Source organism: Argopecten irradians, chromosome 3 (assembly GCF_041381155.1).
Source record: "Argopecten irradians isolate NY chromosome 3, Ai_NY, whole genome shotgun sequence".
Lineage (NCBI taxonomy): Eukaryota > Metazoa > Mollusca > Bivalvia > Pectinida > Pectinidae > Argopecten > Argopecten irradians.
Window position 1 is genome coordinate 64,406,140 of NC_091136.1, and position 121,896 is coordinate 64,528,035.

A 121,896-nucleotide genomic window follows, 5' to 3' on the forward strand; every position below is an offset into this window, starting at 1 on the left:
TTTTTGTTTTAAACTGGAAATTTACCAGGACCTCGAAAAACTTGAGCCAACCTGTCTCTTAATTTCGTTGAACTGAGGTAGCATTAAATCAATCGTATTGGGGCTTCTCCCATAGATACAGGCAATTCTTCATTTACATGTCCAAATCATTCTGAATATCAATACAATTTTATGATTGCTCAATCCTTTTTTTCTTCATAAATTTCATAACTAATTTCATAAAGTTTTCATAATAAATTGGTCATTAGGTTAACGTTTCCTCTACAGCAATGCATTTATTTATTGGTTTGTGATAATATGAAAGTTAAAAGTTATTGTATACGAACACTTTTCACAGTGGCTTGTACACATTGTAATAAACCAAAACCTCCTCACTAGTAATGGCATGGTCTAGTATTAAGGAATTTTTTTCCATGGTGACATCTTGTAATTTCTTTGATATCCTGAGCAACATGCAGCAGTTAATGTGTTAAGCATTGCTTCAACTTATTAGCTACCATTTTTTTCTTCTTCTTTTCATTTGCAATAATAAAACCTGATTTGCTAATGAGAGTTTGTGTAGATAACTATATAGGAGTCTGAGATAGTTGTGGTGTCTGATAAGTCGACCTACACACACTAAATGTACTGTATCTGCCAAGCCGAAGTTTTAAATTTCAGAGATGCCAAGATTTCCTTTGTTAAGTAAGTCTAGCTTCACTGCTCATGGGTTATTTCTAATAGATGTGACAGTGTAGAAGATTTCTAGCCATGCATGGCAATAATTTTGAACTAAATCTCACAAAACAGAAGACAGCAAGCCAAGCATGTAAATTTGGTGTTCTGTGGGTTTCCGAACCTTTAAAGTTTGTAAGAAACACAAAAACACTGACTCGCATGTAAAAACTTTGTTATTTTTATAATATTTAATCTTTAGATCTATCGCACAATATTCAGCAAGAACATTGTAATAATTCACTATTAAAATGAAGAAAACCTGGAGCTGAAAGTCGTGTTGAGAATTATTTAACATTTGTTACATTGATTAGAAGACTAGCACACTATTCACATCCACACTGGTCTACACTCGATCAGCCAGACACGGGTGTCAGTAAACAACAATATAAAACAACAACAATACACTTTATACTTATATTCTCTAGTCAACATGACACAGACAACAATGTATTGAAACAAAGACAACAAATGTTGGTCATCTTTGAGGATTTGAAGTCAAATCAAGGAAAGGAGGGGGACAGCTTAACATTATACAATAATAAACTATTTCATTACTTTAAATTGAAAATTTGAATTTGACTTCAAAACCTCAAACCGTCCTTATTCAAATTAAATCAACATTCTATAAATAAGCTTATCATACCTTCATATGAGGTTGATCAGCTGCCCATAAAATACTTAACATGGACAGTGGAAACGAAAGGATGAAATGAAGACAGATTCACTTATGTTAAACATGAATCATTTTAAATAATGTTCTATCATTCAAGACAAAAATGAAATAATTTGTCATAATGTTATTCTGCAATTGTAAGATCCATAGTCAAAACCACATACTAAAGGGAATCATGTTACAAAAGCAATATAACATGCTGAAAAGTACAGAAACATGAATATGGTGGACAGGGACCATATTGATACCAGATATACTATCATATTTATCATTATTATCTCCCCTTTCTATCTAAACAGCATAGGAAGTAATTCTCTCAATAGGAAGTAGCTCTCTCAACAGAAAGTAACTCTTTCAAGTAAGCTTTCTCCATTCATTCATTGCTAGAGGGAGCTGTCAACATGCCCACATCTTCTCCAATTCATAAATAATGTACAAATAACTCTCAAACTGTAATACCTAAAAGGATTGTAGTAATAAGACCTCTTTACCATTTCATCAATGAAAAAGAATTTTCCAACTTAAAACATCTTACTTCTACCACTTCAAATCTTACTCTATTACCCAGGATTACGTTTAAATACCTAGTTTGCTCTAGTTCCATCCTTTACCGACTTAATTTTCACCAAATCTTTATATAGATTCTAAAACATATTCCATTTACATTGTCAGTGACACTGTACACGTAAAACAAGACAAAAGCTATGAATTTAAAAATTCCTGATGAAGTTTTAATTGAAAATCATAGATCTAAAAACAACAAATCACAAACAACATCTTTATGTAAAGACATGGGCATGTGTGGATGCCATATAAAAGCGAGCCAGCAAACTCCTGACTTGTCCTGACAACAATAGGTACATTAGCAGGCAACAGATAATACAGAATCCATCGACACAGATTCATTTGGCTTTGTCTGGAGACATCAATGGTGGGAACAAAATCATTGATACAATATCTAACAACAATCACAAGGATACCTCATCAACCAGTCCATGACTCTCACACTCGCACTTCATGAGAATATCACAATATTGCAGGACTATATCACAAATCGTACTGGTTCAAGCCCGGGGCAGCACTAACTTTGTCTGTCCAACTCTTTACTATGAGTCCTTGGGACGCCATCCTAGTATTGTAAGCAAAGAGAACATAGAGGACACACAAGGAGAACTAACAAATTGACAGCAAATTGAATTTGTCAATTATAGTAAATGACATGGTCACTTTCATTACATGACTGAATACAATACACAATATGTCACACCAATATCTGTTTGTGTAACTTATGTACATGGTATAAAATGTCAGCACTCATCAACCATATACAACTTCAACACAAAACAAAATTAAACAAAAGTTAGTCATTTTTCATTCAGTATGTACAGCTTTTTTCCTGTCAAAGTAAAATAAATATGTTTGAACACTCTGACAGACCTTTAAGCTGCACGACAATAAATATATCCCACGTTCCTGTTGTACAGTACCTGTAATGGGTCCACATAAATAACATCATTATTGATTCCTTAACAGTATTCAGGCTATGACTTTGAGTTAAAAACACCATTCTTATAGTCTTAGCCTGGTAATCTTATCATTTTTTCGTTATTTCCATATATTTCTCCTACATGGAACACAGCAATCATTTCAGCAAACAATTCCTCCTAGTTCCATATATTTTGAATACCAAATATACAAGTAGTAAAAATCTGGTCACTGTTGTCTATAATTGTCAACAGGGAACTCGACCATATTTCCTTTCCCTAACTTTTGACAAGGAACTAGGTGATCCCCTAACTTGTGTCAGGGAACTAAGCGATATTCCCTTTCCCTAACTTTTGACAGGGAGCCAGGCAGTATTCCCTTTCCGCACAGGGAACAAGGAAATGTCACAGCATGTAGCTTGGTCAATAGTTGTGCCTAGACAATCACCTCCTGTCACATGTTGTTACACGGGTCAGGTTGGGAGGTGGAGGGTCCGGCCACCGCAGCCTCTAGGTCTCCTGTGGACACAGATGTACTCAGAGTAGAGTCTGTCTGGTATTGCTTCCCCTTCGGGTCTATATCCGTTTCCTCTTCCTCTAGTCCTTCTGGTGGTTTCATCTTGGCAAACTCTTCACGTAGCTGGTTGTAGTGTCGCTAAATAAAACCAGACACACATTATTGTAAGGGCCTACAGAATCACTTACACATTTATACAGGGGAATCAACCACACATTATTGTAAAGGCCTACAGAATCACTACACATATATACAGGGGCATCAACCACACATTATTGTAAAGGCCTACAGTATCACTAACACATTTATACAGGGGCATCAACCACGCATTATTGTAAAGGCCTACAGAATCACTAACACATTTATACAGGGGCATCAACCACACATTATTGTAAAGGTCTACAGAATCACTAACACATTTATACAGGGGCATCAACCACACATTATTGTAAAGGCCTACAGAATCACTACACATTTATACAGGGGCATCAACCACACATTATTGTAAAGGCCTACAGAATCACGAACACATTTATACAGGGGCATCAACCACACATTATTGTAAAGGCCTACAGAATCACTAACACATTTATACAGGGGCATCAACCACACATTATTGTAAAGGCCTACAGAATCACTAACACATTTATACAGGGGCATCAACCACACATTATTGTAAAGGCCTACAGAATCACTAACACATTTATACAGGGGCATCAACCACACATTATTGTAAAGGCCTACAGAATCACTAACACATTTATACACATTATTGTAAAGGCCTACAGTATCACTAACACATTTATACAGGGGCATCAACCACGCATTATTGTAAAGGTCTACAGAATCACTAACACATTTATACAGGGGCATCAACCACACATTATTGTAAAGGCCTACACAATCACTACACATTTATACAGGAATTATGTAACCTCGGCGAAGAAGCCAGGATTACATAATTTACATGTGCTCCACTATCATTATACCCTCACAACTTCAACAAAATAACAAGAGATCCCAGAGGGATCTTGGCGCCCACCAAAGAATGATATACGTCTGACAATGATAAAAGGGATCTTTTCTCTGCTTTTCAAACTTTTCCTACATATTACTACATATGAAATTTGAGAAAGATCCTTTCAGTACTTTCTGAGATATATAACAACTTCAATTATTACAAGAGATCCCAGAGGGATCTTGGCGCCTACCAAAGAATGATCTATATCTGACAAAGGAAAGATTGATCTTTTCTAAAAAAAATTTCAAATTTTTTTTTTAATCTTTTTTAAAATTTGAGACAGATCGCTTCAGTACCTTTTGAGAAATAGCGGTAACAAACTTCAACTATCAAAATCCAAGATGACTCCTTGGGGGCCATCTTGTTGATCAATCGGTCCCAAATCACAATATGCACAACTAGGGCCCTAGGGGAACCTACATGTGAAATTTGAGAAAGATCCATTCAATACTTTCTGAGAAGTAGCGATAACAAACTTTGCATATAACAAGAGATCCCAGAGGGATCTTGGCGCCCACCAAAGAATGATCTATGTCTGACAATAGAAAGACGGATCTTTTCACTGCTTTTAAACTTTTTACTACATATTACTACATATGAAATTTGAGAAAGATCCTTTCAGTACTTTCTGAGATATATAACACTGACAAACTTCAATAATCAAAATCAAAGATGTTGTTGACCGATCAGTCCCAATATGCAATATGCAGGTCCTAGGAGTACCTACATATAAAATTTGAGACAGATCACTTCAGTACTTTCTGAGAAATAGCGGTAACAAACTTCAATTATCAAAATTCAAAATGGTGGCCTGTCGGCCATCTTGTTGACCGTTCGGACCCAAAATGTAATTAGGGACCTAAGGGAACCTGCACATGAAATTTGAGACATATCCCTTCAGTACTTTCTGAGAAATAGGGTAACATACTTCAACTATCAAAATCCAAGATGGCGGCCTGGCGGCCATCTTGTTGACCGATCGGTCCCAAAATGAAATATGCACAACAAGGGCCCTAGGGGAACCTACATGTGAAATTTGGGAGAGATCCCTTCAATACTTTCTGAGAAATAGCTGTAACAAACTTTAACTATCAAAATCCAAGATGGCAGCTTAAAGGCCATCTTGTCAACCGATCAGTTCAAAAATGAAATATGCACAACTAGGGCCCTAGGGGAACCTACATGTGAAATTTGAGAGAGATCCCTTCAGTACTTTCTGAGAAATAGCGGTAACAAACTTTAACTATCAAAATCCAAGATGGCGGCCATCCTCGGGCAGGGCCATCTTGTTCATAATCGATCCGGTCCTAAAATGCAATATGCACAACAAGGGCCCTAGGGGAACCTACATGTGAAATTTGAGAGAGATCCCTTCAGTACTTTCTGAGAAATAGCAGTAACAAACTTTAAAAATCAAAAGCCAAGATGGTGGCCTGGCGGCCATTTTGTTAACCGATTGGTCCTAAAATGCAATATGCACAACTAGGGCCCTAGGGGAACCTACATGTGAAATTTGAGAGAGATCCCTTCTGTACTTTCTGAGAAATAGCGGTAACAAACTTTAACAATCAAAATCCAAGATGGCGGCCTGGCGGCCATTTTGTTAACCGATCGGTCCTAAAATGCAATATGCACAACTAGGGCCCTAGGGGAACCTACATGTGAAATTTGAGAGAGATCCCTTCAGTACTTTCTGAGAAATAGCGGTAACAAACTTTAACTATCAAAATCCAAGATGGTGGCCTGGCAGCCATCTTGTTAACCGATTGGTCCTAAAATGCAATATGCACAACTAGGGCCCTAGGGGAACCTACATATGAAATTTGAGAAAGATCCCTTCAGTACTTTCTGAGAAATAGCGGTAACAAACTTTAACTATCAAAATCCAAGATGGCTGCCTGGCGGCCATCTTGTTGACCGATCAGTCTCAAAATGCAATATGCACAACTAGGACCCTAGGGGAACCTACATATGAAATTTGAGAAAGATCCCTTCAGCCCTTTCCGAGAAATAGCGGTAACAAGTAATGTTAACGGACGGAAGGACGGACGGAAGGACGAAAAGCGATTTGAATAGCCCACCATCTGATGATGGTGGGCTAAAAATCCAAGATGGCTGCCTGGCAGCAATTTTGTTGACCGATCCGTCCCAAATCACAATATGCACAACTAGGGCCCTAGGGGAACCTACATGTGAAATTTGAGAAAGATCCATTCAATACTTTCTGAGAAATAGCGATAACAAACTTTGAATATAAAAATCCAAGATGGCTGCCTGGCAGCAATTTTGTTGACCGATCTGTCCCAAATCACAATATGCACAACTAGGGCCCTAGGGGAACCTACATATGAATTTTGAGACAGATCCATTCAATACTTTCTGAGAAATAGCGATAACAAACTTTGAATATAAAAGTCCAAGATGGCTGCCTGGCAGCAATTTTGTTGACCGATCCGTCCCAAATCACAATATGCACAACTAGGGCCCTAGGGGAACCTACATATGAATTTTGAGACAGATCCCTTCAGTACTTTCTGAGAAATAGCGATAACAAACTTTGAATAACAAAATACAAGATGGCTGCCTGGCGGCTATCTTGTTGACCGATCGGTCTCAAAATGCAATATGCACAACTAGGTCCCCAGGGGAACCTACATATGAAATTTGAGAAAGATCCCTTCAGTACTTTGTGAGATATAGCTATAACAATCTTTAACTATCAAAATCCAGGATGGCTGCCTGGCGGCCATCTTGTTGACTGATCGGTCCCAAAACGCAATATGCACAAATAGAGCCCTAGTGGAACCTACATATGAATTTTGAGACAGATCCCTTCAGTACTTTCTGAGAAATAGCGATAACAAACTTTGAATAACAAAATACAAGATGGCTGCCTGGCGGCCATCTTGTTGACCGATCGGTCTCAAAATGCAATATGCACAACTAGGTCCCCAGGGGAACCTACATATGAAATTTGAGACAGATCCCTTCAGCACTATCTGAGAAATAGCGATAACAAACTTTGAATATAAAAATCCAAGATGGCTGCCTGGCAGCAATTTTGTTGACCGCTCCGTCCCAAATCACAATATGCACAAATAGGGCCCTAGGGGAACCTACATATGAATTTTGAGACAGATCCCTTCAGTACTTTCTGAGAAATAGCAATAACAAACTTTTAATAACAAAATACAAGATGGCTGCCTGGCGGCCATCTTGTTGACCGATCAGTCTCAAAATTCAATAAGCACAACTAGGTCCCCAGGGGAACCTACATATGAAATTTGAGACAGATCCCTTCAGTACTATCTGAGAAATAGCCATAACAAACTTTAACTATCAAAATCCAAGATGGCTGCCTGGCGGCCATCTTGTTCACCGATTGGTCCAAAAATGCAATATACACGACAAGGGCCCTAGGGGAACCTACATATTAAATTTGAGAAAGATCCCTTCAGCACTTTTTGAGAAATAGGGATATCAAACCTTAACTGTCACAAGAGATCCCAGAGGGATCTTGGCACCCACCAATGAATGATCTATGTCTGACAATGGAAAGAGGGATCTTTTCTCTGCTTTTAAAACTTTTGCAAACATACTACATAAAAAATTTGAGACAGATCGCTTCAGTACTTTCTGAGAAACAGCAGTAACAAACTTCAACTATCAAAATCTAAGATGGCTCCTTGGCGGCCATCTTGTTGATCGATCGGTCCGAAATCGAAATATGCACAACTAGGGCCCTAGGGGAACCTATATATGAAATTTGAGAAAGAGCCTTTCAGTACTTTGTGAAATATAGCTATAACAATCTTTAACTATCAAAAACCAAGATGGCTCCCTGGCGGCCATCTTGTTGACTGATCGGTCCCAAAACGCAATATGCACAACTAGAGCCCTAGGGGAACCTACATATGAAATTTGAGAAAGATCCCTTCCGTACTTTCTGAGAAATAGCGGTAACAAACTTTAACTATCAAAATTCAAGATGGCCACCTGTCGGCCATCTTGTTGACCGTTCGGTCCCAAAATGCAATATCGGTCCCAAAATGCAATATCGGTCCCAAAATGCAATATCGGTCCCAAAATGCAATATGCACAACTAGGGTCCTAGGGGAACCTACATATGAAAAGTGAGACAGATCCCTTCAGTACTTTCTGAGAAAAAGCGATAACAAGAATTATTAAAGGACGGACGGATGAGGACCACGGACCACGGACAAAAAGCGATTTGAAAAGCCCACCATCTGATGATGGTGGGCAAATCAGATGGTGGGGCTAAAAATCCAAGATATGTGAAGTTTGAACAAAATCCCTTCAGTAGTTCTCAAGAAATATCGATAACAAACTTCAACTGCCAAAATCAAAGATGGCTGCCTTGCGGCCATCTTGTTTTTACGATCAGCCTCAAAATCTGTATGGCACAACAAGGGACCAAGGGTAACATCCATGTGAAGTTTGAACAAAATCCCTTCAGCAGTTCTCAAGAAATATTGATAACAAACTTCAACTGCCAAAATCAAAGATGGCTGCCTGGCGGCCATCTTCTTTTTCCGATCAGCCTCAAAATCTGTATGGCACAAATATGGACCAAGGTTACCCTCCATGTGAAGTTTGAACAAAATCCCTGCAGCAGTTTTTAAGAAACAGTGATAACAAGCATTGTTTACAGACGGACGACGGACCACGGACGCAGGGCAATTTGAATAGCCCACCATCTGATGATGGTGGGTTAAAAATCCAAGATGGCTACCTGTTGGCCATCTTGCTGACCGATCGATCCGAAAATGCAATATGCACAACCAAAGTCCTAAGGGAACCTGAACATGAAATATGAGAACGAACCCTTTAGTACTTTCTGAGAAATAGCGGTAACAAACTTCAATTGTCACAATCCAAGATGGCTGCCTGGCGGCCATCTTGTTGACTGATTGGTCCCAAAATGCAATATGCACAACTAGGGCCCTAGAGGAACATACTTGTGAAATTTTAGAGAGATCCTTTCAGTGCTTTCTGAGAAATAGCAGTAACAAACTTTAACTATCAAAATCCAAGATGGCGGCCTAGCGGCCATCTTGTCAACCGATCAGTTCAAAAATGCAATATGCACAACAAGGGCCTCAGGGGAATTTACATGTGAAATTTGAGAGAGATCCCTTCAGTACTTTCTGAGAAATAGCGGTGACAAACGTTGACCGATCGGTCCCAAAATGCAATATGCACAAGTAGGGCTCTAGGAGAACATTCATATGAAATTTGAGAAAGATCCCTTCAGCCCTTTCTGTGAAATAGCGGTAACAAGAAATGTTAACGGACGGAAGGACAACGAACCACGGACAAAACAGAATCGCCGCACCTTTTGAGCTATCATTATACACTGATAATGATAATAATAAAAAACATGATTACTGAGTCCATGTCAGTACAAACTGTAAATATATGTTGTTTTATGTATTGTACATTGCATGTAAACTAGATTCTTTTGATTATTTCTTCAGTTGGGGTTTAAATCACTTTTGTTTGCTGATTATTGAGATCTAAATGTACCTTTAAAGCCAGAGTGCTGTGAGCAATCGTTCTGCCTGTCCTCTTGTCGGTACAATAAGATTCCATCTCGGCTATCCACGTTTCACACTGTCGCAGGATGTGATGGCGTTTAAGCCAGTTGTGTCGATGGATCACCTCCTTGAAGCAAGGTGTTGGGTTTCGTACTTGCTCAAGCATTGCCCATTTAACTGTAGCTTGTCGTATATTGGCATCATACTCCCGTGAACTAGCAGTCCCTGAGGTTGTCCCACGGGACCTCTCATATCCCGGCTCATTGAAGTAGGGTTCTGATACCAATATCAAGGACTGGATGGATACAAGCACCTGATAACACAAAACAGTATATAAATCAAGTATACCTGCATGAAAAGCATACCAATTATTTTCAATAATCTCCTTTTAAGTTTGTAGATTGATTTTATTTCAGTTGTACATTATAACAAACTTTAGATTATCCAGTTTTCTATCTAAGACGGTCAAGAAAGACACAAGGAAAAGATGCTACATACCTGTAAAAAGCTAGATGTATTGGAATTCCATTTCTCTTCTGGTCTGCCATGCCACGTGTTCAATACACTCAAACAGACCTAGGTTTAAACAAGATCAACTTGTCAGCAGAATCATTATCATTTCAAAACGTCTAGATATCTTTATACATAACCATATAGCGAAATTATTGTTCCACTTCCCCTATAGAAAAAAACTATTGATAATTTAACGTTTTCAATCAACATCCATCAAATTCCTTCATTATATAGCCACACAATTAAGCAGGTATTTGTGTACACTATACCTGTAATTGAGCCGGAGTCAGGTAAGTAGTTGATAATTATCTTTATTTTATGACAAGATAATACATCTAACAATCTTCATTAGAACCAATTACTTCCAATATATACCCAAATTTCAATGCACTCTTAGACTAAGGTATTTGTATCCAAATGTCCATGTTAACAATATGTCACTGACGACAAACAGATTCGGATTTAGTTCTCTCATTTTATCAAAATTCAATACAATTAAATCGGTTAAGTATATGGTTAAAGTGTTACCTTGCCATCATTGTATAAATTGGGATTAAATCTAATTGTATGATTTCCTGTTGTTTCTAAGTTGATAAAAGGTGGAGAGTTTGGATAGTCCTGTGGAAAGTACACATCGAACTCGAAGCAGCCATTTTCATAGGGAGTATCAGCAGGTCCAGTAATCATCACCTGTAAGATAATACAAATATAACCTTATACATGTCTAACAATCTGAGTAACCATGATTATTATCCAAAAGTAGACTAAGTGTAGATTGTAGTTTGTGTGGTGTAGGAGAGTGAAAGTAGACTAAGTGTAGATTGTAGTTAGTGTGGTGTAGGAGAGTGAAAGTAGACTAAGTGTAGATTATAGTTAGTGTGGTGTAGGAGAGTGAAAGTAGACTAGTGTAAATTGTAGTTAGTGTGGTGTAGGAGAGTGAAAGTAGACTAAGTGTAGATTGTAGTTAGTGTGGTGTAGGAGAGTGAAAGTAGACTAAGTGTAGATTGTAGTTAGTGTGGTGTAGGAGAGTGAAAGTAGACTAAGTGTAGATTGTAGTTAGTGTGGTGTAGGAGAGTGAAAGTAGACTAAGTGTAGATTGTAGTTAGTGTGGTGTAGGAGAGTGAAAGTAGACTAAGTGTAGATTGTAGTTAGTGTGGTGTAGGAGAGTGGTCTAATCTCTGACACTTGTCATGAATAGATATTAAATTCATCTCATCTAAATTAAGTTTTGTGTATAAATGAACAAGAGCCCCAAGGGCCTTAACGGTCATCTGACTTCTTTGGCAATAATCGTATATTAAATTAATAAAATATGATGTCATGGTAGCCATCTTCGATTTGGGATCAATCAGAGATGTAACAACACTTTGTCAATATCATATCAGGATTATTTTAGGCAAGTTTCAGCTAAATGGTACTGGTAGAACTTGAGAAGAAGTTCAAAATGGGTTTTCAAGATGGCGGCTGTGGCGGCATTCTTGGATTTCGTATCAACCCGAAAAATAACACTTTGTCGGGACCATGTCGGGATCATTTCAGGCAAGTTTCAAATACATCGCACTGGTAGAACTAGAGAAAAAGTTCAAAATGTGAAAAGTTTACACACGGCGGACGGTGTCATATGAAATATGATGACTACAGGTTATCCTGACCTTTTGGGTCAGATGACCTAAAATATAGTGCTATAGACCTAGGTAAATTGATAGCAACTAAACAGTTTCAAATAATGAACATCAAACCTTAATTAACATCAAACCTTAATTAACATAAACCTTAATTAACATCAAACCTTAATTAACATCAAACCTTAATTAACATCAAACCATCAAACCTTAATTTCCCTTGATTACTACAGTAAACCAACTTTCTTCAAGTTAAGTTTCAAACTTTCACAAATTTACTCAAGTCATGAATTTCACACGCGAAAAAAATTGTTTAGTCATTGTCGTCTTTTCAATGTCACGACAAAAAATTTGCTAGACAGACCATCCATCATTATTTAATCAAACACAGTCATACCTTCATTATATCAAGGCGTTCCTCATCACAGCGGACAAACACACAGCTGCCTGCTGAGAGGGGTAGTGAGGTAGACAGAGTGACCGCCTCCTGAGCAAGGCGACGTGTACGAGCTGGATTGTTTATCTCCCCAGCAGCTTTAACGTTGTTCTCATAGTGATGTGGTGATGTAAATTTGATTCCATTACCATCATCAATCACCAATTCTGAGGTATCTGTAAACAACATACAGAAAATTGTTAGATCAGAGGTATCTGTAAACAACAAACAGAAAATTGTTTAGTTCTGAGGTATCTATTGACTACATACAGAAAATTGTTAGTTCTAATGTATCTGTAAACAACATACAGAAAATTGTTAGTTCTGAAGTATCTATTGACTACATACAGAAAATAATCATTATCAGGTCTCTGACAGGTATGAGCAATCTTAGCCTTGTCAAGGTTGTCAGAATTTACTTGCTTTGTAAGATTCAAAATGTGCTAAAATAATTATTTCTTCATCAAAAGTGAGTCATATCTGTTCCTGTTGCTAAAATTCCTTGAAATGTTTAAGGAAGATTGAGGTAGTTTATATATGATTATATTTTCATCACCTAAACACCTTCTGTTGAAATATAGACTTACCAAATTGGAGTGACTTCATGGCCTCAATGTATTTGCGGTCCTGGGTTTCTTTGTCAGAGAGAGTATCAAGGGCAGCCTCTTCACTGTCATTACTGCTCTTCTCACACTCTGTAAATCAACGAAATAGCAAGTTTAGCAGGTAACAAACTAGTCTATGGCCCAACAAGTTTAGCAGGTAACAAACTAGTCTATGGCCCAACAAGGTTAGCAGGTAACAAACTAGATTGTATCCCAGCAAGTTTAGCGGGTAACAAACTAGTTAATGACCCAGCAAGCTTAGTGGGTAAGAAACTAGTCTATGGCACAGCAAGGTTTGCAGGTAACAAACTAGCCTATGGCCCAGGTAAGCAGGTAACAAATTAGTCTATGGCCCAGCAAGGGTAGCAGGTAACAAACTAGCCTATGGCCCAGCATGATCAGCGGGTAACAAACTAGGCTATAGCCCAGCAAGGTAAGCGGATGGCCCAGCAAGGTTAGCAGATAACAAACTGGCCTATGGCCCAGCAAGGTTAGCGGGTAACAAACTAGCCTATGGCCCAGCAAGTTTAGCGGGTAACAAACTAGCCTATGGCCCAGGTAAGCAGGTAACAAAGTAGTCTATGGCCCAGCAAGGTTAGCGGGTAACAAACTAGTCTATGGCCCAGCAAGGTTAGCGGGTAACAAACTAGTCTATGGCCCAGCAAGGTTAGCGGGTAACAAACTAGTCTATGGCCCAGTAAGGTTAGCGGGTAACAAAGTGGTCTATGGCCTTGCAAGGTTAGCGGGTAACAAACTAGTCAATGGCCCTGCAAGGTTAGCAGGTAACAAGGTAGAATATGGCCAAGCAAGGTTAGCAGGTAAAAATTTATTGCTTTAAATGAAGCTTTAAATGCTTGTCACATTAATATATAATCTTAACAAGGTAATGTTTTACTATTAAAATCAATTGAAAGTGTCTGATCTTTATAATTGCGCTCCATTGTTCTGTATAGTTTAATATTTGTCTACTTTGTCCCGAATTACTGTTTGTATCCTAAAATGTAATCGTGTTTGTTTTGTATGTCTTGAGGGGGCAGATCGCCTCTAAAATTTGACAATTTTATTTAAATCTATTTTGTATTGTGATTACCTGTGGACTTTTGTAGTCTCTCTGTGGCCACCTTGACAATGTGAGCCGTCTCCTGAATGTTGGGTATAAGTAAAGCCAGACCTTCATTCTCCTCCTCATCACCAGACTGGCCATTCTTACCTTTGTTGGACCTGCACAGAAATAAATTTAATGTTTCAGCACTAGGAAATCTATCTCTAATCTACAGCTTGACTACATAAGATGTTTATCAAGTTAAAGACAATAGTTTGACTACATATGATGTTTACAAAGTTAAAGACCTAAAAGTTTTACTCACTTGAGTCGACTTGCATATGTGTCAACACACACTCTCATTTTATCAAGTAGTATGCCAACAGCTGCTGTAGAGTCGGTGTTATTCTCTTTGTCTAGGGGCAGTAGAAGAGGGACGAGTGACGGACACACAGCGATGCCCCGTAGTAGCTCTAGCAGTGAACGATACAGTGGGATGTGGCGTGCCATGTCCAGTACCGAGTCATTCCTGAGATATGAGGAGATCGCTGGCACCAAACAGGACTGGCTCAGTAACTCCGCAATACTTGAAGGCAAAAGCATCTTTTCTGATGGAGCAGTATAATCCAAATCCTCAAAATTTTCGGGAACTTCACCACCTGGATTCACGTAACTTGCTAACACCTGCAACATACCAAATGGGATTCATATATTAATTGAGAATAACTGAAAGATATTATGGCAAATTTTATATGCAATAGTTAAACATCAGTAAATTATGAAAACTTTAATAACTGTAGGAATATTACAGAAGAAACTTCAATCGTTCAAAATCAATATTCAAATAAACTATGATAATCATTACTTGATAACATGAACTTCTGTGATTGTGTTCTAGGTTACCTATAACTAAGATGGTACATTCTGGTATGTGATCTATTTACCTGTAAGAGGCATGCCACATGCTCCTCCTCACTCTTTTGTCGAACTAGAGCCTGTTCTGCATCCCAGCTTGAGGTAGTTGAGCCTGTGCCGAAGCCTGTACCTTTGGCCCAGTACTGCTGAGACTTCTCCTCAGACGAGTGGCTCACAGAATTCACAGTTGGGGTGTTAGCTGTCTGCATGGCCGACAATATCATCTGGGCCTAACAATTTACGACATAACTTTGACTTCTCAATTCTCTAATAGGCCAGAATATTGAAGAATTTTCACAAGTTACAAAAACAGGCAATAAATATTCGAACAAGACATAGATTTACTGTATGATGAAATTTTCTATTTGAACTAATGTTGGTTGTTATCCCCAAGAAGATTTTATTGAGATACCATGTGTGAATGGCAAGTATATTTATAGCATGACAGTATATGTATTTATAAACTTTCACATGAAATATTTTGTGTACTGCTACCTATTATTTCTGTACTGTTACCAAATTATAAAGGACTGATTACTTGTGATGTTTATCCGAATTAACATATCAACAAATGTAACAAGGTAAACGTTTTGCTTTTTGTATCTAAATTAACCACAAAAAGCTTTACCTCCTGCTGGAATCCTGGTACCGTCATCCTCGGGACGTGGTGACTGAGAACTGACAAACAGGCCAGAATGAGGTGGATCACCCAGATCTCCAGTGACATACGCCTCAACAGAACTCCATCATCTGTCGTTAGAGGTGTGCTGTCGTACAGTGTCTTTAGCACCAGAAATGGTAAGGTTGGTAGGGAACCGGCAATGGCTGATGTCAGGATGTGACCTAACAATGTACAACACATTTACTCGTCACAGCAGTACAAAGAGGACATAAAATTACAGAATAGTTATCATAATTGACCTTTCAGGATGAAACACTAAATATAACTTATATACCACTCTTACTCATCACTATTATTTGCAAAAAAATATATTTATAACGGAACATAAAACACAAGTACATAATATATTGAGTGTTATACAGATGATCTGCCTTTAAATCTCTTACCTCCATCTCCGTCATCTGTTACACCAAGAACCAGGCGTAGCAGACACTGGGCCTTCTTCCTCTCCTTCAGTAATACCTCCGCATAGCCTGGTAGTCTCAGGAACAGGCCGAAGGCCACCAGGGAATGTGGTGGGATAGATGGCATGGCCACTGAAGGGTTGGTGGCCCTGGACACTGCTGGGGCTGGAGATACTGGCTCATATAGCTGTAAATAACAAGTCATTGTTATTCATGTGATGTCATCATTTTCAAATGTAACACTCTTCTAAATAATAATGAGTCACTGAATCGAATATTATTACACTAATCATTTCTACTTTTTTTTTTTTTTTTTTTTACAGCACAAATATTTTACTCCCCAGCTGTGTATGATGTGTATATACATTTGTGGCATTGCAACAAATGTATATACACATCGGTAATTTGGTGAGAGCTGCCAGGGTTGGGGTGCCCTGGGGTCAACTCCCCGAACAATAATGTCCTCGCACAGGAGGGCTCTCGCACTGCATGCATCAATTTAAACAATAAATATAATTTTTAGAGCCATTATAGTTAAAGGGAAAAAAGGAAAAAAAAATTAAGAAAACTACTTGTGTATTGAGTATTGTGTTCACATTATGATTTGGAATTTAATTGTTTCTACTTTTTACTAGGTCTGACAATGGAAAAGTAATCTTTTTTCTGCTTTTCAAAATTTACTACATATTACTACATATGAAATTTGAGAAAGATCCATTTCAGTACTTTCTGAAAAATAGTGGTAACAAACTTCAATTATGGCTTCCTGACAGCTGACAGCCATCTTGTTGACAGATCAGTCCAAAAATGCAATATGCACAACTAAGGTCCTAGGGGAACTTACATATAAAATTTCAGACAGATTTCTTCAGTACTTTCTGAGAAATAGCCGTAACAAACTCTAAACTATCAAAATCCAAGATGGTTGCCTGGTGGCCATCTTCGATTGGTCCCAAAATGCAATATGCACAACTAGGGTCCTAGGGAAACCTACATATGAAATTTGAGAAAGATCCCTTCAGCCATTTCTGAGAAATAGTGGTAATAAGAAATGTTCAAGGACGGAAGGACGGGCGGACTGACGAAAAGTGATTTGAATAGCCAACCATCTGATGCTAATAATGAATCTAAAATGTTTACAGTAATCACTTACCTCATAGAAGTCCTCTGGGAATGGTTCCACTGTAACCCAGTCCAGCATCTCATTGGCGTTGCAGATGATTTTGCTGCCGTAGTTGTTGGCCAGTAAGTCCTGTGTGGGGTGTCGGGATATCTCTGGGTATAGAAGTGGTAGGTGTTCAGCCAGCAGAGCTAGACCCCCTACACTGGCAAACACTTGTAGGGCTGTGGGGAAGGAGGACACAGACAACAGCGTTTCATCAGGGATAACGTCATCATCACTCTCTGTCCAGTCATCCGTGGGACTAACACCTACAAAACATGGAGAAAACTTAAAAGCAACTGTCAATAAATTTATCTGAAATATCACTGTATCTGAACAGATATTCCAAATTGCACAGGTGAATCAATATTTGTACTTACGAGCCTCTTGAACAGTGCTGTCTTTCTTCTTGGACTCAATTTTGACATTGAACTGAAGTACTGAGTGACCTTCCTGTTCTCCTCTCTGGTGTAAGATTTGTAGTAGCTGGGAAAGGGTCAGATCACCAGGTAGTGCTTTATCTGAAAAGGTTAAATATGGATAATCAAAAAGAATCTAAAGGCTTCATCTATTTCTACATATTTGGCAATTATAGAAGGATATTTTCAAATAGTTTTATTTTACATCATAACAACAACTTTGATGATAAAGAAAAATCAAATATCTAAGAATATTTTCCCCATCTATGACCTCGAACTTCTCAACAACCAAATCCAAGAAGTTCTTAACCCTAGTGACACATTGTTATGATCTTAAAAATTCAGCCATCAAAACTGGTCTCTATTGAAAGTGAATAAGAACAAGGAAGATAAATCCTTACTTGATACACAAATCATCATCCTTTATACAGATGACAATGGGACAAATGACTTACTTGGAAGTTTTTGGTGATATAGAGACATAGTTGGGTAAAAGAGCTGTGATGTGACTGCATCAGCTGTGTGTCGACCTCGTCTCGTCGGTGGCCTCGGAGGTAGAATAGATTTACTGGATTCAGGGCGATCATCCTTAGCTCTCTTATCCTTGGCAGCCTGACCTTTAGCTACAGAGCCAACATGACATGTCAGTTGATGCAAACAAAAGAATAATTTCTTATTATAATGATAGATTGATGAACCAGTAATTTCAAATTTTAATGTAATGAACATGTTTGGATAACATACCGACAGTTGTTATGTACTCAGCTATTTCTGTTGAACAAGTGCTGCTGAGCTCTCGCTTGGACTCATCAGATTTCTCAGCTGCTTTTTCCAAAAACTGCCCGGCCAAACCTGGGGCATCTGTAAAATTCATAAAGGATAACATGACAATCAATGCAAAAACTGAGAACGTTCTTGTCAAAGACTTCTAAGCAATTCTTGTTCTTTACATTGAAAAAAGAAATTGTTATATAAACAAAAAGTTCTTTTCATTGAAATTCTTATAAATGAGCAACAATGTCTGTCTTAATTGTTTGATGAAAAGTTACAAACTGAGAAAAGATAGAAAACTCACCAGACACCTTCTGAAGGAGGTCAGCACACGTGGTATGTAGACTGACCACCAAGGTATGGTAGTTACGGCCTCCCGAGTATTTGGGATGTTCCACAGGATTAATGTTCTTGGTGTTGAGCTGTACGCGCTGATCTTGTTGCTGTGGCTGACTAAACTGAAGTGCCACCAATACCTTCTCATCCTCGAGTAGGGCTTGCAGAAATAGGCAGCGAGTAAACCCAGATAATGGGAAGTTGCTGCATACTTGACCTGTAGTAAGTTATTCAAGGATAGTATACAAGACAAGTTTAAAGGGATACTATCTGGTTTATGTATTTGAAACTAATTAAATATCTACAGTCTCCCAGAAGTATCTGTCACATAATTCAGAGGATATTCAGTGTTCTATGTAAGGCACACAGGAACTAGTGAGAACATATGTAGATCTAGAATTGTCTTTGAAATATTGATTTAAACAAACATTTTACACAGACAAACTATTCCATTACATAATATTCTGAAAACCTTCTCCGTTAAAGATGAAGCTTGCTTTACCTGTTTTGGAGGTGGAATTCTGCTCCTTAATCACTTCACAGAGCACCTTAGCAAATAGAAGCTGGTTAACAATGTGACAGGACGTCACCTGGGTGAAGAATCGCACGGCTGCAGTCTCTATAGATGTCCTGTCATCTAGAGACATTAACTGTGGTAAAAAAATATCATAAATGTGGTGCATTACATGACATGGAAATGTCACTTCTTTTCATAGAACAATTTTCAGCATATTCATCAATCCATATGATCCACTGATTTATTAAGTGTGGCCTAAGTAGTTTTATTTGTGCATGATCTTCAACTTGTAATAACTTTTTTAATTGAAGTCACAGTGAAAAATGTTATGCAAGAAAATTGTTTGTCAGATTCTGCTCTTAACATCTATGTAAGCTTTGATGACATAGGTTACTTCCATTTACCTGTACTGACAAGTAAATGTAATCAACAGGTAAGGACTAATGGTGAACTTGAAATAACTTCTAAAAATTAAATTATTCAACATTTTATAATATTCAAAACAACGATATTGAAGGTAAACACACAAAAAAGGAACATTTTTTTCCAGGTATAAAGTAATATTAGTTTATGCCAATTAAAGGTATTTTTCAAACACACATTACTGTTCACGATCTTGTTTTTGAATCTGTGTGTATATTTATTTGTCACAAGAAATAACCACTTAATATCTTCCTCAAATAACAGATTAAATGTAAATAAGTCATGGGGCTATGGGATTTTAGGGAGATCTTTATTCAGATCAGATGTCCCAGTAAATGGGGCTATCTAAATTGTCACTATCCCTCTCCCACCCCATCTCAACATCTGTAAGGAGGTCATGATCTTTTGGAGATTGCACCATCTCAAATTATTGATCTTTAACTAAATTGCCTTAAACAATACAAAACATGTTTTTGTAGCCCGCTAGTGATGCTGACTGACCTGGCTTTGTTATCAGTCTATATCTTGAAAGTACTACTTCAATCCCCCATAAATAACAAACGCAGAGAAGACCATGATTCTTCCTGTATTAGATAGTGATAAAACCAGATGTGTTCCGAGTATCATATTACAGATAACAGGAGGTACATTCATAGTGACTACAAAAACGGCATATGCTGCAGTTAGCAGACAAGGCCACTAAGGTGAAAATGGCATTTGTCGCGATAAGCATGATAAGGGTTAAAGGACTATTGTCGGATAATTCTAAGCCTTAAAACTTTTGGATCAATCACACAATCAGAAAATACTTAAGAACCAGCATGGCCTTACACTAGCTTTATATGAAGTCACACATAGTCCAAAGCAAAATTTGACTGATGTATCATAAGTATGCCAGTATTAGATAACAAAGGACACCAGCAAACAATGTGACAGGACATACCTCGATTCGGTGAGTGGAGTTTTTCCTGACAGCAGTTGCTTGAACAGGGGTGTTACACAACATAGTAAGAATGGCTGGCCAGAATATATTGCCCTCTACACCTCCTAACCAGTCCTTCATCAAAGGTTCTGATGATACCTCCGAGAAAAACTGCAGAACAGCAGCCACAATGTCTGCAGTCATCCACAGGTTATTGTCTGTAATAGACACATATCTAACATTGGTAATCACAACACAATATTATCAAGATTGAGTATCACTTTTATCCTTCGGCTGACTGGATGGAAAACTTCTATCATTAATACATCATTTGAAAACAAATTATCTTAATATCACTGTTAAGCATCCCACTCCAAGACATACCCACAACCCATTACACAACATATATTTCTTATTCTTTGTTAAAATTGACTCGGGTTTGATATTGTCACAATTACAAGGGATATTATTGAGGTCATGCCAATTCAATCCACGAAAAAAAAGGATTCTCAGACTTTTGTTAATAAATTGTCAATTACCTGTATCATTGCCATTGTCCCCATTGACCTTTGAACTTGAAGCATCATCATTTAATGTTTTGCTGGTGTCAGTAAGTCCTTCTAAATTTACAAATCCATCCGTGAGGTGTGACATCACTTTACTACAGAATTCAAACAATCCCTGAGCCAGAACAGCAGGAAATCCCGAGTCGAGTAACTGTTTGATGGCTACAGGTGATTTACAGGCCAGAGACAGGGTAGACAGGTGAGCTTCCTCTAACACGATGTGTCTGAACCCTGGGACGGGCATGTCCATCACAGGACTGTCTGCACCCTGACTCTGCTGTCTCTGTATACTGTTAGCCTCCTTAGAGTCGTCCGTTAGACACTCCTGGTGTAGATGTGATCCCCCGTCCTTACGATCGTCACACACCGACGCTGTCATGCTGATCTCACCATTCACTATCACACCCATCCAGGTGAGTAGCTGCGAGAAGTACTCCGGATTGATGTGACACACTGAACACAGTACATAGTTCACAGATTTCTTCAACGCTGAGTCGGACTTTAGTACTGTCGACCACTCGTACAACGCACTGTAATTACAGAGAGTAAATGTTGATATTATTGACCATTTGATAATATTATAATTGTAGATAAAGATTTCCAATTAAAATCTAAAGCAAATTATTTGTTTAATCATGGATACCGGGTATATCTTTTAAGATCCCAGAAACCTTTTAATTGCCCTTTAAAGGGATAAGCTCTGAAGGGGTTAGCTTAACGAAAAAGACATTGATTAACTTCACTATATAGATGAACCGCTACTTGTATTTGCATTCCACCTGACTCTGAGACCTTGACTTACCTGACTAGATTAACTGTTATGAGCTCTAACAGATTGTATTCCACCTGACTCTGTGACCTTGACCTACCTGACTAGATTAACTGTTATGAGCTCTAACAGATTGTATTCCACCTGACTCTGTGACCTTGACCTACCTGACTAGATTAACTGTTATGAGTTCCGACAGATTGTATTCCACCGGACTCTATGACCTTGACCTACCTGACTAGATTAACTGTTATGAGTTCCGACAGATTGTATTCCACCGGACTCTATGACCTTGACCTACCTGACTAGATTAACTGTTATGAGCTCTAACAGATTGTATTCCACCTGACTCTGTGACCTTGACCTACCTGACTAGATTAACTGTTATGAGCTCTAACAGATTGTATTCCACCTGACTCTGTGACCTGGACTTACCTGACTAGATTAACTGTTATGAGCTCTGACAGATTGTATTCCACCTGACTCTGTGACCTTGACCTACCTGACTAGATTAACTGTTATGAGCTCTAACAGATTGTATTCCACCTGACTCTGTGACCTTGACTTACCTGACTAGATTAACTGTTATAAGCTCTGACAGGTTGTATTCGACCTGGGCCTCGTGACTGTACCACAGGACTGAAGCCACACATTGGATGTGTGATGGGGCTGGACTAGGCATGCTTGGCGATGAGCCTCGGCTGTAGGCTTCTGTAGGGAACATCGAGTTCCTCTGTACTCGGGCGCTGTCCCTCAGCCAGTCCAGTAAGGCCTTCACTCTGTCAGTAAAAAACATGTATACTTCAATATGTACACTGACATACTCAGTTTTATCAAAAGTTTACATAGTTCCAAGTTTTTCAAAATTGAAAGTGTTCAAATATTCATCAATTGACTGGAATTATCATATAATTGCAAAAAATTGAGAACAGACAGCAGTCGTTTAAATTCCTTTCCAACATTATTCCGCTATGAATAATTGTTAATCAGAAGTTAACGAAATCGTAATAGTAATTGACAATGTGATACCTGTGCTTTGTACCAGAATCCTGGACTGTACTAAGCTGGTAGAGTAACTCTACTGTGGAGTCATTGGCTAACCCGCTCACTTTACCTAGGTATGGGGTGCTTATACCTATGATAAAATAGTACACCATTAATGATTTATACCTATAAACAAATAGTACAACATTAATGATTTATACCTATAAACAAATAGTACACCATTAATGATTTATATCTATAAACAAATAGTACACCATTAATGATTTATATCTATAAACAAATAGTACACCATTAATGATTTATACCTATAAACAAATACTACAACATTAATGATTTATACCTATGATAAAATAGTACACCATTAATGATTTATACCTATAAAAACAAATAGTACACCATTAATGATTTATACCTATAAACAAATAGTACACCATTAATGATTTATACCTATAAACAAATAGTACACCATTAATGATTTATATCTATAAACAAATAGTACACCATTAATGATTTATATCTATAAACAAATAGTACACCATTAATGATTTATACCTATAAACAAATAGTACACCATTAATGATTTATATCTATAAACAAATAGTACACCATTAATGATTTATACCTATAAACAAATAGTACACCATTAATGATTTATACCTATAAACAAATAGTACACCATTAATGATTTATACTATAAACAAATAGTACACCATTAATGATTTATATCTATAAACAAATAGTACACCATTAATGATTTATATCTATAAACAAATAGTACACCATTAATGATTTATATCTATAAACAAATAGTACACCATTAATGATTTTATCTATAAACAAATAGTACAACATTAATGATTTATACCTATAAACAAATAGTACACCATTAATGATTTATACCTATAAACAAATAGTACACCATTATTATGATTTATATCTATAAACAAATAGTACACCATTAATGATTTATATCTATAAACAAATAGTACACCATTAATGATTTATATCTATAAACAAATAGTACACCATTAATGATTTATATCTATAAACAAATAGTACACCATTAATGATTTATACCTATAAACAAATAGTACACCATTAATGATTTTATACTATATAAACAAATAGTACAACATTAATGATTTATATCTATAAACAAATAGTACACCATTAATGATTTATACCTATAAACAAATAGTACACTATTAATGATTTATATCTATAAACAAATAGTACACCATTAATGATTTATATCTATAAACAAATATACACAACATTAATGATTTATACCTATAAACAAATAGTACACCATTAATGATTTATATCTATAAACAAATAGTACACCATTAATGATTTATATCTATAAACAAATAGTACACCATTAATGATTTATATCTATAAACAAATAGTACACCATTAATGATTTTATACCTATAAACAAATGATTTATACCTATAAACAAATAGTACACTATTAATGATTTATACCTATAAACAAATAGTACACCATTAATGATTTATACTATAAACAAATATAAACATTAATGATTTATACCTATAAACAAATAGTACACCATTAATGATTTATATCTATAAACAAATAGTACACCATTAATGAAACTATAAAAAATAGTACACCATTAATGATTTATACCTATAAACAAATAGTACACCATTAATGATTTATACCTATAAACAAATAGTACACCATTAATGATTTATACCTATAAACAAATAGTACACCATTAATGATTTATATCTATAAACATATTATAAACAAATAGTACCATTAATGATTTATACTATATAAACAAATAGTACACCATTAATGATTTATATCTATAAACAAATAGTACACCATTACATGATTTATACCTATAAACAAATAGTACACCATTAATGATTTATACCTATAAACAAATAGTACACCATTAATGATTTATACCTATAAACAAATATACACATTAATGATTTATATCTATAACATAGTACACCATTAATGATTTATATCTATAAACAAATAGTACACATTAATGATTTATACTATAAACAAATAGTACACCATTAATGATTTATACCTATAAACAAATAGATACACCATTAATGATTTATATCTATAAACAAATAGTACACATTAATGATTATATTAAAATATACACTTATGATTATACCTAAAAAATAGTACACCATTAATGATTTATATACTATAAACAAATAGTACACATTAATGATTTATACCTATAAACAAATAGTATTTACCTATAAACAGTACCATTAATGATTTATATCTATAAACAAATAGTACACCATTAATGATTTATACTATAAACAAATAGTACACCATTAATGATTATATATAAAAAATAGTACACCATTAATGATTTATACCTATAAACAAATAGTACACCATTAATGATTTATACTATAAACAAATAGTACACCATTAATGATTTATACTATAAACAAATAGTACACCATTAATGATTTATACCTATAAACAAATAGTACACCATTAATGATTTATACCTATAAACAAATAGTACACCATTAATGATTTATATCTATAAACAAATAGTACACCATTAATGATTTATACCTATAAACAAATAGTACACCATTAATGATTTATACCTATAAACAAATAGTACACCATTAATGATTTATACCTATAAACAAATAGTACACCATTAATGATTTATACCTATAAACAAAATAGTACACCATTAATGATTTATACCTATAAACAAATAGTACACCATTAATGATTTATACCTATAAACAAATAGTACACCATTAATGATTTATATCTATAAACAAATAGTACACCATTAATGATTTATACCTATAAACAAATAGTACACCATTAATGATTTATACCTATAAACAAATAGTACACCATTAATGATTTATACCTATAAACAAATAGTACACATAAACAAATAGTACACCATTAATGATTTATATCTATAAACAAATAGTACACCATTAATGATTTATACCTATAAACAAATAGTACACCATTAATGATTTATACCTATAAACAAATAGTACACCATTAATGATTTATATCTATAAACAAATAGTACACCATTAATGATTTATACCTATAAACAAATAGTACACCATTAATGATTTATACCTATAAACAAATAGTACACCATTAATGATTTATATCTATAAACAAATAGTACACCATTAATGATTTATACCTATAAACAAATACTACAACATTAATGATTTATACCTATAAACAAATAGTACACCATTAATGATTTATATCTATAAACAAATAGTACACCATTAATGATTTATACCTATAAACAAATAGTACACCATTAATGATTTATACCTATAAACAAATAGTACACCATTAATGATTTATATCTATAAACAAATAGTACACCATTAATGATTTATACCTATAAACAAATAGTACACCATTAATGATTTATATCTATAAACAAATAGTACACCATTAATGATTTATACCTATAAACAAATACTACAACATTAATGATTTATACCTATAAACAAATAGTACACCATTAATGATTTATACCTATAAACAAATAGTACACCATTAATGATTTATATCTATAAACAAATAGTACACCATTAATGATTTATACCTATAAACAAAAGTAAACATTATTTATACACAAATATACACATTAATGATTTATACCTATAAACAAATAGTACACCATTAATGATTTATACCTATAAACAAATAGTACACCATTAATGATTTTATACCTATAAACAAATAGTACACATTAATGATTTATACCTATAAACATAGTACACATTAATGATTTATACCTATAAACAAATAGTACACCATTAATGATTTATTATAAACAAATATACACCATTAATGATTTATATCTATAAACAAATAGTACACCATTAATGATTTATACCTATAAACAAATAGTACACCATTAATGATTTATACCTATAAACAAATAGTACACCATTAATGATTTATACCTATAAACAAATAGTACACCATTAATGATTTATACCTATAAACAAATAGTACACCATTAATGATTTATACCTATAAACAAATAGTACACCATTAATGATTTATACCTATAAACAAATAGTACACCATTAATGATTTATACCTATAAACAAATAGTACACCATTAATGATTTATACCTATAAACAAATAGTACACCATTAATGATTTATACTATAAACAAATAGTACACCATTAATGATTTATACCTATAAACAAATAGTACAACATTAATGATTTATACCTATAAACAAATAGTACACCATTAATGATTTTATACCTATAAACAAATAGTACACCATTAATGATTTATACCTATAAACAAATAGTACACCATTAATGATTTTATACCTATAAACAAATAGTACACCATTAATGATTTATATCTATAAACAAATAGTACACCATTAATGATTTATACTATAAACAAATAGTACACATTAATGATTTATACCTATAAACAAATAGTACACCATTAATGATTTATATCTATAAACAAATAGTACACCATTAATGATTTATTTTATATCATATATAAAAAAAATGTTTTACTATAACAATAGTACACATTAATGATTTATACCTATAAACAAATAGTACACCATTAATGATTTATTTATATAAACAAATATACACATTAATGATTTATACCTATAAACAAATAGTACACCATTAATGATCTATACCTATACACAAATACTATAAACAACCATTAATGATTTATACCTATAAACAAATAGTACACCATTAATGATTTATACCTATAAACAAATAGTACACCATTAATGATTTATACCTATAAACAAATAGTACACCATTAATGATTTATACCTATAAACAAATAGTACACCATTAATGATTTATACCATATAAACAAATAGTAAACACCATTAATGATTTATACCTATAAACAAATAGTACACCATTAATGATTTATATCTATAAACAAATAGTACACCATTAATGATTTATACCTATAAACAAATAGTACACCATTAATGATTTATACCTATAAACAAATAGTACACCATTAATGATTTATACCTATAAACAAATAGTACACCATTAATGATTTATACTATAAACAAATTACACATTAATGATTTATACCTATAAACAAATAGTACACCATTAATGATTTATACCTATAAACAAATATACACCATTAATGATTTATACCTATAAACAAATATACACCATTAATGATTTATACCTATAAACAAATAGTACACCATTAATGATTTATACTATAAACAAATAGTACACATTAATGATTTATACCTATAAACAAATAGTACACCATTAATGATTTATACCTATAAACAAATAGTACACCATATACAACAATATACACATTAATGATTTATACCTATAAACAAATATAGTACACCATTAATGATTTATACCTATAAACAAATACTACACATTAATGATTTATACCTATAAACAAATAGTACACCATTAATGATTTATACCTATAAAAAATAGTACACATTAATGATTTATACCTATAAACAAATAGTACACATTAATGATTTATACCTATAAACAAATATACAATTAATGATTTATACCTATAAACAAATAGTACACCATTAATGATTTATACCTATAAACAAATAGTACACCATTAATGATTTATACCTATAAACAAATAGTACACCATTAATGATTTATACCTATAAACAAATAGTACACCATTAATGATTTATACCTATAAACAAATAGTACACCATTAATGATTTATATCTATAAACAAATAGTACACAATTAATGATTTATATCTATAAACAAATAGTATACCATTAATGATTGATACCTATAATCAAATAGTACACCATTAATGATAAGGTTTTTTTTTTTTAACCAGTAAATTCTCTTTAATATTACATTAGAATTTTCACCTAAACTAGAAGTCAGTCAGTGTCAGTGATTTTATAAATTTTACTTTTTTAATCTATGGAGATTATTTCATCAAACCTATGAATTCAGAAGATTTTTGAAATTTTAGCCATTTTGACCCATTTTGGCCCCGCCTCTCTGGTCCCTTGGGATCAGCCAGGACCAATATGGATATGGTGTTAAAATGTTATTTCAGGCTAATAATTCTAACCAAGTTTGACTCATTTCCTATTAAAACTAAGCAAATAATGTTCATAAATGTGTTTTTCCTATATAGACTTTAGTAAATTTGACCTCCTCCCCAGAGGAAAATCTGAGATCCCAAGGAGATGAAATTCACAATTTTTGTAAAGGGCTTTAAGACCTTCCAATCTATGAAGAGTATTTGGTTCCATCAAATCTGTGAATTCAGAAGAAGATTTTTGAAGTTTTAGCCTATTTGACCCTTTTTGACCCCGCCCCAACATTTGACTCATTGCCTTTTACAAATGACCAAATAATGCTCAAAAATGTGTTTTCCCTATATAAACTATAGTAAACTTAACCCCCTCCCCAAGGGGAAACCTGAGACCCCAGGGTCATATAATTCACAATTTTTGTAAAGGACCTTTAGACCTTTCTATTTGTGAAGAGTATTTGATTCCATCACATCTATGAGTGGAGAAGAAGATTTTTGAAATTATAGTCAATTTTACCCCTTTTGGCCATAATTCACAATTTTGATTGGCCTTATGCCTTCGAAGGTTTGCACAAAATTTCATTGAATTTGCTTCCACGGTTTTTGAGAAGAAGTCGAAAATGTAAATTGTTTACGGACATATGACGGACGACAACGGACAAAAGGCGATTAGAATAGGTCACTTGAGACTTCATCTCAGGTGACCTAAAAACACAGGTAAATGCTTGCTAGACTCTCACATTGAAATACAATAAACAAGTTGAAGTTGGTGAATTACCCGAGTTAGCATCAGCTTGACCCATGGGACTCCTGAGGATGTTGTCGATGAGAGCCAAGCCCATTGAGATGGAGTGTAGCCCTAGGTTGAGGAGTACATTCTCTATGTTAGGAGCGTACACGTTAGACATAGGAGAGACTAGGAGAGCTGAACATGTGTGAAGGAGGTTGGGAGTACTGGCAGCAGCGGCAGCCACTTGGTTCTCTACTTCCTTGTGGGCCGTCATACAGTGGTGTAGCAGGCGGATCCATCGTACACTGAAACAAATACAATGTAGGTTGCTGAAGATTTTATATTAATTTGTTGATCAAGTATCTACTGTGAAATCATTAATTTTCGTGGATTTCGTTTTTTGACCAAAGTCAACGAATTTACATCCCCACGAAAATATATATACCTATACCAATGTCATGTAAGTTTATGCGTTCATACATTGTAGGATGATTAGTACCTCACTACATGTACATAAAATCTATTTCGGGGACAAGCATGACAAGTTCAAAGTTTGAAAATATTGTTCAAACAAAGATAGTTTGTACCACATGTATCAACAAATAATTGATTAAGTATATCATGAATCTATCAATGTGACACGATAATTGTTTGTTGGACACATCTGTATAAACACTGGCTGAGTACCGACTCTAGCTTGTGATTGTAACTGTGTTGTGTGGTAGAGCTTAGTTCCGGTTGAGCGATCACACAGTACAGGTGACAGTGTCGACTATGTATTTTTAACAGTGATGTGTAAATAAGGTCTCCTCCACGAATTTAAGTGCCAACGAAATTGTAAAATTTTAAAATCCACGAAAATTGAGCCCAATGAAAATAAATGATTTCACAGTTTTACACAGACTTCAGAAGAAAGTAAAATGTTTAGTTAGAGAAATCAGTACCTGGATCTGGATACAAAGTCCTCTGTAGGCATGAAAATATTCTGTGGAGCATTGCCAGTGTCCCCGAAGGCACTGTAGCCGACCAGCTGGATCTGTGATAAACCAATAGTCATAGAATCCCGCGCTTTGTGTAGACGAATGGTAACACTGGTAGCCACCTCTGGTCGCTGTAACTGGAGCTTGATAAAGGCCAGACTACTGGTCATCAGCGGCTGACAAAGTGGTGTAGTGGTCACTCCATCGTGGCTGATCTCCAGGGACACAAATGCCGGACATGCTGGAAAATATGTACATCAAATTTTATCAACTGAGAAATAACTCTTCTTTCCCAAGACCTTCTGGAAAGTTGTACAGCATCGCTTTAGTAAGTGTAAAGAACAAGCAATGTATAACACTCCTGAGACATTATAACTAGCCAATTTTCAAAATACACACTGGTTTTTTTTATAAATCCATATATCGAATTGAGTTACCAATCAAATAAGTGATTCTCATCTGAGCATTTTAACAAGTGACAGACTGGAAATGAACACATCCCCAATGTTATTACTGTAACTGTGTCTGAAACAGACAGTGGGTACTTACTGGTCAGAGAGGCACTGTGAGGCTGTATCTGGACTTCCTTCAGTAAGATAGCAAAAGGTAACTGTACAGTGAGGTCGACCCAGGCCTCGTCAGGGTAGAAGTGGTAGGACCAGGCCGCGGATCGTGCTCGCCGATGTGTCTGTGCGGCCTGTATAAGGACGTCTGCTGGGCTGGCAGTGGGACTACTGGAACTGATAGATCCTATAACACAACATTAGAGAGGTTAATCAGTGTTGTCAGGGGTTGGTAAAACAGCTTAACTATGTGCTGACATCAGCTATCCACAGTCTCTTTTTACTAGCTAAAACAGCCTCTTTTTAATGCAAATAATACGGTAGACCAACATATATACCAATGTCTGATCTCTAAATTTTCCCTAAATATTCGTTTTCCAAGAGGTAATGTGAATTACCTAAATTTGTTAATAACCTGTCAAGTACATGTCTAATACATTTGTCGAACTGCCAATACTGTGAGATAAAAGTGAAAACTTATATTCCTTTGGACTAAAACTTAATTCAATAATAACATCGCTTCATAAAGTACCTAAAGGAGCAAAGTTCTGTAATCCGTCTGGCGATTCTGTTTCGCCCGTAGTCTTCTTTTCCATCATCTTGGTTCTGCCATTGAGATTCTGCATGATTGTCGAGATGAGACTAGGCGATGTGTTGATGATTCTACAGTTACAGCTTACTAAGTTACGACACACAACTTCCACTCCACCTGCAGACAACAACAAATTAATGAACCAATACCTAATAATGAAAATGATAACCTACTAAGTAACATAAAAATTAATATTCATTAGTGTTGGAAATCGGTTGAAATTTTATTGTCAATCATCAGTTTTGTGTAACCAATTGATGATCAATTAAAATTGGTTATATTTTTCTTTGGTCCAACTAAAGACCGCATATGTTTTCTAGGAAAATTGTACAAACTTTCTTTTACAGGTGTTGTCATGTTCTCAGGTCGCTTATGTTTTCACAATTAAAATCATACTCCTCTGAGCGTTTACATTACTACGTAGTGCTTATGCGCTCTTAAATTTGTTGAGACGCTTGATATTTGAAATGATATGAGAGGCAACACAAACAAGCGATTGTGTTTTACTGATCGGCTATTTATACACATTTGTTTATCATGACGTCGGACAATTCTGACGAAACTCGATTACAGATATCGTACTTAATGTACTGACAGAAAAGAAAATTTTGGTGTCATATAACAATTATCATAACCCAAACTTCTAATCAAAAGTTTGATTACTAATATTCATCTGGCAAAATATGTGGTTTTTGTAAAGGTAGATGATATGAAAAATATACATGTAAAAAATCTTTTCCAGGCACATCCAAAAACTGAAGAAATAATTCCGCTTACCCATATCTAAGAATATATGAATTGCACGTGAGTTGTCGAGGACTTTCAGCATGAACCAGAGCAGGGGTTCCGACAGTCTACAGAGAGAAGGTGTTGAAGCCATCCCCATGTAGGAGCCAGACATGTAATAGAAGAGAGATTCCAGAACAAGCTTCTGGTCAGAACAATGTGATGACAGGGTGCGGAGTATTTGGTAGATACCGTCTCCCACAGAGATAGGGTTACTGGCAGTGAATGTATCCTGCATATGACTAGACACACCACGACTGGCCAGGATCATAGCCATAGTGTTACTGTTACAGTAGCTCAGGGCCTCCAGTAAATTACACATTATCTTTCTGTGGCTCAGTATAATGTCTGCCACATACGTGTTGTTGGGTTCCGGAGGAGCATGTAGATTTTCGGTTTTTTGTTCGTCCGTTTGCTGACATTTCTCCTCGTCTGACAACATGAAAGCAGACGTAGGAGTGGAGGTGGCTAGGGCAGACATGTTGATGGTGGGAGTGTGTGGCTCCGAGCCATTCTCCAGCACCACGGACGACAAGCGACTTGTCCGTGGTCCATAGCGGATCTGTATCAGACTGTTGATGAGCCGTAGTAAACTACACATTAACGAGTCTCTAGAAGCATCGCCAGGTGATGAACGGGAGTCAGCTCCCCTTAACAGACTCGCAAACAGTCCACCAAAACAGGACCTGGCGTTGATGTTGTTCTCTGAGGAGCTGCGACAGCTAATACGTTCCTGACACAGTATGTGTTGGTGCACAAGACTACTGATTGATTCAATCACACTCAAGGCATTGCCAACCTCAATGTTCTCATACGACATGTCAAGGATGAAAGACAAGAATTTACACTGTGCATCTAGTGGTCCTAGTCCAGAGTGGAAGGCACCTCTGTAATGATAAAAGATAGCGATGTGATTTATCACGTAAATAAACATGTGTCCTTACAAATGAAATTAAGGTCAAAATTCATCAATGAGCAAATTGTCAGAATAGTGTGGTTTAAATATTTCATATTTACATTACCACAGCACAGTACCTATATGTTACTACTGAGCCCAATGTATGATATTTTCCAGTATTTACATTGGCAGTTAGGCTCTGGTGTACTAATACCACAATTAGAGTCCCAAAGGTCAAGAAAAGGCTGGGTATTACGGCAGTATGATAATTCACTGAAGATTATAACATATTCTGAAAATTGATCAATACAGAAACATATTCTTATGAAAATATTTGAAATGGATTGAAATGCTGTATGTATCATTGTGTATCCTGTTTTATCAATGGAACTATTTCATCTACTGTTATTGTTTAGTCGGTTGCCCCTGCCAACACACAGGAAGTTGCAAGGACTCAACTCTTTCCCTCCAAATAGTTGGCTGTTCCATCAAATAATATTTTTCACTATACAAACGTATAACTTTTATTTTCATACTTTTTTTGCACCCATTTTCTTTTTATAGCAAGAACGACTATGTAAATGTAAATATAAGCATTAGTTGTCATATTTTTGACATGCATTAGTGTGTAACATTCATTGGGTGCTCTAGCATATCTATCATTGTGCTTTAATGCAACCTTACCTTTCAGCACAGAGAGTATACACCAATGTCAGCATCAACTCCTTCAGGTTTTTGAGATTATCCGCTGAACATTTCACTAAAAGCCTCAGTAAAAACTCATAAAAACTTTTGGTAGCTGAAGGTCCAACCTGGAAGAAAAGAACAATTAGATTCATACACTAGCTGATATAATGTCATAATGATACCTAAAATTTACATTAATTCATAATGACAAAGACGCTTTTATCTAAAACTAGAATCTTCACAGCATGTGACCTAGGTTTACTAACCTGTGAAAACTGGGCAGCTGATGCGATGGGTCCATACTCTGAGGTCCCAGACAGGAATCTAGTGATGACTGCCATCAGATTACGTTCAGCCAACATGGGAATGACCATGGATTGTTCAGGCCCCAGGGGATGGAGGCGGGTCTTCTGATTTGCCAACAGCGTGAGCGATTGGAAAACAAGTACCCATGTACACACTGGCAAGCTTGGTGTGGCATTCACCAGGGCAAGCATGTTAGCCATCGAGGTAGCACTTAATAGGATCAGTGGGGTCCTACTGGGGTCAAAGGCCAATTGAGAAGTGTTTCCTTCTGAACCACCCTCACCATTCAAGGTGAGCCACAGCTGGAGTAGAGCATCCAGGTTTGTATGTTGGGGAATTAGATTATTAAACAGATGAGCATAACACTGACTCAACATCGCTGATGATGAATTCTACAAAAAAAAGATTAAAATTAAATTCAGAATTACATTTTTCATATTTCATACATTTCAAATGGCCTTAAAAACTGATATTAACATCATAATACATATCACATTTAACCAGATATTATCATGTTCCATTGAGTAAAACTAAGACTTACCTCTGGTACATTAGCTCTACTTTCAGACAGGTCGTCATCAGTAGTAGAGGGGGTACTTTGTTGTTCTACGCTGACACCACGAGAGGGAGGCACAGGTAAAGAGGAAGAGAAGGCCTGCTGTACATTTTCCGTGTGTAAGGACAGCATGGTCTGTAATAGACAGTGTCTCTAGTGTATACTAACTACTGAGTTAAATATAGTGGTGGTAATAGACAGTGTCTCTAGTGTATACTAACTACTGAGTTAAATGTAGTGGTGGTAATAGACAGTGTCTCTAGTGTATACTAACTACTGAGTTAAATGTAGTGGTGGTAATAGACAGTGTCTCTAGTGTATACTAACTACTGAGTTAAATGTAGTGGTGGTAATAGACAGTGTCTCTAGTGTATACTAACTACTGAGTTAAATGTAGTGGTGGTAATAGACAGTGTCTCTAGTGTATACTAACTACTGAGTTAAATGTAGTGGTGGTAATAGACAGTGTCTCTAGTGTATACTAACTACTGAGTTAAATGTAGTGGTGGTAATAGACAGTGTCTCTAGTGTATACTAACTACTGAGTTAAATGTAGTGGTGGTAATAGACAGTGTCTCTAGTGTATACTAACTACTGAGTTAAATGTAGTGGTGGTAATAGACAGTGTCTCTAGTGTATACTAACTACTGAGTTAAATGTAGTGGTGGTAATAGACAGTGTCTCTAGGTTATAGTGTCTCTAGTGTATACTAACTACTGAGTTAAATGTAGTGGTGGTAATAGACAGTGTCTCTAGTGTATACTAACTACTGAGTTAAATGTAGTGGTGGTAATAGACAGTGTCTCTAGTGTATACTAACTACTGAGTTAAATGTAGTGGTGGTAATAGACAGTGTCTCTAGTGTATACTAACTACTGAGTTAAATGTAGTGGTGGTAATAGACAGTGTCTCTAGTGTATACTAACTACTGAGTTAAATGTAGTGGTGGTAATAGACAGTGTCTCTAGTGTATACTAACTACTGAGTTAAATGTAGTGGTGGTAATAGACAGTGTCTCTAGTGTATACTAACTACTGAGTTTAAATGTAGTGGTGGTAATAGACAGTGTCTCTAGTGTATACTAACTACTGAGTTAAATGTAGTGGTGGTAATAGACAGTGTCTCTAGTGTATACTAACTACTGAGTTAAATGTAGTGGTGGTAATAGACAGTGTCTCTAGTGTATACTAACTACTGAGTTAAATGTAGTGGTGGTAATAGACAGTGTCTTAGTGTTCTCTTAGTGGTATACTAACTACTGAGTTAAATATGTTATGTGGTGGTAATAGACAGTGTCTCTAGTGTATACTCTACTGAGTTAAATGTAGTGGTGGTAATAGACAGTGTCTCTAGTGTATACTAACTACTGAGTTAAATGTAGTGGTGGTAATAGACAGTGTCTCTAGTGTATACTAACTACTGAGTTAAATGTAGTGGTGGTAATAGACAGTGTCTCTAGTGTATACTAACTACTGAGTTAAATGTAGTGGTGGTAATAGACAGTGTCTCTAGTGTATACTAACTACTGAGTTAAATGTAGTGGTGGTAATAGACAGTGTCTCTAGTGTATATAACTACTGAGTTAAATGTAGTGGTGGTAATAGACAGTGTCTCTAGTGTATACTAACTACTGAGTTAAATGTAGTGGTGGTAATAGACAGTGTCTCTAGTGTATACTAACTACTGAGTTAAATGTAGTGGTGGTAATAGACAGTGTCTCTAGTGTATACTAACTACTGAGTTAAATGTAGTGGTGGTAATAGACAGTGTCTATGTATATAACTGATTAAAGTAGTGGGTAATAGACAGTGTCCTACTAACTACTGAGTTAAATGTAGTGGTGGTAATAGACAGTGTCTCTAGTGTATACTAACTACTGAGTTAAATGTAGTGGTGGTAATAGACAGTGTCTCTAGTGTATACTAACTACTGAGTTAAATGTAGTGGTGGTAATAGACAGTGTCTCTAGTGTATACTAACTACTGAGTTAAATTAGTGGTGGTAATAGACAGTGTCTCTAGTGTATACTAACTACTGAGTTAAATATAGTGGTGGTAATAGACAGTGTCTCTAGTGTATACTAACTACTGAGTTAAATGTAGTGGTGGTAATAGACAGTGTCTCTAGTGTATACTAACTACTGAGTTAAATGTAGTGGTGGTAATAGACAGTGTCTCTAGTGTATACTAACTACTGAGTTAAATGTAGTGGTGGTAATAGACAGTGTCTCTAGTGTATACTAACTACTGAGTTAAATGTAGTGGTGGTAATAGACAGTGTCTCTAGTGTATACTAACTACTGAGTTAAATGTAGTGGTGGTAATAGACAGTGTCTCTAGTGTATACTAACTACTGAGATGAGTTAAATGTAGTGGTGGTAATAGACAGTGTCTCTAGTGTATACTAACTACTGAGTTAAATATAGTGGTGGTAATAGACAGTGTCTCTAGTGTATACTAACTACTGAGTTAAATGTAGTGGTGGTAATAGACAGTGTCTCTAGTGTATACTAACTACTGAGTTAAATGTAGTGGTGGTAATAGACAGTGTCTCTAGTGTATACTAACTACTGAGTTAAATGTAGTGGTGGTAATAGACAGTGTCTCTAGTGTATACTAACTACTGAGTTAAATGTAGTGGTGGTAATAGACAGTGTCTCTAGTGTATACTAACTACTGAGTTAAATGTAGTGGTGGTAATAGACAGTGTCTCTAGTGTATACTAACTACTGAGTTAAATATAGTGGTGGTAATAGACAGTGTCTCTAGTGTATACTAACTACTGAGTTAAATGTAGTGGTGGTAATAGACAGTGTCTCTAGTGTATACTAACTACTGATTTAAATGTAGTGGTGGTAATAGACAGTGTCTCTAGTGTATACTAACTACTGAGTTAAATGTAGTGGTGGTAATAGACAGTGTCTCTAGTGTATACTAACTACTGAGTTAAATGTAGTGGTGGTAATAGACAGTGTCTCTAGTGTATACTCACTACTTTTTTTTTTAAATGCAGTGGTGGTAATAGACAGTGTCTCTAGTGTACACTCACTACTTAGTTAAATGTAGTGGTGGTAATAGACAGTGTCTCTTGTGTAAAATAACTACTGAGTTAAAGGATTTGTGCAGCCAAATTTTTTTTTTTGATAATACGTCAGGATATTGCTTTGGATGAATGAAAAATTAGGTCCCACCCATTGAATCGCCTAGCTTTTAGCGCTATCGGTTGGTTTTGGTCGTGATTTACGGGTAGTGTCGACTATGGTTCAGGGATAATGAGCTAGCCGGTCACATGGTCTTGTGATGTCACTGTAGTCCGCGGCTACACAAGAAGCATAGTACTATACATCTATACAGCACATAAACGTATATGTTAGATCTACAATTTGAGATTTTTGAGTAAATGGTTATTCTAGCTTTATGATATAGATATTTTCAGTTTCAAAACATTCCATTTACACCATTTCAAACATTCAAACAAGCATATATCTAACTTTAGATTAGATAATCAGTCCAATTTGACAGCGATATCAAAATGATGTTCGGATCAGTCTGGACTGAGATTTAGATAGCATATAATGTAAATTTCTGTGTAATAAAAAAACATTATAATCTAACACTATCTTTTTACGAGTAAAATCCAAAATTTAGCATGAATATATCTAGAATCCGTGTTTTTATTTCAAACTTCTGCTTTAACGATGCAAACACGGCACAGTTTTTGAGTAAAAATAAAATGTGGACGGTTATCAGTTATGTGATATTGGAGTAACAGTACCAATCTTATACTGAAAATTACATGTATATCTATATTGTTGCCTTTGAAACTTTATCCATAACGTTTACTAAAAAGCAGAAATACATCAATGATATTTCTGATATATGTTTCTAAATTACAGTATAAGTGTAGATTTAAATTCATTATTTCAAAATTATACTACATCCTTAAAATAGTATATTCATTGTCGATCCTTTTGTATATCATACCAAGATTTAATAGAATGATATGAACATTTATCGTATAATCCAAAAAGTAACAACATAGTGTTCAAATGAAAAATGAAATATATATATCATATATGTATACAGGCATTATAAATAGACATAATATCTTGTATCTTTTTAAAAATACACTTAGTGATATTTGAATAAGTATATTTGAATAAGTATATTTATATATAAGTATACTGGTAATGTTGTAACCCTTCTTGTACATACATGCTTGGAATTTTTACCAATACGTTAGAAATTACGGATGATTGCTATATACCACGATCCCATAATTACAGTACTAGACTGGAATAATTTTCAATGTTAAACCTTTAGTTGAAATAGTTCTTAGAACCATTTTTATTTCTGAATAAGTCAATTTCCATTATTGTTTTACCTGTGTACGACATATATATATATCTGTAATATATATTCCTAGGTATGATCAGGGATATTTTATTTCCATTTGCTTTTACATATTCATTTTAAGAAAAGGAGCTAGATCGAGGTGACAATAAAAACCCCAGAGCATAGATGTATGAGGTTTCCATAATTCAAATCACAATCCAATTAGCGGATGTCCTAACCTGGTTGTCAGTAAGACAATAGCAATTACCCGATATAGTCCTCCGAATAGCAAATTGCCCGCGGCCAGGTAATTACAGGTGAGTTCGATGAATGGCGTTGTGTACAGGTAAACAACATCCTGGTCTTGGTATTACATAACCATCAAACCAAAGGCATGGCTAATTATATATCTATATCGGTGTATCTATTCGTCTGAAAAATGTAGTTTGTTTTGCTTTATATCTCAATATTTTGATTTTTTATAATATCAAAAATAAATTCTTTCTACCACATGTTGAAACGTTTTACGGTATTGTAATAAATGTATCTCAATATATTCGGTTAACAACACACAACACAATGTTTGTAATGATCAATCATCGGTGTGTACGTACGTCAGGCATCATATCCTTGATGCTTTAATCAAGGATTTCTTAAATTGTTACGTAAAATTTCATTTTAGAGTCACAAACTTTGCAATTCATAATGTATCAAAGATAGACTTACAGACTACAGGAAAATATTATCTAATTAAAGCTTATTCATTGCTGAACTCCTCGACACAAAATCCGAAACTTTTATTTTTGTGTGGATTATGAAGATACCTGCTATTTGAGCATAAATTAGAGTATTTGAAACATCACGGAGAGGTTTCTACACATGCTAATAAAGCCATTTCCAGCATAAACTGAAATTATCATTTTTGACTGCACAAATCCTTTAAATGTAGTGGTGGTGGTAAAATTTTGTGATTTACTGTTTGGAAATTATTCACAGGGAATTTTTTTCCCCGAATCTTTTTGTAGCCTTTGAAAGCGTCATTTACTGACAGTTTCGGGAGGTATCAAATTTAGCATATTTGGGTGAATCTGCGAATTTAGTGCAACTAAAGCCCCGCAAATATTAGTAATTATACAGTAATGTCATGATTACATGTTCTCTACTATTTTGTCTTATTAACTAAAGATGAATTGGAGCAAATGTTCATACCTGTAAACGATCCTGTTTCAATATAAAATCAAGATAGAATCATTGGTATAAGATGGGATAGGACTAATGTAGGTAACACTATATATGTAGGAGCATATAAACAGATCTGTTTGAGAGCTGACCTTGAGTCTGATTTCAGCATGTGTTTCCAGTCCAAACTCTAGCCTGGCGTCCATGGCTGTAGACATTCCCTGGACAATAGCCATCACACTAGAGCGTAGACTTCCGGGGTAAGCAGATATCGTGGAGCCGAGGAGTGACGGCATCTGTTGAAGAGTGGTGCCAGTATTCGACAGCGTTTTGTCTCCTTTTGTCATCTCAGCCATTTGTTTATTTTGACCTATTAGCTTCTGAACCATTAATTTTTCCACCTTTTCCATCTCTGCAGAAAACACTCTAAAACACAGAAAATCATAATTAATAAAGAAATTTCTGAAATAATTTCTATTATACTATTATTCTATTATTCTTAGACTCTGTAAATACGAACTCGAAGGGACTGAGATAAAACTTCGAGTTATCCGAGTGTTCGAATTAAGCGAGTTCTCAAGTCTACTGACAATCTCTTTACTTAGTCTGTATATAGATCTACTAGTTCCATGTCGTAAAACGATGTAAGCAAGGGAGATGTTAAAATCGTCGATGGTGGTTGCAAAATTAAAACAACAAGAGGCCCAGAGGGCCTGTATCGCTCACCTGGTTTGTAATGCCAAGTTATGTTCTGAATACAGGTTCATTGTTTCTTTTCTTAAGGAATTGAAATATTTACCTTTGTTTCCCCTATCAGGCCTCGCCCCTCCTGCTCCTGGGGGTGTCAGAGCCAAAATTTATAAAAACTCTGTAACTCTTCCCCCAAAGATGTTTCAGGCCAAATTTGGTTATAATCCATGTAGAACTCTATGACTAGTAGCTATTTAAAGGATTTCCCCTATTTGGCCTCGCCCCTCCTACCCCCAGAGGGTCAGAGCAAAAATTTATGCAAATCCATTCCCCTTCTCCCAAGGATGCTTCTGGCCAAATTTGGTTACAATCGATGTAAAACTCTATGACAAGTAGCGATTTAAAGTAAATGTTGACAGACAGATAGACGGACGACGGACGCCCCTCCATAACATAAGCTCAATGGCGCTTCAGACCAGGTGAGCTTATAAAACCGAAATATATCAAAAATATTGATTCAGCAGTTACAACCAATTTTACACGCACATATAAATAGCAGGCATAACTTACGTAACCGAACCACATGTGTTCATAGGAAGTTATACAGAAAGTAACACTGAGCATGTCAACTCTATCACCGGTGTCTGGTGAATTATGTTAATTCTAACAAGAGGCCCAGAGGGCCTGTATCGCTCACCTGGTTTGTAATGCCAAGTAATGTTCTAAATACAGGTTCATTGTTTCTTTTCTGAAGGAATTCGAATATTTACCTCTAATTCACCTACTGGGCCCTACCCATCCTACCCCCGGGGGGTCAGAGCCAACATTTATAGAAGTTCTGTTCCCCTTCCCCCATGGATGTTTGTGGCCAAATTTGGTCACAATCCATGCAGAACTCTAGGACAAGTAGCGATTTATAGGATTTACCTCTATTTCCCCTATTGGGCTCCACCCCTCCTGCCCCCGGGGGGTCAGAGCCAACATTTATAGAAGTTCTGTTCCCCTTCCCCCAAGGATGTTTGTGGCCAAATTTGGTCACAATCCATGCAGAACTCTAGGACAAGTAGCGATTTATAGGATTTACCTCTATTTCCCCTATTGGGCCCCGCCCCTCCTGCCCCCAGGGGGTCAGAGCCAAACTTTATACAAGTTCTGTTCCCCTTCCCCCAAGGATGTTTGTGGCCAAATTTGGTTACAATCCATGCAGAACTCTAGGACAAGTAGCGATTTATAGGATTTACCTCTATTTCCCCTATTGGGCCCCGCCCCTCCTGCCCTCGGGGGGTCAGAGCCAAACTTTATACAAGTTCTGTTCCCCTTCCCCCAAGGATGTTTGTGGCCAAATTTGGTTACAATCCATGCAGAACTCTAGGACAAGTAGCGATTTATAGGATTTACCTCTATTTCCCCTATTGGGCCCGCCCCTCATGCCCCCGGGGGTCAGAGCCTAACTTTATACAAGTTCTTTTCCCCTACCCCCAAGGATGTTTGTGGCCAAATTTGGTTACAATCCATGCAGAACTCTAGGACAAGTAGCGATTTATAGGATTTACCTCTATTTCCCCTATTGGGCCCCGCCCCTCCTGCCCCCGGGGGGTCAGAGCCAACATTTATAGAAGTTCTGTTCCCCTTCCCCCATGGATGTTTGTGGCCAAATTTGGTCACAATCCATGCAGAACTCTAGGACAAGTAGCGATTTATAGGATTTACCTCTATTTCCCCTATTGGCTCCACCCCTCCTGCCCCCGGGGGGTCAGAGCCAACATTTATAGAAGTTTCTTTCCCCTTCCCCCAAGGATGTTTGTGGCCAAATTTGGTTACAATCCATGCAGAACTCTAGGACAAGTAGCGATTTATAGGATTTACCTCTATTTCCCCTATTGGGCCCCGCCCCTCCTGCCCTCGGGGGGTCAGAGCCAAGCTTTATACAAGTTCTGTTCCCCTTCCCCCAAGGATGTTTGTGGCCAAATTTGGTTACAATCCATGCAGAACTCTAGGACAAGTAGCGATTTATAGGATTTACCTCTATTTCCCCTATTGGGCCCCGCCCCTCCTGCCCCCGGGGGGTCAGAACCAAACTTTATACAAGTTCTGTTCCCCTTCCCCCAAGGATGTTTGTGGCCAAATTTGGTTACAATCCATGCAGAACTCTAGGACAAGTAGCGATTTATAGGATTTACCTCTATTTCCCCTATTGGGCCCCGCCCCTCCTGCCCTCGGGGGGTCAGAGCCAAACTTTATACAAGTTCTGTTCCCCTTCCCCCAAGGATGTTTGTGGCCAAATTTGGTTACAATCCATGCAGAACTCTAGGACAAGTAGCGATTTATAGGATTTACCTCTATTTCCCCTATTGGGCCCCGCCCCTCATGCCCCCGGGGGGTCAGAGCCTAACTTTATACAAGTTCTTTTCCCCTACCCCCAAGGATGTTTGTGGCCAAATTTGGTTACAATCCATGCAGAACTCTAGGACAAGTAGCGATTTATAGGATTTACCTCTATTTCCCCTATTGGGCCCCGCCCCTCCTGCCCCCGGGGGGTCAGAACCAAACTTTATACAAGTTCTGTTCCCCTTCCCCCAAGGATGTTTGTGGCCAAATTTGGTTACAATCCATGCAGAACTCTAGGACAAGTAGCGATTTATAGGATTTACCTCTATTTCCCCTATTGGGCCCCGCCCCTCCTGCCCCCGGGGGGTCAGAGCCAAACTTTATACAAGTTCTGTTCCCCTTCCCCCAAGGATGTTTGTGGCCAAATTTGGTTACAATCCATGCAGAACTCTATGACTAGTAGCGATTTAAAGGAAATGTTGACGGACGGACGACGGACGGACGGACGACGGACGACGCGCCATGACATAAGCTCACCGGCCCTTCGGGCCAGGTGAGCTAAAAAGCTCAAAGCATTATTTTTGTCATTTGGACCAGAAATTTACTTTGTATTATCCAAATTTTCGAGTTTTCCTAATTCGAATTTTCCTAGTTTGTAAACAAAGATAAAGAGGAACTTTGGCCGGGACCGGTAAAGTACTTCGTATTAAGCCCGGTTGTCGAATTTTCTGAGTTCGTATCAACCAAGTTCCTCTGTATTAGCTATTGCATAGTGATGAAATAGTGACATAAAGGGCTGCCAAATATTGTCTGCTGAAAATGCTGATCAAACTTTGGCCTAACCTGCCTTACAAAATTCATTTGCTGCAGTTAATACCTAAGAGTGAATTGGTGACAACCTAAAAAGTATGATCAAAATAGATCACAATTTTAAGTTTAGTTTATACTATACCAAGAGGATAAATATATACCCTGATGAATTCATTTCCAGAGCCCCGTTGAGACTGGTGGTTGGTATTGGTGTTTCATAGGGAGACATGGGGGGTGGTGGAGGTTTGTTGACATGGCCCGTCACATAGGCATGTAACTTGGCAGCCGATTCTTCATACTCCTCCTCTCCATTCAACAGCAGGTCAACCATCATGGATGATTCCTTGTCGAAATTCATCTTTGTTGAATCATCTTTGCTCTCAGACGAGTCAGCATCTACAAAGAATTGACGGTTTAATCCTACTGAAACCTAACTATGACCATAATTAAATCTGACTTAGATGAAAGATTCATATTTGATTTAATTTTTTGTATAAAGTGACAACATTATAGTTTCCCTAACAGATACCTTGTGTTTCAGCCCCAGATTCACTGTCCTCCATGGTTGGCAGCCCGACACTACTTGGTAAGCTGTCGTCTGTCTCTGTCATAGTACTGATACATTCCTCAGTTAACTCTGTAGTGTCATTGTTAGAGGGATAGAACTTTTCTCCTACAGTACAACAAAATATTATTCAGGCTATCAAACAAACATTGTTATAATGCACAAACTTTTACAGGTCACATTCATTACTCAGGGCACAGAATCATTTATTTCCTTGTTTCAATGGACAGTTTTTTGGAGGTTTTGAAATACATAGCTATAATCTTTGAAAATTATAGCTTATACAAAGTTATCTCTAGGTGAACCATTTATATAAAACAAATCAAACATAGGATAAAAGATATTCCCGATATCTTCAGCTCCAAATATTAGTTTGCAGATATGTATTGGCCCCCACAAAGGTAAGAGGATAAGTGTGATTCCCTATATCTTCAGCTCCCAATATATGTATTGGCCCCCACAAAGGTAAGAGGATAAGTGTGATTCCCTATATCTTCAGCTCCCAATATATGTATTGGCCCCCACAAAGGTAAGAGGATAAGTGTGATTCCCTATATCTTCAGCTCCCAATATATGTATTGGCCCCCACAAAGGTAAGAGGATAAGTGTGATTCCCTATATCTTCAGCTCCCAATATATGTATTGGCCCCCACAAAGGTAAGAGGATAAGTGTGATTCCCTATATCTTCAGCTCCCAATATATGTATTGGCCCCCACAAAGGTAAGAGGATAAGTGTGATTCCCTATATCTTCAGCTCCCCAATATATGTATTGGCCCCCACAAAGGTAAGAGGATAAGTGTGATTCCCTATATCTTCAGCTCCCAATATATGTATTGGCCCCCACAAAGGTAAGAGGATAAGTGTGATTCCCTATATCTTCAGCTCCCAATATATGTATTGGCCCCCACAAAGGTGAGAGGATAAGTGTGATTCCCTATATCTTCAGCTCCCAATATATGTATTGGCCCCCACAAAGGTAAGAGGATAAGTGTGATTCCCTATATCTTCAGCTCCCAATATATGTATTGGCCCCCACAAAGGTGAGAGGATAAGTGTGATTCCCTATATCTTCAGCTCCCAATATATGTATTGGCCCCCACAAAGGTAAGAGGATAAGTGTGATTCCCTATATCTTCAGCTCCCAATATATGTAATAAGTGTGATTCCCTATATCTTCAGCTCCCAATATATGTATTGGCCCCCACAAAGGTAAGAGGATAAGTGTGATTCCCTATATCTTCAGCTCCCAATATATGTATTGGCCCCCACAAAGGTAAGAGGATAAGTGTGATTCCCTATATCTTCAGCTCCCAATATATGTATTGGCCCCCACAAAGGTAAGAGGATAAGTGTGATTCCCTATATCTTCAGCTCCCAATATATGTATTGGCCCCCACAAAGGTGAGAGGATAAGTGTGATTCCCTATATCTTCAGCTCCCAATATATGTATTGGCCCCCACAAAGGTGAGAGGATAAGTGTGATTCCCTATATCTTCAGCTCCCAATATATGTATTGGCCCCCACAAAGGTAAGAGGATAAGTGTGATTCCCTATATCTTCAGCTCCCAATATATGTATTGGCCCCCACAAAGGTGAGAGGATAAGTGTGATTCCCTATATCTTCAGCTCCCAATATATGTATTGGCCCCCACAAAGGTAAGAGGATAAGTGTGATTCCCTATATCTTCAGCTCCCAATATATGTATTGGCCCCCACAAAGGTAAGAGGATAAGTGTGATTCCCTATATCTTCAGCTCCCAATATATGTATTGGCCCCCACAAAGGTGAGAGGATAAGTGTGATTCCCTATATCTTCAGCTCCCAATATATGTATTGGCCCCCACAAAGGTAAGAGGATAAGTGTGATTCCCTATATCTTCAGCTCCCAATATATGTATTGGCCCCCACAAAGGTGAGAGGATAAGTGTGATTCCCTATATCTTCAGCTCCCAATATATGTATTGGCCCCCACAAAGGTAAGAGGATAAGTGTGATTCCCTATATCTTCAGCTCCCAATATATGTATTGGCCCCCACAAAGGTAAGAGGATAAGTGTGATTCCCTATATCTTCAGCTCCCAATATATGTATTGGCCCCCACAAAGGTGAGAGGATAAGTGTGATTCCCTATATCTTCAGCTCCCAATATATGTATTGGCCCCCACAAAGGTGAGAGGATAAGTGTGATTCCCTATATCTTCAGCTCCCAATATATGTATTGGCCCCCACAAAGGTGAGAGGATAAGTGTACCATCAAGGATATCCTGTAATAGACATGTGATAGCATGGCCAGCCCACGGTCCTCCCCAGCTGATGTTGCTGTGACTGAACTCCATGTTAGATGCCAGAAGGATAAGTTTCTCCAACTGCTCCTGCCCCATGGCCTCAGACAGTGTGATTGCTGGCCGTGTTGTTACACATATAGTAGCAAGCACCTGGGTCACAAATTAACCAAGATCTTAGATTCAGTGTCAATAGTTCAAATTACATTTAGTGTAAGTCATTCAAATTATAACATTTTATAAAACTTTTTTTTTTTTTTTCATGAGTAAATCACTCTGTTATTAAACAAAATGTCTGTGTTTCAAAGAAAAACCATAAGAAGATTTAAAACAAAGAAATGGGAATCATTCATGTACCACGTGATATCTGATAACATGAAGATTACAAAGAGTAACATTTCACATCCCATCACCACTTAAGATACTAGTCCCACACAAACATTATCGGGTGTCACGTAGTACATGAATTAGTCCCAATACTGGCTGAGTAATCTTTGAAAAAGATAAACATTGTAATAGACTTACCTTGCATGTGACTAGAAACAGGTCAACATTACATGTGAAGTCCATGCTGAGGAGAAGAGCCATGAGTCCTCGTACCACCCGGAGAGTTTTGTCCTTCGGTAACACGAGGACGCCCTCAGGATCAAAGTCTCCATTACCCTTACTAGCACCCGCAGACTCCTCCATCTTTGGTAGTTTACGCAGTGCGTCCACATTGGACCTCATCTGGAAAATTTTGTTGACATACTGTTCAACAAAGAGTATATACATTTAAATCAGCATTACATTTATTTAGAAAGTGCTTAGTTGATAGGATTTGTCACAAAATTTATTGGTCCCATGCATGCACAGCAAATGTTTCCTAGAGAATCTGTCATTACCATATGTTGATGGTACAGTGGCCTTTTTATCCTTACCTTGGAGGCGTACTGAGATAGCTCCTTACGGAACTGTTTCTCCTGCTGTTTGAGGAGAGAGGTACTGCTGCCTGACAGTGATTTGTCAGAGTTAAAGAATGTTTTCTGGGCCTGTTGAAGATCCATGAGCTTCTGTTTGTGGTGCAGCAGGCGCTTGTGCATGGACCAGCGATAAACCTTGGAACTCTTCACCTTACTTTTATTTTGGGCAGAATTGTGGTCTCCTTGTATGAAGTTCCATCTATTTGGTAAACTATTGCCTGTGGGGTAAAGATAATAAAACATTACCTACCACAAACACTTTGATGACAATATCAAAAGTGTACTTTTACAAAGTAACTCTACACAGTGCAATGTATAAGATCATGCCACTGGAGTAAACTTCATAGATAGCTTAGGGAGTACCAATGGCATTCAATTCTTCACTAAAACAGGCTTATATTTTGAAGACAAACCTGAGGTTTGAATTTTCATAATTTTGCACCTTATTGAATTGTCCATAGAAACAAATTACAAATTATTTATTTATTGATTTATTAGATATTAGTGTCTGTGTACTCATAACAATATTTGTATCAAATTACTGTTTATATTTTCAAATAATTGTAAATCAACATTTTTGTGTCTTACCATTATCCCGTTTGATCTGACGATCTTCACCATTTGATCCTCCAACAAACGTGTGGTCCAGATTCCGACACAGAAACAACAGTATCCAGCCGACTAACGTGAGATCTATCAATCCTACACAAATACAGAAACAAGATATTTATATAAAACACAAGATCTATCAATTCTACACAAATACAGAAACAAGATATTTATATAAAACACAAGATCTATCAATTCTACACAAATACAGAAACAAGATATTCATATAAAACATGAGATCTATCAATTCCACACAAATACAGGAACAAGATATTTATATAAAACATGAGATCTAACAATTCTACACAAACACAGAAACAAGATATTTATATAAAACATGAGATCTATCAATTCTACACAAACACAGAAACAAGATATTTATATAAAACACAAGATCTATCAATCCTACACAAATACAGAAACAAGATATTTATATAAAACACAAGATCTATCAATTCTACACAAATACAGAAACAAGATATTTATATAAAACACAAGATCTATCAATTCTACACAAATACAGAAACAAGATATTTATATAAAACACAAGATCTATCAATTCTACACAAATACAGAAACAAGATATTCATATAAAACATGAGATCTATCAATTCCACACAAATACAGGAACAAGATATTTATATAAAACATGAGATCTAACAATTCTACACAAACACAGAAACAAGATATTCATATAAAACATGAGATCTATCAATTCCACACAAATACAGGAACAAGATATTTATATAAAACATGAGATCTATCAATTATACACAAATACAGAAACAAGATATTCATATAAAACATGAGATCTATCAATTCCACACAAATACAGGAACAAGATATTTATATAAAACATGAGATCTATCAATTCCACACAAATACAGGAACAAGATATTTATATAAAACATGAGATCTAACAATTCTACACAAACACAGAAACAAGATATTCATATAAAACATGAGATCTATCAATTCCACACAAATACAGGAACAAGATATTTATATAAAACATGAGATCTATCAATTATACACAAATACAGAAACAAGATATTTATATAAAACACCAGATCTTTCAATTCCACACAAATACAGAAAAAAGATATATATCAAACTTGAGATCTATCAGTCTTACACAAACCTGTACAAATATAGAAACAAGAGGCCCAACGGCCTTAACAGTCATCTGACTACCCTGGCAATAGTCGTATAGGAAATGTCATGGTATCCATCTTCGATTTGGGATTAACCAGAGATGTAACAACACCTTTTAAAGATCATGTGATGATCATTTCAGGCAAATTTCAGCCAAATTGCACTGATAGAACTTATGAAGAAGTTCAAAATGTGTTTTCAAGATGGTGGCTGTGGCGGCATCTTGTGATTTGAAATTGACCAGAAAATAACAAGTAAAGAGTATGATATATGTCGTTCAATAACATATGGAGTATGATATATGTCTTTCAATAACATATGGAGTATGATATATGTCGTTCAATAACATATTGAGTATGATATATGTCGTTCAATAACATATTGAGTATGATATATGTCGTTCAATAACATATGGAGTATGATATATGTCGTTCAATAACATATGGAGTATGATATATGTTGTTCAATAACATATTGAGTATGATATATGTCGTTCAATAACATATGGAGTATGATTTATGTCGTTCAATAACATATTGAGTGTGATATATATGTTGTTCAATAACATATGGAGTATGATATATGTCATTCAATAACATATGGAGTATGATATATGTCGTTCAATAACATATGGAGTATGATATATGTTGTTCAATAACATATTGAGTATGATATATGTCGTTCAATAACATATGGAGTATGATATATGTCATTCAAAAACATATGGAGTGTGATATATGTCGTTCAATAACATATGGAGTGTGATATATGTCGTTCAATAACATATGGAGTATGATATATGTCGTTCAATAACATATGGAGTATGATATATGTCGTTCAATAACATATGGAGTATGATAAATGTCGTTCAATAACATATTGAGTATGATATATGTCGTTCAATAACATATGGAGTATGATATATGTCGTTCAATAACATATGGAGTGTGATATATGTCGTTCAATAACATATTGAGTATGATATATGTCGTTCAATAATATATGGAGTATGATATATGTCGTTCAATAACATATGGAGTATGATATATGTCGTTCAATAACATATGGAGTATGATATATGTCGTTCAATAACATATTGAGTATGATATATGTCGACATATGGAGTGTGATATATGTCGTTCAATAACATATGGAGTATGATATATGTCGTTCAATAACATATGGAGTATGACATATGTCGTTCAATAACATATGGAGTGTGATATATGTCGTTCAATAACATATGGAGTATGATATATGTCGTTCAATAACATATGGAGTATGATAAACTATGTTGTTCAATAACATATTGAGTGTGATATATATGTTGTTCAGTAACATATCGAGTATGATATATGTCGTTCAGTAACATATCGAGTATGATATATGTCGTTCAGTAACATACCATTTATGATGTTTGTCATACCTGTGTGACCGAACTGCATGGTTTGCTGGTTGCTGATGAGTGGGTTGAGGACACGAGCCAACATGTCTAACAGACTCTCCATGATGTGTACAGCGCTTGGCCCGGACAGTACCTTCTGTCCCATCGCCAGCAGCAACACAAACACCCTGTCAATTACAATAAAATGGTCAAGGTTCAACATACAATGGAGGTCAGTCAGTCAGACTATATTATAAAGGTTTTAAAACTATCTAAATGACACAAATATTTTTTTTGTTTTGAAACATGCTGGATGATTTTTTATCAATCCTATATTACTGCTATATCTTAATTTTTAATTCTGTCTATATTTCCTTATCAGGAATGTTTTTTCTAGAATTAACATTTATTTTATTACATTTCATTACAATAATGCCTTTTGATGGAAAGTGTACAATTGGTTCATTCCTACCTGTCTTGAGAGAAGATCTGGGTATTTTCAGAGTGGAAGAATTCCTGTAGAGCATTGCCTAAGAAGTTTCCCCACCACTGCTGACTGCCACACACTCGCATCAATAACATGCCCATACTGATCTGGATCTTCTTTGTCCCATGGACACACAAATGTTTGAACAACATTTCTGAGTTTACAGGGTCCAACATTTTGAACAGTGAGGCTGGTGGTTGTGGTATACTTGGCGACACAACTGTTAGACTGAGTAGCGTGTCTAACGTTTGTTCCAGGAGAAAACGTAGCTTGTCTGTACATGCCTGACGTAGTCGTGTGTTGAGTGTACCAGAACTATCTACACGATGACTTTTGAACCCTAAAGCACAATGTAGTCTGTCAGTGGCCCGTTGAGCCAAATTCTGTTGCAGCTGAAGTTGAAGGCAGTCATTGTAGGCCTGTAAAATTCTATTATCACAATCATTTTTCTTCTGCTTCTTCAGATAGTATTGTATATGTCCACTAGCATACTGCTGTGTATTAACAGCGGCCAACAATGTTTCCAGCCTGGTCCTAGCCAGACTGTACCGGCACTGAATGTCCTCCAACAGCGACATGTACACACTCAGCTGGGCTAACAACTGAGGCTGGTTTGGCAGTTCTGTTTGACTCCCTGACATACTACTGCCCTGAGAGTTCTGCTGTTCCAAGTAACTGTTCCACTCCCAGGGTAAGATACAACTGTGTCCATAGAATGCGCCTATTGGAATTTTTGTTCTTGTTGCACCACTGCCGTATCTACCAATAGTAGTGATCTGGAAAAAACAAACTCAATTCTTTTAACTATCTTTTCTCCAGGTACTCATTCATTCAATGTTCAACTACAGAGGATTCAGCTTATTTGAATAAGTCATTTTCCAGAAGAAAATATGCAAATAACCGGAGTATTCGAATAGGCGGAGATGACATTTTGCACCTTTGTTTTACCTCACACATATGTATGTGAACAGGCAAATAGACATCGTTTCGTTTACTTGATAAATACGTAAATTATTTACACTTAAAGATGCTCCATCCCTGACAAATAATATTTTTTTCACTATCAAAAACAGCAGCAGACGATTTAATATTTTTCTTCAGTTCCAAAAGTTACTTTCTTTAAATCATAACCGCCATTGAAATGTTTGAGCTTCTAATTATACTTCAAGTTAAAAATATAAAATATAATTAATTGCAACCCGAAAAAATTCCGTGGCACTATATCCTATATGGAATAAAGTACTGATTGCGCATAACCCAAAGGCAAAAGAAATTATCTCAAATTATTTTTTGTGTTAATTAGACTTATGTATACATGATTAAACACTAATAATTGTTCAAATGATGAATATCATTTATGCTCTGTCGGCGGTGGAGCATCTTTAAAACGAACAACAAGTAATTATTTTCGAAGTTGTAAATCGATTTTAATTGTTTAATAACAAAAAAATATTTCAATATTAGATTCTTGTTTACGTTAGATCGACACGTGAATATTTGAGAAACAGCTTAACGATCGATATCAAATGCAATAACTAAACAGGATTGAATTTGTGTCTACAATTCTAAACCTAAATAATAAAGAAATTTACGTACATTTGCCTGGCAAAATGAACTTCCGATCGTGATTAAACTTCATAGTGCCGATCAACTAGTAGTGTTGTTTTTACACATGTGTATGAATTCGAAAATGGTGGCAGAAGATGAAGCCATGCATTCACTGGACCTAAATGTGTTTTGAGAATTCTCTCTGTATCGTTGATCTAAACGGCAAATAGCTTGATAACATTTCAGATATTAATGCATATTCAAGTAGCAATGAAACAACGTAGCAAGTATCTTTTGTATCCTACATACTGTACGAAACTTGCGGTAGTCATTGCACGCCGACTTTGCATGCATTTATGTCTCGTTCAACGAGACGCTTGATTCGAACATGTCTGTCGTAGTCAACAAGACTCTGTTTGAACGAGACTACTCATGAATGGCGATTCTTGTAAGGAAGCATGGTTTCTCCAAACGATCGCGAACTAAGGTACGTTATGTTAATAAATAAACATATTTGAAAGTGCAAATGCTTTAATTAGACGTTTAAGTCAGTGATTATACTAAAGTTATGATCAACCACTGCTGATGTAAATCGTAACACCGTCGAATACCTTTGCAGATTCATGCATAAAGTAACAAGCCATACGATAATGTTAATCTGTCACCATGATGATATCTAGTAAAAGCGAAGTATCTTGAAACATATATCGGCGAATTTCGCTAAAAATATATTGCAAAATTGAAAAATATTCGATTTTATTTTTTGAATTTCCCAAATATTTTATTCAAATAACCGGAGGTCATGTAAAAGTCTATGCAAATACACAGAGTTGAAAAACAAAGATAAAGAAGGAAAAAAACGGGACCGCAGAATTTTATGCAAATAACCGAAATATTCAAATAACCGTTATTCGATTATGTGGAGTCCTCCGTATTACAATGTCATCACTTTGGTTTCACATCATTCCTGACAATAATTTGCTTCATTTTTTGTAAGGTAAACTTGATGTTAATGATAAGTTTATCTAAACATAACTTACCTTGAGGTATCTGCATACCGGGGCAGGCATAATATCATTCATGATAAGAGATCTGCTGCCGATATCTCCAGCCACGACAAACCTCTGTCCATCTATCTCCTCCCCTTGTACCCACACATCTATAGACAGGGAGGCGAGGTCTGCACATGCTGGGATCACCACATCAGTAAGTACTACCGGCTTACCGAAGTCCAGAATCACAAACCGACGGGCACCTAAACACACAAATTAGATATAACTTCAAAGCCTTCATAGGCAGGCTAAGGTCATATCATGACTTTTAACAGTTTTCACAACTTTTATATTTGAAATTGCTTTTTGTGTGTTTGCTTTATTTCCGCAAACAAAACTTTTCATTCATATTTTTTCATGCATTCAGAAATGATCATATGAAACGATATATTTATATCAGCTAAGAAATTCTATATAATATTCCCATAAAGGAAACTTTTTGAGATTGATATATAGGTAACAAGAGGCCCATGGGCCACAACGGTCATTAGCACAACACAATGTAGTCGTTTAATATCTTAGCATATTTGACTTCTGTGACCTTGAATGAAGATCAAGGTCATTCATTTGAACAAACTTGGAAGCCCTTCATCCCAGCATGTCACAGGCCCAATATTAGGTCTCTAGGCCTCCTAGCTATTCTCAAGAAGTCGTTCAAAGATTTTAACCTTTTTGACCTCTGTGACCTTGAATGAAGGTCAAGGTCATTTATTTTAACAAACTTGGTAGCTCTTCATCCTAGCATGAATATCCTGGGCCTTTCTGTTCTTGAGAAGAAGTCGTTTAAAGATTATAGCCTATTTGACCAATGTGACCTTGAATGAAGATCAAGGTCATTCATTTGAACAAACTTGGTAGCCCTTCATCTCAGCATACTACATGCCCAATATCAGTACCCTTGGTCTACTGGTTCTTGAGAAGTTGTTTAAAGATTTTAGCCTTTTTGACCCCTGTGACCTTAAATGAGGATCAAGGTCATTCATTTGAACAAACTTGATAGCCCTTCATCCAAGCATGTTACGGGCCCAATATCAGGTCTCTAGGCCTCTTAGTTAATCACAAGAAGTTGTTTAAAGGATTTTTAGCCTATTTGACCAATGTGACCTTGAATGAAGATCAAGGTCATTCATTTGAACAAACTTGGTAGCCCTTCATCTCAGCATACTACATGCCCAATATCAGTACCCTTGGTCTACTGGTTCTTGAGAAGTTGTTTAAAGATTTTAGCCTTTTTGACCCCTGTGACCTTAAATGAGGATCAAGGTCATTCATTTGAACAAACTTGATAGCCCTTCATCCAAGCATGTTACGGGCCCAATATCAGGTCTCTAGGCCTCTTAGTTAATCACAAGAAGTTGTTTAAAGGATTTTTAGCCTATTTGACCAATGTGACCTTGAGTGAAGATCAAGGTCATTCATTTGAACAAACTTGGTAGCCCTTCATCCCAGCATGCTACAGGCCAAATATCAGTACCCTGGGCCTTCTGGGTCTTGAGAAGAAGTGACCCCTGTGACCTTGAATGAAGGTCAAGGTCATTCATTTGAACAACCTTGGTAGCCCTTTGTCCCAGCATGCTACAGGCCAAATATCAGTACCCTTCGGCCTTTCGGTTATTGAGAAGAAGTCATTTGAATGAAAAGTTTACGTAAGGCGCACGACGACGGACAGTGCATGATGACAATAGGTCATCCTGACCCTTCGGGTCAGATGACCTAACAAGAGATCCCAGAGGGATCTTGGCACCCACCCAAAAATGATCTATGTCTGACAATGGAAAGAGGGATCTTTTCCCTGCTTTTCAAACTTTTTCAAACACACTACATATAAAATTTGAGATAGATCGCTATAGTACTTTCTAAGAAATAGTGGTAACAAACTTCAACAATGAAATCTAAGATGGCAGCCAGTTGGCCATCTTGTTTACCGATCAGTCCCGAAAGGCATTATGCATCAGTCCTAAAAGGTACTATGCACAACTAGGGTACAAGGGGAACCTATGCATGAAATTTGAGAAAGATACCTTCAGTACTTTTTGAGAAATAGCGGTACCAAACTTTAACTATCAAAATCCAAGATGGCCGCCTGTCAGCCATCTTGTTGACCGATCGGTCCCAAAATGCAATATGCACAACTAGGGTCCTAGGGGAACCTGTATATGAAATTTGCGAAAAAATCCCTTCAGCACTTTTTGAGAAATAGCGGTAACAAACTTTAACTATCAAAATCCAAGATGGCCGCCTGTCAGCCATCTTGTTGACCGATCGGTCCCAAAATGCAATATGCACAACTAGGGTCCTATGGGAACCTACATATGAAATTTGAGAAAGATCCCTTCAGTACTTCCTGAGAAATAGCGGTAACAAGAATTGTTAACGGACGGACGGACGGAAGGACGGACGGACGGACGACGGACCACGGACGAAAGGCGATTTGAATAGCCCACCATCTAATGATGGTGGGCTAAAAATCTACTTGTGTATAAGGAAGTCATTGAATACTAAATATCTAGGACAGCTGTACGTACCCGAGTGCATGCGTTCGATGACTAGGACCTGTAGAGGGGGAGGCTGTAACAGGGTTTGTGTGTTTGGAATCCCTAAGGACGACTTCTGGGCCTGAGTATACTGCTGTTTCAGGTTGTCAGACTTGTCGTTGTTACCTTGATTCTACAAATAAAAACAGTTCATAAAGTAAATATCCAGCAGTTAATGAAGAATATTAATAGTTTTATTATGAAATAACTCCTTAAGAATATCTATATGAAGATATTTACTTTTGATGTTATCCATCATATATTTACAAAATTAGCAACTTTCATTAAAGATGCTCCACCGCCGACAGAGCATAAATGATATTCATCATTTGAACAATAATTGATGCTTAATCGTGTATATGTATATGTCTAATTAACACAAAAAATAATATAAAATGATTTATTTTGCCTTTGGTACGCGCTTAATCAGTAATTCTTTCCATGTAGGATATAGTGCCACGGAATTTTTTCCGGATGCAAATTAATTATTTTTCTATATTCTTAATTGAAGTAAAATTAGAAGCTCAAACTTTTCAATGGTGGTAATGGTGTAATGTAAGTAACTTTTGTAACTGAAGAAAAAATACTAATTCATCTGTTCCTGTTTTTGATAGTGAAAAAATAGTATTTGTCAGCAGTGGAGCATCTTTAAGTAAATGATTATATACTGCCACCTCACATTATACAACCACATAGCTTCTCACCACCACTATTCCCATAAAAACCAGTACAGAAGATTCCGCTTATTTGAATAAGTCATTTTCCAGAAGAAAATATGCAAATAACCAGAGTATTCGAATAGGAGGGGATGACATTTTGCACCTTCGTTTGACCTCACACATATGTATGTGAACAGGCAAATAGATATCGTTTCGTTTACTTGATAAATACGTAAATTATTTACACTTAAAACGAACAACAAGGAATTATTTTCGAAGTTGTAAATCGATTTTAATTGTTCAATAACAAAAAATATTTCAATATTAGATTCTTGTTTACGTTAGATCGACACGTGAATATTTGAGAAACAGCTAAACGATCGATATCAAATGCAATAACTAAACAGGATTGAATTTGTGTCTACAATTCTGAACCTAAATAATAAACAAATTTACGTACATTTGCCTGGCAAAATGAACTTCTGATCGTGATTAAACTTCCAAGTGCCGATCAACTAGTAGTGTTGTTTTACACATGTTTATGAATTCGAAAATGGCGGCAGGTGATGAAGCCATGCGTTCACTGGACCTAAATGTGTTTTGAAAATTCTCTCTGTATTGTTGATCTATGCGGCGAATAGCTTGATACATTTCAGAAATAAATGCATATTCAAGTAGCAATGAAACAACGTAGCAGGTATCTTTTGTATCCTACATACTGTACGAAACTTGAGGTAGTCATTGCACGCCGACTTTGCATGCTTTTATGTCTCTTTCAACGAGACGCTTGATTCAAACATGTCTGTCGTAGTCAACAAGACTCTGTTTGAACGAGACTACTCATGAATGGCGATTGTTGTAAGGAAGCATGGTTTCTCCAAACAATCGCGAACTAAGGTACCTAACGTTAATAAATAAACATATTTGAAAGTGCAAATGCTTTAATCAGATGTTTGAGTCAGTGATTATACTAAAGTTTTGATCCACCGCTGCTGATGTTAATCGTAACACCGTCGAATACCTTTGCAGATTTATGCATAAAATAACAAGCCAACGATAGTGTTAATCTGTCACCATGATGATTTCTAGTAAAAGCGAAGTATCTTGAAACATATATCGGCGAATTTCGTTAAAAAATATATTGCAAAATTGAAAAATATTCTATTTTATTTTTAGAATTTCCCAAATATTTTATTCAAATAACCGGAGGTCATGTAAAAGTCTATGCAAATACACGGAGTTGAAAAACAAAGATAAAGAAGGAAAAAATCGGGACCGCAGAATTTTATGCAAATAACCGAAATATTCAAATAACCGTTAGTCTTCAGGCACCTACTCCCACAACAACCTACATCAGACACCTTCCCTCTCAACCCTCAACCCCTACCACAAACTACAACAGACACCTACCCCTACCACAATCTACAACAGACATCTACCCCTACCACAAGCTACAACAGACACCTACCCCTACCACAATCTACAACAGGCACCTACCCCTACCACAATCTACAACAGACACCTACCCCTACCACAATCTACAACAGGCACCTACCCCTACCACAATCTACAGCAGGCACCTACCCCTACCACAATCTACAGCAGGCACCTACCCCTACCACAATCTACAACAGGCACCTACCCCTACCACAATCTACAGCAGGCACCTACCCCTATCTACAGCAGGCACCTACCCCTACCACAATCTACAACAGGCACCTACCCCTACCACAATCTACAACAGGCACCTACCCCTACCACAATCTACAGCAGGCACCTACCCCTACCACAATCTACAACAGGCACCTACCCCTACCACAATCTCAACCACCTACACCACAATCTCACACAGCACTACAACCCTACCTACCACAATCTACAACAGACCACAATCTACAACAGGCACCTACCCCTACCACAATCTACAACAGGCACCTACCCCTACCACAATCTACAACAGGCACCTACCCCTACCACAATCTACAACAGGCACCTACCCCTACCACAATCTACAACAGGCACCTACCCCTACCACAATCTACAACAGACACCTACCCCTACCACAATCTACAACAGGCACCTACCCCTACCACAATCTACAACAGGCACCTACCCCTACCACAATCTACAACAGGCACCTACCCCTACCACAATCTACAACAGGCACCTACCCCTACCACAATCTACAACAGGCACCTACCCCTACCACAATCTACAACAGGCACCTACCCCTACCACAATCTACAACAGGCACCTACCCCTACCACAATCTACAACAGGCACCTACCCCTACCACAATCTACAACAGGCACCTACCCCTACCACAATCTACAACAGGCACCTACCCCTACCACAATCTACAACAGGCACCTACCCCTACCACAATCTACAGCAGGCACCTACTCCTACCACAATCTACAGTAGGCACCTACCCCTACCACAATCTACAACAGGCACCTAACCCCACCACAAACTACAACAGACACCTACCCATACCACAATCTACAACACACACCTACCCCTACCACAATCTACAACACACACCTACTACCACAATCTACATCAGGCACCTACCCCTACCATAATCTACAACAGACACCTACCCCTACCACAAACTACATCAGGCACCTACCCCTACCACAATCTACAACAGACACCTACCACTACCACAATCTACAATAGGCACCTACTCCTACCACAATCTACAACAGACACCTACCCCTACCACAATCTTCAACAGACACCTACCCCTACCACAAACTACAACAGGCACCTACCCCTACCACAATCTATAACAGGCACCTACCCCTACCACAATCTACAACAGGCACCTACCCCTACCACAATCTACAACAGGCACCTACCCCTACCACAATCTACAACAGGCACCTACCCCTACCACAATCTACAACAGGCACCTACCCCTACCATAATCTACAACAGGCACCTACCCACCACCACATTCTGGCACCTACCTGCTGCCAAGTCTCATTAGGTGGTGTCATGGGAGGGGTCATCACCTGTGGTGTGGTTTTGGGGGTGGGAGGCTGGTCGGAGGTGACAGTTTTCGTAGTGAGGTCATCAGAAATGGTTTTGTTCACCTCTGACAGAATCTTGATGGCATCTTTGATGTGGTCAATCTTGTGTTTGAAGGTGGTCTTGTGTTTAAATGTGTGGCTTTTCTGACTGTTTTCCTGTATCAGTTGTTTAGTCATGTTGGATGACATGGATGCTAGAGTTGATGCGCTGGCTGTGGGAGGCTGTGACGGCAGAGCCTCGCCAAAGTTGATGGTACCAGACAGTCCCGAAGTGTTGAGGGAGGCAGAGTGGCCAGTCGCACTTGTATCCAGTCTCTCCATTTTTGTCCCATCACTCGTTGAATGACAGAAGAAATGAAGAGGTTCAACTTCCAACAGTCCAAATATGCTGCTCCTAGCATACTCTAGCTGAGCCTTTGATGACTTTTCTGAGGGAGGATTGAACAAATCGTAAAAGTCCATTTCATCAGCGATGAGTGTAGGAATCACCGAGTTGTTATTGTTGTTACCTACAGTGGAGCCACCACCAGTTGCAGTAGCGTAGTTAGGTGTCACCGGGATGGTCTGTTTGAGAGCCATAGGAAGATCAGTGTCAAAAAGGTCAGGGTCAAATGGCTGACCGTATAAACCAAACCTGTAACACAAGGACATTGGTTACACATAGATGGTGAATGAATGATAACTATACTGGTGGATGTTACACATACATGGTAAATGAATGATAACTACACTGGTGGATGTTACACATACATGGTAAATGAATGATAACTATACTACTGGATGGTTACACATACATGGTAAATGAATGATAACAATACTGGTGTATGTTACACATACATGGTAAATGAATGATAACTATACTGGTGGAAGGTTACACATACATGGTAAATGAATGATAACTATACTGGTGGATGTTACACATACATGATGAATGAATGATAACTATACTACTGGATGGTTACTTATACATGGTAAATGAATGATAACTACATTGGTGGATGTTACACATACATGGTAAATGAATGATAACTACATTGGTGGATGTTACACATACATGGTAAATGAATGATAACTACACTGGTGGATGTTACACATACATGGTAAATGAATGATAACTATACTACTGGATGGTTACACATACATGGTAAATGAATGATAACAATACTGGTGTATGTTACACATACATGGTAAATGAATGATAACTATACTGGTGGAAGGTTACACATACATGGTAAATGAATGATAACTATACTGGTGGATGTTACACATACATGATGAATGAATGATAACTATACTCGTGGATGGTTACACATACATGGTAAATGAATGATAACTACATTGGTGGATGTTACACATACATGGTAATGATAAATAATTACATTGGTGGATGTTAACATACATGGTAAATGAATGATAACTACATTGGTGGATGTTACACATACATGGTAAATGAATGATAACTACATTGGTGGATGGTTACACATACATTGTAAATGAATGATGATAACTACATTAATGGATGTTCACACATACATGTAAATGAATGATAACTATACTGGTGGAAGGTTACACATACATGGTAAATGAATGATAACTATACTGGTGGATGTTACACATACATGGTAAATGAATGATAACTATACTGGTGGAAGGTTACACATACATGGTAAATGAATGATAACTATACTGGTGGATGTTACACATACATGATGAATGAATGATAACTATACTGGTGGATGTTACACATACATGGTAAATGAATGATAACTACATTGGTGGATGTTACACATACATGGTAAATGAATGATAACTACACTGGTGGATGTTACACATACATGGTAAATGAATGATAACTACATTGGTGGATGGTTACACATACATGGTAAATGAATGATAACTACACTGGTGGATGTTACACATACATGGTAAATGAATGATAACTATACTACTGGATGGTTACACATACATGGTAAATGAATGATAACTACACTGGTGGATGTTACACATACATGGTAAATGAATGATAACTATACTACTGTGATGGTTACACATACATGGTAAATGAATGATAACTACATTGGTGGATGTTACACATACATGGTAAATGAATGATAACTACATTGGTGGATGTTACACATACATGATGAATGAATGATAACTATACTGGTGGATGGTTACACATACATGGTAAATGAATGATAACTACATTGGTGGATGTTACACATACATGGTAAATGAATGATAACTACATTGGTGGATGTTACACATACATGGTAAATGAATGATAACTACATTGGTGGATGTTACACATACATGGTAAATGAATGATAACTACATTGGTGGAAGGTTACACATACATGGTAAATGAATGATAACTACATTGGTGGATGTTACACATACATGGTAAATGAATGATAACTATACTGGTGGATGGTTACACATACATGGTAAATGAATGATAACTACATTGGTGGATGTTACACATACATGGTAAATGAATGATAACTACACTGGTGGATGTTACACATACATGGTAAATGAATGATAACTACACTGGTGTATGTTACACATACATGGTAAATGAATGATAACTATACTGGTGGATGGTTACACATACATGGTAAATGAATGATAACTACACTGGTGGATGTTACACATACATGGTAAATGAATGATAACTATACTGGTGGATGGTTACACATACATGGTAAATGAATGATAACTACATTGGTGGATGTTACACATACATGGTAAATGAATGATAACTACACTGGTGGATGTTACACATACATGGTAAATGAATGATAACTACACTGGTGGATGTTACACATACATGGTAAATGAATGATAACTATACTACTGGATGGTTACACATACATGGTAAATGAATGATAACTACATTGGTGGATGTTACACATACATGGTAAATGAATGATAACTACATTGGTGGATGTTACACATACATGGTAAATGAATGATAACTACACTGGTGGATGTTACACATACATGGTAAATGAATGATAACTATACTACTGGATGGTTACACATACATGGTAAATGAATGATAACTACACTGGTGGATGTTACACATACATGGTAAATGAATGATAACTATACTACTGGATGGTTACACATACATGGTAAATGAATGATAACTATACTGGTGGAATGTTACACATACATGGTAAATGAATGATAACTATACTACTGGATGGTTACACATACATGGTAAATGAATGATAACTACATTGGTGGATGTTACACATACATGGTAAATGAATGATAACTACATTGGTGGATGTTACACATACATGGTAAATGAATGATAACTACATTGGTGGATGTTACACATACATGGTAAATGAATGATAACTACATTGGTGGATGTTACACATACATGGTAAATGAATGATAACTATACTGGTGGATGGTTACACATACATGGTAAATGAATGATAACTACACTGGTGGATGTTACACATACATGGTAAATGAATGATAACTATACTGGTGGATGGTTACACATACATGGTAAATGAATGATAACTAACTGGTGGATGTTACACATACATGGTAAATGAATGATAACTATACTTGGATGGTTACACATACATGGTAAATGAATGATAATTGCATTGGTGGATGTTACACATACATGGTAAATGAATGATAACTACACTGGTGGATGTTACACATACATGGTAAATGAATGATAACTATACTGGTGGATGGTTACACATACATGGTAAATGAATGATAATTGCATTGGTGGATGTTACACATACATGGTAAATGAATGATAACTATACTGGTGGATGTTACACATACATGGTAAATGAATGATAACTATACTGGTGGATGTTACACATACATGGTAAATGAATGATAACTATACTGGTGGATGGTTACACATACATGGTAAATGAATGATAACTACATTGGTGGATGGTTACACATACATGGTAAATGAATGATAACTATACTACTGGATGGTTACACATACATGGTAAATGAATGATAACTATACTACTGGATGGTTACACATACATGGTAAATGAATGATAACTATACTACTGGATGGTTACACATACATGGTAAATGAATGATAACTATACTACTGGATGGTTACACATACATGGTAAATGAATGATAACTATACTGGTGGATGTTACACATACATGGTAAATGAATGATAACTATACTGGTGGATGGTTACACATACATGGTAAATGAATGATAACTACATTGGTGGATGTTACACATACATGGTAAATGAATGATAACTACACTGGTGGAGTTACACATACATGGTAAATGAATGATAACTACACTGTGGATGGTTACACATACATGGTAAATGAATGATAACTACATTGGTGTATGTTACACATACATGGTAAATGAATGATAACTACATGGTGGATGTTACACATACATGGTAAATGAATGATAACTACACTGGTGGATGTTACACATACATGGTAAATGAATGATAACTATACTACTGGATGGTTACACATACATGGTAAATGAATGATAACTATACTGGTGGATGGTTACACATACATGGTAAATGAATGATAACTATACTACTGGATGGTTACACATACATGGTAAATGAATGATAACTACACTGGTGGATGTTACACATACATGGTAAATGAATGATAACTATACTACTGGATGGTTACACATACATGGTAAATGAATGATAACTACATTGGTGTATGTTACACATACATGGTAAATGAATGATAACTACATTGGTGGATGTTACACATACATGGTAAATGAATGATAACTATACTGGTGGATGGTTACACATACATGGTAAATGAATGATAACTACACTGGTGGATGTTACACATACATGGTAAATGAATGATAACTATACTGGTGGAAGGTTACACATACATGGTAAATGAATGATAACTACATGGTGGATGTTACAAATACATGGTAAATGAATGATAACTACATTGGTGGATGTTACACATACATGGTAAATGAATGATAACTACATTGGTGGATGTTACACATACATGGTAAATGAATGATAACTATACTGGTGGATGGTTACACATACATGGTAAATGAATGATAACTACATTGGTGGATGTTACACATACATGGTAAATGAATGATAACTATACTACTGGATGGTTACACATACATGGTAAATGAATGATAACTATACTACTGGATGGTTACACATACATGGTAAATGAATGATAACTATACTACTGGATGGTTACACATACATGGTAAATGAATGATAACTATACTACTGGATGGTTACACATACATGGTAAATGAATGATAACTATACTACTGGATGGTTACACATACATGGTAAATTAATGATAACTATACTACTGGATGGTTACTTATACATGGTAAATGAATGATAACTATACTACTGGATGGTTACACATACATGGTAAATGAATGATAACTATACTACTGGATGGTTACACATACATGGTAAATGAATGATAACTATACTACTGGATGGTTACACATACATGGTAAATGAATGATAACTATACTACTGGATGGTTACACATACATGGTAAATGAATGATAACTATACTACTGGATGGTTACTTATACATGGTAAATGAATGATAACTATACTACTGGATGGTTACACATACAGTAAAATACGGATTAGTCAAAGTCATTGGGACCAGGCAAAATATTTGACTTATCCAATGGTTCAACTCATCCGTGTTTTACTGTTCATGAAGACATTGACATCTAATTGTTGTACTGACTTTACCGACTGTTTCCAGGTTAATTATAAAATAATAATGGATGATTCAGTTCACAACATACTATCAAATACTAACATTTTTGATTAGCCACGTGGCGTTACACATCGACATTAGCACTACATGATACATATATATAACGTTACACACAAAAGAAACAGAGAAAACGAAACAAATTAGAACGATTAGCATGTACATACTTGCAGTATGGCTTTAAGTGGATGTATGTTCCATCAAATTTATGAAAGACAAGGTAAACAAATCTACAATTGTTCGACAGACAGCACTACATGTTACTGCTGCGTTAAGAAGGTGAAGGTCGCGGTAGCTGAACCAATCACAGTGTTTGTTAATCGTGTACATACTACTTCCACAAGGTTTTGAGAAGGAATAAATAATTTCACATCATTACATCAATTTTTATATGAATAAAGATTTCATTTAAATTGTATTATATAAAGAGAGGATGAAATTGATTGCAAAATATTTTTTTACAAATTTGTCTCGTGATTTTCCTCCTGTGTATCATTGTCCCTGTACATAAACTCGCAAATTATGACGGTTTGAAGATGTTGCTCTCAAATATGTACAATTTAGGTATTTTGCTTTTACCTGTGCACCAGTGTAAACAATGGGCTTTAGGTTTTGATCGAACAATAATGTTTGTTAGCACTGTTATGGATGATCAGTCATATTCGGTCAATCAGACCAAGACTGGATTTTTACCTGAGACAGTGTGCCGCCGGAATGTTCGACACAAAAAAGTAAATTTTGGTATATTTTAAAAGGAAGGGACAGCAAAATCTATTTGATTCAACAGCAGTATTCGATTCAACTGTGTTCTATTCATCCGTGCTTTATTTACTAAATATAAAGAAGGAAATAAATCGAGACACCTATTAAAATATTCGACTCATCCAATATATTTGATTCAACTGTGTTCGGCACAAGTGAGTTTTACTGTACATGGTAAATGACTGATAACTATACTGATAGATATTCTTGCAGGTCAAAAATATTCAGTTTTTATTGAGAGTATATTATCTGCCTTCATTTATCTGTAATTTGTTTCTTTCACTAAAATTTAATTTTGTGAATATATCAATGATGAGAGTAGCCTACACCTGTGATTATTGAAAGAACTGAGGTTATTTTGCAGTTTAATAAAAAAAACATGTATGTTAAACTTGAATTAAAAAATTGTTCTACTGACATGAGAGGAGCTATTGACCTTGACTTAAGTATGGAGTGTAGTGGTAACAGTCTGTCGTAGTAGTGTTTAGCAGTGAAGATCATCAGTTCAGCACAATGCTGAGCCACGGTCGCTGTATCCACACATTTGACACGGTTGAGCATGCTGTAGAACCATTTGACTGCCCCAGCAGAATGAGCTGATGGTAACAGCTTCAGATTCTCCAACAAAGCCTGTAGTAAATTCAAGCTGAAGGTCGGGGTCATGTCAGAGTCTGTTGACTGCTTGTGGTTACTGAATAAATAAATGTCATCATCATTATTAAGTCCGTGATTTTTTGGCTTAGAATTTGCATAGAAATGAATGGTTTAATTTCAGATAATTTTATGACTTTTTTAAAGTGAAGAATTCACAAGGTATGAACTAAGAAATAAAACACTTCTTGAACCTCTAAGATAATCTTTGGAAGGCAGAGGACAAAGGGCTCCATCCAAAATTATCCCTGTATGGGTATTTGGAAGTACATGTACAACACTTGCTTTACAGTTTCTAAAATTAGTCCCCTGCTGCTGACAAAAATATTTTTGGTGAATATACAAAACAAAATTTGATATAACTGTTGCCTAACAATAGTTATTGAGGTCAACTTACTCCATGCACATAGCTAATAGTCGTGCACATTTGTGAGCTGTGGTCCGTGATCCATAGATAAAACAAGCTTTGATCAAAGATCCAAGTTTACCCTGAATGGTCTGGGGCAAAGACTTTTGGGAAGTTCTGTAACAAAACAAATGATATCAGTTAACTTACTACATTACTATCATATAAGAGTCGAACCGGCTTATATCGAATTCCCCAGGGAATGGATTTTAGTCCTTTCTCTGTCGCCATTAAACAGTTTTGTCTATTGTTAGCAAGTATACATTGCAATTTTTAGCATGTAACCTACTTTTTCTCTGGGTCCTTGCTCTGTATAATTTTGATCATCAGTTAACAGAGAATGCTATGCCTATTGTTTATACATTGCTATCTTTAGCGTGTGACCTACTTTTTCTCAGGGTCCTTGCTCTGTATAATTTTGATCATCAGTTAACAGAGAGAGCTATGCCTATTGTTTATACATTGCTATCTTTAGCATGTGACCTACTTTTTCTCTGGGTCCTTGCTCAGTATAATTTTGATCATCAGTTAACAGAGAGAGCTATGCCTATTGTTTATACATTGCTATCTTTAGCGTGTGACCTACTTTTTCTCTGGGTCCTTGCTCTGTATAATTTTGATCATCAGTTAACAGAGAGAGATATGCCTATTGTTTATACATTGCTATCTTTAGCGTTTGACCTACTTTTTCTCTGGGTCCTTGCTCTGTATGGCAGTGATCCACATAAGAATGTCCAGAATCATATCCTGCCAATGTTGTTTACTAATCCCATCAAATGTAAAGTCATCCTCTGATCCCACGGCTGATAATAAATTTTCATGAAACTCTGTACTTTCTATCATTGATATTCTCTGTAACCTGAAATAGATTAAATGATGTATACATTATACATACATTGTGCTATTGAAGGAGAGGGGAGGGGTAACTAGATGATTTGTTAACCAGACAAAAACAATAATTTCTTGCTTCATAATGTTTCTCTTAATAATGAAAATATATTTAGAGAGATGAAAATTATTCTGACAAATTGCTTATAACAAAACATGAAATGACTAGAGATTATTGTGTGATGTGAAAATCTCCTTCCTTAGGTAAATAATGATTGCAATAATTATTCTCTCGTCACATAGAAGCAAATCAATCCATCACTCCTAATAGTATGAATTGATATCTCAATCAATCAGTAACTATGTCAACATACTTTTCTTTAGGAAGGGCCAACTTTTTGGACTTGCGGATAGTGATAGAGAGCTCCTGTATCCAATCACAGCCTTGCAAGTTTTCAGGTAACTTGGGCCTGGGTAGAGCCGAGATCACTGTCTCTTTAAGTGGTACGAACAGGTCATTGTCAAATGCAGTCTTCATTACCTTCATCTTCTGTGCTGTACTATTAGCTGGAGCCGATTTCTTTTTTGAGTCCTATAAACATCATATACATTATCAAATTATGGTACAGGTATGTAATTTACTTCAAGTATTGATGCTAAATCCATATTCTTATCTAATGACTCACATTGCATTTTGCACTGAAAAATATTTCAAATTCAAACATTATCATCAGAATATAAAGAATACCTATGAAAAACATAATGCTCACACCTCCACATGGAACAAATTCAACAAAACTTAATGAAACTTAACTCAATTTAATTTATCTGACAAAAGACCAGGAAATGGCTGCCATTTCCTTTTTCAGAAAATGATTATTGACTTGGGCTTTGTATCACAAAATATCATTTCTGATTGTGGCCTTCTTTTGTGTTTTTAATTTAATTCGGCCACTTACCTTTGATTTATCATTTGTTTTTTCATCTGAATTCTTGTTCTGAGCAAAGCCTCTGAAGTGCAGTAGAAAAGCTTTAGGTTTGGAACTCATTAACTGCGGACTAGTGAGTGTGATGATGCCACTGTTTCCCGATAGGTCTAAACAGCTGGATAAGTTTATAGGGCCACATAGTATCTCAGCATTGTGACTCTCTTGGAAAAGAGGGTCCAGCACATTATTACTGGAACTCTCCGTCGGCTTACAGAATGTCTCCTGGGATTCAGAGCTACTGCCAGCTTTGGACATACCAAAGTCTATTCCTTTGTCCACATCCATACCACTGGGACTTGATGGCACAGTGGGCTGCCGACCGAGACTGGTGATATTTTGTTTGAGCAGTGTGACCTGTATGTCTGGTGGATTACTACACTGGGGCTGTAGTGTAAACTTCACATCCACATGTCCAACACAGCATGGCCGTGGAAGAACTATCTCCAACATGTGCTCCTCCCAAGTATTGCTGAATGAGAAATATGATCAGAAATTTCAATTAATGCTCATTCTATAATTAAAATATGGTAACAAAGCAATACTGAATATAGAAGCATTATGATTATAACACAGTAAACACCATGAAACTTTCTAAAACTATCCTGATGACAACATTTTTGATGACTGAAAAAAAAAGTCTCAAAAACAAAACCTACCAGTCCTGTTGGAGCTTCCATGTCCTTGTGTGTTGAGTTGCTTCTCCTTGGTGTTGTAGGTGCTGAGGGTGGCGCCTCTGTTGCTGTTCCTGTTGGATCTCTGTCCAGCAGGCAGGCACAGTGGCAGTAAACCGCGGCATCAAATTCTCAAACTGTATCAAGTTGTGAAGGATCACCAGATTCTCTACAGTGACTGCCTGTTTGGCTAACATGTCTGAACCTAATGGGGGGAAAAGGTTTTCATTTAGCTGACAGCACTTTGCATGTTTAGAACTTTGTATTTAATCATGTTTATCCCAACTGTATTTTATTTACATCCATATACAACAGTTATAAGCTACTTACCAGGGCTACATTTCTCCGTTGACTCCTTACTCTCAAGTTCTGGTTTATTCTGACTACTGTCACACTCTGTAGTTAACTCCCCATTGCACAGACCATCAGGCGAGTCCAGTGGCCGCGGCTTGGATTGGGATGGGCCGTGGTCACAGAGCTGGTAGAAATGAAGCTTTCCATGGGCTGTGCATATACACAGTCTTTCAATGCCTGCAAAGTCAGCAAACATTTGTTTAATGAAGATGCAGGTATCTTGTTTGTCACAAATTTCAAATATATCATTTTAACTCAATGCAAATCTTATCCATGCTAATATATTAGTAAACAAATATATCAGGAGACTGATGGGTGAATCCATTAAACATTGGATATGTCTTACAGTGAAATCATAAGAGTTTTACTTCAACAAAACTTCACCAGTCATTGAAATTACCAGCAGAATGAAATTTACCTGTACAGTATGTAGAGGACACAAACGTGTCACCACTCGGAGGGGAGACCTCTGCCACTGTACCGAGATCACAAAGGTTGAGAAACCACACTTGACCACTGACTAGAGTTACTGCTATCTGACCATAGATATCGGCTGAGGACCGAGTAGACACTGAATTTGGCACTTGACCCTGCTGTCCATACATCGCAAAGTCATCATCATCCTCTTGCAAGTCACACACATCATGAGGAAGCACCAGAATATTTTTCACACTCTGATTAATTCTGCCCATACCCCTGATCACTACAGGTGTCTCGTCTAACACAGCATACTCATTACCGTACGTAAAGCTGTACACTAGTATACAGCCGCCGTGACAGTCCCCCTCATTATCTACATTCATATCAGACACAGAGCTTGGAGAGCTCAGATCCTCAGTGTCATCACAGTTGTTAGTTACAAAATTGGATATCACAGCGTTGTTGTCAGCTGAGGCAGCCATGTTCCAGTGTCTGGTTCTAGGCTTCACCACCACCACCAAATGCTCTCCATCTAATGTAGGAATAATGTGAGAAATTTCAAAGTTATCAGAGCGCAGATTTTCTGGAAGTTCTACACATTGTAAGACAGCCCCAGCACGTAACTTTAAGGTCACTGGAGTGTTTTTTATTGTTACATCTTCTGTCTTTTTTGTAGCATCAGACTTGCCCGGCTCTGGTTCAGGTGGACTGTTTTGTTCCTTTGCGGCGACAGGTGAATTGTCACTAGTGGACACATTGATGGTACCAGTGAAGTTAGAACTAGGTCCTGGGGTGATCCCTGTTATCTGGACATCAGGATCGGGATCAGGATCAAACATTGGATCCATCTGTGCCCAGTTACTGCTACTAACAGTCACACTGTCCCCCGACCCCATCACTGGCACATTCACGTAACTCAGCGCACTGGTTGATAAGGAAGATGATGTCTTTTTGCTTTCCTTTTCCTTATGTTTACTACTTTTTCTACTATCATCTTTAACAGCTAATAAAAGTATATGTGGCACAAACTCCGTAGAATTCAACAATGCATCCTGACACCCATCTTCATCCTCATCCTCTATAATCCTTGGATTAGAATCACAGCTCACCACTTCATTCACCTCGTTCATGAGTTGAACTTCGGAGGTGATATCAGTGTTCTGAACCTGTTTGTTAGATAGGGCCAGATTTGTCCTTCTAAGGGAAGCACCACATACAACCGTCGGCTGAGGGTAAGATCTGGATTTCCTTTTAGATTTTGTACCACTGTTTCCACTGCTATTTTGTTTGGATGAAGTCCACTTTTCTGTATTGGGCTTTCTAAGGACACAAAGGGATTTCACTCGCACATCTTCACAGGGTCGAGGCCGTGTGCTTGCTTCTGTCAAAAGGATTGAAAATTTACAATATTAGATCTACATATTGAAATCATGTATTCTTTAGCACCAGATATCATATACATGTACAGTCAAAATTGTTTTAAGAGACCTTCCAAAGGAGATTGAAAAATAGGTCACATATGACAGTTGGTCTCTTAATTGAATCACCCCTTTCGAAACAATTAAATACATGTATCAATGTATATTGTGGGACATGTTTTGACAGTTTTGTTGTACTAAAAACAGTCACAATAAAAGGAAATTATTAAATATATAATATATCACATATTCTAATACATCTTTTAATTATGTATTTAATTTTAGGCACTTTTATTTTTCAATTATCTATTTATTTTTTATTTATCTTTCTGTTTTTATTCGTGAATAAGATTAAAAATTTCTAAAACAAATATTTGTTTAGGCCTACCACTTATATATCATAATTAGCTACAAAATTACAATGTATTTAAAAGCAGAAAAAAATACAAATAATTTTTATTTTTTTTTTAAATTTTTTTTATCATTTTATTCATTTATTTTATAGATAAAAAAAAAATAGAAAAAATAGTGTGAAAAAAAATAATTTAAAAAAAAATCCGGAAATCAGCTATTTCCGACTCCTCTGTTGCTATCTCCCAAAATGGCTGCCATCATGCTTAGCTACATATGTACGCCGATACATTTTCAGTACCATATTTCTACATTCATGTCATTCTTATGTGAGTAAATCATTGTTCATCATTATTTTAGTTGGTTTTGGAAGTGATTATTCTTGATTTTTATCACAAACATCGTGAATAAATAAGACATTTTCCTTGCAATATCCAGCTCAGACATGCAGACGGCTTCGGCCATCGGTACCGAAGTGCTAATTTATGTCAAAGTGAACACCTCGTGTATATATAACCAAGCCATATGGATAGCTCTTTTGTCTTGCCTTAATGGGGCTGGGTTGGAAGCCCTACAGGATAGTTAACCGGCTTGGCTTTATATATGAATAGGAGACAAATGCATGTGTGATTTGGGTCGTTAAATACAGAACATCGAGTGTCGTTAGATCCTAAAAGTATGGTCGCTTGTCGCATAAGACAGACGGTCGTTTAATAAAGATAGATTATATAGTAATTTTCGCTGGGAGGAATAATTTTGGTCGTTTAAGACAGAAGGTCGCTGAATTCAGAAGGTCGCTAAGGCAATTTTGACTGTATTATTAACTTCAACTTATAGAAATGTATATTTTTCCTTCAAAGATTTTAACATAATAGACATACAGAGGATTCCACTTATTTGAATTGGACATTTTCCAGAAGAAAATATTCAGATAACCGGAGATAATAGGCAGAGATGGCATTGACCCCCTATATATATACATACGCATGTGAACAGGCAATATCCTTTCCTTCATTTGATATATGCGTAAATTATTTACACTTTAAACTAACAAGTAATTATTTTCGAAGTTATAAATCAATTTTAATTGTTTAATTACAAAACAACGTTCCAATTTGAGATTCTTGTTTACGTTAGATCGACATGTGAATCTGTTTGAGAAAAAAGCCTGACGATCAATACCAAATGCAATAACTAAACATGATTGTGTCAGAAAATATTTACATATCAATTCTGAAATATTGAACAAATGTACTTACATTTGCCCTAGCAAAATGAGCATACCATCGTGATCAAACTTTAAAGGGCCGATCAACTTGCAGTGTTGTTTTGACATACGAGTATGAATTCGAAAATGGCGGCTGGTAATGAAGCCATGTGTTGACTGGGCATAAATATGTTTTGATAATTCTTCCGGCATTGTTGATTAGGCTGGTTTATTAGGCTTGCTATGTAGATATTTACCTGATTTATTAGACTTGCTATGTAGATATTTACTGATTTATTAGACTTGCTATGTAGATATTTACTGATTTATTAGACTTGCTATGTAGATATTTACCTGATTTATCAGATTTGCTATGTAGATATTTACCTGATTTATTAGACTTGCTATGTAGATATTTACCTGATTTATCAGGCTTGCTATGTAGATATTTACCTGATTTATCAGACTTGCTATGTAGATATTTACCTGATTTATTAGACTTGCTATGTAGATATTTACCTGATTTATCAGACTTGCTATGTAGATATTTACCTGATTTATCAGACTTGCTATGTAGATATTTACCTGATTTATCAGACTTGCTATGTAGATATTTACTGATTTATTAGACTTGCTATGTAGATATTTACCTGATTTATCAAATTTGCTATGTAGATATTTACCTGATTTATTAGACTTGCTATGTAGATATTTACTGATTTATTAGACTTGCTATGTAGATATTTATCAGGCTTGCTATGTAGATATTAACTGATTTATTAGACTTACTATGTAGATATTTACCTGATTTATCAGGCTTGCTATGTAGATATTTACTGATTTATTAGACTTGCTATGTAGATATTTACCTGATTTATCAGACTTGCTATGTAGATATTAACTGATTTATCAGGCTTGCTATGTAGATATTTACCTGATTTATCAGGCTTGCTATGTAGATATTTACCTGATTTATCAGACTTGCTATGTAGATATTTACCTGATTTATCAGGCTTGCTATGTAGATATTTACCTGATTTATCAGGCTTGCTATGTAGATATTTACCTGATTTATCAGACTTGCTATGTAGATATTTACCTGATTTATCAGGCTTGCTATGTAGATATTTACCTGATTTATCAGACTTGCTATGTAGATATTTACCTGATTTATCAGACTTGCTATGTAGATATATATTATCAGGGTTGCTATGTAGATATGATTTACCAGGCTTACTATGTAGATGATTTCCTGATTTATTAGGCTTGCTATGTAGATATTTACCTGATTTATCAGACTTGCTATGTAGATATTTACCTGATTTATCAGACTTGCTATGTAGATATTTACCTGATTTATCAGACTTGCTATGTAGATATTTACCTATTTATCAGACTTGCTATGTAGATATTTACCTGATTTATCAGACTTGCTATGTAGATATTTACCTGATTTATCAGGCTTGCTATGTAGATATTTACTGATTTATCAGACTTGCTATGTAGATATTTACCTGATTTATCAGACTTGCTATGTAGATATTTATCAGGGTTGCTATGTAGATATTTACCTGATTTATCAGACTTGCTATGTAAATATTTACCTGATTTATCAGACTTGCTATGTAGATATTCATCAGGGTTGCTATGTAGATATTTACCTGATTTATCAGGCTTGCTATGTAGATATTTACTGCTTTATTAGACTTGCTATGTAGATATCTATCAGGCTTGCTATGTAGATATTTACCTGATTTATCAGGCTTGCTATGTAGATATTTACCTGATTTATCAGGCTTGCTATGTAGATATTTACCTGATTTATCAGACTTGCTATGTAGATATTTACTGATTTATTAGACTTGCTATGTAGATATTTATCAGGCTTGCTATGTAGATATTTACCTGATTTATCAGGCTTGCTATGTAGATATTTACCTGATTTATCAGGCTTGCTATGTAGATATTTACCTGATTTATCAGACTTGCTATGTAGATATTTACCTGATTTATCAGACTTGCTATGTAGATATTTATCAGACTTGCTATGTAGATACTTACCTGATTTATCAGGCTTGCTATGTAGATATTTACCTGATTTATCAGACTTGCTATGTAGATATTTACCTGCTTTATTAGACTTGCTATGTAGATATTTACCTGATTTATCAGGCTTGCTATGTAGATATTTACCTGATTTATCAGACTTGCTATGTAGATATTTACTGATTTATTAGACTTGCTATGTAGATATTTACCTGATTTATCAGATTTGCTATGTAGATATTTACCTGATTTATTAGACTTGCTATGTAGATATTTACCTGATTTATCAGACTTGCTATGTAGATATTTACCTGATTTATCAGACTTGCTATGTAGATATTTTTACTGATTTATTAGACTTGCTATGTAGATATTTACCTGATTTATCAGGCTTGCTATGTAGATATTTACCTGATTTATCAGACTTGCTATGTAGATATTTACTGATTTATTAGACTTGCTATGTAGATATTTACCTGATTTATTAGACTTGCTATGTAGATATTTACTGATTTATTAGACTTGCTATGTAGATATTTACCTGATTTATCAGATTTGCTATGTAGATATTTACCTGATTTATTAGACTTGCTATGTAGATATTTACTGATTTATTAGACTTGCTATGTAGATATTTATCAGGCTTGCTATGTAGATATTAACTGATTTATTAGACTTACTATGTAGATATTTATCAGGCTTGCTATGTAGATATTTACTGATTTATTAGACTTGCTATGTAGATATTTACCTGATTTATCAGGCTTGCTATGTAGATATTTACTGATTTATTAGGCTTGCTGTGTAGATATTTACCTGATTTATCAGACTTGCTATGTAGATATTTACAGATTTATCAGACTTGCTATGTAGATATTAACTGATTTATTCGGCTTGCTATGTAGATATTTACCTAATTTATCAGGCTTGCTATGTAGATATTTACCTGATTTATCAGACTTGCTATGTAGATATTTACCTGATTTATCAGGCTTGCTATGTAGATATTTACCTGATTTATCAGACTTGCTATGTAGATATTTACCTGATTTATCAGACTTGCTATGTAGATATTTACCTGATTTATCAGACTTGCTATGTAGATATTTACCTGATTTATCAGACTTGCTATGTAGATATTTACTGATTTATTAGACTTGCTATGTAGATATTTACCTGATTTATCAGACTTGCTATGTAGATATTTATCAGACTTGCTATGTAGATATTTACCCGATTTATCAGACTTGCTATGTAAATATTTACCTGATTTATCAGACTTGCTATGTAGATATTTATCAGGGTTGCTATGTAGATATTTACCTGATTTATCAGGCTTGCTATGTAGATATTTACTGATTTATTAGACTTGCTATGTAGATATCTATCAGGCTTGCTATGTAGTTATTTACCTGATTTATCAGACTTGCTATGTAGATATTTATCAGGGTTGCTATGTACATATTTACCAGGCTTACTATGTAGATATTTACTGATTTATTAGACTTGCTATGTAGATATTTACCTGATTTATCAGACTTGCTATGTAGATATTTATCAGACTTGCTATGTAGATATTTACCTGCTTTATTAGACTTGCTATGTAGATATCTATCAGGCTTGCTATGTAGATATTTACCTGCTTTATTAGACTTGCTATGTAGATATTTATCAGGCTTGCTATGTAGATATTTACCTGATTTATCAGGCTTGCTATGTAGATATTTACCTGATTTATCAGACTTGCTATGTAGATATTTATCAGACTTGCTATGTAGATATTTACCTGCTTTATTAGACTTGCTATGTAGATATTTACCTGATTTATCAGACTTGCTATGTAGTTATTTACCTGATTTATCAGGCTTGCTATGTAGATATTTATCAGGGTTGCTATGTAGATATTTAATAGGCTTACTATGTAGATGATTTCCTGATTTATTAGGCTTGCTATGTAGCTATGTAGATATTTACCTGTTTTATCAGACTTGCTATGTAGATATTTATCAGACTTGCTATGTAGATATTTACCTGATTTATCAGGCTTGCTATGTAGATATTTACCTGATTTATCAGACTTGCTATGTAGATATTTACCTGATTTATCAGACTTGCTATGTAGATATTTACTGATTTATTAGACTTACTATGTAGATATTTACCTGATTTATTAGGCTTGCTATGTGGATATTTACCTGATTTATCAGACTTGCTATGTAGATATTTACCTGATTTATCAGACTTGCTATGTAGATATTTACCTGATTTATCAGACTTGCTATGTAGATATTTACTGATTTATTAGACTTGCTATGTAGATATTTACCTGATTTATTAGGCTTGCTATGTAGATATTTACCTGATTTATCAGGCTTGCTATGTAGATATTTACCTGGTTTATCAGACTTGCTATGTACATATTTATCAGACTTGCTATGTAGATATTTACCTGCTTTATTAGACTTGCTATGTAGATATCTATCAGGCTTGCTATGTAGATATTTACCTGCTTTATTAGACTTGCTATGTAGATATTTATCAGGCTTGCTATGTAGATATTTACCTGATTTATCAGGCTTGCTATGTAGATATTTACCTGATTTATCAGGCTTGCTATGTAGATATTTACCTGATTTATCAGACTTGCTATGTAGATATTTATCAGACTTGCTATGTAGATATTTACCTGCTTTATTAGACTTGCTATGTAGATATTTACCTGATTTATCAGACTTGCTATGTAGTTATTTACCTGATTTATCAGACTTGCTATGTAGATATTTATCAGGGTTGCTATGTAGATATTTACCAGGCTTACTATGTAGATGATTTCCTGATTTATTAGGCTTGCTATGTAGCTATGTAGATATTTACCTGTTTTATCAGACTTGCTATGTAGATATTTATCAGACTTGCTATGTAGATATTTACCTGATTTATTAGGCTTGCTATGTAGATATTTACCTGATTTATTAGGCTTGCTATGTAGATATTTACCTGATTTATCAGACTTGCTATGTAGATATTTACCTGATTTATCAGACTTGCTATGTAGATATTTACTGATTTATTAGACTTACTATGTAGATATTTACCTGATTTATTAGGCTTGCTATGTAGATATTTACCTGATTTATCAGACTTGCTATGTAGATATTTACCTGATTTATCAGACTTGCTATGTAGATATTTACTGATTTATTAGACTTGCTATGTAGATATTTACCTGATTTATTAGGCTTGCTATGTAGATATTTACCTGATTTATCAGGCTTGCTATGTAGATATTTACCTGGTTTATCAGAATTGCTATGTAGATATTTACCTGATTTATTAGACTTGCTATGTAGATATTTATCAGGCTTGCTATGTAGATATTTACCTGATTTATCAGAATTGCTATGTAGATATTTACTGATTTATTAGACTTGCTATGTAGATATTAACTGATTTATTAGGCTTGCTATGTAGATATTAACTGATTTATTAGGCTTGCTATGTAGATATTAACTGATTTATTAGACTTGCTATGTAGATATTAACTGATTTATTAGGCTTGCTATGTAGATATTTACCTGATTTATCAGGCTTGCTATGTAGATATTTACCTGATTTATCAGGCTTGCTATGTAGATATTTACCTGATTTATCAGCCTTGCTATGTAGATATTTACCTGATTTATCAGCCTTGCTATGTAGATATTTACCTGATTTATCAGACTTGCTATGTAGATATTTACCTGATTAATCAGCCTTGCTATGTAGATATTTACCTGATTTATCAGCCTTGCTATGCAGAGGAATCTCGTACAGTGACTCCTGATCTTTCACTTTATCATCATCCTGCTTTACATCATTACCATTAGTGGATAAAACTTCTTGTTTGTCTTCACTTGCTTCTCCATCGCCATTTGTTGCACTGAAAAGTAGAACGATATTAAAATTATTGTTTAGCCCCTTTTTATTGAGCTATTTTCGCAAGGCAGATTATACAGCACATACTGGTATATTATCATAGTGTCTTCCAAATCGTGAAGGTGAGAACCATTTGTTTCATCCCTTTTAATGTTGGTCAGGTACAATTTCAAGTTTAGTCTAACAGTAGTGACACTATAGGTTATATACAGTATTCAATTTAAAAATGAACAAACCAAATTAGTTTTTGTTTTTAAATTTCATTTTCACCATCATATAAATAAAACTTAATTGGATCATACTATATTTAACAGTTGAAGACAATATAATAAGACCGGGAAAAGGAAACAAGTCTTTATAAACCTTATTTTTATTGTCCCGTTCTTCCTGACGTGCAATATTCTTGATTTTAAAACCTGATGTGCAATATTCTTAATTTTAAAACCTAAGATAAAGTAGTATTTAGTAAGGATATAAAGTTTAGGTGTACCTATCAGACAGTTCAGCTCCTTGGAGAGATTCCACATCTGTTGTCTGAGTTTGGATCTCCCTAACGCTCGGACGATCAATCTGTAGGCCAGTCTTCATAGCTATTACAGTGGCCGTAGGGTCTACATTAAACTGACAGTGTTTCTGTGGAAAAACCAATATTCCTATTATTACCACACACTTTATGGACTTACAAGGAATAACCAATACAAAGTTATCACTATCAGCTGAGAGAGGTTTAGCCAATCAAATACACAGTTTTAAGCGGTCGTCAGGTGTGTACCCTTCTGATTCAATTTAACTGGAGTACTACATTATAAAATCATAAATGAGATGTTTGTTAATTTTGAATTTTACCTGTATAATTACAATGTTACCTTAGATATCTTGGAGATGTTCCAAACTACAATGTTTCCATTTAGGGTTGATGTTGCCACAAAATCGTCTGTATTGGTCGTACTCAGGCATTCGATCTGTTCAACAGTGAAATTGAAAAGCTTTAAGGAATGTTGTGTATGATTTAAAGTATAACGTAAACCAGTGTGCACAATACATAAAATATACACAACACAGGACTTTTATTGTAAAGTGACTGAAGATTCAATAACTGCATTATGCACAGTATATGTATGGAAGGTGAAAGTGATTGTATATTACTGGATGACTTTATCAAATTAAAAATTCTGTAATGTTTGAGATAAGTTATGTTTTAGAAACACTTTACGTAAGGATGAATACCAATGTTGATCTACATATACCTTTTCATTACTATCCCCATGCTTTCTCGCCGGCTGACTTGCATAGGTTACTGCAGAAGAAAAAAAAGAATAACTTAATATCTATTTTTTCTTTCTTTTGAAGATCAAGGCTTGTTTTCATTAAAGATTGAGAAGATATTTAATAAGATATTTACCACTGAGAGGTACATTTTGTGTGTATTCTCCTTTAACAAATGGACAAGCTGGTGAATGGCGTTCGTGTTCTGACCTGAAACAGGGATCAATACAGTAATATATTACACATAAAATCAAAACTGATGAACACAGGAAGAACATTATGATCAATATTCTAAGCCAATGAAAGGACCTTACCTAGCTTATTCAAATTACATTTCACTCCAAATCATTTCACAATTCATGTCTTTCAATACATTTCATATATTATTACACATGTCAAATTACACACAATGAACCATCTTGATAGATTTACTTGTGATAAATAAGCCTAGTTTGTGTTGAGTGAATGTTATTGATAATTTAATATACCAGGGTTCATCTGTAGGCTCCCAGCACACCAGACACACATTACAAGTAAAACACATGGCTCTGTCATCTCCAATAGAGTTTGGTTGGTGATAAAAACCCGCCTGGGACATAGGATCTGGCAAGGCCCATCTGAAAGGTGTAGAATTTGGCCATGTAATAAATGAACATAATAACATAATCATAGATTGAATGTAATCTCTTAGATCCCTCAATCTCTTCTCGAAAAGGAATTTTATAAAGGAAAACTCTGACATACAAAGGAAGTTCTTGTGTCTTACATGAAAAGATGAAAAATACCACAAAAGAAAATTTGCTGTAGTCTAAGAAATAGATTCTCATGCAAACAAGAGATCCCAGAGGGATCTTGGCGTCCACCAAAGAATGATCTGGGTCTAACAATGGAAAGAGGGATCTTTTCCCTGCTTTTCAAACTTTTTCAAACACACTATATATAAAATTTGAGACAGATCGCTATAGTTGGTTTGGTTTGTTTAGTTTTACGTCCTATTAACAGCCAGGGTCATGTAAGGACGTGCCAGGTTTGTTGGTGGAGGAAAGCCGGAGTACCCGGAGAAAAACCACCGGCCAGCGGTCAGTACCTGGCAACTGCCCCACATGGGATTCGAACCCGCATCCCAGAGGTGGAGGGCTTGTGGTAATATGTCGGGACATCTTAACCACTCGGCCACCGCGGCCCCGATCGCTATAGTACTTTCTAAGAAATAGCGATAACAAACTTTAAGTATCAAAATCTAAGATGGCCACCTGTCGGCCATCTTGTTCACCGATCGGTCCCAAAATGCAATATGCACAACTAGGGTCCTAGGGGAACCTGTATAGGAAATTTGAGAAAGATCCCTTCAGCACTTTTTGAGAAATAGCGGTAACAAACTTCAACTATCAAAATCCAAGATGGCCGCCTGTCGGCCATCTTGTTGACCGATTGGTCCCAAAATGCAATATTCACAACAAGAGTCCTAGGGGAACCTGTATATGAAATTTGAGAAAGATCCCTTCAGTACTTTTTGAGAAATAGCGGTAACAAACTTCAACTATCAAAATCCAAGATGGCCGCCTGTCGGCCATCTTGTTGACCGATCAGTCCCAAAATCCAATATGCAAAACAAGGACCCTAGGGGAACCTATATATGAAATTTGAGAAAGATCCCTTCTACACATTTTGAGAAATAGCGGTAACAAACTTTAACTATCAAAATCTAAGATGGCCGCCTGTCGACCATCTTGTTGACCGATCAGTCCCAAAATGCAATATGCAAAACAAGGACCCTAGGGGAACCTATATATGAAATTTGAGAAAGATCCCTTCTACACGTTTTGAGAAATAGCGGTAACAAACTTTAACTATCAAAATCCAAGATGGCTGCCTGTCGACCATCTTGTTCACCGATTGGTTCCAAAATGCAATATGCACAACTAGGGTCCTAGGGGAACCTGTATATGGAATTTGAGAGAAATCCCTTCTGCACTTTTTGAGAAATAGCGGTAACAAACTTCAACTATCAAAATCCAAGATGGCCGACTGTCGGCCATCTTGTTGACCGATCGGTCCCAAAATGCAATATGCACAACTAGGGTCCTAGGGGAACCTACATATGAAATTTGAGAAAGATCCTTTCAGCACTTTCTGAGGAATAGCGGTAACAAGAATTGTTAACGGACGGACGGACGGACCACGGACAAAAGGCGATTTGAATAGCCCACCATCATCAGATGGTGGGCTAAAAAATCCTACTACAATACACACTTGTAGTTCATGTGAGGCCACTTTTTAAATGTCTCTTGTCTCGCCGCCTCGCTGTACATCATCGCCCGTTCGCATGGAGCACTGGTTCCCTCTAACTGCTGTGGACTTGGCAAGAGATATGTCAGTCTGTCACTTAAAGCCGAGGCCACTGATAACCCTGGATTGTACACCATCAGTCTCCGCATCTCTGATACCAGACCAGAACACACACTCTTTAGGATGGCATGGGGAAGCTCAGCACAAACTGTAGCCCACTGAAAATAAATATGGCATTATTGACTAAGCATAACCAAGATGTTTGGTTTTAGAATTCATCACTTACCATAAGATTTTAATGTGTACCAAAAGCTTTTTAAAGATTTTTGCAATCAAACAATGTGTCAATCATCGTGTCAAACTCCTCTTACCAGTTAATTTTAATGAACAGAAGGTTGTTTAAAGCACTGATAAACAATAGGAATCATTTGATTTTGTTCAATAAGATTGTTTGGAGGCCATGCAAAACGTTTTGAGTGAAGATGCAAAAATTGAGATTTTTTTATAAAGATTTTTTCCCAAAACGAAACCCAACAAGAGATCTCAGAGGGATCTTGGCGCCCACCAAAGAATGATCAATGTCTGACAATGGAAAGAGGGATCTTTTCCCTGCTTTTCAAACTTTTTCAAACACACTACATATAAAATTTGAGACAGATCGCTATAGTACTTTCTAAGAAATAGTGGTAACAAACTTCAACAATGAAATCTAAGATGGCGGCCGGTTGCCTATCTTGTTTACCGATCAGTCCCGAAAGGCATTACGCATCAGTCCTATGCACAACTAGGGTACAAGGGGAACCTATGCATGGAATTTGAGAAAGATCCCTTCAGTACTTTCTGAGAAATAGCGATAACAAACTTTAACTATCAAAATCCAAGATGGCCGTCAGTCGGCCATCTTGTTTACCGATCGGTCCCAAAATCCAATATGCACAACTAGGATCCTAGGGGAACCTGTATATGAAAATTGAGAAAGATCCCTTCAGCACTTTTTGAGAAATAGCGGTAACAAACTTTAACTATCAAAATCCAAGATGGCCACCTGTCGGCCATCTTGTTCATCAATCGGTCCCAAAATGCAATATGCACAACTAGGGCCCTAGGAAAACCTATATATGAAATTTGAGAAAGATCCCTTCGGTACTTTTTGAGAAATAGCGGTAACAAACTTTAACTATCAAAATCCAAGATGGCTGCCTGTCGGCCATCTTGTTCACCGATCGGTCCCAAAATGCAATATGCACAACTAGGGTGCTAGGGGAACCTGTATATGAAATTTGAGAAAGATCCCTTCAGCACTTTTTGAGAAATAGCGGTAACAAACTTTAACTATCAAAATCCAAGATGGCCGCCTGTCGGCCATCTTGTTCACCGATCGGTCCCAAAATGCAATATGCACATCTAGGGCCCTAGGGGAACCTGTATATGAAATTTGAGAAAGATCCCTTCAGTACTTTTTGAGAAATAGCGGTAACAAACTTTAACCATCAAAATCCAAGATGGCCGCCTGTCGGCCATCTTGTTGACCGATCGGTCCCAAAATGCAATATGCACAACAAGGGTCTTGGGGGAACCTACATATGAAATTTGAAAAAGATCCCTTAAGCACTTTCTGAGAAATAGCGGTAACAAGAATTGTTAACGGACGGACGAACGACGGACCACGGACGAAAGGCGATTTGAATAGCCCACCATCTGATGATGGTGGGCTAAAAATATACCTGCAGACTATACGCTGGTGCACACTATATGTGCAAAAATAAGTTAACTGTTGATACATACTTTGGAAGTTTTAAGATTTCCTTTGGTAGATTCCTGCACAACTTCTATTCGTTTTTCCAGCTCCTTTACAACATCATCAACATGATCCACTCCAGGGAGCTCAGCACTGACTAGGGACTTCAGCAGCTGGATAGCCTGTCATCAACACAATGTAGGTTGATTATTCACTTGCTAGATTCATCATTAACTATATCACAAAATTCATGTTTTACTCTCATAAATATAATATACGGTAAAAGTATATGAAACTCTGACCATGCGTAACACTAGGGCTGCCGCGGTTAACCGGTATATTGGGGTATTGCAATACACCACCAAAAAATATTGTACCGCGATACAGTTTACCTGTACCGGTTTTTTTACGATATATTTTCTTAGAATCATAATTTCATTAATTTGATATAATTAAAACGTCCTGTCATTAAAACATAACCAGCAAGTTGTATTTGTTTTCCTTTCCGATAATATGAAGCCATGTGGCTTATGGGTGGTTGTTTTCATTTGATTCTGATGTCGGTCAAACGTTTGTAACTAACGTGTATAATGTTCAAATGATTCAAACATTTGCATGACGTTGAATATAAACAATATGACATTAGGCTAGTTTCTGAAGTATTATCAAGTTGATTCGCTCCATCAATCAATAATACCGGAATATATAATTCTCTTAACACATTTAAGGTTCGGTGAATACATTGGTTGCAGGGATTTTGCCAGCTATTTCAGGCTTCATTGTCCGCCGCCATTTTCGAATTCCTACACGTGTCAAAACAACACTGCAAGCCGATCATCCCTTTGAAGTTTAATCACGATCGTAAGCGTATTTTGCCAGGACAATTGTACGTAAATTTGTTCATTATTTAGGTTCAAAACTGTAAATATTTGCAGACACTATCATGTTTAGATATTGCATTATTAGGTTACGGTCGTCTGGCCTAGCTTTTTCACAGACTCGTAATTTTTACAAAAACCTCACATTTGAACATTTTTGTTACTCAACAACATGGTTGAAATCGATGTAAAACTACATAACATAGCACTGTATGTTTGTATAATGTAAAGGGTGTTTTTATTATGGAATATATACAAAATAAACACCACATATGTAAAGGTCAAAATATTGCAATACATATCACAATACAGTTGTTGTGTATCGTGGTACGCTTCTGCCGTATCGCGGCAGCCCTACGTAACACTCAGGTTTTTTTTATCTAGGAGTTACATTTTTTAAATTTTTTTTTTTCTATTTTATCTAGGAGTTACATTCTGGTTTGTTTCTTTTTGTTTTATCTTTTGAGTTATGTAAGTACCTCTACTAAGGGGATCTCTACTCTGACTAGGTCCTCAGTCTTTGACACTGGTGGCTGGAGAGCAGTGTCCAAAAGTATCATTCCCCTCAGGTCACTCCGCACTCCCACAGCATTTTGATCACAAAATACTATTCTATCCCTTCCAGATATATACACACACTTGATGGCATCTTTGCTTTGTGCTGTAGAAAATAAAAACAATTTACTGAAAGAAGTATTTGACAAGAAAGTCTTGTTTTTTCCATGTCCCCATGTCAACACATGTACAGGCGTTGTGCATATAAACAAGTACTGGTCTTAATAAATAAATCAAATAATAATTGCAAACACTTAATACAGCACGGTAGTTCAAGCAGCATCAGATTTTCATGAGCAGAATTTTTACATTGAAATAAAATTATGAACAACTTGTACATGGATGTTTGTGACAAAAAAATAATATTTATATCAGTATCAATTTAAAGGCTATTAGCCCTTTTGACAAAAAAAACCAACAACACATGAGCTCTTGGAGCATGCAAGTCAGCTAGTCCCATTTTGTCAAAGCATGAGATTATGGCAGTATCAGACCCTCTTGTTTCACCAATGGTAAAGGACACTGTTGGCACTAAAGCATGCGAAGACACATCTTAATGTTCACACCAGGCATGTATTTGTTTTACTTTTTTGAACGATACAATTTCTGGAATGTTGATCAAGTTATCTTTTCATAGCTGCAAGATGTTGATATCTGATACTAAAAATGATTTTGTTACTATCGGAAAAATGGAAATGAAAAGAAAACCCATCTTTTACTGACAAAGATATATATCATATTTATTTTTTCTTGTTATAGGTGCAAGGATACATTCAACACCTAAAATTTGGTCATTCTCCTGTTTGTTTGAATGGCCAGTGTCATACTGTGCAGCATTTTCATGAGAAGGTATTCAATACTGTTGTTTAATTTGTTTACAATGTTATTAATATACTTGAGAGACAACATGGTTTGAGTGCTGATAGCATTCATATTAGACCACAGATGGTTATTATCACATAATCAGGAACTGCTTCATCTTAATTTTAAAAGGAAACAAAACCTGAACACTACATTATAGTAGACCACATGTAGCACAAAGAAAAAATAGAGGTTTATAAACATCTAATAAATCTAATTAATCCAAACGTTTCATAAATAAAACAAATTAATTTTCATGCTTTTGTTAGTTAAAATGTATCACGCTGTATTGAATCAGAGAACAAATCAGCAGATTATGGCATTGACAGCCATACTGTAAAGAAACTCTCTGTAGCCATTTCTAGAAGGAGATAGGGAAATTGCCTTTTCAACGACAGGCCGCAAGCGTTATTAAAATGCACGAACATCAGACATCATGTAAATATTCAAACATATCACACAGATGTAAACGTTATTACGATGTTGATTAAAATTTGACAGATTTCGATTGTGCAATATAAATTCATATGATTTGGGATACGAAGAGGCGTACCGGAAAGACTTGATTTTTGTAAGATGGCACCAGAGGCCACATCATATATTTTAACGGATGGTTCTTTAGTTGATACAATGATGGAATTCAATGCAGCATGGTATGTGACGCCACTGGCTGGTTCACCAACGGATATACAACCGTCCTCTTCGACATACCACTGCCTTTCAGTGGCCGCCATCTTTTTCTGGCACGAAATCTCGCAGCTCATGACATCATCGATCAATTTTTTATAGAACTTTCATATTTCAAGGTCAAATAAATATATCATTAATAAATTATTCAAGAAAATCTTTAAAAAGATAAAATACGTTTTCGCTACTGCATCTAATTTAAGTTTTTTAACATATAATCTTAGATCGAATGTGCTGTCACGTGATCTGAACAACGTGATTTCGGGATACTAACAAAAATAATGACAGGAGAGCACATGTTTCAACCAAGGCAGACCGAAGACTAGACGCATCTCCAAATTTGTTTTAATTGACGTAGGAACGAAGAGATCGATAATGGCTGAACATTTTTCCGTTGTTACACAAAGTGTTGTAACTGTCAGAGTTACAAGTACAGGGAATACCTTTGGGTCTGAAAGGAGATTCCAGAAAGATCTGACAGTTGCTGAAGTAAAGGTAACCAAGGCAATAATTACTCTGAATCTGTTACTCAACATTCATACCATTGACTATGGAATATTTGAAGCTTAACGTATAAGGCCACTTTACAAATAAAACATCAAAACTTAACTAACGTAGGTTGGTTATGCTTAGGATGTGTCATCTTTTCATTTTTCTGAACATCATATTGGTTATCTCCCCTTGCAAAGACCAAACACTTATGCAGTTTTCGTTACATAAAGGATTTGAAATATTAATTGTTAATAGATGATGGATCAGTCATGTTATGATTGTCATGCTTATTCAATTGTCATCGCTGCGTAAATGATATTAAGGCTTGTAGCATATGTGGAAGGGCTTCTAAGTTTGTTCAAATGAATGACCTTGACCTTCATTTGCGATCACAGGAGGTCAATTAGGACCCAGCTTCTTGTCAATACTACTCAATAGCAATGAGGCCTAATATTGTAGTAGGTTCATGGACCAACAGTTGTTACCTGAACTACATTTCATTTCATTTCAACATATTTTATTAATAACAAATATTAAAGGGATCTGACAACAGGCAAGCCTATATAAGTCTTCTCCCGTCCCGGAGGTTACACTGAATACATATTTACATACATAGATGGACAATATTACAGGATTATTGTAAGTGAATATATACATATAAACAATCACATACATACCCCTCATTCACACACATACACACACTTACACACATAGTGTAGCTTTACTCAGATTGATTAAAGATATAAGATTAAAATTACATCAAGAAGATTAGCATATGATATTCATAAATAGGTATATTTATAGTAAGTAAATAACTAAATAACAAATTTAATAGGATAGCTAGGATTAATTGAATCTGTTAGTGGCAGAGATATAATTATTCACATTAGAAAGGATGAATTGATTCTCTTCAATAGATAATTGGATATCACCAGATGTCAATAGTTTAGAAGAGATATGATTGAAATGATTAGCAATGTCAGCAATAAAGTGTCTGGAGTCAGTAAAAAGAGGACAGAAGAAAAAATAGTGATTAGCATTTTCACAAGCAGCGCCACAGGAACAAGCAGGGTCATCAATAAGGTGGTCTTTATATATTGTGTATTTGGCGCGACGTTATGCGACATGTACTTAAATGACGTCACAACGATTGTGACGTTATACGCAGTTTTATTAAATAGTCAGTTGATCAATGGTATTCAAACGCGTTGGTTGTGTTTTCTCTCACTCTATCACATTCATGACATTGGTGACGACAACTTTTTCGACATGGATACCCACAGAATTCTAAATAAAGAGATGGACAGACGATTCCAGTTAATAGAACATTTTTGGAAGCGGTGGCGCCAGGAATACTTAACTTCTTTGCGGGAATTTCACCGTGCTTCAGGCAGCAATAGTCAAGTTATCAAAGTAGGAGATATAGTTCAGGTTCACGATGATTCACCAAGTACGACGTGGAAAATTGCTGTTGTGGAGGATTTAGTATATGGTAGAGACAATCTTGTGCAATCTGCAGTAATACGCACAAGTTCTGGTATCACAAATCGACTGATTATCAAGTTATACCCTTTGGAAGTCCGTCAGGAAGACGACAGAGACGCCAACGATGAGTCTAGTGGAGACGAGAACGATGGACCATGCAGAGACGTGAACAGAATACCACGAGTGGCAAAGATAAAAGCGAAGGAAAACATTAAGAACTGGTGTAAAAGTTAAATACGCACGACATAAATCCTAATTTATTAAACTCTAATTAATAAATAATGTCTAAGTATATATATATAATTGATGTGAAAGACTTTAATTCCACTTTTTACTTTTAAATATTGTTTATTTACATACTTATAATATATATTACTGTGAACATAATATTCGCGAGGCCCCAGGATATTGTGTATTTGGCGCCAACGTAATTGGCGCGACGTTATGCGACATGTACTTAAATGACGTCACAACGATTGTGACGTTATACGCAGTTTTATTAAATAGTCAGTTGATCAATGGTATTCAAACGCGTTGGTTGTGTTTTCTCTCACTCTATCACATTCATGACATTATATTTGTCAAAGTTTAGATTGCTCGCATTATTACGTAATTGACATAGTATTATATTAAGTTTTCTTGGATTACAGGAGGTGAAGTACTAAGAGTAGGGGAAGAGGTAATAGAATGGTCAAGATTATTCCATAGGCGCATTGTATCGGGAAAGAAACTACGGTCATAGATGCATGTTCTGGATGGAGGAATATTAAAGAATCTATTAGTGCGAAGTCGGTGATTAACATTAATATTAATATAGGGTTCAATAGTGTGATATAGATAGTCAGCTGTTAAGTGATTAATTATTTTGTACATTAAAATGAGTTTATGTCTATTACGTCTATCTTTTAATTTTTCAAACCCAGATTTATAATATAATATTTGATGAGACGTTCCACTTCTTAGGCCTACATTGACTATGTGAATAACTGATCCTAGTCTAGGCCATATTCTGAAATTGAGATGGCTCTCTGAGATACTGGTAGGCCATCAGAGTCTAGGGAAAATGTCCTTTCATTTCAATGGTTACCAAAATCAATTACCTGGCCAGAAGTTTGGTTATGCCAAAACCGGAATCCACAAATCATTTTTTCCCTTTTCAGAAAAGGGCAACAATTGAAATTTTTATCATTATACATCTATTTACAAGGCTTTATACAACTCATGAATCTAGGAACTTAGTTGAGTATGTAGTTGGAGAGCTTGCTGGTCGCCTCTAACTTTTTGTTAGCTCAACTTCTGGTCCAACGAGGCCATTGTCTTGATTGTTCCCTTCTCCCACACCAAGCAGAAGCGAACCTGAGCACAAAGAACCCTGAAAAGGCAACTGCGAGAAAGTCCTCTGTATTATTTGGATAGCTCCTAAACACTTTCCTCGGGTCCACATACCATGTCTTGCAACTGTATTCTCACTTGGTTTAGTGGGTCCTTTGTGGAGCTGTTCAGGTTCACTTCTGCTTTGTGTTGGAGAAGGTTACAATCAAGACAATAGCCTTGATGGACAAGAAGTAGAGCCAACAAGAAGTCAGAGGAGACCAACCTGTCTTTGTATTGAAAACTTGAAACAATGGGGACAACCTACGTCACCGGAAGTGATATCGGACACACAAAAACAATAAAAAACGCCAGCTTCAAGATGAAAATTGGCTGAAATTATGATATAAAAGCAATGCATCTTCTAAACCTATTGTGCGTCAAAGACAGTGTATTGTTAGAGATTCTATGAAGCTATTAAATATCGTCAAACTAGCTCAGATAATGCAAACACCTCGACACAATATTTTTCGACAGTAGGGATATCGGTCACATTTTATTCAATAAAAGTTGTAAATAAATAGATGTTGCTGTCACAAAACCGTCCCGCCCGTTTACTAATATGTAATATATGACTGTTGAAAGAAAATATTTCATTCATTATATCTGCTAGTGGAGATACATAGACGCTGCTTAATTAGAAACTATGAAAGTGATATCGGTCACACTTAGAACTTTAGAGGTAACGGTCACATCCAAAGAACTGAAATTTATGCATTCATGCAACTCCAATGGATACCCCGTCAAAATACTTTTATTGAATTTATCTTTTTAACCCACCATCAGCAAATGGATGGCGAGCTATAAAAATAGCCTTCCCTCCATTGCTCGTCATCCGTCCGTCTTTTATTTCTGCTATTTCTCTGAAAGTACTGGAGGGGTTTCATATGTAGATCCAGTTATGTATAACATATTTCGGAATCAATCCGAAATCGATTTATTTTGATATCGCTACATGTATTTGCCAGAGAGTATTAAGGATCTTTTTTAAATTTCATGTTTAGAAAGTCTTCTTTCTTGATTCTTATAGATGGACTTGTTGCTTTTCAACATGAGAGCTTAATACTTAATGAACCTGTTTGGAATTTTTTAAGTACTACATGTTTACTCTTGTCGTGCATAATGCACCAATGGGAAAATGCGGTAGTCGACGACTTGAAGTTCGTTACCATGTAGACATACAATTATCAAATATTTTGTTCGATATAGATATTTTGATAATCATTAGCTCGCCTATTCGAAGAATAGGTGGAGCTAATGTTGTCACCCCGGCGTCGGCATCAGCGCTGGGGTCCCATTTCACGTTTAAGTTTTTGAGCAAGTTTCTGTTTCGTCAATTGTTTAAGCTTAATTAAGCATTGATGTCACTATTTTTTAATTTTATGATTTTATTTTCCTAATGTGTATAGATGCTGAACGTGATAATACAACCAATTTGGGGCCCTTTAGGGGTTTTTTTTTTTGAGTCTGTTAATTTGTCATATTTCCATGTTTAAATAGTAAATACTTGAACATCAACTTCTTCTGAATAGGCGAGCTTTGCTGTTCTCCAACAGCTCTTGTTTTCATTATAGGATTGTATTTATTAATGCTCAATTTTGAGACAGATAAGATAACAAAATAATGAATATTTGGCTATCTTGAAATTATTTGACTACCACGGTGCTTTATAGCATTCATATACATATATTTACTTTTTCACTGCAACCCTAATATATATACTTACCAAGCGCATTTGACATTCAGGGATGCATGATCTGCTATCCGCTTATTTTTAGCCCACATTCATTAGATGGTGGGCTATTCAAATCGCCTTTGGTCCGTGGTCCGTCCGTCCGTCTGTCCTTCTGTCCATCCGTCCGTCTGTTAACAATTCTTGTTACCGCTATTTCTCAGGAAGTACTGAAGGGATCTTTCTCAAATTTCATATGTAGGTTCCCCTAGGACCCTATTTGTGCATATTGCATTTTGGGACCGATCGGTCAACAAGATGGCTGACAGGCGGCCATCTTGGATTTTGATGATTAAAGTTTGTTACCGCTATTTCTCAAAAAGTGCTTAAGGGATCTTTCTCAAATTTCATATACAGGTTCCCCTAGGACCCTAGTTGTGCATATTGCATTTTGGGACCGATCGGTGAACAAGATGGCCGCAAGGCGGCCATCTTGGATTTTGATAGTTAAAGTTTGTTACCGCTATTTCTCAAAAAGTACTGAAGGGATCTTTCTCAAATTTCATATGTAGGTTCCCCTAGGGCCCTATTTGTGCATATTGCATTTTGGGACCTATCGGTCAACAAGATGGCTGACAGGCGGCCATCTTGGATTTTGATAGTTAAAGTTTGTTACCGCTATTTCTCAAAAAGTGCTGAAGGGATCTTTCTCAAATTTCATATACAGGTTCCCCTAGGACCCTAGTTGTGCATATTGCATTTTGGGACGATCGATCGGGGAACAAGATGGCCGCAAGGCGTCCATCTTGGATTTTGATAGTTAAAGTTTGTTACCGCTATTTCTCAAAAAGTACTGAAGGGATCTTTCTCAAATTTATATAAAGGTTCCCCTAGGGCCCTAGTTGTGCTTATTGCATTTTGGGACCGATCGGTGAACAAGATGGCTGACAGGCGGCCAATCTTGGATTTTGATAGTTAAAGTTTGTTACCGCTATTTCTCAAAAAGTGCTGAAGGGATCTTTCTCAAATTTCATATACAGGTTCCCCTAGGACCCTAGTTGTGCATATTGCATTTTGGGACCGATCGGTGAACAAGATGGCCGCAAGGCGGCCATCTTGGATTTTGATAGTTAAAGTTTGTTACCGCTATTTCTCAAAAAGTACTGAAGGGATCTTTCTCAAATTTCATATGTAGGTTCCCCAGGGCCCTATTTGTGCATATTGCATTTTGGGACCTATCGGTCAACAAGATGGCTGACAGGCGGCCATCTTGGATTTTGATAGTTAAAGTTTGTTACCGCTATTTCTCAAAAAGTGCTGAAGGGATCTTTCTCAAATTTCATATACAGGTTCCCCTAGGACCCTAGTTGTGCATATTGCATTTTGGGACCGATCGGGGAACAAGATGGCCGCAAGGCGTCCATCTTGGATTTTGATAGTTAAAGTTTGTTACCGCTATTTCTCAAAAAGTACTGAAGGGATCTTTCTCAAATTTATATAAAGGTTCCCCTAGGGCCCTAGTTGTGCTTATTGCATTTTGGGACCGATCGGTGAACAAGATGGCTGACAGGCGGCCATCTTGGATTTTGATAGTTAAAGTTTGTTACCGCTATTTCTCAAAAAGTGCTGAAGGGATCTTTCTCAAATTTCATATACAGGTTCCCCTAGGACCCTAGTTGTGCATATTGCATTTTGGGACCGATCGGTGAACAAGATGGCCGCAAGGCGGCCATCTTGGATTTTGATAGTTAAAGTTTGTTACCGCTATTTCTCAAAAAGTACTGAAGGGATCTTTCTCAAATTTCATATAAAGGTTCCCCTAGGGCCCTAGTTGTGCATATTGCATTTTGGGACTGATCGGTCAACAAGATGGCCGACAGGCAGCCATTTTGGATTTTGATAGTTAAAGTTTGTTACCGCTATTTCTCAAAAAATGCTGCAGGGATCTTTCTCAAATTTCATATATAGGTTCCCCTAGGGCCATAGTTGTGCATATTGCATTTTGGGACTGATTGGTCAACAAGATGGCCGACAGGTAGCCATCTTGGATTTTGATAGTTAAAGTTTGTTACCGCTATTTCTCAAAAAGTACTGCAGGGATCTTTCTCAAATTTCATATATAGGTTCCCCTAGGGCCCTAGTTGTGCATATTGCATTTTGGGACCGATCGGTCAACAAGATGGCCGACAGGTGGCCATCTTGGATTTTGATAGTTAAAGTTTGTTACCGCTATTTCTCAAAAAGTACTGAAGGGATCTTTCTCAAATTTCATATACAGGTTCTCCTAGGACCCTAGTTGTGCATATTGCATTTTGGAACCGATCAGTCAACAAGATGGCTTGGATTTTGATAGTTAAAGTTTGTTACCGCTATTTCTCAAAAAGTACTGAAGGTATCGTTTACAAATTTCATATGAAGGTTCCCCAAGGACCCTAGTTGTGCATATTGTTAATTGGGACCGATCGGTAAACAAGATGGCCGACCGACGGCCATATTGGATTTTGATTGTTAAAGTTTGTTATCGCTATTTCTCAGAAAGTACTGAAGTGATCTTTCTCAAATTCCATGCATAGGTTCCCCTTGTACCCTTGTTGTGCATAGTACCTTTTAGGACTGATGCATAATGCCTTTCAGTACTGATCGGTAAACAAGGTGGCCAACTGGCTGCCATCTTAGATTTCATTGTTGAAGTTTGTTGCCACTATTTCTTAGAAAGTACTTCAGCGATCTGTCTCAAATTTTATATGTAGTGTGTTTGAAAAAGTTTGAAAATCAGGGAAAAGATTCCTCTTTCCATTGTCAGACATAGATCATTTTTGGGTGGGCGCCAACAGGCGGCTACTTGGATTTTGATAGTTAAAGTTTGTTACCGCTGTTTCTCAGAATGTACTGAAGGGATCTTTCTCAAATTTCACATGTAAGTTTCCCTAGGGGCCTAGTTGTGCATATTACATTTTGGGACCAATCGGTTAACAAGATGGTCGACAGGCCGCCATCTTGGATTTTGATAGTTTAAAGTTTGTTACCGCTATTTCTCAAAAAGTACCCAAAGAATTCTTCTCAAATTTATTGTACAGTTTTCCTTAGGGCCCTTGTTGTGCATATTGCATTTTGGGACCAATCGATGAACAAGATGGCCGACAGGCCGCCATCTTGGATTTTGACAATTGAAGTTTGTTACAGCTATTTCTCAGAAAGTACTGAAGGGATCTGTCCCAAATTGCATGTGCAGGTTCCCCTAGGGGCCTTGTTGTGCATATTGCATTTTGGGACAGATTGATGAACAAGATGGCCGACAGGCCACCATCTTGGATTTTGATAGTTAAAGCTTGTTACCATTATTTCTCAGAAAGTGCTCAAGGGATCTGTATCAAATTGCATGTACAGGTTCTACTAGGTCCCTGGTTATGCAAATTGCATTTTGGTACTGATCGGTGAACAAGATTGCCAACAGGACGCCATCTTGGATTTTGACAATTGAAAATTTTTCCCGCTATGTCTAAGAATGTACTGAAGGGATCTGTCTCAAATTGTATGTGCAGGTTCTTCTAGGGGTCTTGTTGTGCATATTGCATTTTAGGACCGATCGGTGAACAAGATGGCTGACAGGTAGCCAACAGGACGCCATCTTGGATTTTGACAATTGAAGTTTTTTTCCGCTATTTCTCAGAATGTACTGAAGGGATCTTTCTCAAATTTCACATGTAAGTTCCCCTAGGGGCCTAGTTGTGCATATTGTATATTGGGACCAATCGGTTAACAAGATGGCCGACACACCGCCATCTTGGATTTTGATAGTTAAAGTTTGTTACCGCTGTTTCTCAAAAAGTACCAAAAGAATTCTTCTAAAATTTCATGTACAGGTTCCTTTAGGGCCCTAGTTGTGCATATTGCATTTTAGGACCGATCGGTGAACAAGATGGCAGACAGGTAGCCATCTTGGATTTTGAAGTTTGTTACTGTTATATATCTCGGAAAGTAGTCAAGCGATCTTTCTCAAATTTCATGTGTAGTAATATGTAGTAAAAGCTTGAAAAGCAGAGAAAAGATCCCTCTTTCCTTTGTCAAACAAAGACCATTCTTAGGTGGGCGCCAAGATCCCTCTGGGATCTCTTGTTTCTTTATAGGTACAGATATCTTGGGATGTTTCATACAAGTGTTATCAAATGAAAATATATTCATTAAATTGCATTCAGTTGACAATTAGGGGAGTATGAATGCCAACTGGACATGTAGAACTGTACTAACGCTATCAGCTAAAAACCCTCAGTGATCCTGTCCATCATGTATTTACGTATTTCTGTAGCTTATAGATCAGTGTGCTTTTCCTTTTGTTTACATCGGATGCCTTTACATCTTTAAGTTTTATGTAGTTTCTTGTATATTGTCACTGCGAAGTTTTTTTAAATTATAATTACTTTAACACAGAAACGTACTTCAAAATAGTACAATGGTACTCCATGGAGATGTAATTTGTCTGCTTGTTAAGGGTTGCCTCAGTTCTACTTTGCTTCAGCAAACATTCCACGCAAAGACAATGCAAGAACAAAGGATGTGTACAAATACATGTATAGACAAAAACGAAACAATATACAGTGTACGAATAACCAAAGCATTCAGCGAAAAAACGTTACGATAATAGTAATTGATGTATCATGCATTTTGGTAGTATTTCCTCTTTACCTGAATGAATAGTTAGGGAAAACAATGCTGCAATATTTCAGCAATCTTTACGAAGCGACAAACCATTTCAAAATCTTTGAATGTGACCCTTACCCTGCATGTGAACGACATCCTTTTTAAAAACAACAAAACACCAACTAGGTTATACAGGTATGTCACTTTATAGCAGATAAAATGAGCAATAGCTACTACTTGAAATATAAAGTATTTTATATCGGTAAATAACAGTAAAGTTAAAAAAATTACACTTGACATATTTTCGTGCATATAAAATGTGACCAATAGCCACGCTGTGGAGAGAAAAAAGAAAAAAAAAGGACGGATGACAAGCAATAGACGAAAAGCGATTTCAATAGCTCGTTAGCCATTTGCTGATAGGGGGTTCAAAAATCGTTTTTCAAGATCAGATAAATTCAATAGAAGTATGTTGGCGTCTTATCCACAGTTTTCGTAACTTTGGATGTGACCGTTACCCCTAAAGTTCTAAGTGTGACCGATATCACTTTCAGAGTTTCTAATTAAGCACCGTATATGATTCTCCACTAGCAGATATAATGAACGAAATATTTTCTTCCAACAGTCATATATTACATATTAGTAAACCGGACAGTTTTGTGGCAGCAAAATTTATTTATTTGCAATTTATAACGTTTTCGTGAATAAAATGTGACTGATATCTCTGCTGTCGAAAAATATTGTGTCGAGGTGTTTGCATTATCTGAGCTAGTTTGACGATATTTAATAGCTTCATAGAATCTCTAACAATACACTGTCTTTGACGCACGATAGGTTTAGAAGATGCATTGCTTTTATATCATAATTTCAGCCGATTTTCATCTTGAAGTGGGCGTTTTTTCATTGTTTTTGTGTGTCCGATATCACTTCCGGTGACGTAGGTTGTCCCCATTGTTGAAAGTTCAGCTGTGTAGTCCTTGGTTCTTGTACTGAAGAACGTAAGCACAATCAAAGCAATGCTTTGATCACTAACAATCCCTTTGCTTGCCCAGTCTTTGGAGGTTGGACTAGTGGTATATCTGTCAGCAAACTGAACAGTGAACTTAGCAAAATATTGGCACCAGTCTAGATCTTCTACCCTAGAGGCTGATCTGTTGGGCTGGTGTCTTTGACCAGCGACTTTTTCAGATATATTTATCCCAGGGCCAACTTCTTCTCATAGTAACTTCTTTGATGAAGGGCTACCTAGTTAAATGTTCAAATGAATGATTTTCACCTGCATTCAACTGGGGTAAAATGGGGTAAATATTTTAAAATATGAATTCTTTAGAGGCCTAGAAACCTGATACATCTTTTGATTTTATAGCCTTTAAACTTCATTTATTTTCGATTGATTGCAAAAATTAATATAGCCTATACAGATCCTATCAATGGATTTTTTTGAGTGTATCTATCAATTTGAATGTTACAACATTGATGTTAAAATGATGATTACAAATATTTGTTTAAATGATTTATACTACAAGATAAGATTTAAATGTGTGTGCAAAAGTCATTATTCGGTTGAAGTTCTGACCTAATATATCTGATGAAATTACTACGCTCTCTTCCATCTAGATGTGAAAGCTCGAGTTGCCTCCCTTTAAACATCATTGCTATTAGGTCTAACATTCATACTAGGAAGTGTATTATTTATAGCTACCTTTTAATTATTTAAAGATGCTCCACTGCTGACAAATGGTATTTTTTCACTATAAAAAACAGGAGCAGACAATTTAGTATTTTTCTCCAGTTACAAAAGTTACGTACTTTACACCATTACCACCATTGAAAAGATTGAGCTTCTAATTTTACTTCAAGTTAAAAATATGAAAAATGATTAATTGCATCCCAAAAAAATTTGTGACACTACATCCTATATGGAATGAAGTACTGATTGCGCATGCACAAAAGGCGAAATAAATTATTTTATATTATTTTTGTGTTGATTAGGCATATATATACACGATTAAACACCAATTATTGTTCAAATGATTAACATCCTTTATGCTCTGTCGGCGGTGGAGCATCTTTAACTAAGATAAAATCAAATCAGTCTCTAGTCAACTTTAAGTCCATCTTTTTTCGAAAAACATGTACGTCTATAACATTGCTATATTACCGTAGTAAAAGTGCACTGTATAACACTTGCTGTTCGACTTGTTAAAGCTGTGTTTTTGCAACAATGCTTCATTACATCAAATGAGTGTTATAAGTTATAAAGTAACCAAATTATGTACCTTTTATTTGACAAACAGTCTTAGCTATGTTAGTCATTCTAACAAGGAAATCAATAAATATTCCAGAAATTGCAATATTTCTGTTGTTATTAAATGGACTTTAATTAACTTTTTATTGGAAGAGACCGTGATAAAATTGATAATTCTAGTAATTGATTTGAATGTAGAATTGATTAATTAGTTATAGAACGGAAATGGCACTCAGAAATGAAAATATGAAATATATTTAAGTTATTTCAGGAAAAATAGCTATTTAACTTATGATTGTTCAATTTACTTTAATTATAATAAAGTAATTAATTATATTTTGTTTAATTCCAAAATTCAACATTATACAGCATATATATACAATGTACTACAACATGTTAACTAGACTTAATTATATAATAATATAAATGATAAACCAATTTCTTTATTCCTTTGTTTGAGTCCTTCATTCACAGCATCTATGAGTGGCCTTGGCACTTTTATTTTCCCAAAATATTTTTAAATGTTAAATGGATATTAAGATATGGATATATTAACTTGTTTTTCTTTCCTTTCTTTTTTTAGCCCACCATCATCAGATGGTGGGCTATTCAAATCGCCTTTCGTCCGTGGTCCGTCCGTCCTTCCGTCCGTCCGTTAACAATTCTTGTTACCGCTAATTCTCAGAAAGTGCTGAAGGGATCTTTCTCAAATTTCATATGTAGGTTTCCCTAGGACTCTAGTTGTGCATATTGCATTTTGGGACCGATCGGTCAACAAGATGGCCGACAGGCGGCCATCTTGGATTTTGATAGTTAAAGTTTGTTACCGCTATTTCTCAAAAAGTGCTGAAGGGATCTTTCTCAAATTTCATATATAGGTTCCCCTAGGGCCCTAGTTGTGCATATTGCATTTTGGGACTGATCGGTCAACAAGATGGCCGACAGGCAGCCATCTTGGATTTTGATAGTTAAAGTTTGTTACCGCTATTTCTCAAGAAGTGCTGAAGGGATCTTTCTCAAATTTCATATATAGGTTCCCCTAGGGCCCTAGTTGTGCATATTGCATTTTGGGACTGATCGGTCAACAAGATGGCCGACAGGCAGCCATCTTGGATTTTGATAGTTAAAGTTTGTTACCGCTATTTCTCAAGAAGTGCTGAAGGGATCTTTCTCAAATTTCATATATAGGTTCCCCTAGGGCCCTAGTTGTGCATATTGCATTTTGGGACTGATCGGTCAACAAGATGGCCGACAGGCAGCCATCTTGGATTTTGATAGTTAAAGTTTGTTACCACTATTTCTCAAAAAGTGCTGCAGGGATCTTTCTCAAATTTCATATATAGGTTCCCCTAGGGCCATAGATGTGCATATTGCATTTTGGGACTGATCGGTCAACAAGATGGCCGACAGGCAGCCATCTTGGATTTTGATAGTTAAAGTTTGATACCGCTATTTCTCAAAAAGTACTGAAGGGATCTTTCTCAAATTTCATATATAGGTTCCCCTAGGGCCCTAGTTGTGCATATTGCATTTTGGGACCGATCGGTCAACAAGATGGCCGACAGGCGGCCATCTTGGATTTTGATAGTTAAAGTTTGTTACCGCTATTTCTCAGAAAGTACTGAAGGGATCTTTCTCAAATTTCATATGTAGGTTCCCCTAGGGGCCTTGTTGTGCATATTGCATTTTGGGACCGATCGGTGAACAAGATGGCCGACAGGTGGCCATCTTGGATTTTGATAGTTAAAGTTTGTTACCGCTATTTCTCAAAAAGTACTGAAGGGATCTTTCTCAAATTTCATATACAGGTTCCCCTAGGACCCTAGTTGTACATATTACATTTTGGGACCGATCGGTGAACAAGATGGCCGACAGGTGGCCATCTTGGATTTTGACAGTTAAAGTTTGTTACCGCTATTACTCAAAAAGTACTGAAGGGATCTTTCTCAAATTTCATATATAGGTTTCCCTAGGGCCCTAGTTGTGCATATTGCATTTTGGAACCGATCAGTCAACAAGATGGCTTGGATTTTGATAGTTAAAGTTTGTTACCGCTATTTCTCAAAAAGTACTGAAGGTATCGTTTACAAATTTCATATGAAGGTTCCCCAAGGACCCTAGTTGTGCATATTGTTAATTGGGACCGATCGGTAAACAAGATGGCCGACCGACGGCCATATTGGATTTTGATTGTTAAAGTTTGTTACCGCTATTTCTCAGAAAGTACTGAAGGGATCTTTCTCAAATTTTATGTGTAGGTTCCCCTTGTACCCTAGTTGTGCATAGTACCTTTTAGGACTGATGCATAATGCCTTTCGGGACTGATCGGTAAACAAGATGGCCAACCGGCCGCCATCTTAGATTTCATTGTTGAAGTTTGTTACCACTATTTCTTAGAAAGTACTATAGCGATCTGTCTCAAATTTTATATGTCATGTGTTTGAAAAAGTTTGAAAAGCAGGGAAAAGATCCCTCTTTCCATTGTCAGACATAGATCTTTCTTTGGTGGGCGCCAAGATCCCTCTGGGATCTCTTGTTTTCTTTTTCTTTTTTATTTTGTTATGAAGAGGCATTGATAAAATTGATATGAGTATAGAATTGATTAATCACTTTTAAAAAATGGCACTCTGATTCTGACTGAATTTATTGGTGTTGATATTGTTATTTCAGAAATAAAAAATTTAAATAAAAAATTTATTTCAGGAAAATGATTTATTCAACTTATCGTTCTTGAATCAACTTTAAATATCATAAAATAAATACGGTATACCGTATATATCTTTTGTTTAACTCCAAAATTCAACACTGCACACTATACTACATTATGTATACTAAATTCAGTATAGATGAAAAACCAATTTCTTTATTCCTTTGTTTGAGTCCTTCATTCACAGCATCTTTGAATGGCCTTGACACTTTGATATATTTTATCCGAAGATGTTTTGTTAGTTCTGTATTCTTCTACTATGTTGTATTGTATCAGTAGTCAAATGACCGTTTAGGCCCATGCGCTTCTTGTGTCTGTTGCCTTAGAAACATTGGCGGAAAAAAAAGAAAATTACTGTTTCCATTGCAAACTCTATTTTTGTTTCAAGGGTAATATCATTATGTTCCAAATGAAGCTTTCTTTTATCATAACATTTGGTGTGAGTATAATATATGTTGTATAGACAAAGCTTTTGTTCCTGTTTTAGGGGAAGTTGGAGCTTGTCACTGGTTCTATAGCCACTAATATGAAACTGGAGGCATACAGTAAAGAGGACAAGCTAATCTGTAAACTGGACAATGATGAGGCCTTACTGGGTTCCTATCCCGTAGATGATGGAATGCGATTACATGTTAGTATTAAATCAGATATTCAGACGTTGATAAATCAGGATTGAAACCTGGTGATATTAAAGGCATACTACCTTTCCGAAACAAAAGTTAAAAAGTTTCTTAAAAATAATAATAACATCTGAAAATGTCTATTGATGGCCTAGGATGATGTCACAACACGAAACATATGCCAGATTCCCTAATGAGTGATTAATGTTAACAGTGGAGATTTATTTCTGGCACTGTGATAGTCAACTAATGTGCAGTATTTAGGAAGACGGCGGTGATAAATAAGATGACCCACATTGTGAAAATTAACATTTAATTTATTTTACATAACCAGGTTAATTGCTCAGAAGGTGATGATAGTGTAGTATTAATGGTAAACTATTATATATCACTTTTACTGCTCTACAAAATTAAAATTTTGTTTTACATTCCCATTTTAAAAAATCAAAACCTGTTTTGGAAAGGTAGGGAGCCTTAAGTGTTATATATTTTCTGATATTATTATAAGTTATCAAACAATCTTTTTCGATACTCCAGGGGTTCCGATCACATACGATTTCTACACCCCTGGACTATCTCATAGCAAAACTGGAGGCAACCGGACAGAACAGGGAGTTTAGTCCTTTGATGTACATCAAAAGAGCCATATAACAGTTCACTGTGGTTGACTGTGTGGCTTTGAAGTTGGGCGTCGCTCTCTCTGTAGTCTTCAAAGAAAATCTTTGCTGGTCTGTGATTGGTCAGAAATTTTCTTCTGAACTGCCTTCAGTTTTACCATGAGATAGTCCGGGGGTGGATATAACGTCAGTTATTGTAACCCCTGGAGTATCGAGGATGTCAAACAACAAAATACTTCTTTTTTCAGGTTGTAGATTCAACAGTTAGATTAGGAGAATTTGAAGATACATCAAAAGTAGAAAAATTTGAACTGTCAGAAGATGCTTATGCCAAACGGTCAGGTAATTATATCTTATAGTGAACCGGGACTGTCTTTGATGGGTATGAGAGTACACACTAACAGGATCTGTCCAGTAACATATATCAATACTAAACTGTTTTGTCGTAAGACAATTCTATTTATAGAATTTGGTACACAATAAGGTATCTAGATTCATGGTTGTTTAGATTCTTACTTCAGGTAAAAAACTGGAAGATAATTGATGTAATAATTGTTCTAGCATATTGTGATGTTCAGTTTATTTGTAAACTTTCAGATTCTGTGAGAGCGTTTAAAGAGAGAAATAAAATGGGCAGATTCAAGGAAATTTCTCCAGAGGAACAACAGAGACTTGATGAAGAAAAAGAAAAAAAGCTTGAGGCTGAAAAACAAAAAGCAGATTCGATCAAAGTAGGAGACCGGTAAGTGCATACTTATGTTTCTGTTTCATTTATATTCATGTCAATTCAAGGTCAAGGTCACTGCAATGACTTACATGAAGGTTGATAAAGGTCAAAATTCATGCAGTGCTTGGTTTAAGTTGCTTTTAAGGTTTGAAGGTCAAAGGTCAAGATAGATTTATTCAGGTGCAATCACTTTTGACATATTCACAACCTTAATCAGATTGTGTTGTGTCTGATTAGGGCTTGGGTATTTCCTTTGTCTCCTTTAATTCTGCCATCATCATATTACCTCCTGTCTACTTTATATATATATAAACTTGTCTCTAATACAGATTGTAGGCTAACAGCATGGTCTTGTTTGATGTGATCGTAAAGCTTTGTAATGTTTCAAAGTAAATGTCAGATGAAGAAATCTGACAGTAATATAGGGGAATATTGCTGACTACACAGGAATTCAACATTCAAAGTTGAGGGTTCATCGGTATAAAGACAGATTCCAATATTTTTTTTTCAATTTTAACAATAGTTTGAGTTTTTATTTGGTAAATGAGTATTTATTAATGCTATACACCTGTAAACTAACTGACGACTCTACAGCATTTCCATGCCTGATGACTTTATTACGCGATTTATGCATATACATTTTTTTCTCTCTCTTTTTTTCCCCACTCAGAGTTGAGAATATTAAATTTTTGAGCTTTTTTTTTTATTCTTTTTATTTTCATAAAAATACCGATTCATGCAACATATACATAAGCATGCATACATGTAGACAGACATACATACATACATACATACACACCATCACATACATACATACATACACACCATCACATACATACATACATACATACATACATACATACACACCATCTCATACATACATACATACATAAATAAATACATATATGCATGCATACATGCTGTAAATACACACTTAAATAAGTATACACATACATGTACATATCCATATACACACCCTTACACACACACTTACACATATACACACGTGCCATCACATATTGTACACATTTATTATCCACATCTAAATACTCTATTAACATGTATGTAACATTTGAACATAATCACTCATTCATCAAACAACATCTATAGTATAAATATAATTGATTTGTTTAATTTGCTCACTTAGTATTCTCGTTTCATCATAGTGGGTGAACGATTATTATTTTATTTACATATTTTTCAAATATTAATAAGTAAAGAAATATTTACAATTCATTCCATCATGGATGCTGATAAGTATTATAAGCATATATAACGAATGCAGGCGGAGGTGCGCGGAGCCTAATCAATTGCACAGAGAGCCAAATTTCCATGTTTGTCGTATCAACTCTAGCCACATAGATCTGGCTATCTGTACAATTGACCAGGCCTTTTGTAATTACTTAATATATCATTTTGATATTATTTTGGTAAGTAAGTAAGTAGGAGACGAAAGTACAGTGATAGATAATCCGGATTTAATACACATTTCCGGATCCATAGCATCCAATCTTTAAGGATAACATAATTAGTAAACGAAGGGAAACACCAAACTCTAACTAGAAAACTTAAAAAATATATAAATTGCACAGAAATGTTTCACATTATCAAAAGGAAATGGTTATTCTGTCACAACCTGAGAGGGCATTTTGTTCCCTGTGGGAGGTCTGGTTTGTTATTTATTTATTATTGTAGAGATGAGTACACTACAAAACACTGATAAGCCAGCCAATGAAAAATTTATCTTATGCTTGAGCTGGGAAATAAAGGATAATTAAGAGTTATTGTATAGCTTTGCTTATATCCGACAAATGCCAAAAACTTGGTAAAATCCTGTGTTCTGCACAGACTCTCTGGGCAATCATTTCTTGAGGCAGAACATTACTTGGAGCCAATACTAATATGGATGTAGAATTTACTAATGGTGCATTCTACTGGAGTGTGTGTAGTTAATACATCCCCAACAGACTTGTTTGTCTGTACCATAATAATCATATTGAAGGGTATCTACAGTAAATAGTCTGCTAGAAGAACCATGTTGTCTGCTGCAGTAATACACTGCACAAAAAATAAACTATAGTTTCCCTCCCATGTGTAACAATGTTGTTGATAATGAAGTTTTGTGTTGAAATAACGATCAGAGCGAATATGTCACTTATATAGATCAATAACTACCGCAACACATCTTTATTGTCCTTCAGGACAGTGAACATTTGACACAGAAACTAATTTATTTAAGCCGGGCCTCATTCACTCCAGCCAATAGGCTCCGGGGATTTTGTACACACATTAAACATTCAAGTTAATGTCAAATAGCATACCCCAGTAATTGTATAATGATGACATTGGGATGAGCTTCAAAAAAATAAATTTTCAACATTTTCTCAATTCCCACGACAAATTAATGCAATGGCAATTATCTTTAGTTTAACTTTTCTGTTCAAAAGGAAATCAATCTTCATGCAAAAGTACCTGCTGAATGGGCAACTTATATTCCATTCCTGGCAATCAGCAAAGGTTTTGTTTCTAAAAGTACTACATATATGTACTTCATTTACCAGCATTATTAAAACGTTCATGAGGTCTCACATATTCCCCTTACTTAGGGGATGCATTTTATCATGGGAAAGCAAATTTTTGAGCATGGCTTGTTTGATTGCGATAGGATATGCTCTTATTGGTAAGAAATTTCATTTGAATAGTATGCTTATAACATCCCTGACTAACACTTAGGATGTGACGACCTGTGACTAAAATTAAAACCTCTTTTTTATGAGCTCGGATAGAACACTGCAGATATAATTACATAAGTTTAATTTTCTTCATGAAAGTTATGATTTTCTGACCATGGAATGGATTAATGGTTTGCCAAATTGGCAAATGAAATAACAGATTGATTGTATTCATTCATTTATTGTGACTGACGCCTAAGGGATGACCATAAGGCCAAAAAAACTCAAATTATCTTGAATACATCAGAACTCATATGACCATACACATTTGATTTTCTGTTTTTCACTCTGTACATCTCAAATGCCTTTCTCTTCAAGATGCTCCACCACCGACAGAGCATAAATAATATTCATCATTTGAACAATAATTGTTGTTTAATCATGTAAGTATATATAGTCTGATTAACACAAAAACTTATATTTTGCCTTTGTTGCATGGGCAATCAGTACTTCATTCGATATAGGATATACTGCCACGGAATTTTTTCGGGATGTAATTAATTATTTTTTATATTTTTAACTTAAAATAAAATTAGAAGTTCAAACATTTCAGTAGTGGTAATGGTGTAAAAAATATGATTTGTCAGGGGTGGAGCATCTTTAATATAACCTCAGTGATTTATAGAAAAAAAAATTAACATAACATGTATTTAAGGTGAATCATAAGCATGAGCACTATTTCAATTTGAAGGAGATTTTATGTATGTGTAACTTCAGAGAGAATGTTTCCTCCACAGGTGTGAAGTGAGAGTCCCAGAACAGCTATATAAACGAGGAGAAGTTAAATATGTTGGTAAGAAAAGTGTCCTTGTGTTGTGTTGGTGCCCTTGGACCTAATGTTTGTAAGGATTGCCTCCCCTTGACTTTAGTTTAGTCCTCTCCCAAGCCTGATGCCACCCTAATCTGTCTTACTACTCAATGCTTGGCAAATAAAAAAAGAGCCATAATGAGGTAAAATCGGTATAAAGCTAGTATATTAATAATCCGAAATAAAAGGCCAAAATAAATTCAAAGTAAAATCGAAATCATTTCTATGGAATATATATTCAGACACTATAGGGCATTCTTCAGTCCAAAATACTCACGAGGTTTTTGAATTTTTAAAAGATATTTTTCACAAAATATTCTGCGAATTGAGGAAATAATGAGTGGCTCTGATAAAAACCTAAATAATGTGTTATAACATAAACAACATAAACACTTTTTATACTTCCTTTAAAACCAAGATATTATATTGATTGCAGGTTTGACAGACTTCAAAGAAGGGTACTGGGTTGGTGTGCAGTATGATGAACCTGTAGGGAAAAACGATGGGAGGTAGGTTTATATCATAGCATATGAGAAAATACAGCTTGGGATTGAATTGGGGTCAAAAAGTCAACTACAAAGGTCACTGTTACTAAAAATAGATTGTTTCACAAATTTTCGTTTCCGATCGATAATTTGAGACTGAATTTGTTCAAACTTCATACAATAATAGCATAACTAAGCAATGATAACTGGCCATCAATTAGAAAAATGTAATTGGCGACAGGGGACGTGTGTTGCTTGTTTACACTTACCGTAAACTTGTTTCTTTGACAGTGTGAAGGGAAAGCAGTACTTTGAATGTCCAGAAAAATATGGTGGATTTGTACGAGTAAACCATGTGGAGGTTGGGGACTTCCCAGAAGAAGATCTGGGTTTTAGTGACGAGGATGAAATATGATGTCACTCCTATGTTCCTTTGGTTGATTAGTATGTAGTGTGTTCAATACACTGGAGAAGGATGATCTGTCTAATGATAAGGAGTAAATGTTGGTGCATGGGCTGAAGGATGAGAGTCTGTATGGAAATGTGCAGGGCATGCTTGAGCAGCAAGAAAGTGGTGAAAGGGCCTCATTGTCTAGTGTCCATGATATATATTGAGAAACAGTAAAAATGGTGAAAGGAAACTTCAGACTTCAAGCAATTTAACGACATTTTCAACACTTCTCACAATTAAATATAATAAATGCAACTATTGACAGTTGTGGCCATATTGAAAACTCACCCTGACCACTTTGAATGATATTGACTGAAGACATTTGACAGAAGATTGCTGGTACAGAGTTAATTACAATATTCCTCGTCAATATGACAGACATGCCTTCATCACAGAGCTTACTTTAATTTTGATGCTCTGATTAAATGTGTGTTCCGCTTTCAATTTATTTCATAGAAATATTACAGTTAAATTGTACCTTATACAAGATACTGCAATATTTCACCATTATCTTTGCTTTATAAATAAAATTGCTTAATTTGTATTTTATTCTTGTCTGTTATTATGGGGAAAAATATTGTGAATAGTTGAATATATCAGGTATGAATCCTGACATTTCACTATGGTGGGAATCATAGAGAAATCTAGAAAACCTCACAATGAAAACTCAAGTCCATTGGCCTGTTGTAAACATTATTCCAAAACATCATCTTTCTCTTTCTTATCTTTATTTTCTTTAGAGATATTTCCATATGAGAGGTCTTCTGACAGTAGTGGATGATCGTCAAGCCCATGCAGCGTTGACATGCATAACTTAACTCTTTGAAGCGAGACTTTAGAGACTTGGTCAAGCCAAACAACATTAACATTCTTTATTGGAGGCATTTCAAAATGTTATATATATATATATAAATATGTTCTTGATAATATTACCTTGTCTTTTTACCTCACGAAATATATTGACAAACAGTATAGAGTTTGTCTTACCAAGTTGCGTTTATCTTTACACTGTTTAGCTATTGAAGCTGGTAGATATAATAATACTCCAAGATTAAGACGTTTTTGTAGTATGTGTGATTCAAGAGAAATTGAAGACGAATATCATTTTATCCTTCAATGTCACAAATATAACAATGTAAGAAAAAATATATTAAGAGTTACTACTGAAAAACCCATCTGTATATAAATTAATGGAGTTAAGAGTGAAACATATAAAGGAGTTATGTTTATCAGGAAAATATATATACGAGGCAACAAAACTAAGAAATAATCAAGGTACCTACTGATATGTAGTCATTATAATTCATTTGTTAGATAATAGTACATGTTGTAACTATACATTTATATTACATTCTCTATATGATATAGTATTGTATACGTCATGCTGAAATTTATGTTCAATATTTGTGTGACTGATAGGCCGAAAGTAATAAAAGAATTAAATTGAAATTGAAGTCATTCCGTTGCTCATCCATTTATCACATATCCTCCTAATGGTTTGGACACTCGTAAGTGGGTGACAACCATCCGGATGTAGCCCAATACTTAATTAGGAGTTCAATACTTTCCTTCCTTTCGAACACTGATTCTTCACCCCCTGCAATATATTTGAAGTTTCTGGTAAAATAAATGCCTGCAAACTTGTTAATATCGGTCCATGGTAGATTATTTCCCTGTTTGCTGCTGTTAGTGTTTAGACACATACTGTTTGTAAACTTAATCAGTGATCAGTTTTGAAGGCTTGTATTTCAGTGTCCATTTACTAGCGTACGAATACAGATATCAAGTTGATCCTGTAACAACGTTTTAGACGCTGTCAACATCAATGTATCATCCACACGTGAATACTTCCAAGTTTTTTTTTTAAATCATCAAGGTCAATGATAAGGTCATTTACTAGAAAACGTCACACAGATCTTCCCCGATCGGCGCTTTTGGGGTAGTGTTCATACATCTTTGAAAGAGTCGAACAATTATCGTCAAAGTTTGCCATTGAATCAATATTGAACAGCTACTTGTAAATGACCCTTCATTCTGAACAGCGTTGAATATTTTCTGGTTATCTAAAAAGACAGCAAAACCATTTGTCTCTTGTTCGAGGTATTGATTACTGAACTATAAACGTTGCGGTTATATACTGTGGCACTGGACGAATTCTTTGCTGTAGATATATTAGGATGTATAATGGACGTGATGTCTCAATACCCATATTAGCGATATTACGATAATAAAATTGTCACTTTTAAAGCTATAAATGTGATACCCCAACATTTCCAATAACTCCATATTAACGCCTAAGTCGTTTTGTGAATTTCCTCTCGTTCTGGCTTGAATATGGTGGTCAAAAATTCCATTGGTGACTTTATCATCTTGGAAATTGTTCACAAATTCTAACGTTTATCGTATCTCCTCTCAGTTTCCAGTATGTGTGTTGGGGAGTTCCTTCAGTCGTCTACTACACCTATATGGTACTTCTATTAAACCTGGTAGTGGCTTTGTCGCCCTTTGAATTACATAAACAACACTGTTTGTCTTATAGCTTATTAAATTTGTTATGAAAAGTTTAAATCTTTACCTACTAAGACTAGTATATGTCTTTCTCGGATGTAACATTACGTTTCCATCGGTTCCCTCCATGTGATAACTTCTTGTTCCCCATCCCTTTCCTGTTATTGTTAGTCCTTTTTATATGCAAGAGGACAGGATTTTAAAGGCCAGTAGCCGACGGAGGGGAACCAAAGCCTTTTTAAAGTCTATATAATTGGCATCGATTTCAGTCTTCACGCACCAAGTAAATTAAGAGTTGTTCTGTCAAGAAATCCTGTCAAGAAATCCATACTGTTTTTACCAAATATATTTTAAACATTTGGCTAATTATGACATTCAGTACGATCTTTTCCATGGTTTTCCTATGATGCTTGTAAGGCACACTGGTCGGTAGTTTCAAGGATCTGGTTTCAAATTAGATCTTTCCTTAAAATGGCTGTAATATTGGCCTCCTTCCAAGCTAATGGTACCATACTGACTTTTAATGATTGGTTAATATGCCACTCTGGTTTGTTAGCTCACCTGGCCCGAAGGGCCGGTGAGCTTATGTCATGGCGCGGCGTCCGTTGTCCGTCCGTCCGTCCCGTCAACATTTACTTTAAATCGCTACTAGTCATAGAGTTCTGGATGGATTGTAACCAAATTTGGCCAGAAATATCCTTGGGGGAAGGGGAACAGAACTTGTATAAATTTTGGCTCTGACCCCCCGGGGGCAGGAGGGGCGGGGCCCAATTGGGGAAATAGAGGTAAATCCTATAAATCACTACTTGTCCTAGAGTTCTGCATGGATTGTAACCAAATTTGGCCAGAAACATCCTTGGGGGAAGGGGAACAGAACTTGTATAAATTCTGGCTCTGACACCCCGGGGGCAGGAGGGGCGGGGCCCAATTGGGGAAATAGAGGTAAATCCTATAAATCGCTACTTGTCCTAGAGTTCTGCATGGATTGTAACCAAATTTGGCCAGACACATCCTTGGGGGAAGGGGAACAGAACTTGTATAAATTTTGGCTCTGACCCCAAGGGGTCAGGAGGGGCGGGGCCCAATTGGGAAAATAGAGGTAAATTCTATAAATCGCTACTTGTCCTAGACTTCTGCATGGAATGTAACCAAATTTGGCCAGACACATCCTTGGGGGAAGGGGAACAGAACTTGTATAAATTTTGGCTCTGACCCCCCCGGGGCAGGAGGGGCGGGGCCCAATAGGGGAAATAGAGGTAAATCCTATAAATCGCTACTTGTCCTAGAGTTCTGCATGGATTGTAACCAAATTTGGCCAGAAACATTCTTGGGGGAAGGGGAAAAGAACTTGTATAAATTTTGGCTCTGACCCCCCGGGGGCAGGAGGGGCGGGGTTCAATATGGGAAATAGAGGTAAATCCTATAAATCGCTACTTGTCCTAGAGTTCTGGATGGATATTAACCAAATATGGCCAGAAACATCCTTGGGGGAGGGGGAACAGAACTTGTATAAATTTTGGCTCTGACCCCCCGGGGGCAGGAGGGGCGGGGCCCAATAGGGAAAATAGAGGTAAATTCTATAAATCGCTACTTGTCCTAGAGTTCTGCATGGATTGTAACCAAATTTGGCCAGACACATCCTTGGGGGAAGGGGAACAGAACTTGTATAAATTTTGGCTCTGACCCCAAGGGGGCAGGAGGGGCGGGGCCCAATAGGGGAAATAGAGGTAAATCCTATAAATCGCTACTTGTCCTAGAGTTCTGCATGGATTGTAACCAAATTTGGCCACAAACATCCTTGGGGGAAGGGGAACAGAACTTGTATAAATTTTGGCTCTGACCCCCCGGGGGCAGGAGGGGCGGGGCCCAATAGGGGAAATAGAGGTAAATCCTATAAATCACTACTTGTCATAGAGTTCTGCATGGATTTAACCAAATATGGCCAGAAACATCCTTGGGGGAAGGGAAACAGAACTTGTATAAATTTTGGCTCTGACCCCCCTCGGGGGCAGGAGGGGCGGGGCCCAATAGGGGAAATTGAGGTAAATCCTATAAATCGCTACTTGTCCTAGAGTTCTGCATGGATTGTAACCAAATTTGGCCAGAAACATCCTTGGGGAAGGGGAACAGAACTTGTATAAATTTTGGCTCTGACCCCCGGGGGCAGGAGGGGCGGGGCCCAATAAAGGAAATAGAGGTAAATCCTATAAATCGCTACTTGTCCTAGAGTTCTGCATGGATTGTAACCAAATTTGGCCACAAACATCCTTGGGGGAAGGGGAACAGAACTTGTATAAATTTTGGCTTCTGACCCCCCAGGGGGGGAGGGCGGGGCGGGGTAAATCCTATAAATGCTACTTGTCCAAGAATGGATTGTACCAAATTTGGAAATATCTTGGAGGAGGGGTAAACTTGTATAAATTTTGGCTACTTGGGATAGAGGTTTTTCTGTCCATGGAGTTTTAACCCAAATATGGCCAGAAACACCGGGGAGCGAATACATCTTGTTATGATGCTTGTATGGGCAACGGTCGGGGCCAGGATAGGAAATTAGATTTCTTAAATGCTATTATTGGTCTTCCATGAATGGTAACCAATTTCAATTTGGAAGATGCCACTCTGGTTGTGTTAGCTCAACTGGACCGAAGGGCCGGTTGAGCTTATGTCATGGCGCGGCGTCCGTCCGTCCGTCAACATTTACTTTAAATCGCTACTAGTCATAGAGTTCTGGATGGATTGTAACCAAATTTGGCCAGAAATATCCTTGGGGGATGGGGAACAGGAACTTGTATAAATTTTGGCTCTGACCCCCCGGGGGCAGGAGGGGCGGGCCCCAATAAGGGGGAAATAGAAGTAAATTCTATAAATCGCTACTTGTCATAGAGTTCTGCATGGATTGTAACCAAATTTTGGCCAGACACATCCTTGGGGGAAGGGGTCCTGAACTTGTATAAATTTTGGCTCTGACCCCCCGGGGGCAGGGGGGCGGGGCAATTGGGGAAATAGAGGTAAAAATAAAATCTATAAATCACTACTTGTCCTAGAGAATTGCGGATTGTAACCAATTTGGCCAGAAACATCCTTGGGGGAAGGGAATTCGTATAAATTTTGGCTTTGACCCCCTGGAGCAGAAAAAGTGGGGGCCAATAGGGGAATTAGAGGTTAATATTCAAATTTCACTCAGAAAATAAACTATGAACTTGTATTCAGAAACATTACTTGGCATTACAAACCAGGTGAGCGATACAGGCCCTCTGGGCCTCTTGTTTATTGTATAATCCCTTCAATGTCTTCGGATGCATCCTATTTGATCCCCAGGGTTTAGTAATATCCAGTGTTAAGGTGGTTCGATACAGTTAGGCCTAAAAATGTCCCCTCGTTTAATTTTTTTTTAAATTTGCTCACTGAAAGATTAGTTGATAAACTGTTTATTAAGGCTTTTATTTGAAATTAAACCGTGCGGTTTTGGAAATATTGTACTCTCAATAACCCTATTTCACCGTCTGTTTTACTCAAAATGCAATTTTACACACATATTTTCAAAGCTTGGTAATCGACTGAAATATTGCAAACAACATTTTTTATCTTTAATATGTAAGGTTATATGGCAATCAATGACCTCAATGTCGATTCCACTCCTAAAAATACATTAATTGTGAATTTTTCATGCGAATGCATGTAAATGAGGCCTAAAAAGGGCCATTTTTTGCATTTGAATTTAAATACCTAATTTCAAAAAATTGTGTCGTTTAATTTTCTTTATTTTTGTCCACATAATTATACAGTTGTTTGGGTTATGATAAAAGAATATGAAAAAAAATTGACCGCGGAATTTTTGAGTAATTAGCCTTTCTATACCCCTACCCCCTAAAAAATGACTTTTCACAATTACGTTATTAGACCGAAATTGAGCGATAATATTTTTATAAAGAACATCTTATATATTCAACATTATAAAGTGTAATAGTCTGATAATATAAAGTGTTATATCTGTTAATTTTATGTCACGATGCCACCGATTTGATGCTATACAAAGCTAAGAAATTGCACAAATAAGCCATTATTTTGCCTGGATATAATATTTGAAAAATGAATAAGGAAAATTCCGTGTAAAGATTTCACTTCAGTTACCCTTTAGACAATCCATGGTTTTATATTGTTTAAGAGGAAACATATTTTATCAAAATCTATCTTTCCATCGACAAGATATCTTAGCTTCAATTGTCGTTTGAAGCAGATATTCAAGCATAAATTTGAATTTGGCGCCAAAATTGTAACGATGAAAAGCGTCTACGTGACAACGATCGAAGTTGATAACTTCAACTTGATCACAACAATGTCAATAAAATGAGACGTCATCATACACAACTGTATGTCTTTGTATGTTTTTTGATGAGATATATGCATATCTAATACATGTAGATATATGTTTATTATCCGAAGTAAACTAAAACAGATTTTTGGATCCTCAATATAACCTGTACGGCAAGTGTACGCCTAAGAAAAAAATATCATATTCTGAATCCTCGATCTACGTTCAGCTGATTACTGTACACAGGAAAATAATTACCCAGTCTATGCCTACATGTTCATGTTTAGTTTCTATATCACAGATATAATACTGTTGTTGACACTAGCTTACATGTGCTTTTTCGTAAGATAGTATTTGATCAACTGAATCAGAGTACTTCCATGCATTTTCTTAAAACGGGAAATACATGCATCATCTAATTACATTAGTTAGGCCTATGTCTTATCGTACATGTATAACAGTAAATAAAGTCTTGTTTCCCGAACGTGTTAGTGCTTATTGAGGATCATATTAGCTAAACATGTTACATGTTGACGTCTACATACGCAATATTCATGAAATATACTAGCGTGTACAAATTGAACGAAAAGCAGGGGTGGGGCGATGGAGAGATGAAAATATTTCTGTATCTGTAGTTTTATACTAGAGGATTACTCGGTGAAATTGGAATATCTTGATTTAATGATTACGTATCTTCCTTAAAACACATGTACATTAAGTGTTAAATATTCACAGTTTAACGGAGTTGAACAGAAAATGTTTTAATCACTTGATTGTTATGGAATCTTATTTTATTCAGTACAAGATCGAGATATCAGTCCGTTTGTATGAATTATGTAATTTGCTTCTCAAAAGATACATGTAGCTTCATGTTATGTTAGCCTAGCCAAATTCAAAGATCTGACAACATCATTTTTTTTCTAGTTTGTCGAAACTAGGTCCTACACCTACCGTACAAACTTAGATTTTCACCCGGTATCCAGCTTTCGGCAAACAGTTCTAAGTACAATGTCGACAAATACGCCGTTCATCGACTATAGGCCTACTATCATGATTCTTCATAATCTTAGTCACAAAAGAGTTTTCATGTGCAGTTCCGAATGCACTCATTGACGTTCGGAACGTCCTTTTGAAGTTATGCCCTGGTGGCCCCATTGTAAAGACATCACTACAAGCTATCTACGACATTGACTTTATGTTCGTTGTAATTTAGTGTGTTTCCGTTTCTCCCTTCCAAATCCGATTTTAGTTGGTATGTGTCCAAAACTGTTTGGGGTTAGTCTTTCCATTACCTGTAAAGAGGAAAAGACATATAAGACATGGCTCAGAGTTTATTCAAAGATATAATAATTTTTGGCTAAATTAAAAATCAGAATTGTTAACCACAAAAAAAACCCATTGGTATACGCCAGTACTTCATGAACCAATAAAAAGTTGATCAACATAGTTCAGGATGTTTAATGATTGCGCTTATATTTTTACCGTTTTTAGACTTCTACTCTTTTGCATGATATGATAAATGGTTACTTCTTAGGCATGCATATTTGATTAGAAAACTGGAGATCTCTTGTGCATTAATAGGAATTTTCTTTTTATGACCAACAAAGGAAAAGTTTAAATGTTTTCTTTGTTCAAAGTACATTGAAGCATTTGTTAATCGAGGCCTAAATAGGGAGTTGTGGAATCGTTTATGTGAAATATCAGGATGGGACACTTCTCGGAATACTTCATGAAATACATCACTGCAATGGTGTTGTCATAAATAAATCTCTTCAATCAAAGGGAACATCATTTCTCATTTTAGAAATCAGAACATTTAGTTCGTGTATTGACTGTTTGACGCAGAATAGCGGTAACTGTACAATAAACCGACTGTCCTAGTGTGACGTTTGAGTAAGATTACTTACGCCGAACTGTTGGCAATTTGTATTAAAGTGTGAAATAACATCCATGGGTGAGCCAGATATTATCTATATTTTCTTTGCGTCATATTTTGTAGTCTAACTCGTCTTTGAATCGTGCATACCATGACATACTTGCTATCTGTCCTAAATTATGAGATACTTAATACTTCATTGGTTTGATGCTAATGTATCTTTGAATTAAAACTAATCTTGCCATATGTATTTTTTTTTCATAAACATAACGTTTTACTGAGCCGATTATTTGGCGGTGCAACTTACCTGCAATAGCATCCTTGATATTCCTATAGATATCGAGATTTTTCAGAATACTGCAAGTTTTTGACTAACTTCTGTACCGTGGATTATGGACGTAGACATCCTTGTCTCTAGGAATGTTATTTGTCCTTTTATCATGATACTATCACTCTCAAGTGTCATTAAATGTTATAATCAGATACCAACAGACTGTCTGAACGGATATATCTCTAGATATGTTGTCCTTTTCAATAAAGTAGGGCAAACAAGACAATGTTGATGTTCCCGTTACGGAAGTTTTTACGTGGTGGTCAGCAAGTATTGGTACACAGCAGTTAGGGGCAGAATGTACGGTAGATTAATTATAACTATCTACGAGGTGATTGCACTGAGGATAAAAAAGGGGTATTAGAAAGATTTACTATTACTTACGTGTAATAAATAAATTATTCAAGACTATTGTGGATAGTTAGGAATGAGTAAATGGTATAACCATAGATCAAGTGCGCTAAAATTTAATCAGCATTATATTTACAGCTGTGGTGTAGTGTTATCATTTTTCGCTATATTTGTCGTTCTCAATTCGTTTATTGTGATTTAAAGTAAGAAAGACAGATTAAATAATTCTTTGCTTCATCATTACAATCGTTAAAGATATCAATGTCTACTTTAAGAACTTGATAAAAACGTAATTGGGTACCTCTGTTGTATGATTTTTCATTTCCGTATAGGGCGCCAATTCTGTAACACGAAAGGAAAGTGTCGCGGCCAGTGCGCGATTCGAACCTGAGACCCCCCGAACACTAGCCGAGTGCTCTACCGACTGAGCTATCTGGTCACCGATGATCGACCCAGTCCAATCCTGCTACACTCCTCCCTCCTTTCTCGAAGTCTTCGCCCTCGAAGACATACGAGACCTTTCCAATCACCACCACCGTGGGTTATTTAGTTGGGCGCAATTCTGTAACAGGAGAGGAGAAAATGTAGCGGCCAGACCGGGATTCGAACCCGAGACCCTCCGAACATTAGCCGAGGTCTCTACCGACTGAGCTACCTGGTCACCGATGATCGACCCAGTCAAATCCCGCTACACATATCAGGCATTGTGTCATCGGGAATGTGTTAATCATTATTTTAGAATCTTCAGAATTTGTGTTTGATAATACCACTAATGACGTCCCCGTGTAAAGTGGCTGCGGATTATCAGATTACCGTGACAATGTTTTGTGAAGAAAAAGATTTCCTATAGCGCCTCCAGCACTGGCTGGATGCTGGGAAAACGAGAGGCGGATTAACAAAGCTCAACTGTTCACTTAATTGGTGGCGTATCGTTATAACGCGTGTTTCCCTTGGGGTATTAGCTGTGTGAAGGCATCACCAGGGACCGTATGTTATAGAAGGACGGAGCAGACGGCCTATTAGGCCATCATTTCATACTCCCTAATCCTTCAACAACCAGGCAATGTGTTCTATTCTGACTACCAGCAAGCCGACGAAGCACTGTTAGTAATTTGCACCAGGGAAGGACGTTCGCACAATCTTGGTCGACATCTACAAACTAAATCTGACAATTTAGATCCATCAATGCTGCCTCTATCTCCCGTGTTAAGTTCATCTTTATATTCATATGTGTACTGTAAACCCGAACAGAGCTGTCGACAAACATAGCGACTGAAATGAAGGCATTAGATGCCACTTCTGCATGAAATGAATACAATTATCCTTAGCCGTAATTAGAGTCATGTTGAACAATCTACTTTCAATGACGGATGATTGCGATGTAAAACACTTGCCATCCTCGTCGAATCACTCGTCTAAATGTGTCAACTAGAACATTAGCCTAAAAAACTATAGGTAATTTCTTAACTTAAATTCGGCATCACCCGTGGAAAGGGCTACGATCTGATAGATTAAAGATGATGCCATTTGTGCAAAGTAAAATGTTTGATTAGGCTCTTTACAAGTTTTGTCTTTAGTTGATCTGCCGCCATACCAGACATATCCTCGAGAAACAACACTGAAAGGCAAATCGTCATTCTAAGAGTTGTCGTTCAATGTATATTCACATGTATTGAAACTGAAACAATGTAATCATTACAGCAGCAAAGAATAGTCAGTATATAGCCGGAAAGAAATATATATATAAGTAATATGATATGTTTAATCGAAACAAATGTACATAAAAATGAAACTTGGACTAATTACGTAAGAAAATTATCACAGAATTACATTTAATTCAGACCCCAGTACACTCACAAAATGATTTAGTGTTGTCGTTCAATGTTAGATATCAGCACTATACCGTTTACTGTTCTTGACATAGCAAGTAAGATATTGTTAAAATGTACACGAGGTGAACAGAATACAGTACTCCCTACACTCCTCACATTGTGACTATAACACAATATTTCCTGATTTCATACATGCATTTCAATCGACATGGTAATACTGTTGGTATCATTGAAAACTTTTCGAAGCAGTTCAGCACGTGTTATGTGTTGTGGTATTGCTTTTGCCAACGTATTTTAATTTGACATTCATTAACCTACATTGGTACGACTAGTGTTGATCATAGTCAGAATCAATTTTATAAGTGTGTTAGTTGAGTGGGAAATAGTCATTAAATGGAATGATTTTATCGGAGAGCTAGGTGTCTGAAATTGCTTAATGGCTTTGGCTGTAGGCTGCAAAAGTATTCAAATGCCCAAGTTTGACCATCCATTATACCACATCACTAGAGGTGTGACTATCCATTTATACCACATCACTAGAGGTGTGACCATCTATTATACCACATCACTAGAGGTGTGACCATCTCATTATAACACATCACTAGAGGTGTGACCATCCATTATACCACATC

The 121,896-nt window shown here is 36.3% G+C and overlaps 2 protein-coding genes across 4 annotated transcripts; one reads left to right on the plus strand and one right to left on the minus strand.

Moving 5' to 3' along the window:
- Nucleotides 1-881: 881 nt before the first annotated feature.
- Nucleotides 882-89,065, minus strand: LOC138319354 (baculoviral IAP repeat-containing protein 6-like). Of its 2 annotated transcripts, none has more exons than XM_069262443.1 (59): nt 88,868-89,065; nt 87,378-87,559; nt 86,068-86,202; nt 84,247-84,500; nt 82,482-82,610; nt 82,130-82,203; nt 81,975-82,024; nt 81,594-81,689; nt 81,218-81,360; nt 80,586-80,731; nt 71,789-73,171; nt 71,347-71,547; nt 71,002-71,221; nt 70,316-70,814; nt 69,731-69,948; nt 69,214-69,387; nt 68,520-68,645; nt 67,908-68,162; nt 60,966-61,536; nt 57,197-57,338; nt 54,660-54,874; nt 52,057-52,847; nt 51,627-51,772; nt 49,025-49,138; nt 48,395-48,654; nt 48,000-48,203; nt 47,444-47,627; nt 45,155-45,298; nt 44,787-45,021; nt 40,950-41,223; nt 35,270-35,419; nt 34,689-35,120; nt 34,420-34,547; nt 32,829-33,724; nt 31,992-32,168; nt 31,446-31,646; nt 30,861-31,137; nt 29,965-30,221; nt 23,104-23,209; nt 22,644-22,853; nt 21,279-21,835; nt 20,761-20,957; nt 19,380-19,527; nt 18,846-19,094; nt 18,515-18,631; nt 18,226-18,393; nt 17,732-17,872; nt 17,343-17,620; nt 16,172-16,376; nt 15,732-15,946; nt 15,133-15,333; nt 14,514-14,872; nt 14,237-14,367; nt 13,129-13,236; nt 12,503-12,717; nt 11,012-11,173; nt 10,469-10,546; nt 9,960-10,283; nt 882-3,529 (listed from the first exon to the last, which is right to left on the minus strand). In XM_069262443.1, the coding sequence occupies exons 1-59, from the start codon at nt 89,046-89,048 to the stop codon at nt 3,329-3,331; spliced, it is 14,634 nt and encodes a 4,877-aa protein (XP_069118544.1). In that variant the 5' UTR covers nt 89,049-89,065; the 3' UTR covers nt 882-3,328. The 2 variants fall into 2 exon arrangements, with proteins under 2 accessions (XP_069118544.1, XP_069118543.1); XM_069262442.1 differs by having other exon boundaries at nt 60,840-61,536.
- A 183-nt stretch (nt 89,066-89,248) lies between these two features.
- On the plus strand, nt 89,249-111,508 carry LOC138319355 (tubulin-folding cofactor B-like). 2 transcript variants are annotated; one of them, XM_069262445.1, is made up of 8 exons: nt 89,249-89,496; nt 104,102-104,245; nt 105,100-105,193; nt 105,449-105,593; nt 109,048-109,103; nt 109,555-109,627; nt 109,895-110,047; nt 110,797-111,508. In XM_069262445.1, exons 1-7 carry the CDS (start codon nt 89,377-89,379, stop codon nt 110,016-110,018), a joined length of 756 nt encoding a protein of 251 aa, XP_069118546.1. In that variant the 5' UTR covers nt 89,249-89,376; the 3' UTR covers nt 110,019-110,047; nt 110,797-111,508. The 2 variants fall into 2 exon arrangements, with proteins under 2 accessions (XP_069118546.1, XP_069118545.1); XM_069262444.1 differs by having other exon boundaries at nt 89,250-89,496; nt 109,895-111,508.
- The last annotated feature ends 10,388 nt before the right edge of the window (nt 111,509-121,896 follow it).

Coding starts and splice junctions, on each gene's coding strand:
- LOC138319354 (XM_069262442.1), bottom strand. CDS start 89,048: ATGGCGGCCACTGAAAGGCAGTGGTATGTCGAAGAGGACGGTTGTATA. Junction 34,548..34,688: donor CAGCTGCCCAGTTTTCACAG/GTTAGTAAACCT, acceptor CTTTTCTTCCAG/GTTGGACCTTCAGCTACCAA. Junction 14,873..15,132: donor ATGTGGCATGCCTCTTACAG/GTAAATAGATCA, acceptor GGTATGTTGCAG/GTGTTAGCAAGTTACGTGAA.
- LOC138319355 (XM_069262445.1), top strand. CDS start 89,377: ATGGCTGAACATTTTTCCGTTGTTACACAAAGTGTTGTAACTGTCAGA. Junction 104,246..105,099: donor ATGATGGAATGCGATTACAT/GTTAGTATTAAA, acceptor TTCTTTTTTCAG/GTTGTAGATTCAACAGTTAG. Junction 109,628..109,894: donor GTAGGGAAAAACGATGGGAG/GTAGGTTTATAT, acceptor TTTCTTTGACAG/TGTGAAGGGAAAGCAGTACT.